A 133,824-nucleotide genomic window follows, 5' to 3' on the forward strand; every position below is an offset into this window, starting at 1 on the left:
AGCTGGGCAGATGCTCAGCCCAGGGTGTGATGGAATTACAGGAGTGGCCACACCAGCCAGAGCACAACCCAAAGCAGACAAGGAAAAATAATCTGAGCTCTGGTGGCCAAGAAAACCAACAGAGATCCCAGGACAGAGCCCAAATATAGACACTAAAGGAAATCCCACTGTCAGGGAGCAGGGCTGTGCCACAGAGCATGGCCAGCACTGACAGCCACGGGCTGGACACCCAGCAGCTCCTGCTCTGCTGGCAACTTGTCTTTTCCCAGGCTTTGGTATGAGGAGAGCAAGGGCTTGGTTTTGTTTTACAGTTCCCATGATATCAGGAGTTAATTGTAACCAGCACATTCACATTCCCTCTCCCAGTGCCTCCAAGGGCCCGAGCTGGGGTGGGGGACACACTCGTCTCTTTTGGCTTCATGTTCCCAACATGCCTCTAAAACTATTTGCATTTTGAAATTTCTGTGCTCTGTTTGCTGGTGATGAGCTCAGCTGACAGAGGGTCCAGGGCAGAGAGGGGAAGGAAGTGCTGGTGTGGTCACCAGGAAAAGCCAGAAAGCTGAGCCCAGTGTGCTCGAAACCACCCAAACCCAGGACGGGGAGGGACAGATAAAAGTGTCAACATACATTTGTGTCAAAAATAAGTTTGCACACAACACATAAAACTGATGAAATCCATTCAACAGCCACACATTCAGCATGGAAAATGTGGTTCTTTCAAGAGCTGCTGGTTAAAGCAAGTGGCCCATCCCATCAGATTGCCAGGAGAGCTCTCCTGAGCCTTCAGCTCAAGGGGGAACGGCTACAGCTGAGAGGAGGTTGTTGTACTAATATTTGTAATTCCTTTGAGAGTCTCAGATCACAAGTACCACTAGAGGAGGGCAAAACATTATATTAGCAAGAGCTAGTTGTAATCCCCTTCTCTTGTAGTCTTTTGCAGGTGATGGCTGCTCCATGGATGGGCTCTTCCTGCTGCTCAGTGCTCGGTTCCCTTTGGCTTTTACTCTGACTGAAATCTGGAGGCTGGAAATGCCAAGTGCCTGCATACAGAGGGATCCACTTCCCCGCTCAGCAGAGGCAGCCTGGACCTTCCCCACACCTCCTCCCTGCTCCCTTATCAGCAAGCTCTACTTTAATACAGGCACAAGAAAGGGAAGAGCCTTGAGCTGGAGCATGGGTTCAGTCCAACACTTAGATCCTGACAATGGAAAACTCACAGTCCCTCAAGAGGAGAGAGGCTGGGTTGTGGTTTCTGGAGGCAGAAATTTAATACAAGCTTGAAGAGTAAATAAACTGCAGCCTCATCCCTGCGTCTGGTGTGTGAGAACCTCTGGGCAGTCAGAGGGAAAGAAACCCTGTCCCAAATGGGGCTGGAGTGAGGGGCAAAGGGAAAGCAAATGCAAGGCTGGGATGGGCTCAGGCTGGTGGGCATGGAAGGGCACTGCCCCTGCACAGGGACTGTGCTCTGCTGGCTGCTGCCCTCTGCTCACCTTGGAACAGGGAATGGGATGGGGAGTGAGATGGGGAAGGGAATGGGGAACAGGAGGGGCAGTGGGATGGGCAATGGGACAGGGAATGGGATGGGGAATGGTGAATGGGCTGGGCAATGGAATAGGCAATGGGATGGGGAATGGGATGGGGAAGGGAATGGGGAATGGGATAGGCAAGGGGATGGCAAATAGGATGGGCAATGGGACAGGGAATGGGATGGGCAGTGGGATGGGGGAGGGAATGGGGAATGGCATGGGCAATGGGATGGGCAATGGGATGGGCAGTGGGATGGGCAATGGGATGGGCAATGGGATGGGCAGGGGATGGAGAATGGGATGGCCAGGGGATGGGGAATGGTGAATGGCATGGGCAATGGAATAGACAATGGAATAGACAATGGAATAGACAATGGAATAGGCAATGGGATGGGCAATGGGACAGGCAATGGTGAATGGGATGGGCAATGGGATAGGGAATGGAATAGGTAATGGGATGGGGAATGGGATGGGGAATGGGATGGGGAATGGGATAGGGAATGGAATAGGTAATGGGATGGGGAATGGGATAGGGAATGGGATGGGGCAATGGAAGACACAGTGGGATGGGCAATGGGATGGGCAATTGGATGGAGCAGTGGGATGAGGCAATGGAATGGGGATGAACCTTTCCATGCTCTCCCCTGCCAGTGGGACCTGACTGGTGATCACTGTGGGTGGGGCAGGAGGCAGCTCAGAGGGGCAGGGACAGGAAATTTCCTAAGCTGTCTTTTAAACACAAGGACATTCAAGTGTCACAGAGTGAGGATCAGCCTGCAGAGCATCATTGTTAACTTTAAAAATACCCAACACAAACTTCCCCAGCTATAAAAGACTGAGCTGAAGCCATCCCAGAAGACCAGAGTTCTAAGTTAGTGGCCAGCTCTGTCAACTGCTGGTCCTGGGTTTTAATTTCCTGAAGTGTCTCATTTCTCTCCCCCACCAAAGGGAGCTGAAAAAAAAATCCTCTTTCTCCCTTTCTTTCTCCCCTCTTCACAGTTGCTCTTTGAGTAAGGCCATACCTAACAATTATTCAGGAAAACATTATGTTGACATTACTGTTTAGAAAATAAAAAAGGGTTTTTAAAGCTAGAGAGTAACATCGTGACCATATAGCACTAGTGAATGATTAAAAATTTAGATGACTGCCTTTGAAACAATAAAAAGCTTTCGAAGCTTCTTAATGAGCAGCTATCAGAAATAAAGCATTTAAAACTTCAGAAAGTGCCTCTGTGGAAATTTCATTGTCTTTGATGCTGTAAAATAACTGCAGGGTGGATTCATTTCAAGTTCTTTTTAGCATACTGGTCGTTTAGAAATATTGGGAGATATCTTTCTTAGCAATATGTGGGGAAAACAATGTCTTGGTCGCTTTCATTTATCTGCAATTTGACAGGAGTGCAGTTTATTAACTTGAAAAGAGACAGATACATTATCTGAAACACAGAGAGTATAGTGGGTATTGCCTCCTTTTTATACCAGTGGGAGTCCATGACACTTTGAACTTGCTCACCATTAAACGCCTTCCTGAGTTGTTGAAGAGGCCTTTAAAAAGGGAGCCTGTGCATTTATGATGTAAATTCGTTATTTTGACAGTCTTTGAAATCTGTCATATTCACGTCCAATTTAATGCACCGCAAAAATTCTTTTCTTTTAAAATACTTTTCTTTTAAGATTTCAAAGCCATTTTCATGTAGAAAACTATTGTTATACCTAATATATCCTGAAAGTGTTTTAGCAAAGGAACTTATATGATTCTGTTTTAAGTCATGTCAGGTTTTAAAACATGTCATTTCTTCAAATAAGCTTTGACCACACCATCTTTTTTTTTTTTTTTCATTAGTTAAAGTGCACTTGATTTCCATGGATACAATTAGTCAGAATATCTGCTATAGGATCATCATTGGATCAAACAGGGTCCTTTCAGGCTGTATTCCACGGAGCAATTGCCCACATATCTGAGATCAATACAGCCCAGCACACGGGTAGGGAGATGCAGGGAGCTGAGGGCTGCTTGGGAAAGTGGAGGATTGTACTGAAGCACAGCACATTTAACGAGAAGCTGGGCCAGTGGGAAAATTAAACAGCTCCTTTTAAAATGATGAGCTCTGAGTATTTACTCTGAATGTGGAGTGGGGCGAGGAGGAGCAGGACAGGAGGGGGCCAGGAGGCATCTGATGAAATCCAAGTTCAGTTTATTTCTGGTCAAACCCAAGCCTCACACATTTCAACTCCATCTTCAATCCAAACAAACCTCCTTAGGCTTGCTAATCCTCATTACACAGTGGATTTTAGCTGTACCTGCACTTCTTTATCAGTTTGCAAGATATTTTCAGCCGGTACAGAGGTCTTCATGCGGCTCTGCTTCAAAGCCCTGTACAGAGGAGGTTCTGTGCACAGTTTCAGAGAGTATTTTCATTTACAGATGCCTTATCACTTTGGGAGAGGGGGTTGGTGGGCAGGGGGAATACATTCCTCCAAAGCAGCCCAGAATCATCCTAATCTAGGGAAACGATCAAATAAGAGTTTCAAAGATCTCCTACTACAAAGGAAGGCATTAAGCTCACTCCTTGCCTGCCCAGACTCCAGGGCTGTTTTGGAATACATGGAAATATCTCTGTAGCATGAAGGAACCTTCCACTGATGGTTTAAGCACCATTTCACATGTCCCCAGTGGCTGGGTATAAAATGCAGTGCACCATGAGAGAGATAAACCAGAAGAATCATTACTTCAGTGGCATTTAACCCTATAATTGGGTGGTTTTTTTGGGCCCTGATTTTATAAGGTCACCCTGTTATTTCCTTTGCTGGCTGGCTTGTGATGGTGCTCTCACATGTTATTACTCTCTTCCATCACAAGGAATGATATTTCAGGACTGAAAGGGCGAAAGATTTGTAAGGACTGTCCTTTCCCACACTGTGATTGTCTGAAAGCTTCAAACAGCCAAAGGCTGAGTGGAAATGTGCTTTAGATGGTGTCTCTGGGGCAGAAATCCCACCTGGTCTAGGGGTAGAAAAGAACTGTAAGGATCTGATTATTTCATGGTTAGATCGCCTTGTTCCCCTGCAAAGGGAGGATATACTTTCCTGATAGAGCTTGTATCAGATATTAAACCAATACTACACTTGATCTCAGCAAAAAGGCCATTAAATCTCACAACTTGAAAAAGGCATCTTGCTCCTTGAAGCAGGGAATCCTGCAGTGCCTGCTGCCTGCTAACCCGATGGCCCGGCTGCGCTCGCTCGCAGAATTCATTGCTGCTGTCATTTCCCCCAGCCTCGGCTTTCACTGGCACGAGCAAAACCTTGGGCTGCATGAGAAAATACTTTGAAACGGTGCCTAATTGACTTGGGCCTGGTTCAGGATATAGTACACCACACAAACCACCATAACATCAATCAGAGGCACAGAGGATGTCCCCATGTTTGGCTTAAACTACAGGGTATTTCCTTTGCCGAAAGCATTTTAATCACACTTAAGTATAGGTTTGCCGTGGCAAAAAAGACAGACCTATTCCAGGCCTTGATTTTTCCCACAGAAGGAAACTTCTGTCAGGCATCCCAGGAAACGGCCCTGGGTTCATTGCACCAACTGCACTGACTTCACCAGCCTTATCGTGCCTCTCCTCTTCTCACTCCCACAAAAGTCCTGTTTCTGTGGTCTGCAAGAGGAATATTTCCATCCAAGTCTGATGGCATTAAGCTTAGCCTCTGGGATCTACTCTCCCCCACTTCCCTCCTGGGTTTTGTGCCCTTTCCCCTCACTCCCCCTCTCCAGTTAGTGCTCTGATAGTGCCTCTCTGGTAGAGGAGGAACAGGAGCCCGTTGTTAATGATATTAAAAATGTTATTTCAAAGAGGCTACAGAAAACACGCAAAACTTGTGGTTCTCTTGGGCATGACAGCCCTGCTCAACAGAGCCAGTCTGCACCCAAAATTATGGCATTTTCATGCCTCAACACTGTCACAGATGAACTAATCACTTATTTAACAAGTATCACTGTCAGACACAACTGTTGGGTTTAAATATCTCAACTTTCGGTCATGCAAATGTCCACACTGAGTGTTTTCACTAAGCCTTGAGTAACCTCTGTGAAAATCAAACCTAAGGAATCACAAGCTGCATTAGGAAATCCAAACTGGGCTAGAAACAAACCAAGGGCTGGATCCCCTTTGGAGCAGCAGCTCAGGGACAGCAGCACCTGGTTTTGGGCAGGTTCCAGGAGAAGTGAGGCTGTGGCCTGTGCTACCAGAGTGCATTGCCAGAGCTGGAACTAGCAAGGAATAAAGTCATGCCTGGGCATGGTGGGAGCAAGCATTAATGGCCATTTCAGTCATCATCTCCATTGCTCAGCGCACACAACAACCTCATTCTTTATCTTTCACTTCATGTAAAACGGGGGTGATTTGCTTACAAATATCAGCAAGAGACAGAGGAGGGAAAAAGGGGGAACAAGCCCATGTTAAACCACTCTGATAAATCAGACATCCAGCAGGGGAAAGGATGAGATAGTGCAGGAGAATAAAAGCACCACTCTCTGAGAAAGCCCTCTGAAACCCAGCCATGACAAGCTGTAACTCATTGCCTTGCACTGGTGTGCAGGGAGCAGAGCAGACACATAAATGACAATTAACATCCCAGCTGACACCAGCCTCCATTTCTGACCCACTGAGATGCCACCTCTGGGAATAGTCATGAAGTCAGTATTTCATTGGAAAGAGGGTTGAGGGGTAATTCCAGCTGGACAAAGCTGCCAAGTGAATCACACACACACGTCAGAGGAGGGAAGGGCATTCCCCTGGCAGCCTGAGCCATCATTCCTGCTCTGTGGGCACAGGGGGCTGTGCTCACGTGGATGGACTCCAAGACAACAGGAGCTGATCCTCACATGCCTGTCACAGACATATTTTATGAGAAATCCTTTCATTAAGATCTTTTCTTCAGCTTCAGCTTCCCCATGTTTTGCTGCTATGGAATGTGATTTGGAGAATTGTTTACCCAACATGTGAAATTGTTTTTACTTGATGACCAGTGACAGCCACCTGTGTTGAGGCTGTGAGCAGTCACAAGATTTTATTCTCATTCCTTTCCATTCTATTCCTTTCAAGCCTTCTGATGTCTCCTTTCTTCTATTCTTTAGTGTAGTTTTTAATATATCATTTTCTTTTAATACAAAGAATACAAATATTTTATGATATATAAAATAATAAAATATTATGATATTATATATAATATAATATAAACAATAAAATATATCATAAAATAATATATCATATTTATCATAAAATAATAAATCAGCCTTCTGAGACATAGAGTCAAGATTCTCATCTCTTCCCTCATCCTGAGACCCCTGCAAACACCACCACACATGCCCAGCTCCAGACTGGCTGGGATTGAGGAGGTAAATTCACTTCTCTCAGTATTACATGAGACTGAGAATGCAGAGCCTGCAGAGTTTGGACAAGAGCCCCACTCAAGAGGCAGGCCTGAATCCTGCCCTCCATTCCCAAATGGCCTTCAGGCACAGCCAGAGCCCTGCCCTGGAGGGAAAAGCAGCTGCTTCCAGGGAAAAACACGGGGCACAAATGTTCTGCTGCGGCCCTCTGTCCCAGACTCGTGGCCATGCAGAGCCCTGGAGCTCCCAGCAGCACTCCTGGGAATGGCAGGAACAACCACCCACCCTCATCTGGGAGAGAACAGCTCAGATTAGTGCAAACATTTCCCAATTATGTCAAAGGGCTCAGTGCCTGGGACACACGGCTGCAATTCCTGCAAGAATCCAAGCAAGGCAAGATCAAGGAGTCCTGGTCTGTTGGGCAACATCAGCCAGAGAACAAACCCAGGCAGTCACTGAGGAGCACCAGGGCACTGGGAGGCACGCCAGGACATCCTGGTGGAGCAGCCTAACCATGCCTAAGGGCAATGGTGGCAGAGAGGAAGCCATGGAATGGCCTTGCACACACTTCCCACAGCTTTGTGCTCCTCTGTTTCCTCATCCCCACCCTCACCTGCACAAGGATTCACATGCCCAAGCCAGCTGGTTTTGGTTCAGATGGAGATGGAGATGGTTTTGATTCAGCCAGGCTCCCCCACCATCCCTTCTGCTAAAATTCACTTGATTTTTTTGCTGTTTATTTGTCATCTGGGGGCTTTTTTTAAAGTCCCCTGAAACAGTCTGCAAATGTAGATCCTGCTGTTAGGACTGTTGAAAGAAATCAAAATAAAAAAGAAAAATAAATAAAATAATAAAGAAAAATCAGAAGGAAAACATAAAAAGTAAGAGGCAATGAAATATCTCCCAGACGGAAAGGGAAGAGTAAAACTGCAACAGTGGGTTGCAAAAGCAAAATCCATTGAACTTCACAATCCTAGCAACACATCCCTTTGTTTATGAACCATCTGAAGCAAGTTCTACCCTGCAAACTCCATGGGGAACCTTGATTTCTCTAGCCAAATTAACTAATTTTCCTAACACACACTAAAGTCTGCCCATTTGATCTGTCACTCAAAGCCTGTCCTCCAAGCACACGAAAACACCCCGGAGTTTTGCTGCCACAGCAGCCCATAAGGACAGTGACAGCATCCCCAGCAAACTGGGCTCTACCAGGTGGGTTCCCCACCTCTCTTCCAGGAGGGGCACCAAGAGCTCAACTGTGCAGGAAACTAAAAATTAAAATATACATTTTAAATACATAAAATATACATTAAAATATACATTTAATTACAGTCAATACAATTAAATACATTAAACTATACAAATTAAAATAGAAATTTAAATTTAAATAAATTTAAAATTACATAAATAAACCCATTTTTATGTATTAAACAGATTGTATATTTAGACCATATATAAAGTAATTGCCATTTAAGGTCTCAATTACACTGAGGGGAAAAGAGTGGGACTTCACTTCCTGTGGCACCCAGGTGCTGCTTCTTCCTCTGCCCCCAGGTACTGAAAAACTTCAGCTACAGCTGGAAAAACCCACCCAGATGTCCATGAACACTGGCTGTGCCAGGGGTTCACATGAAGTAAATACTGGCTATAAATATAATGGAATCACAGATTCATTTATGCTGGAAAAACCTTTAAGGTCATGGAGTCCAACTGTAAACCCAACACTGCCAAGGATGAACTTTAGAGGCACAGGAACCCCATAGGTCTCACATGATAAGGTTCAACTCAAAGGGTTTTTTCCCTATTTTTCCTACCCAATTTCTATTTACTAACCTTTGAGAATTTCATTTCTTTGATTCCAGATAAATGGCTGTGCATCCCTGAGCTGCTCCAAAGTGCCCAAAATAGCCCATGGAACCCACCCTGGGGCAAGGGCTGCTATGGGAAGGAGAAAATCTCCATCCTCTGTCCCAAGGGAGAAAACCCTGGGCTATTCCTGCTCCAGAAACTCAGAGCAGTTTTCATCCAGCTCGTCCCTGGAGCTACAGGGGTGTCCTGTCTCCCCTCACGAGTGAGAGATTCAGAATTTCAGTTTGATGCCCCACTGGGTAGGCTCCATCCCATTGCTTTACAAAAAAATAAGGGAAAAAAACTGTAGACAGAAGAAATGATCCTTTGAGACTCCACCCCATTGCTTTACAAAAAAATAAGGGAAAAAACCTGGAGAAAGAAGAAATTATGTTTTGAGACTCCATCCTATTGCTTTACCAAAAAATAAGGGAAAAAACCTGGAGACAGAAGAAATGATGCTTTGAGACTCCATCCCATTGCTTTACACAAAATTAAGGGAAACAACCTGGAGAAAGAAGAAATTATGCTTTTGGACCAATGCAATAGAATGACTTAGTGACATGAGAATTATGGCCCAATTTGTGTTTTATGGGATATGAAATCCAACAGGTTCAAAGCTGCTTTCCCATCTTCACATGAGACCCCCAACAGCTCTGAAGCTGCTGCTGAAGCTGTTTGCTTTCTCTAGGAAACCTTTTGTCCACCAGGACCAGATGGAGATCTCAAACCTCATTTGCAGTGAAGATAAAATGCCAGAGACAACACGAAGCAATAACCTAAATGGAAATGCTGATGATGGTTCAGGTTTTAAATATTCACAATATCACTGCTGTCACTTCATTGTCAAAGTCTGCAGGTCCAGACAGACAGACAGACAGGGAGTGCACAGAGCTGTAAGAGAGCCTGGCACATTTTTTCTTTTATTATTTCCAATTGGGTTTGTAATGTTCTAATTGTTAATTAATTATTTTTATACCAGTGTTTCCCCAGCTCCTAAGACATGACTAACTACACAAGAGGCCTGACAAAAACTGCATTATTTTGATATTAGGATAAAATTTGTCCCTGTAAGGGTGGTAAGAGAAGCTGTGGCTGCCCCTGGATCCCTGGAAGTGCCCAAGGCCAGGGTGGACAGTGCTTGGAGCAGCCTGGGACAGTGGAAGCTGTCCCTGCCATGGCAGGGGTGCAGGAATGAGGTGATTTTAAGGTTCCTTCCACCCTAAATCATTCCATGATTCTGTGCAGACTGGGGAATGCTCTGCTGCATTTGCCCATCTTTGGGTGCTCTTAAATTTTGGATTAAATTAAATTTTGGATCAAATGACATTTTGGATTAAATTAAATTCTGGATTAAATCTACATAAATTTAATCCAAAAAAATGCACAAAAAGTTCTGCCAGCTTTAAAGAGAAGTTCCCGGCAACAGCTCTCCTCTCCAGAGTTTGGGTGGGAAGCTCCCTAGTACATTTTACAGCTTTGTGATTTTTAAATTATGATTATTTTATTATGTATTGTGTATTTTTAATGTATATTTTATATATATTATTTAATTTTATTTTTTTTTTTAGGTAAAGCTGCTGCTCACCTGTTTGGAAGCCCAGCTCTGTACATCCCAGGTGCCTGGTGGCAGAACCTTGCAGGCACTGAGTGCCACCAGCCCCGACAGGGTCCCCTGCTCCTGGCTGAGCACCTGTGCCCTGCTGGCACCACAGCATGGAAAATCCCCCAGGGTGGAAAATCCCCCAGGCACAACTCCTGGGAGAGCTGCTCTGCTTTCTGCTTGTGGGGCCCCTGCTGCACAAACACCGGTGAACAAAGAGATCGTTAGAAACAAGAGGAGGTGAACAGGCTGCTGCTTGCACAGCCGCAGGAGCAGCCTGGGGAGGGCAGGTGCTGTCCCTGCACAGCCACCCCAGCCTGCCCGAGCTCAGCAGGCACAGAGGGGAAGGGGAGGCTGCAAATCCCTTCCAGTTCTGAATGGTCATGAATATAAATTCTCATTTATACCAAAGGCTTCTGAGCTTGGCAAAGTGATTTAAAAGGGTGGCAGTGGAAGGGGTAATCCTGCTCATACTTCTGCTGATCAGAGCAGGTGAGCTCATTTCTCTGCAGGGCTGTGATCCTGCAGGGGCTACCAAAGTTAAATGCTGGGAGCTGCCAACCCTTGTCCTGTTAATTCTCTGGTATTGGAACCCTGGTTACTGAGAATTTGAGATTTTCTGTGCTGCCAGGCACTGACCCCCCAAGAGAACACTGCACTGACCTGAGGCTGTGGAGAAGCTTCCAAAATGGAATGACAGAACCGGGATTGTGGGTGTGGAGTTTGAATAGAAGTGTGTGATATCACAGGGTGGAAAATTAGAGTTGAAGGGTTTAGAATATAGTAATATATATAAAGCAAGATGGAGGGTTTAGGGCAGAGGCTGCTCCTTCTTCTCCATGGATTTGGGTGGTTTTGTGTAATTGGATAAAACCACCTTGGGTGGTTGGTTATTGGGTCAAAAGTAAAAATAATTGAGGTGTCATTTCTTAATTGGACAGTTCATCCTTAAAAGGCCTTGTAGAGAGAGAGAGATGGGACTCCAGTTTTAGTTTGTTAGAGTGATGTGCTGCAGAACTCAGGGGTTGTGAGATGCAACATAGATAAGAACTGATAAACACCTGAGTCCCAACAAGAAATACCCTCCAGCACATTTAATCCTGACCTTGGCATAAAGAAGCAAAGAATCCTCACTCTGGGAGCCATAGCCAAGGCACATGGATCTGCTGGCTCCTTACAGGAGCAGCACCCTCCCAGAGCTGTGGGCAGAGCAACCCTCATTTTGCTCTCCTCCAAACAAGTGGAATGGATCATTTACTTCAGTACTGGGCAGTTATTCCAGTTACTCCATTTTATTATATAAGGAAAACTGTTTTCCTCAGTTCTCATGGTGCACCTGTGCCTGTGCCACACCTGGCTCTGCTCTCTCTTCCCCCTCTGCCTTTCTCTCCAGGTGTCCCAGGGGCTCCTCTCCTGTGTGACCACAAAGGGAAATGTGCAATTCTGGGGATCCAGGGCACTCAGATCAGGAAGCTGCTCGTGTGCAGGCTGAAAAGGCAAAGGAGCAGGGCTGGTGGTGCAGACACAGCTCCCAGCAGGGAATCACAGCTCCAAAGCCAACAGCACTGAGCCAGCACAGCCCCAAGAGCAGCTCCTGCACCTACAGCCCCTTCCCTGAGCTCTGAGGGTGCTGCAAGGCCACGGGGATCAGCTGAGAGTGGGCACAGACTTCCAAAGGCAGCATTTCCCAAGGTGGGTCACACTGGTGGCCAGGAGCTTGGGGAAGCCATGCCCAGCTCCAGCACAGCAAACACCCTGGGCATCCTGGGACCAAAGGGTTTCACTGATGAAATCAGGCATTATCTACCTGATCTTCTGCAGCCTTGCCATACAAACCATTGCATTTTCTCTCACTCCCAGCAGAGCTCCAATGAGCCCCTCAGAGCAGCTCCTGTTAATTCCAGTTTATTAATTCCTCCCAGTCTTATCCTTATTCTCTCTGAGCAATATTCAGGCACACAGTGCCCCAGCTTGTTCCCCTGCAATGCAATTTCATCTAAAACCTGCAGGTTCTGGTGGTCCCACCAGTGCCCATCCCATGTGTTTCACCTTGCCCTGGAGCAGGGACAAGCTGAGGTTCTGTCCCACTGTTGTCCCCAGCTTTCCTCAGGGGCCATGCACATCCTTCTGCCTCCCATGGGCATGGATTTGGGAATTTTGCAGCAGGAATGAAGGTACACAGAAAAAAAAGAAAAAAAAAATTGGATTTCCCTTTGCAAGTTCTCCCTCTCAGCCTGCCTTTGCCAGGATCTGCTGAGATTCAGCCTCTGAGTTTTTCTTGGGGAAGGCAGGGGGGAAGCATTTGTTTCCCAGTTCCAGATTTCCTCCTGCACTTACATGTTTGTCCATGAAAAAAAAAAAAAGTCCTCTATTGTAAAACTTGTCAAATGAGACCACCCAAGTGGCCAGAGGGAGGGAATTGGGAAGGAGGAAGAAATGCCTTGAAAACCATTTTCTTTTTGATGGTTTAGAAAGGGAATTGAATGTTATTGTCTCACTTTAAATATGTTCTTTATGAGGAGGTCATGTAGCAGGCACATAATTTTCTAATTACAACCATGCAGATAACATGGAAACAAAATATATGGAGATTTTCCAAAACAGAGGACGCCTTTTCAAACAATATACTGTACAGCTCATCTTCCAAGGCCCAAAATAAAGCAGAGAGCCTTGCTCAGGAGGAACTAGATACAGTTGTAAGCTGCTAATCACTTCCTTTTACCCACTGTTTTATTGTCAGCAGAAAACCTAAACTCAGTCAGCCACCAGATAATAACTGGAAAATGCTGTCTGAGCTTTGATGGAGGTTTCTGAGGATGTGCTGGTGCCATCCTGGAGGAGTCTCCCTAAAGCTACTCACAGGAAAGGAGGAATTCATTCCCACTGTAACCCCTCCAAAATCCAGAGAGCTTTCCCAGCAAAACTTGCATGAAGGGAATTGCAGGATCACATCCCATTAAACGGGCAGGAAATGAGGCTTAAGTGAAAATTACTGTTCCTTTTTAAATATCTCAGGGAAAGAGGGGACCTGGGGCTCTGAGGTGGATCCAGGTGCAATCCCCTCCCTCCAGCTGCAGGACACCCCCAGCTTGGTGTCTCCCAGCTTCTCCCAGGGGTGCTGACATTTCTGGCTGCTCTGCTAAAGTGATTTCAGCTTTTATTATAAAAAAGAAAAGCTTAAATCAAGGGGGACTGGGCTGAGCAGGAGCGCTCCTGTCGAGGATGCTGCAGCGATGGCCCCGATGTCCCAGATGGAGCTGCACGGATTCAGTGGGTCAGGAACCCCTTTTTCTCCTGTTTTTTGTCCCTCTGGATTGGTTTCTTTTTGGATCCTTCATTTGCATGAAGGTTTAAGGCGCTTGATTGGCCCATTACGGTTCTATCCAAGGGGGTGGTGCACTTTACTGAGGTGTAATTTCTTATAACTCCCCTTTTAACCCTTTTTACAATGTAACAACCAAACTAACAGAACATGCTTAACAATTATCAACTATTTTACAACAGTTTCTAACCTGTTCTTAACAGCTCCAGCATCTTCCCAGCTGAATCAAGGTGTGGATGAGGAGGGGGTCACTGCCACTGTCATATTTTATGGAAAATCCCTTCGCCAGGATTTTTCTCCTGAGAAGCTGAGAAGCCTCAGAAAAGAAATGTAAACAATAATTACCTGATTGCTTGGAATGTGCTCTGGAGGTTGCTTACCAACAGGTGCATCTTTGATTGGTTCCATGTGAATTGTTTTTAATTAATGACCAATCCCAGTCCAGCTGTGTCAGACTCTCTGGTCAGTCACGGGTTTTTTATTATAATTATTTTATTATTATTATTATTATTATTATTATTATTATTATTAATAATAATAAGAATAATAATAATAATTTTAAAACTCTCACGGATTTTTATTATCATTCTTTTCTAGCCTTCTGATGTCTCCTTTTTCTTTCTTTAGTATAGTTTTAATACAGTATGATTTTAATACAATATATATCATAATATAATAAATCAGCCTTCTGAGAACTTGGGGTCAATTCTCATTTCTCATCTTGTCCTGGGGACCACAACAACATCACAATTAAGAACCACAACCACAATTAATAACCACAGGTCACAGCAGGAAACCCTGCACAGCCCCTTCCCACACACCTGGGCTGGAGTTTGTGCAGCAGCAGCCAGGGGTGGCTGCTTTTCCACCAGTTTTGTTGGGATTGACCTTCCCCACTGTCTCTCTGGTGTTTCTGGGGCAGAGAGGTGCCCGCCTGCCCTGGGACACCTGCAGGGCACAGCCACCAGCCTGGCTGGCAGGGCCAGGTGTGCCCTGGGCAGGATCCCATGGACATGTGCCCACTGCAGTGCCAATTCCTTCCTGGGGATGGAAAACTGTGGGGAAAGGGGGGCCCCAAAATGCCCTTCCTGGTCATCTCCACCTGCTGAGGATGGAGGAGGGATGAGGATGCATTTGGGTGCAAAATGGGCTCATGAATTATCTCTGGGGTTTTATCCCTTCCCACTAGAAAAAGCACCCTGTGAGTGCAGTGCTGACAATCCTGGTGTGAAAATCCATCTCTGGGAGGAACAGGCAGAGTCTCACCTCAGCAGCAGACCCTGAGAGCCAGGATGGAGCAGGAGAGCTGCTGACCAGCCTGGGATGGAGCAGGAGAGCTGCTGACCAGCCCGGGATGGAGCAGGATGGAGCTGCTGACCAGCCCAGGATGGAGCAGAGGAGCTGCTGACCAGCCCAGGATGGAGCTGCTGACCAGCCCAGGATGGAGCAGAGGAGCTGCTGACCAGCCTGGGATGGAGCTGCTGACCAGCCCAGGATGGAGCAGGATGGAGCTGCTGACCAGCCCAGGATGGAGCAGGGGAGCTGCTGACCAGCCCGGGATGGAGTTCCTGACCAGCCCGGGATGGAGCTGCTGACCAGCCCGGGATGGAGCTGCTGACCAGCCCAGGATGGAGTTCCTGACCAGCCCAGGATGGAGCTGCTGACCAGCCCGGTTCTGCAGCATCCCCAGGACATGGTGACACTGGGTTTGTCATTCACAGCTCTCCAGCACACATTTTCCCAGCAGACAAAACCCTTCGAGTGCCACTCTGGCTCCATGCAGCTGGATTTGACCATAATGAGTGATCAGGGTTTTGCAAAGAGGTAATTTCAATGTGTTTACACTGCCAGAACTCCCCCTGCTTTGTTTGCCCAAGATGCTGGGGATAAGGGGATGTGTCTCTGCTCTCTTTGGAGCTGAAGTCACACAGTAGCAGATAATTGAGTGGATCCCTTCTGGCCTGAACTGTCCTGCTTGCAACCCTGGAAAACAATAAATTAGCGTGGAGTGAAAGGGACGAGGGTGGCCTGGATTTCCAGCTCCCTACACTGGAAAAAAATCTCATTTTGGGAGATGCCTCTCAGTTTCTTTACTCTGTAAAAAGCAAATCCATCCTTCTCCTTCCCCACATCTCTTCCTGATGCTCAGGACTGCAAATTTAATACACACAACAGTTGAAGCAACTGGGGACCAAGTTCATAATAACCCTTTATGGCCTGTAGTAACCAACCTGCCTGGAGCAACCAATACCCCAAGGCTCTTGCTGGTTCCAGTTACAGCGCTGAGTAAAGTCCAAGCAACCTGAGTTTCCCTGTGGCCTTTTATTTTCTTTAGGAATTGACAACAGGAATATGATTTCATAGGTTTGACCCAGGATGAAAAATTAAAAAAAAAAAACAAACCAAAAAAAACCCAAAAAACCAACCAAACAACCAAACAACCAAAAAACCAAACAAAAACAAAAAAAAAACCAAACAAAAAACCCACAAAAAACCCCCCAAAAACCAAAAAAACAACAAATAAACAAAAAAAAGCCACCCACACTGAATGAAGCCCTGAGTAAAGTCCAAGCAACCTGAGTTTCCTTGTGGCCTTTTCTTTATTTTAGAAATTTACACCAGGAATATGATTTCATAGGTTTGATCCAGGATGAAAAATAAATAAAATAAAAAAAAAAAAAAAAAAAAAAAAAAAACCCACACTGATTGAAGCCCTGAGTAAAGTCCAAGCAACCTGAGTTTCCTTGTGGCCTTTCCTTTTCTTTAGAAATTTTCACCAGGAATATGATTTCTTAAGTTTGCTCCAGGATGAAAAATTTAAAAAACAAAAAAAAAAACAAATGAACAAACGAAAAAAAAAAGGGAAAGAAAAAACCCCCAAATCACACTGAGTGAAGTAAAAGGAGCCCACGTGGAATAAGGAAATAAAAAGAGCAGCAAAGGACAGGGGGGAAAGGCAGGAGTGACCCCAAAGCAAACCACTCCTTTTGTTTCATTGTTTTCTGTCCCAGCCTGCCCAGCAAGAAATGTCCCTTTTGAAAGGAGCAGGGCTGGAATTCACACCTGGGAGCTGGACCTGCTGCTCCTGCCTTGGGGAAGGCCACAAAGGCCGAGTCAGCTCGGATCAGTGTCACTGCAGAGGGGCAAGAAAGGGACCTGAGCCCTTCCCTTTCCACTGCACTGCCCCAGAAGAAAGCTGTGTTTGTTCGAGGTGGGCTGGATGGGATTTGGGGGGAGTGGTTTCTTTGTTTCGGGGTTTTGGGTTCTTTTGTGGCTTTTTTGTGTTTTGGGGGATTTTGTTTCTGTTGTGGTTTTTGTTTGTTTTTGTTTTGGGTTTTGTTCCGTTTTTTTTTTTTAAGTATCCACTTTGTATCTATTTCTATCCCCAAAAGGGGGAGGAATTCTGCGAATCCACATGAAAGCTTCCCTGGGAAGCAGCGAGGAGCTGTGCTGGGAGTGGGGGCTCAGCCTCTTTGGGCAGGAGCACAACCCACCAGGATGCTCCAGCAAACCCATTCCCAAAAATCAGCTCCACCATCTCACAGGGGCTCAGCTGCTCCTGACCCAGCCCCGATCCCTCACAGACACCACCAACCCTGGGGGCTGCAACCTGCCTAAGTGGGCGTGGAACCATGCCTGATGCTCCATTTGACATTTCACTGCCCTTTTGGGGCTCAGTCCTGGTCCCCATCCCAAGCTCAGAGCCAGGCACACAGAGAAAACAGGTGATTTTCACACAGGTGATTTTCAGGGATCCACAAAGCTGGAGCCCCTCAAGGGTGAATTATCAGGTGCACCCCACGCAGGATGTGTCTCAGGATCCATCATTTCCTCCTGATCCTGTACAGAAAACAACAATTCCCCCCCAAATCCCATTCAGAGGCACTTTGAGTGAAGTCATTGTCCCAGCCCTCATCAGCTGCAGGAATTCATGACCCATCCATGCTGTAATGCCTGTCCTTAGACCATTTGAGGCCCAGCATCTTCCTCATTCTGCAGATTTCCTTCCACCACGAGCAATTCTAATGAGGTCAAAAATTATTTTCCTTCCTTTGCTCTAATCTCCTCGAAGAACAAAAAGAAGTATGAAAAGAAAACACAATATTTATTGTAAATCAGTGACTTCTGCATTAAAATGATCAAAGTGTGTTTGCTGCACACTTGAAGTTCAGATGCAAAGGGATTTCCAACTTAAATAAATAAAAGATTGTTTTTCTGTAATGCAAATTGTGAGGCACAGAGTCGTCAGACACGCTCTGCACAAGGCCTGGCCCGCTCCTGCACCCCACATATTTTGCATGGATGATGCTCTTCATCTTTTCAAAAGCTCCACCACTCCACCAGGGCATGCTAATGCGAGCCAAGGGGGGAACTGGACTCTACTTGATGTCTGATTACAATGTGCAGCTTAATAATATAATTTCTCAGCTCAGATATTGATCCTTGGGAGCGAAGCAGTGTTGGGAATAGAGCAGAGCAGGGGGTGGAGAAATCTCTGCTGCCTGTTTTCTCATCTAACAACTCCCCAAAGAGACAGAGCCTTGCCTATCCCACATAGCCAGGCATGACAAGAGATCAAAACCCGCTGGGGACACGCTCGGTGCCTTTCAGGTAACTTATACTATTATTAATGATCATAAAAGAAGCTATCAACGTATTTTACATTCCTTTCATCTGGCAAGCCTGTGAGCACGTTTGTTAATTGAGGAAGCCTCACTTTTCTGCAAGGTAGACTTTAATATTTCTTCACTACAAGCAGGAAGCAGCAGCACGGGGGTGGCTCTGCTCCCAGGCAGGCACAGCAGAGCCACCACAGGGTGACATCAGCTCCTGGAGCAGGGACAGGGACTGTCCTGCCCCCCAAATCAGGGACAGCACCCTGCCCTGTGCCCCAAAACCCAGGCAAGAGAGCACAGCTGAACCCAGCCTGCTCAGGTGCCAGGCTGGGCTGGGGAGAGCTGAACAGTGCTGCTGGAATTTGGAAAATAATCCATATTCCTGAATAAAAGAGTGTCGGAGCGTCAGGGGGTGGGACGGTCGGGACAGACGGACACAAGAGATCTCTGAAGCCAGGTCTGGAACTTGGGGTTTATTGCAAAGGGCCAAGTGCAGGGCCCTGCTGGGAGCTGCCAGCCACAGCTCAGAGCAGGAATGAGAGAAGAGAGGGGGAGAGAGGATGAGAGAGAGAGAGAGGATGAGAGGGTAAGAGGGTAAGGGAGTAAAAAAGGGCGAGAGTAAGAGGGGTAAGAGAGCAAAAGCATAAGAGAGCAAGGTTCCCGTTACAATACAGTAAATCTTCTTCTGTGTTGAATATTCTAATTCTCACTAACCAATCTAGTACAAGATACAAATCCTATAGCATTTACATACAGCCTATAAGAATCATTACATTACCATACTGTGTTACATTTTAAAACCTAAAAACTCCTCTTTGGGCCCCTTCTGCCAAGCTGTAGGGTCTGCTCTGACCCTTGGAGCTGTCTGCAAGCAGAGGGTGTTGTTCCATCAAAAGGGGATCGCCTTCAGCTGGCCATACCATTGTTTTCCAGTTGTTCAGTAACTGAGGGATCTCAAAGCTTGCTTTCAATTCAATCTCCCTTATAGTTTCCATATTCTCAAAATCTTTTGCCAGGCAATCATATTGATAAGGCTTTCCTGTTTCATCTTCCCCAACAAAAGAGTCCTTGTGCCCCCTGGCAGGTCACCCTGCTGCACAGCCAGCAGCCGATGCACAGGGGTGCAGCTCCCCAGGGCTGTTCACTTCTCAAGGACAGCCAGCCACAGCTGGGAATGTTTCCCACGTGGCAGTGGCACTCCAGACAAGGTGATGTTTCCCCCTTTGTGTGTTTTCAGAAGTTGTTCTGGTTAACCCCAGGACCAACACAGCTACTTGTGTGTCAGGAACATTCACTCATCTCCAGGAGACATCTGGACCCTGGAATCACCAGGGAAAATCCCCACTGGAGATTAGGGACATTCACAAATCCATGTGTCCGAGGGCAGGAAGGGGATTAGAGCATCAAAGTGAATAATTAGGGCAGATTCTGGAAGAAGAGCAGCTCCAATTCAAGGGATGTGAAAATGGAAGTTGAACCTGAAATATTTGAGGAGCAGCATATGTTTGGCTGTGTGTGAATGAGCACTCCTGCTAAGTGTGGGAGGAAAAATGTGTGCTGAAGTGTTTGCAGAATGCAGAACTAAATCTAAAACTGGTGGGTTGAAATCTGAGGGGAGTAAGTTCACTCACCCTGCACAGCTTCAAGTGAACCAGTGAACCAAGATCCACCAAGAAAAGGCAAAGTTCAGCCACAGCACAGCTCAAGCTCACTTGTACAAGCCCAAACTTTGTCAGAACCACACCAGGCTTTTAGTTCCTTGCCAAAACCAGGAGAAGGCCAGCACAGCTCCAGGCCCTGGCCAAGGAACACTCTGCAGAGCCTGGATCCAGACTAAAACTCCTCCAGATTTCAGGATCCCTCTGTGGTTCAGAGCTCCACAGCAGCCCTGCACTGACCTGCACAGGCTGTGACAGCCTCGAGGTGTGTTGTGTGCTCCCTTTTTAGGGGACCACCTCAAGCTGAGCATTTTTAAGTCAGCTACAGCATCACCTGCTGAGTTCCAGCTGGCAGGATCAGCATGGACTCGGCTCAGCAGGATGCTGTTTGTTTAGCTGGAAGTCCAGAAAACATCTTCTGCTTATGCATCTGGGTAAACGGCCGTATTAAAGTTTAATTTTTCTCAAACAGAACAAAAATAGACACTCATACACAAATTAGCCATTGCTTTATGTATATTGTGTACCTTGTAATTAGCAGGTAATATTCACTCTTTAATTTAAGAAAAAAAAAATTGTTATGCTAAATAGGAGGATTTTTGCTTAATTACAAGCTAATCCAATTTCCTCAGAAGATGTGATATTTTCTTATCTCCCCAAATGGAAAAGGCACATTTCAATGGGGGTTATGCTTGTGTTCCATCCCATGCCATACAGATTCCAAGGGATCTCCATTTTCTGTGGGGCACAGGAGGGCAAGATCCAAATCCTGCCAGCTCCTTGGCTTGGCCATTTGTGTCCCTTAAGGTCCCCTCTGAGCCACCTGAGGTTGGCATCCTCAGTCCAGGCACAGACAGGGAGTCCAGGCAGCCAAAGAGGATTTTCATGGACACCTCCACAACACTTTAAGGTTAAATAAACATCCTACTCAACGTCCTTTATTGCTCCAAAGCCACTGGGAATTCTAACTAAACCTGACAAAGTGAGGCTGGGAGTGCTGAGATGCCAAATAATGGATGAGAGGAAGCCAGGCCCGGAGAAGCCAAGCAACAAACCCCGAGCAGGATCAGCAGAGGGGCTGAAAACAACGCCCAGCCCCGGCTGCCACCGCTGGACTCGGTGGCTTTTGTGTTTCTCTTTCCATTATGCATACCCTTCCCTTTTCCCTTAATGATTTAGTGATGTTTGTTCCCTCACACTGCGTGCAGACCTTGCAGATCAAAATAGCCAGTCATCTAAAAAAAATTCCTTCTCCTTTGTTCTTCAAAGAAACCAAATAATCTCAATCCTTTGAGAGAACTCAAAGGGTGAAGGCAAAGCATCAGGACTGATGAGAACAATAGCAGAGCATCCCCCGACGGACCAGCATCTCCAGTGCTGTGTGGTTATTAAAAAAAAAATCATAATTCCTTCTAGTGAAAATTCTTGGGTCAATTACTTGTTGCCACAGGGAGATTTCCTTGGAATTTTATTGTTATTATCAGCGTTGGGTGATTATCTGTAGCAAAACAAAGGTGAATTTTGATGTGAGGAGATGCAAGGTTTAGTAAATCTTAACAGAAAGTAGAAGGGGGTGGAGTGATGGCAGATCAAAGTCTCTGTGATTCCTGTAAGGTTTTGGAGCCAGTGCTGGACATTCACTGCTGCTTTCAGGGGTCTGAAGTGTTTTTTCATTACTTTGGAAGGTTAAACAGAGGGAAAAGAGCAATTTGCCATATAACCACAGCATTTAATGACAGTGCAGGGTCTCAGTGCCCATTCCTCACTCCTGGAGGTGGGAAAGGAAAACCCTTCAGTCCCCAGGGGACATGAAAATCAGAGTTTTCCAAAGCACACCCCAGAGTGTCATTTTGGGAAGGACACACATCTCTCTGGGCTCAGGACCCCATTTCAAACCATCCCTTTCCTCCAGTTTGGCTTTTGCCCAGCACATTTTGGATCCCTTCACCCTCCAGTGATGGGAGAGGCTGTGCCCACACCTCAGGCCTCAGCTCCAGCTCCCAGAAAAACAGGAACAAATGCAAAGTGAAGTGGGAGATGCGCCTGCACATCGATTCCCCCTCAACAGAAAGAGCCTTTTGGATCCAAATACAAACCACCTAATAATTAATTCCCTTTTCCTACAGGTTTGCACACAGGGAGCAGCTTCCTCCAGGATGTGGCAGGGGCAGAGGCTGATTTGCTTTTTCTTTGTGACCAAAGGCAAAAGGAAATGTCAGAGACAGGACAAGGCTGAAGCACTTCCCACACACTGGACTGGTGCCTTCCTTTGACAGAAGTAGAACAGTAATTCCAGTTGTCTTTAAAAAAATGAAAAATAATATAAAACCACAGTATCTTCCCCCCTCTGGTGTGAACTGCTGTGGATTTTCTGAATTGCTGTGGGTTTCCCAATAAGCTGCAGCAGAAATGCTCCAGTTCACACCTGGGATCTGCATGGAGGGCAATGCCTGGACTCAAAGCATTTCTGACAACCCCACTGAAGGGTTTGAGGGTCCCAACGCCCCTGTTCTGATGAACAACCAGCTCTGTTCAGCTCCTCTCCTGGGGCAGCTCCCCAGCACTGCCCAGCACACACAGAGAGGGACAATTTGTGTTTGCCCCACACAGGAGTTTGGGGTTTGCTCTGTTGGTGCTGCCACCACGCAGGACTAACACTTTTCCCAGTAACTCCATCCTAATCCCCCACTGCTGCTCAGAGCAGAATTTACACATCTGAGTGACATCCCAGGGGATCCTGGGGTGCCTGCAGTTACTCACAGAAGCAGAGGCACTGCCATGGCAAGCTGGAAGAAAGAATGGCTCCCACTGAACTGGCTGCCTGGAGAGAATTAATCCAGTAAATGCATGTTCTGGAAAAGATACCCTGGGATATGAGAGAGGAAATGCTACCTGGGTATCCAACAGGAGGCTGAAATGTGTCTATCAAGCCAGTGCTCTTTGATCACCAGCAGTCACTGGTCATTTACACATCATAGGAGGATGCTCAACTCCACAAGGTGCAGTCAGCCCAAAAGGAAGGAGGATCAGCTGAGTATTTGTGTCTTACAGATTAAATTTGTGATTAAATAAATAGCAAAAACAGCCCAGTCAGCCTCCCAAGGGCAGCAGCACCTTACACTCAGACAGCTCACAGATTTTACATAACCTTCAGCCCCACTGCTCACCAGAGCTGTTTTCATCCCTCATGTCAGAGGGATGTCCCCCCAGTTCCTCTTCCAAACCCATCCTGCAGGATCTCTCCTGTGCTGTTTAGAGCAGGACAGACCTCTGGAGACACATTTTGGGTCTAGGGACAGTATCCTCACCATTCAGCTCATATTTCATCACATTTCAGCAGCCAGGATCTCTCCTGTGCTGTTTACAGCAGGACAGAGACACAATCTGGGTCTAGGGACAGTATCCTCACCATTCAACCCACATTTCTGCAGCCAGCATCTCTCCTGTGTTATATACAGCTGGACAGAGCTGTGGAGACACCTTTTGGGTCTAGGGATGGTATCCTCACCATTCAGCCCACATTTCACCACATTTCTGCAGCCAGCATCTCTCCTGTGCTGTTTACAGCAGGACAGAGCTCTGGGGACACAGTCTGGGTCTAGGGATGTTATCCTCACTATTCAGCCCACATTTCATCACATTTCTGCATCCAGGATGTCTCCTGTGCTGTTTACAGCTGGACAGAGACACAATCTGGGTCTAGGGATGGTATCCTCACCACTCAGCCCACATTCTGCAGCACAAGCACCTGCAGCTCACAGACCAGGACCCAGACTGGGGCTGTGGGGAGGAGAAGCTTTTCTACCCTTCCCCAGTGCCAGGACAGCCAGGGAAGGGTGTGAAACACAGATTTGCTTTGCTTACACACCCAGAGCTCAGTGCCATGGGAGGGATTTTTAGAGTGTGTGGTTAAAGCCACCCTCAGAGCAACATAATGTAAGGTTCACTCGAGGAGCAGGTGACTCAGAGGAGGGCAGAGCCCTCGGGCTGCTCTTGAACCAGTGCCTGGCGCAGAACCATGGGACAGGCTGGGCTGAGAGGGACCTTGAGAGGTCATTTAGTCCCATGGCAGGGACACCTCCCATTGTCCCAGGTGCTCCAAGCCCCATCCAGCCTGGCCTTGGGCACTGCCAGGGATCCAGGGGCAGCTACAGCTGCTCTGGGCACCTGTGCCAGGGCCTGCCCACCCTGCCAGGGAAGGATTTCTCCCCAAAATCCCATCCACACCTACTCTCTGTCAGTCTGAAACCGTTCCCCTTGTCCTGTCTCCTGTCCAAAACCCCTCCTCATCTCTCTCAGAGCCCCTTTAGGTGTTGGGAAATGCCCAGTACAAAATCCTGGGTTCTCTTGGATCCTTGCAAGTCCAAAGCTCAGCTGAGCTATTCCCAAAACTTTTGCTCAAGTTTTCAACCCTCTTGAGCAAACCTGGTCCCAGTTTTGAGTTGATTTGAACTCCATTTGAGCCGATTTATAGTTCAGCATTCAACAACAACAACAACAACAACAACAACAACAACAACAACAACAACAACAACAACTGTTCTTTAAAATGGCAACTTTGGCCATAATTTATGTGAGGCCAGATGGAACTTGTTGTTTTCAATTAAGTTTCAGCTGGATTTTGTAATTTTAGGGTTTTTTTTGTTCAGACCAGAACATGAAAGAAGGAATGGAAAGCATCAATTAATTCACATCAAACTTAATGGGAGGGTAGTGATACAAATGTCTGGGAGCAGAGCAGTGTCCTTCCAGGTACACCCAGCTGCAAATGGAAGACAACACTCCCTGGATTTCTCTCCCAACACCAGACCTGACTCTGTGGTCCCTTGGATCAAGTGTGCCATACACAATGCTGCATCCAAGACATTTTAACACCATCTTGTAGCTACTTTCCTTGAGATCCTGGTATTTTAATAGCCAGGATTAGCTCACAGCAAAAGCTGAACCGTTGACATTTCTTCCTCGCAAGCAACTCACAAATTGATGCTAATATTTGGCTGTGCTCAGCAGAGACCCAGTCAATACTCACAAAACTCCCTCCTCCCCGAGGTTCCAAGGCTGGGTATTTTGGTTTGTTTTTTTTTTTTTTTTTTTTTTTTTTTTTTTAACAGGGGGGAATATCTGGAACCTTTTAATGGATTAAAAAATAAGTTGCAGTTGATCATTTGTTTGCGAGACAGAAAAGGCTTCAAAGATGCGCAAGCGGATTAGGCGGGAGCGGCGGGAGGATTCGCGAGCTGATCCAGGCCACCAGGCAGGAAGCGTCTCAAATGACTTGTTCCTTTGTGCCCGCTTCAAAGCACCCCCGAATGACTGGCAGCCCCTCTCCGGGGACCCCGAGGTGGCAGCAGTGACAGTGCCAGCAGCGAGGTGTGTGTGCTCTGGGGAGAAAGAAGGGAGTTTGCTTCCCTGCTCGCTCCGCTGTGCAGTGCCTGCAGTTTATGTGCCAAAATGGGTTTTACAGCCATAACCTTCCCCTCGTGCTGTTTTCCTGCCTTGCTGTTATTTCTTTGTCTTCTCATCCCTGTTTTATCTTCTCTTTTTTTGGGCTGGAAAAAGGAAGAGTCTGTGTGTCAGAGCCTGCAGCCTGACCGAGTGTCCCCTCTTGTCCCTGCCCTGTGCCAAGGCTGCTGAGCCAAGGAATGCCATCCCAGAGGGGCCAGGGGCGCCTGCTGCTGAGGGAGGGGGCAGCTGAGGGTCACCTGCAGGATTTATGGCCCACTAAAGACAATGGGAAGAACATCGCTGACAGAACTGGGCTGTGCATGAAGCCTTGGGCTGGCCCATGCAGGAAAATCTGAGTAAAGAGTTGGAAGCGACAATTACGAGTTGTAAAATTGCAGCTGGACCCATGATTGCTCCCTTTTTCTATTTTTTACTCTTATTCTGAAGATTCTGGGGGTAAAAAGGAGCTGTCTGCAGCACCAGTCCTCCAAAGCTGGGTGAGGATGAGCAGTAGTGAAGGTGTGGGATGGTTCCCAATTGCAGCTGCCCAGGAGCAGCCCAAGGGGGCTGTGGCCCAGGAAAGGGTCCTGCCACCTCCTGCCTCAGTGCTCTGACTCTCTGGGAGTTGGCAATTCAAAACCTGAAGGGATGTCAAACTTCCCATCATTAGAATTTTCCCAAACACATCACATCCCTGGAAATATTCAAGGTCAGGCTGGATGGGACTCTGGGCAACCTGTTCTAGTGGAAGATGTCCCTGCACATGGCACAGGGGTGCAACAAATGATCTTTAAGGTCCACCCCAACCCAAACCAGTCTGTAATTCTGTGAAACTTTTACTCAAAGGCTGCCAAGGAAAAGATGGACCACAGGGCAAGAGGCAGAGAGCTCAGCAGATCCTGGAGGCCAAGGATTAAGCCCATTGATCTTTGCAGAAAGGCTGCAGGAGATGAAGGCTGCCCACATTAATTCCAGGCAGATACACAAGCAGCAGCCACATGCACCATGTGGCAGCAAAACCTCCAGAGTTCATGGCAAAGGATGGCAAGGATTTAAGGGAGTAAACTGTGAAATTAGTTGGGAAAACTCTGCATAAAGGGAGGAGAAATATTGCATATTCACGTGTGGGATCATTATATTACAGAGATTTTCAACACCATCTCATAAGGAACACTGAAAAAGACCTTACAAGAGACTAAAAAAAAATCCCACACCTCTTAACATCCTGCACTTTTAACCAAAGGCTTAACTTACACAGAGAGCAATGCTTTTCATATTTAAATCCCATCAGCATGATGGCAGGCCAGGAGGAAATGTATCCAGGCTTTGGAGCCCAGCTCTGAAGGGGGAACACATGAAAATGGGGTCAGCTGGGAAAAGAGGCTGACAGACATCCCAGGGTGGCCACCAGTTCAGCGTCTGGCTGCGAAAGGCAGAAGTCACTCTGCTTTACTGAGTCTCCTTCATCCTGACCTGGTGCTCCTGATGCTCCATGAAAGAGCAGGAGCTGCTCCCTCACCCCTAGGAGAGCCAGACCCTGAGCCCTGGGCTCTCAGATGGTTTGTGGCACAGCTGGGTGCAGCTGCAAAACTCATGGGAGGTCCTGGAGGGCTGGGAATGGTGTCTCCTGTGCATCCCAAGGGATTTCTGCCTCAGACAGGGAACACCAGGGGGCTGTGGTCCCAGTGCCTGCCCCTCCTGCTGCCCTGCTGAAGGAGCCCAAGCAAAGCCAGCACGGGAGCCAGCAGGTCCCTGTGCCTGCCCCTCTTGGATCCCTGCTCCCAGTGCTCTCCTGTGTTTTGGCACTCCATCCCTGCTCCTCTTGAATCCTTATCCCAGTGTTTTCTCCTGTGTTTTGGCACTCCATCCCTGCCTGGATCCCTGCTCCCAATGCTCTCCTGTATTTTGGCACTTCATCCTTGCTCCTCTTGAATTTTTATCCCAAATGCTTTCCTGTATTTTGGCAGTCCATCCCTGCCCCTCCTGGATCCTTATCCCAGTGCTCTCTCCTGTATTTTGGCACTTCATCCCTGCTTGGATCCCTGCTCCCAGTGCTCTCCTGTGTTTTGGCACTCCATCCCTGCCCCTCTTGGATTTTTATCCCAGTGATCCCTCCTGCATTTTGGCACTCCATCCCTGCTCCTCTTGGATTTTTATCCCAATGCTCTCTCCTGCATTTTGGCACTCCATCCCTGCCCCTCTTGGATTTTTATCCCAGTGCTCTCTCCTGTATTTTGGCACTCCAGCACACAAGCAGCTTCCAGCTACTGGAGCTGTGGCTGCTTTCATTTGCTGCCAGAGAAAACTCTGAGCCCACAGCCCTGACCAAGCATCAGGCCTGCAGCTCCCAGCCCTCAGAGGCCTTTCAAAGCAGCTTTTTCTTTGAGTTTGGGGGAAACCACTGGCTTTGGCGAGATCTGCTGCTTCCCTTTGGCTCTGGGGTGTTTCCTCACGTGTGCACACCCCCTCTGCTCGTGCAGATGGACTCACAAGCCACCCTCAAGGGAGGGTGGAAACACCACAAGTCACAACTCAAGGGAGTTGGGAAAGGGCTGTCCCACCCCCAGCCCTGCTTTGGGGCCCTCCTCAGCAGATTTATCACAGCCAGGAGGATTTATCCTCAGCACATTTATCCTCAGCAGATTTATCACAGCCAGGAGGATGGCCAGGCTGGGGATGGACACAGGTCTGGTCAGTTCTCCCACACAGACTGACACACACCTCCTCCCCCAGCCAGGGGACCTGTCTCTGACATGTCTCCAAAGCTCAACTTTCCTAACAAGGCTAAAGTGATGGCATCTTAATTAGATGGGAAAAGTACATCAAGCTCATTAACTAATTATGAGGGAAAGTCCCTGCAGCAGATGCCTGGATTGCCTAAAGTACTGCTTAGTCTTAACTGCTAACTTTGAAAAGGATTCTGCTATTAAAGCATTATTTTGTTCCAAAAGCACAACAAAGTCATTTATTTTTTATCGTGCCTCTCCAAACTAATCCCTTACAAAGGTTTGTGTGGGAGAGGGGCTGGGGGCACGGGAAATCATCCTCAGAGATTGCTGGGACCCTCCCCAGGGGCACCAGCTGCCTTTGGAGGGACAATCCTGTGCCTGACACTTCAGCTGCCTTCAACTGGTGCCCCTACAGCCCTGTCAGGAGCAAAATATTAAATGACCAGAGGGGTGAGGGCTGGACTTATCAAGCAGCCAAGAATAAACTCAGCCAAGAACCTCCCTGTGATCAGCAGGAGACTGTCCTCCTTTCCTTTCTACTGGGAGCTGATAAAGCAGGAGAAGGAGATGGATCTTGTGGTTACTCCTCCTTGCACCAGATAAGGACATGAACCAGAAATGCCATTTCCATCTCTGAGCACCCATCCCTGCTCCTGCAGCAGCTGGGAGGCACTGCTGGGGTGCTGGGCTGCACTTAGAGATGGGATTTTGGGGAGAAATTCTTCCCTGGAGGGTGGGCAGGCCCTGGCACAGGTGCCCAGAGCAGCTGTGGCTGCCCCTGGATCCCTGGCAGTGCCCAAGGCCAGGCTGGACAAGGCTTGGAGACACCTAGGATAGTGGAGGGTGTCCCTGCCCATGGATCTTTAAGGTCCCCTCCATCCCAAACCCTTCATCCCAACAACATTTCCTCCCCACTAACTCCCCATGAGAACCAAAGAAATTTCAGAGAACTGCAAAAAGGGACACAAATCTTGCAACAGCCCAACCCAAGTCCCCAAAGCCTGAGGAGTCCCAAATTCTCCCTGGGGAGCAGCAGCTGGAGCTCACCAGCACCCCTTGGGAAGGAGGCAGTGCCCTCCATGACCACCCCTACACAGAGGAGCTCTCCAGGCGTCTGCTCCCCAAACTACAGACAGCAAACCCTAAATATCTTCCCTCCTCCCCTCTGGAGGCTGAAGGAATGCCTCAAAACATTTCTAATTGTGCAATCTCAGCTGTCACACGACCTCAGCAACAGAACGTGGCCAGCTTCAGAGGAAATTCTTTGCCTAAACCGATCATTAACTCTCCCCCACACCCCCGACCCATTTTAAACAAACAAACAAACAAATCAAAGAGCCTACAGCCCCGTAAGGGTGTTGCTGTTGTTTTCCTTTCCCTGGAAAGCCTGAGGATTTTCTGGTCAGGGGAGCCCAGGTCTCTGAGGGTGCTGTGGAAGCCACCCTGGCCCGTCCCTGCTCTCCCCTCAGGGAGCATTGTCAGCCTGCAGAGCCATAAATCCCTGCAGGACAGGAACCTGGGGAGCAAAGCCATGGAACTCAAACAGGCCCAAAGCAAAGGAGTCCCTTTAGTGCGAGGGTGGTCTGTGTAAAGTTAGGAGACACCTGCTAGCAAGCCCTGAGACACAAGCATCTGTGTAAACTTGCCCCCTCCCTGCGCCCGCAGCCCTTAGAAGGTGTTGAATGAAGCAGTTTTCATGAAAAAGGCTCTGTTTGGGGCAGCTCTGAGGCTCCCGTGCACCTCAGCAAACAGAGGCAGGGCTGTGCAGCCCTGGGATGGATTACCAGGGAGCACAGGGAGGGTTATTAATCCTGGTGACACGCTGATCTGGGGTTTGGGCTGGGTGTTGGGGTGATAAGAGCCTGCTCTGTGCACGGGGCTGGGGCAGCAGAACAAAACCCAGGGGATCTGGGGAAACCAGAGAGTCAGGGGGGAGCCCCAGTGAGCAGATCCTGAGGGCTCAGAGCTTGGGGGGCTCAGCCTCACATCCCTGCACATCCCTGGGCCAGGAGTGGGTTGGCAGCACAGATTTTTGCCATCCCAGCTGTGGTCCTTCACCCCCTCGGATCAGCAGCCAGCAGGATTTGAGCCCTGATTTATTTTTAATTGGGAAGCAAAAGCTAAACAGTGAACCCTCTATACACAAGGCCATCACACCTTCTTATGAATTAAACAGTGGAAATGCTTGAGCGCTGGCAAAGCTGAAATCTGGAAATACCAATATTTCACCAAAGAGGTTTTTAATATGCAGAAGTGTCATACACATTGCTCTGAAGTTCCTAGCTGTAGGTGAAATCTTCTCATCATCAACTCTCAATATAATATGTGCTTATCTTAAAGGACATTTACTTTCCTGTGCTTACGGCCTGTATTTGAATTGTCAAATGACACTTTGCTGAAATTATTAAAACCTAGAGGTCACAGGGAGCCCGACTTGAAAGCAGGAACACACATTCTTTGGTCTGAGCAAAAGTGCATATTTGGAATTTTAAATGCAAATTTTTTTTTTGGAGGAAGAATCGCTTTTCTGGCAGCCAAGCACAGATGGAACATTTGAAAGAAGGTTCTTGCTTTAATTTTTGACAAGTGCTGTGAATAGACACCGGCTCTGCTGGGAGAGGGGAGCCTGGTGGGGGTGAGTGGGGGTCCCAGCCTCACCCAGCCCTCTCTGGTGGGTGATTTACAGCAGGTCAGAGCACACCAGACTGCAGCTGAGCTGGCAGCTCGGTGCCTGGGGGAGGGAGGCACGACAGGGAGGGCTCTGAAGACACTGGGTGCTGTCCCCCCCCAGCCTCCAACCTCTGGCTCTTGTCCCTACCCCAGCAGAGAGCAAGGCTCTGGCTGCTGGGGTGCTCAGGCTCTGGATTCTGGGATCCCCAGGATCTGGATTTTGGGATATCCAGACTCTGGGATATCCAGGTTCTAGATTCTGGGATACTCAGGCTCTGGATTCTGGGGTACCCAGGCTCTGGATTTTGGGGTACACAGGCTCTGGGATATCCAGGCTCTGGATTTTGGATAGCCAGACTCGGATTCTGGGGTACCCAGGCTCTGGATTTTGGGGTACACAGGCTCTGGGATATCCAGGCTCTGGATTCTGGGATACCCAGGCTCTGGATTCTGGGGTACCCAGGCTCTGGCTGCTGGGATACCCAGGCTCTGGATTTTGGGATCCCCAGGCTCTGGATTCTGGATTCTGGGATATCCAGGCTCTGGATTTTGGGACCCTCAGGCTCTGGATTTTGGGATACCCAAGCTCTGGATTCTGGGCTCTGGACTCTGGATTCTGGGATATCCAGGCTGTAGATTCTGGGGTACCCAGGCTCTGGATTCTGGGGTACCCAGGCTCTGGATTCTCGGGTACCCAGGCTCTGGATTCTGGGATAGGCAGGCTCTGGATTCTGGGGTACCCAGGCTCTGGCTGCTGGGATCCCCAGGCTCTGGACTCTGGATTCTGGGATATCCAGGCTGTGGATTCTGGGGTACCCAGGCTCTGGATTCTGGGATACGCAGGCTCTGGATTTTGGGATACCCAGGCTGTGGATTTGAGACACCCAGGCTCTGGATTTTGGGATAGCCAGGCTTTGGGATATCCAGGCTCTGGGTTTTGGATAGCCAGGCTCTGGATTTTGGGATACCCAGGCCCTGGGATATCCAGACTCTGGATTTTGGATAGCCAGGCTCTGGATTTTGGGATACCCAAGCTCTGGCTGCTGGGATCCCTGCACAGTTCAGGCTGAAGGAAGGCAGGGCAGTGTCTGGCTGATATACCCTGACTCCAGGAATGTTTTCTCTCTGAGAGATAAGGCTTATCTGTTCCCCTTGCTCCTACTTCCTTTTAGGGTGCTCAGTGAACAGACAGGAAGGGGAAGTAAAGATGTTCAACATCTCTCTCAAAAAAATCCCCCAGTCAAGCACCTCACGTGTTTTGCAGATTAGCCACAACCTCCCTGTTGTGTTGAGGCTCTCCTCAGGATGGGCCATGGTGCATTCCAGGACATGCCTCCCTGTGAGCCCAGACCATGCCAAAAATACTCAGGCAAAGAGCAGGGAAGTGGCAGCTTGAGAGGGGAAGAGAAGGCACCGTGCCCAGGGGCAGAGCCAGGTGGGTGCCCCTGTGGGGAGCTCATCCTGCCTGAGCTGTGAGGATCTGGAAACAAAATCCCCCGGGGCTTTGTAGGGCAGAGCTTTCCTGACACCTCTCAGCTGCCCCTGGGCTGCTTTTTGGTCCATATTGCACCAAAGCTTCAGAAAATGTTTTTATTCTGCAAAGCTGCAGGGAAGAAGAGGAGCAGTGACACAGGGATGATCCTGCCCCTCCACCAGCCTCCTGCCCATCCTGGAGCTCCCTTTGCACTGGGGGAACACTGAGGGGGGAAAAGATTCCACAGGGCAGCCCATGGAGCTCCCTTTGCACTGGGGGAACATTGGGGTGGGAAAAGCTTCCACAGGGCAGCCCATGGAGCTCCCTTTGTACTGAGGGAACATTGGGGTGGGAAAAGCTTCCACAGGGCAGCCCATGCAGGGCTTGGTCTGTGGTCACCATCTGTGAGCAGCAAGGCCAAACCAGCAGGAGCCAGCAGCCCCCTAAGCCTGAAGTGCCTCCCTGCCTGATCAACCAGGTGCCATCTGCAGGGTCATCCCTGCCTGTCCTCTCCTGGGTAAAGGTGGCTGGTATTTGAGCTTCCTGATGAAAAGGAAGAAGACTCAGCTTCCTCCAGCCCTGAGATGAGTCTGGTGTTTCTGCTCCTCACTGACAGGATCCATGAGGGGGGCTCAGTGACAAAAACCCCAACCCCAGCACCTGGAGGTGAACAGCAACAATGCAGAGGTCACTCTGAAGAGGAGGGGATGGAGGAAACTGCACCTGCTGGCAGAGCAAGGCTGGGAAGGAATTTCCTATCATGAAGGGATCTTGTCTGTTTTCCCCTTGCAGCACAAACAGAGATGAGGTTTGAGGTGTGCAGGATCACAGCTGGTGGCAGAGGGCAGTGACACCATCATCACTGCACTTTCCAGAGCAAACACAGCCCAGACCCCAGCCATGCTGACAGCCAGGTTGCTCAGCTGTGCCCAGGTATTTCACCCAGCCAGCCTGAACCCTTTCACACAGAAATGCTCACAGCCATCCCTTCATTTCCCTGCGAGTCCAAACCCTTCTCCTCTGACCTGACTTAACTATGCCATGCTCCATCCTGGTGCCTGCCCAGAGAGGGGGACACTCCCTGGCAGCTCCTCACCCCCCTCTCCATCAGCACAGCTCCTCAGCCCCTTCCCATCCCTCCTGGAGAGCTCCTTGGTGCTGATCTGAAGTTTGGATGCAGTGTTGTTTTTATATATAAATGACATTATGACAAATGATGAAGGATTAAATTACACTTCAATCAAATCATGCCAAACCAGTAGGGATTGAGGTCCCAGTGGAAAGTATACATGGAGTTCCTCAGCTTCCTGATTTGAATGACTTTGTTCTTCTTCCAGAGAAAAGGGGAGGGGGGGGACGAAGGAGAAGAGAGGGAAAAGGGAGAGGAAGGGGGGATTTGGCCTAAAATGAAACATTTTCCTTTTAAGTTGAACATTTGAAAATGGCTGGGAGGAAAGAGCTGAAACACTGTAATGGCTGATACTGAAGAACAGCCTGGGACTTTTGCTTTTCGAGAACAGAAGCCAGGGAGAGAGCTGTGGTGTGAAAAAGGCAACGCTGTGTGCCTTGAAGGGGAAGGTGTTTGCAGCAGCCCACCTCCTGCAGACACTGAGAGCCCCCTGCAAGGCACTAACCCAATTAGCTTTGCTAGAGCTGTGCCTGCAAAGGCAAAGGACTGACAGTGGTTTTGGTAAAGGCTAAAGACAGCTTCCCTCTGCCTTGCACTCCATCGGAGGCGCTTTGTTATCTTTGTGCTGCCACATCTTGCAAAGGTTGGCTCCAGAGGCTCCAGCTCTGCAGCTCTGTCCAGCCAGAACCTCTCTGCTCACTCTCAGCACTGTTGTGAAGAAATCCTGCAGAAATAGCCACTCCGAGGAGGAGTTTGCCTGGAGAGAGACAGACAGACAGACAGATGGACAGCCAGGCAGACACTGCACTTTGCCCTGAAAGCTGTATTCAGTACAAACCACCTCGAGCTGATTTCTGGGTGCAAATTCAGAGAATTCACACAAATCTTGGGTGTTGTGTCCAACAGAGCCTGTCAGTGATCAGGCATGAGGATATTAGGCTCAGGGAGGTGGTGGAGTCACCATGGAAATGCTCAAGAAGCATCTGGATGCACTTGGGGTTATGGCTGAGGTGCTGGGTGATGGTGGGACTGGATGATCCTGAAGGTCTCCTCCCACTGTGGTGATTCTGTGATAGTGGAAGGCTAAATAAGTCAAGCAGAAGACACCAGAGTCCCCCTTGGATTGAGAGTTGCCACTGAGGAAAAACTGGATTGATTCAGGTGTGACACAGTCCAGGCTGGCATCAGTCTGATGAGCTCAGGGCAGCTCAAAGCCTCCCCAGTAGAGGAGAACAACATTTCTGTGAGTCCTGAGAGCTGTGGCTCCATGCCTGCATGTGAGCCACAGGGCCAGAGAGGGTACAAGAGCTTTTCCCACCTCCCCATTGAATTATTTCTGTCCTCAAACAACACACATGACCTGCATGTGGTGTCTGTGATGGACAACTCCTCCCTGATCACATTATTGCATTATTGTAATAATCTAATCTTGCCAAAATTAAAGGCCAAGAGAGCACTCCAGCAGGTCTAAAATGCCACTCTGAAGGCAGGACAAGGACAATTCCACTGAGAAAGGGCAGAGCCCACAAAAGCACACACGCCCACACATCTACAAGCATGCTCAGACACACACTCCTGCACCTGAACAGGATAAAATCAGAGTATCCCTTTCCCAAAGTCCTTTTGCTACGATTTTTCTCCTCATAGCAAAAGGCTTTGCAAAGTATTTTAAAGAACAATTCAGCAATAATTCCCAGGGAACCATTTGTTACCTGTGGTTAATGTCCAATCTGCTCACATGGCAGCTCAACTTTCTGACACAGAAATCCAGGAGAACACTTGGAGAAATCAAGACCCAAATTGGTTCAGCCTCTGGGGATAATAACGACTTAGAAATATGTATAAATTTAAGTGGTTTTGAATAAGGACAGCATTTCAAAAAGCACTCAAAATGTTACTTTGAAATAAGCCATTATTTTCTGCTTTTTTAAATTCCAGTCTTTAATAGGGGATGAGACCCAGACTGCCAAGAACCAAGGAGAGTTTTTGATGCAAATGAAAAGTGGCATTTAAGAAGTGCAAGTATCCCATAATAGAGCCCACACCACATTGCCTGGAGCATCCAGGGATCCATCCAGGCTGGGACACGAGAGCTGGGGGGGTTAGAGGCCCCCATAGCTCATGGCTGACCTGGTTTGTGCTGGTGAGGCCTCAGGGCTCGCACCACAGCCCCACATTCAACTGTTTCCAGTTAAAAAACACAGAAATTCCAACCTGGAGTCAGATCCAGACGTTCACAGGCAGATGTGGCCATGCAGGGAAGGGATGAGTTCCTGAAGGTTCCTTGGACAGGTTTTACCCCTGCCCAACGTCCCAGGAAGGGCTCTGTGTTTCAGTGGGGTTGATAAGGAAGGGCCATACTTGCAGAAAAAATCCTCTGGCAAAGAATGATCTGGGACCATCACTGGGATGAACACAAGTGATTCACACACCCACCAAGGAGCTGGGGCTCTCCACACTCAAACCCTCCATGGACACCCACTCCTGGCAGTGCCAGAGCTCCCCAGGCCACTGCCTGGTGGGTGAGAGGGGAAGAAGCAGGAGAAGAAGAAGAGAGGAAGAAGAGAAGAAGAAGCAGGAGGAGAAGAACAGGCACTCCCTGTCCTCCCCACGCAGAGGGAAAGGATCAGGATGTGCCTTCCTCAGCCCCAGGGATGCCAGAGGCTCCTCAAGGATGCCCAGGACACAGTTCTGCCCTGGCAGGAGCTGAGGTGGTGGGGATGAGAGGGCAGGCAGGAGGTGAACCATGAAATCATAAAGGTTAGAGAAGACCTTCAGGATCACCAAGTCCAACCACGACCCAGAACCATCACTAACCCAGGTGCCACATCCACCTGGTTTTTGAGCACTTCCAGGGGTGGTGACTCCATCAGTGACTCTGTGGTGACTCTACCTCCAGGGGTGGTCACTGTCTACCTTGGATTCCAGGCTGTTCCATGCTTTACAACCCTTCCCATGAATAATTTTTGTAAATATCCAACCTAATCCCACCCTGGTGCATCCCCAGACGATGAGGCTGCCCCTCATGCCAGGGGGAAGGTGGGAGCAGGGAGGGGCCTGGCACAACAGGGGAGTGACAGAGCGGGAGCTGGCCCTGGACAAAAGGCCCAATTAAAGCGTTCTCCTGCAAACAAACATCCCCACAGCCCAACTTTTTCAAAGATGGCTCGGGAAAGAAAAGGGCCACGGGATCGGCGGGATCAGCCTAAGCCATGTACATCTATTTAACAAGAAAACTCATTGATAAGCAAACCACCTGATGCTTGCACAGCAGAAAAGAAAACACCTGGTTCTGCCTGTGGGTTGATAAGCCAATATCTTTAATCTTTTTTTTTCTCTTGATGACTGAAGTACACACTCTGTGCGGCCCTATGCTCCAGCCACATTGGTAATAGTAACAAAGCTTTGATGTCCCCCTCATTCAACAGAATGTTGTTTAGTTCAAAGCAAAGAACAGAGGCAATTCTTTGCTTTTAAATTATTAGCTCCCTAAGTCTTCTGTAATGATATAGTTTGACTGAAGTGTGCAGTTTATTAACTACATAAAGACGATATTATTAGAGCGGAGAAAGGCAGCCGAAAGTTTTGCCTTTCAGCTCAGCAGCAGGGGTTTTTGATACTTTGATCTCAATCAATGCTAAATGTCTTTGTGAGATAGAGGGAGCAGCAGAAATTACCTTTGGCACCATGACTACATCAATTATTTAGTTCTTTTTCTTATAAATTAAAGTGTTCTTCAACTTTTACCCCAATTTTTTCTTCCTCTTCCTCCTCTTCTTTTTTTTTTTTCTTTTCCCTTCAGTTATTGGGTGGGGGGGGAAGCTGACTGGGAGAAGTCTGGCTGTGAGTATTAATAAAAATTCCACTGACCTTTCCCAGTCCTGGTCTGGGAGGGTCTTCTCTGTGTGAGGAGGTGGATTAATGGGAACAACAACAGCAGAAGGGGGGCTCAGGGTAATGTGCTGTTTAATCAAATGGCTGTGTAGGCTCTTATTCCAAATTTGTCTATATTTAGCCTAATTTCCTTTTTTTTTTTTTGTTTTCCCCTTGGTCTTTTCCAGTATTGCTATGGAAAAATGGGACACCTGACAACATAGGTGGAGGGACACCATTTACAAGAGCAAGGGGTAACAGGAGAAAGGGGAATGGTTTCCCACTGCCAGATGGATATTGGGAAAATGTCCTTCCCTGGCACAGGTTTTCCAGAGAAAAGCTGGAAAGCTGTGGCTGCCCCATCCCTGGAAGTGCCCAAGGCCAGGTTGGAGCACCCTGGGACAGTGGGAGGTGTCCCTGTGGGACTGATTAGGCTTTAAGGTCCCTTCCAACCCAAAGCATTCCATGACTCCAGGACTCCTGAGGCTGAAAGCAGAGCTTGCAGAGAGCCAGACCTCGGGGCTGCAGCAGCTGCCTGCACTCTGGTGCTGGATGCAGGAACTCTCATTAAAGCCACTGCTGTCAGGTGATCCCACCCAGAGCTGCCACCAAACCCTACCCACACAGAACTCTTGTCCAGCCTGGAGCTCATCCCCTAAAGCCAAAAATAAACCATTCCCACAGCTGATTCATCCCATCCCAAGAGGGGTGACAGACTCCTTCCCTGGGACAGAGGGAACCCAGCATGATGGGACTGGAGGTGAGCGAGGACAACAGAGCTCAGCGCTTCCCTTGGATAACAACAAATGAGTGGATGTTTCAGTGGGATTTGTGCTCTTTTGGTACTTCAGGGAGAGGCTGGAGCAGAGCCAAGGGAGAAGGGTATCCCTGCAATCTTGGGGACAGCAGCTGGTGGCTGGGCTCAGTGCTGTGGTGCACCAGAGTGTGTTAGAAACCACTGGAACCAGAACCTTGGCTGGGAACACGAGCAGCAGAACCACAGAGGTGCTGAGGAGATGCCTTTAAACCAGGATTTAAAACACTGACCTCTGGCCAGAGAAATTCTTTGTGAGCATGAAATAAAAGAGGTCTTTGCAGAGGTGTTGAGGCATGAACTACGGGAACTTCAACATATTTATGTATAGAATGTGTTGGAGAACAACATAATTCTGTTTTCATGGTGATCAAAGTTTTGCAAGAAGGAGGACTTGAGACAGTGTGCTGAGCTGCTATGGCAACATGAATTTTAAAAAATAAACTGACTTGCAAGAGCTTATCTTTTCCTCTTTAGTGTGGTGCAGAACAGATCTGGGAACCCTCTACCTGAAAGGGATGCTGTGAGGTGCTCACCTCTGCTTTTGGGCCAGGTGTATTGCAAAATGCATAAAACATATCCCTTGTGGCAAGGGGAAAATTATTCCATGACTGGCTTTGCACCCCAAAGAGCCAAGTCACGGTGATCCTGTCACTGTGTGTTTATCAGAGCTCAGATTCTCAGATGCTGGGGTGGATGCAGCACGAAGCACTTGGGCTGTGCTGGCATCCTATTCTGGGAGCAGGGTGGGCTGCCAGGCGCTGCTCAGGGGTGAATTCCACCCACGGCAGGCGTTTCCAAGAGCACCATGACGTGGGCTCGGCTTACAGCTCGGCTTTCAAGCCACCCGCACAAAATGTAGAGGCAGCGGTGTCAGGAACCCTCCCTGACAGCTCCTTTCAGGAGGGGATGCTGTGAGGAGCTGTCATGCTCTGAGTCAGCTGTTCTTCCAGGGCTGGCATTTCAGGCAGGAAGAGCCTGCTTGAAGAACCATCCCAACCACGCCGCCTGCCAAAACCACACTGGGAGTCCCATGGGAACCAGCCCTCTCCCGAGCCAGCTGGTACTTCCTGCTCCCGAGGCCTGATCCTGCTGGATGCTGAGCATTCTTTGTTCCATTTTTAAATTAATGAGGCTCGAGAAATGCATGGTCCCAGAGCCCAGGGAAGAAACAGCCCCTCGGTGTTTTCAGCACTTTGGCCCAGCTGGAGAGGAGAGGGAAATGTCAGGCTTGAAGGGAGATATGAGAGATGCCTGGAGAACAGATCCATAGCCTGGAGATTTTAGCCAGGTTCTCTGAGCTGGACATGCACCCCCACACAGCTCTCCTCCCCAGCACAGGCTGTGACTCCCTAAACTGGCAGCCCCATCTCTGCAGAGAAGGATGAGGATCACCAGCGTGGGACTCGCTCCCATCCTATCCCAACAGTGTCCCCTTGAGGCTGGTGGCTGAGGCAGCCCGGGAAGAGCTCTCATGGAGGTGCAGGGGAACCCCAGAAGCTGCTCCAAAGAACAAATCCATCCCAGCAGCTGTGGGTCAGCCCGAGTGAAGGATGCTGGAGGAACCCACCCCACAGTGGGTGTGGGACCTCCACACTTGGGAGTGGAGCACCTGGAGAACCATTCCGGTAAGAATCTCCTTCCTGCTTCATTCTGGGGATATCCAGAGCTGGACCACTGCAGCTCATCCAGCAGCACCTGAGCCATGGGAGCTCCTCCAGCACCAAGACAGAGTGGGAGGGTCTGTGCAGCCATGGGAGGCTGGAGAGAGGAGCCTCTGCAGAGGACACGAGGCTCCCTCGCTGCTGCTGCTGCTGCTGCTGCTGCTGGAATCTCCTTTCTTCTGGCAGCCAAGCAGCAGGGAGTTTTCTGAGAAACTGCCCACAGGGAGCGATCACTTTTTCCAGTCATTAACCTTCCACATCCCTCACATTACAGGAATACCTTGGATGTCTAAGTTGCTGCAGAGAGCTAATTCCTCCAGGTGACTCCAGGCAGCGATAAGTGGGCTCCTGCACAGCAAGGGGTTTGAAGTGCCAGAGCTGAAAGCGCTCCCAACTCCGGCACGCCAGGCCTCCAGCAGGGGACACAGCCTCAGATGTCACAGCACGGGGGCAGGAGGGGCCTCTGGAGCTGTCATTTCCAACCTGCATTTCCAACTGGAGAGCCAAGGAAAAGGGAGGGGGACTAGGCAAGGGCTTGAGATGCCCTGTGCGCCAGGGAAAAGGGCTCTGGTTGAAGGATATTGAGGGAAAAGATATTTAGAAGATATTGGGGAATAAAAATCAGTGCCCTGAAGGGATAAATGTTGGGAAGTGCCAGTGCTGGCCTCTGGGATAGGTGTGTACCTGGCTGCACTGGGTGTCCCAGCCCTGGCAGAGCAGCAGATTTGCATCTGAACTCTTTCCTCTGCTGTGGAAGATGAGCACAAGGAGTATTCAAAGGCAAGGAGGTGTCCAAGAGAATCCCAAAACCAATGAGACAATTATTTACATTTGTACATATATTATAATATGTATATATTATAATATATGTATATATTGTTTACATATGTACATAATATTAAATATAATATTTTCTCTGACAAATCATGTCTTCCTCTTGTGTTTCCTGGATTACACATCACCAGCATCCTGCCAGGAGTGGCTGAGTAACAATACTCACACCAAAAATTGCAGAAGACACCAGATTTGTCTCTCATCAATAACAGATGTCCCTGTCAGTGGCAGCAGAGCAGGACCAGGTCCCTCTGACAGAGCAAAGCCACCAAGAGCCAATGTGTGTTTGTACGAGAGGAGCACCATGGCAGTGAGGGCCAGCAGTCTGGGAAAGACTCTTTGGAGACAGAAGCAGCCTTCTGATTTTGCCAAATTGCCCTGTGATGGGAAGTGTCAGCCCAGATTTGGGGGAAACAGGGAGCACTGAGTGTGTGTGAGGACAGATTTAAATCCCACAGCAGGACTGAGCATGTGGAACCACATCAGCCACACAGGAAAAACTCCATTTATAATCAGAAAGTAAAAAACAGCAACATCAGAAGTCACAGGTCATGGCCAAGGTACAGAACAGGGACCTACAGCACACACACACTGAGGAAACTCATCCAGGGAATAAAACAACCACCTTCAAACACTGACACAAGGGAAGCAACAATCCAACACTCATTATCAGCACTGCCTGTGGCAACAAATCAATCCCAGTTTGGAGGGGCCCAAAACACCAACAGGGATTTGGCTTGGATCTCCCCAGGTCGAGCCATGGTTTCAAACCTGTGCACTGGGAAGCTGGAGCTAATGCAGGAGGGCTCTGCACTCCTTGATGCCTCTGGGATTTTGTTTGGTTTGGATGAAGGAATGATGCTTTGCCACTCAGCATCTCATGAGGGGCATTCCATTTTCCCCAGCCTCTTAATCAGCACGCTTTCAAATTAAAAATTGTAATTAATATGAGGTGGGCCCAGGCTGGGGACACAAACACACCCCAGTTTTGGCACTGAAGCCTGAGTCCTGCCCTGGCAGCCCCCTCCAGCCCTGCTCCAGCTGTGCTGTGTTCAGCGTGCTGACACCTCATGGCCAAGGCAGAAGCTGTGATAAGAGCCCGATTCCCAGGACATCACCCACACGTCCTCCATCTGCTCCAAGGCATGAAACCAGGCTCGTTTATCGACCAGTTTGTCATGAGCAGAACTGAACACACCAAAGACAGGAAAGAAAACCAGTCCAGAGAGGCTTGGAGCTCTTGGATCACAAACAGCTGGGCGCACCAGGGGCTGTGTTCCGGAGCTGTGGTGGTCTGGGCGTCCGGGCTGCTGGAGGATGGCTCCAACACACTTCTCCACCACGTGCTGAGCCATGCATGGCAAACACTGCGGTCTCAGGCCTGGCAGGAGCGTCCGTGTTGGGGTTACCCCGCTCTCCCCTGCCCCGTGGGGGTCTCCCAGGGGCAGATCAGCTCCTTTGCAGAGGCCTTCCGAGCCCGGGGCTGCCTGTCCTCTCCCTGCCCGGAGCCCCCGGGGCAGGCTGGGCTCTCCAGAGGCGCCGTTCTGACTTGGAAGAAGCTGCTTTGGGAAACACAAACTCATCACACACACACACACACACACACACACACACAGCTTTCTGATGTGCTCTGAGGCAGAGAGCGAGCTCGGCTTTGAGATTTCCACCGTTCCAGCCCCAAATCCCAAAGCAAAACTCCTGGGCATGAGCCCACGGAGAGGGAGGACGGAGGGAATGTGCGCTGGCGCTGCTTTGAAGCTGCAGGGCCGTGTGACAGAGCTCCGGAGCCAGGTAGAGCAGGAGCCCTCAGGTTTGTGCTTTGGAATTTATAATGTGGACTCATCCACTCGGCCAGCAGCAGAGGTGGGTTAAACGGGATCAGGGACATGCTGCTCCTGTTGAGGGACATGGCCAGGGTTTGGTTCCTGCAGGGGCAGCCTTTCCAGGCAAAAATTCCCCATCTCTGCCCTGGAACGACAAACACTTAGCAACTCTCGCTCAAGATTTCCCCTCCCTTGTCACTTCTGGTTCTCCTCTGACTTGAAATCACTAAACCAAACCTGAGTCAGTGCTCAAGAACACTGAGGTTTTCCAAATTCAGGGATTAGAAGTAAAACCTGGGGTTTTTCACCCTGAACAGGAGGTGTGAAAGTAGCAGAGGCACTGCCAGCACGGGCTCCTGCCCTGCTCCCATGGAAAACTTCAGGGATGGAGACGGGGAAGGGCCTGGGTTTGGGGCAAGTGTGGCAAAGGTGACTCTCAGACAGGTTCTCAGGGACCTCTCCCTCTGCCTAATCCCAAACCGAGCCGGCCCTGGAGCTGAGCCCTCTCCGGATGTGTGTCCGTGTGTCCGTGCGCTGCTCACCTGCTGACCGTCCTGCTGTCGGGCCGCAGCCGCCGCTCCCGCCCGCCCAGCGGCTGCACCTTGCCGTGGGGCACGGCCGGGCCCCGGGCCGGCAGCGAGCCCGGGCCGCCCTGAGCTCCGGCAGCCCCTCCGCAGGAACCGGACCCAGGCCCGGGCGGCCAGGCGGGATCTCCGGCCGCCGTGCGGGAAGGAGCCGGGGCCGGGGCCGGCTGCCCGCGGGTCCGGCCGGGTGCCGATGGGTGAGGGACAGGCGGGGCCCCGGGGCAGGGCTGAGGGCCCGGGGGACACGGGAGGCACGGCCTGGGGCGATGCCGGGGTGCCGGGGCCAGCGTGGGCAGCCGGGCCGGGGGAGCAGGAGGCGAGCTGGGCGGGCTGTGGGGAGGAAAAGGAGAGAGGCTCGGTCAGGTCTGGGGGTGACACCCAGGGCTCCTCAAGCTTCTCCTTCATGAGGAGAATCCCGCTCCTCCTTTGGTGCTGCCAGGAGAGAAGGGCTCATCTGGGAGGCAGCTCCGGCCCCCAGCCATGCCTGTGCCCGTGTTCCTCTGTCCTGCAGTTCCATCCACCCCAGCCATGCCTGTGCCCGTGTCCCCCTGTCCTGCAGTTCCATCCACCCCAGCCATGCCTGTGCCCGTGTCCCCCTGTCCTGCAGCTCTGTCCCCTTCCCTGCCCTCCCCCTGCCAGAGCACTGGGCTGTCACACCTTGCCTGCAGGGGTCACAGCTGCCACAGCCCCAGCCCCACACCCGCAGGGATGCTGCAGAGGACACAAGCCGGTGTCATTCCTCACCACCATTAGCTGCAGGCACGGAGGAGGCTGCCATCCCAGGAATGTTATGAGCAGCACAACCATGTCATACCCACGGCACCACCAGGGCCAGGAACAGACCCCGAGCCCCAACCCTCATAGTGCCAATGACATCTCCTGCTGGAACCCCAGTGTCCCTGGCTGGGGCTGGGGAAGCTCCAGCACAGCTCAGCCAGCCCTCAGGACAAGCCCAAGCACAGACTGGACAGGACAAGGACAGCACATGCTGCATGCCATGTCCCCTCCCATTTCTCAAGGACTTAGTCCCAGCAAAATGAAATGCAGCTCAAGTGTCCAGGGAGAGGAGCTGAGAGCAGAGGCACGCACAGGACATGCACACACACATGCAGAGATGGCACAGAGAAGGATGAACACACTGAGACACCACAGAGAAGGATAAACTCAGCTCTTTTTGTGTTTTCTACATTTATTTTTATTAGACAGATGAATGCATGGAAGCCATGGCCAAAAAAAATTGAACAACACATGGAAACAAACAATTTCACGGCTGGTGAAATTGAAGTTCAGCTTGTACCAGGCAACTTTCCTCTTCAGGGACTGAGCAGCAGAGGATGAGGAGCAGAAGGCTGGGCTGTGACAGCTCCATCAGCCTGTGGCAGGGCAAAGACAGCTCCTGCCTGCGTGTGAAGGATGGCTGCTTGTTCTACATGCAAAAACTGGTGTTCTACACACAGTAACTGGTGTTCTACACACAGTAATTGGTGTTCCACACAGTAACTGGTGTTCTACACACAGTAACTGGTGTTCACAAGCACTGACTGGTGTTCTACATGCACTAACTGGTGTTCCACACACAGTAACTGGAGTTCTACATGCAATAACTGGTGTTCCAAAAGCAATAACTGGTATTCCACACAGTAACTGGTGTTCCACACACAGTAACTGGTATTCCACATGCACTAACTGGTGTTCCACACACAGTAACTGGTGTTCCACATGCACTAACTGGTGTTCCACACACAGTAACTGGTATTCCACATGCACTAACTGGTGTTCCACACCAGTTCCTGGTGTAACTGGTGTTCCACAAGCACAGGGACTCCCGAGCATGCAGCACAACCCATGGCAGGGGAGCAGCAATGCCAAGCAGAGATGATAAAAAATCAGAGAAAGTAATGGATACAGAGAACATAACAAGCCAAGCAGCAGACAAAATAGAAGTAGAATCAGAGGGACTGACGGGAACACACAGATTTGTTATTTATTATTTATACCCTGACTTGATCTTCCACATGTTACTACATACTGGCAATCCCAACATGCTCAGTGCTCCATGTTACACAAACTCTGCAGAGACTCCAGAGCTCATCACAGCCCAGTGCCTTTGGGCCAACCCTGCCAGGTTCTGGAGAGTATTCCAGTGCTCCGATGTCCAACTACGCTGAGGGTGCTCAGCACCTGATGTAACAAAGCCTTGGGGTTTAAATTTGAAAAAAGGCAGCCTGAGCCTGCTGCCCTGTCCAGCAGTGCAGAATGTGCCTGTGCTTCCAGCAGCAGTGAGAACAACCGCAGAGGGAAGGTCTGGGGTGACTCAGTTTGAATTCATCTGAGGAGGTTTATCACTGATGGGGTAAGGAAGGGCAGGACAACCTCCCTGGCTCAGCCACACCAGATCAGACTGTCCAGCCCTGATCCTGCCACAGGGAGGGCCAGAGTCACTGCTGGGGAGACAGTGACATAATGAGTGTCCCCTGTTCACAGGGAGTTGCCCTGCAAGGACTCCAGGGCCTGCATGCACCCCCCTGTCCAAGGGCTCCCACTCCCTGCCAGCTCTCTCCAGAAGCTGCCCCATCCCTGGGGGTGCCCAAGGCCAGGTTGGATGTGGCTCTGAGCACCCTGGGACAGTGGAAGGTGTCCCTGCCCCTGGCAGGGGGTGGATTGAGATGAGCTTTAAGATCCCTTCCAATCCAAACCATTCTGGGATTCTATGATCTCCCATCTTCTGTAAAATCCCACCACTATTAAAAAGGGATGAACAATGTGAACTGGAGAGAGGCAGCTTCCCAAACCTCAGTGCTTCCACCCAGTTTCTTTGCTCCCCCAAAATTTTAACAAGCAAGGAAGCTTTTCTGTCCCTTCAATTCCCTTTACCGGGCTTTGCAGGAATCTTCACACTTCTGGTAATCATTGGCCTGGTCCAGGCATGCTGGGCTTTTCCAGCAAGGCCTGGAATCTTTATCCCTGAGCTCTTTAGCACTAATGTGGCATTTCAGCTTGCCTTATTCTACAGAGCAAATGAAAAAGAAAATACTACCTAAAGTTGAAATCTGCTCTCAACACCTCTACCATGTTCTCCTTTGCCTCTGGGCTACAAGCCAGTGACAACTGCAGCTACCTCCTGTTGGATTTTTAACAACAGAAAAAGAGCAGGAAAAAGACAAGACAAGAGGTGGGAAGGATTGGATAAAATCTCTCTTGGCTCTGGCAGGGGCAGCTCTCTGCACCTGCACACCCAGCTCACAGCACAGGAGTCACAGGGAGAGCAGAGCAGAGCTTCCTGCTGATCATCTCCAGCGTGCCAGGGGATGTGGGAGTGTCATTCAAATTCAGAAGGTCAGCTAAACCTTCAGAAATGCTCCTGCTACTGCTCCCACAAGCAGCTCTTGTGCCTGTGGTGCTGGCTGGAGGTGCAGGACTCTTGGAGTGGGGGTGTGCTCCTCTCAGGGGGTACCAGATGCAGCCCCTGGGAGGGTGCAGAGCCCCCCATGGGGTGGAGGCCAGCAGGGACACTCTGGGCTGGGTCACCTCACCCTGCTCCCCGCAGGCTCATCCCCTTCAGGCCAGGGCAGGCTGGTCTGAACCCACCAGGGCACAGCTCTGGCCTGCCCTGGAGCAGCAGGGACAGGCAGGCGGGCTCTGCAGCCTCCCGGGGCTGTGGGGGCAGCAGGAGGCATCTCCCCTCCGAGCTGTGCGGGGTGCTGCCCCCCGAGCCTGGCACAGCAGCAGCCTGGCACTGCCCGGGAAGGGACATCTGCTCTCCAGCAGCCATGGCAACGAGTGGGAAGCAGAGCCCAGAGCCGGCCTGGGAAAGCTAAAGCAGCACTGACACCTTCAGGAAGGGGAGACGAAGCTCAGCCCAGCCTCGCCTTGTCTTTTCCCTGCGGGGCTCAGAGCCTACTTGGGAGGAGCTTCCTTCTGGAGCTGGTTCCTGCGATCCAGCTTGCTCATGACCTGCGTGATGTCCACGGTGTTGGCGGCTTCCCTGGCCTTGGCCTCTTCCTCCTGCTGCCTCAGGATGATGGGGCTGGGGCTGGAGCGCAGGTGGCGGCGTCCGAACAAACCCGTGCTGGGCAGAGAGAGGGCAAGGACAGGGTTACTGAGGAGAAGGGCACCAAAACCTCCCCCTGGCAAGCGAAGTGACCCAGCAGGACAAGCTGGGACACAGAGACGGCCAAAGGAGTGCAAGGTGCTTTAAACAGCACGGGGTGAGTCAGTGTCACACACAAGCGTCAGGACTGCTAAAAGTGTCCCAAGTCTGCTGCTGAGGGACTCCAGGGCACACAGACACTCATCACTCAGAGCAGAGCCCATCACTCAGAGCAGACCCACATTGTCACAGACATCTTTTATGGAAAATCCTTTCCTTAGGATTTTTCCTCCTGGGAAGCTGAGAGGCCTCAAGAACAAAATGTAAACAATGGTTATCTGCTGCTGTGGAATGCCACAGGTGCATCTGTGATTGGTCTCATGTGGTTGTTTCTAATTAATGGCCAATCACATTCAGCTGGCTCAGACTCTCTGCCCGAGCCACAAGACTTTGTTATCATTCCTTCTTATTCTATTCTTAGCTAGCCTTCTGATGAAATCCTTTATTCTATTCTTTTAGTATAGTTTTAATATAATATTTATCATAAAATAATAAATCAAGCCTTCTGAAACATGGAGTCAGATCCTCATCTCTTCCCTCATCCTCAGACCCCTGTGAACGTGGTCACACCCACATCACTCCTTTGCTGTGTTTGCACATAACTCACACTCAGGGTGAAGCCAAACAACCCCCATCAGTGGAGTTTTCTCTAGTGCCCTTGGGAAGATCAAGGCAGGGACCAGTGTGGGTGTTCCTGGTGTTTGTGATGCCCCCAAAAAACACCTACAGCCTGCTTCAGCAATGCCCAGCAGTGGGAACAGGTGCTAACCCACCTCTGCATGAGGCATCAGCTCCAGCTTAATGGGATGCTGAGGTTTGGGGGGTCCAGAACAAGCACTGACAAATACCAAGGCAGGATCAGTTTAATGGGATGCTGAGGTTTGGGGGGTCCAGAACAAGCACTGACAAATACCAAGGCAGGATCAGTTTAATGGGATGCTGAGGTCTGGGGGGTCCAGAACAAGCAAACACCAAGGCAGGATCACTGGGATCAGCCAGGTTGTGCCAGTGACCTGGGGATGTGTGGCTCAGGGAACAACCGACCTAACCCCAGGCCAGGCAGCAGCAGGGCTTTTCCCACTGACTTAAAACAGGCTTTAGATGAAACAACAGTGTGAAAGTCCATGATTCCTCTTTCTTGCCTGCTAGGTTGATGAGTGGAACAGAGAAAGAAAAACCAAGCAGTCTGGCACTGCATGCTCAGCTTTAGGAGCAGCTGCAGCTCAGTTGGCCTGAATTTGCTGTATAACCTTCATCTTGCTGGGAAAAAGCCATTTCCAATGCTATTCACCTTGTGCCAGCTGTCACTCACAAGGTGCTGCTTGTTCCCCAATGCCTGCCACCTTCCCTGACACCAGGGGTGAGCTTTGTCCAGGCAGAGATGAGCAGATTGTCACAGACATATTTTATGAAAAATCTTTTTGACAGGATTGTTTCTTCTGAGAAGCTAAGAAGCTTCAGAAATGAATGTAAACAATAATTATTTGCTGCTGTGGAATACAACAAGTGCATTTTATATTGGTCTATGTGAGTTGTTTTTACTTGATAACTAATGACAGCTACTTGTGTCAAAGCTGTAAGCAGTCACAAGATTTTATTATCATTCTATTCTTTTTTTTTTGCTAGCTTTCTGATGTTTCTTTTCTTTAGTATAGTTTTAATAGATCATTTTATTTTAATATATACCATAAAATAATAAATCAACTTTCTGAAACACAAAGTCAAGATTCTCATCTCTTCCCTCATCCTGAAACCTCTATAAACACCACCACACAGATCCCATGGATTATCCCAGACCCTGGGTCTGTCTCTGCTCTGGCAGCCAATGTTTGGTGGGCAGAAGTTTTCTCATGCTCAGAACACCAGTGCTGTCTCCTTCCAGGAAAGGAGCCCTGAATTAATTCAACAATCCCAGCCCTTCTCAGCAGACCCAGCAGAGAAGGCAGCTGAGCAATCAGCAGCTCCACTCCTGTTCACAAGCCTTTTCCAAAGGGCTCATGAATAAACAGCAGCATCAGTCTCAAAGCAAAGCATCTTCTCAGTGCAAAATTTTATTTAATTAAGAGAACATCTAAATCATAGTAATTTTGCTGCAACTTGGGCTTTTTCTACCCTTGCTACAACAAGAAAAACAAACCCCACAATTACAGCCAGTTTCACTTGCCTTTTTTTGACACCCTCTTGTGGCACAACAGCCTTGGCCAGCATTTCCTTGTATATTGGAGACTTTAAATAGCGGCCATAGGAGTCCTACTGGGAGAAAAAAGAGACACTGGTAGTTATGGGCTGCAAACATCCTTATTAAAATCACCACCAAGTACAGCTGCTCAGGAGCCAGGGAGGCTGGGAACTGGATAATCTCCCCCAGCAGCTCAAGGGACTTTGCATCTTTCAGGCAAATGTAGCTATTTAAACCAATATCCTTTCATCTGGCTGGAAAATTCCCAGGATTTTCCATCTCACAATAAAGCTTCACAGGTAAGACCCAGATCAAAAGATCTGAATGAAGCTTAGCTTGGGCCAGCAGGGTCTCAGAGTCACTGCAAGGTGAGGAGCTTGTTCCAGGAGCCAAACTTTTCATCAGTGGGTGAAAATCAGTCCAGTTCTGCTGCTTCCATGGAAGCTGGAATTGAAAGCAGGACTTGCAGCAGCCACCTGACCCCCACCACCTTGGGGACAGGCTGAGAGGGAAAGAGCAGCAGCAAAATACCAATGCCTGAAGCAGCACTTGCTTCACTCAGCAAATTTGAGGGATTTTCAAACAAAGGGCCCTTGAAAGGGACAGAACACTGGAAGGCCCAGAGGGCTGGAATCCCCCCTTCAGGCTCTGGCAGCAAATAACAAACCTTTTTCATCAGCATGTAGATGTGGGTCTGAGCAGCATCTAGAACATAACGATGAGGGTGCTCCAGGCCCTTGACTGTGATGCCCATTGTTTTGCCATCGATGTTAATCCAGCGCCTCGCTCCTGGAGCCAGGAAGAGCCTGCCAGGAGGAGGAATCAACAGTGCCATGAGCAGCTGGAGAATTCACAGACTCCTGTCTATGCATGAAAGGAAAAGTCCCTTCAGCTCCCTGCTGCAATTTGCTGTCCTGATCTTGGGCAATCAATGTTCTCTTCATCAGAGACTCAGTGCACTCACTTCCTCTTGCACATAATACAAGCCAAACTTTAGTTCACTGGAAGAAAAAAGCCCCTCCTCACTTTGATTGTAGTAGCCTCAAGAACTTTGCTATTCCACACTGATATTTAAATTACATCCTAAGACTGAAATGTAACAGAGAACAGAGAGGAAAAGTAAATATATATATAAAAAAAACCACTTCTACTTTCATCTCCAAAAGCTCCTTTCCTGTGTGGGGACAAAAGACAGCCACAACTGATAACAGCCTACACGTAAAAATCTTAGGTATAAATCATTTGGAGAATGAGAACCTGTGGAAGGTGATGGGACTCATGCACAAAGAACAAAGAGTTAAAGAGTGAAAAAAATTCATACTCACTTGTAGATTTCTTCTGCTTTTTCTTTCACCTTGGATTGATCTCCATACTTGAGATCCTCACAGGCTTCCCAGAAACCCAGATTCTCTCCTGTACAACAAGGACACAATCAGCAGAGAGTGAGACTGAGGAAAACACAATCCCATTTAATAATTCCTGGATTTGTTTGGCACAATTTGCTGGCCCCAAACCAGTCTTTCCAATTGACTGAAAGAGGAGAACAGCTTTCCCCTGTTCTCTGCCCACTGACACCTCGAAGAACTTGTGAGCTCAGCCAGTTCCCTTCTCTGGGAGCAGCCAGAGAATCATGGAATGCTCTGGGGTGGAAAGGACCTGAAAGTCCATCTCAGTCCCATGGGCAGGGACACCTTCCACCATCCCAGGCTGCTCCAAGCCCTGTCTGACCTGGCCTTGGACACCTCCAGGGATCCAGGGGCAGCCAGAGTGTCGCTATAGGACACGAAACAACATGAGTGCACACACCGCTGCTCTAAAGGTGAAGAAAAGGGAAGTTTATTCTCTGACTCCAACATTTATAGTTTTCCAAAAGTGACAGTGGATTGGAGGGTGACAGTGCCACCTCTCCAATGACACTGGACAAACAAACAGTCCATCAAATTTCTCTTCTTCCATAAAAGAATGTAAAACAATAAGTTATTTACAGAAAGTGTGTGAGAAAGTTTGCTACAAGAACATAAACATCAGAAGGCTTAGAAAATCTTAAAAAATCAGGGCGACACCAGAGCTTCTCTGGGCACCCTGTGCCAGGGCCAGCCCACCCTCACAGGGAAGAATTCCTTCCTAAAACGCAATCCAAACCCTCCGAGGCTGTCCCTAGGTGGGGACGCGCCGGGCTGTACCGTGTGTCCTGTGCCACTAGATGGAACCGCCTGCCCTGGCTGCACAGCCTGCAGCAGCCATGTCACCTCAGCCTGGGGACACAGGGACACTGCCACCCACCGCTGAACTCCTTCTTCAGGAAGATCTGGAAGTTCTGGCGGCCCTTGGGGTCCCGGATCAGCTCGCTGAAGTTGAAGGCCCATCGCTCCACGCGCATCCTGGTGGGCACCTCCACCCTGCGGGGGAGAACACACACAGCACCGCTGCTTCCTCTAATTAGCAGATTAATTAAAACCAAAATGCCCTTTGCTGCAGTGCCAAGGGACTTCTCAGCATTCTCTTGTTTTCCAGAGTGGTGTAATAAGCTCCTGAAGTCAACCCACTAAGTAAGTTGTAATTAAACAACTCGGGCCGCAGCGGGATGAGGATTTAACTGGGATTTCTGCAGCTCACAGTGACAGCCCAGCCTTGCCCTGTGGTGTGACTCAGTCCCATCCTGGAGGAGGCACTGGTGGCTGCCCAGAGCTTTGCTTCTCATAAAGGCACTCAGTGCAGGCATCCCCTGGGGATGTCTGATGGGATCCAGGATTGCTCTCAGAACCACTGAGATGTTGGATGCTCCAAGCCCCGAGATGCCACCGTGTAATTAGCAAACCCTATCCAAAGGGAAAACCAAGGGATGGACCACCAGTATGTGCCTCCAACTCAAAGCCTCTCCAAAGGAAGCAGCCTGAGGGGTGAGCAAAGAGCCAGGGGAGGAGCTGAACCCTGAGCTGCTCCTGTTCCATTCCAGTGCTGGTCAAGGTGGAACAGGACTCACCCTTCACTCATCCAGGGAGGATCAGACCCACCCAGCAGGGCTGAGTGCACACTCCCATCATCAGCTCAGGAACTTCTGGGATGTTAAGGAAGGCTCCACTTGAAGAAGGCAGTGCTGAAAGTTCAGCATGGAGTATTCCCAATTTCAAAATAAGTTTGAAAGGGAACACATCTCTGTTTGTGAGCAGAGATCAGATACTACAACGAAAATCAGTGGTTCCCTTTCCTGATTTCTGTCAGTATAAAGGTCATTGTAAACCACAGGTTGGCAAAACAACAGAAATACATACAGCTTTGCATTGAGATCCCAAAAGTCAGGGTCATCTGATATCCAAGGGTTGCTGGGGAGACATCCAGACAGGATGGGATCATTGGAGAGGAACTGCTCCGAGTACTTCACAACCCTGCAACAAATCCAAAATCAAAATATGAATTTGGAAGGCAGAATTACAGCCAGCCCCATTATAGCCAAATTACAGACTACAGTTCTCCTCAGAGGTGCAGGACTCTCAGCACAGGGATCTGGAAGGTGGCCCCTGCCTTCCCAGAAAAATCAATTCATTAGCTCAGGTAATCTTTTCCATTTCCCAGCAGAAGTCTCCTTTTGAAGCAGTGAATTTGTCAATTCAAATACAAGGAGATACAAGACTCTCTTCCATCACCTCCTTCTGCCTTTTTATTTTAAGGAAGAGAGATTTAGGAATCTCTTAAGGAGAGTTTCTGTCTCCTGTTCTCAGCTGGCCAGGGCCTGATCCTGCACTGCTCTGGGGGGAAAGTGTCAGGGAAAGGAGCACAGGGGTTGTGTCACCCAGGTGGGTTCTCAGCCTTCCCATGGGCCATGGGAGAACTCAGGGAGCTCTGGGAAAGTGAGGGAATGCTGAGGGCTCATCCCAGCTTCTCCTTTCCTCCATCACCCACCATAGGGCTCATTCCTCTGCGAGTGGCTCTGAGGGCTTGGCACAAAGCAGAGCTGTCTCTCTCCCATCAGGAACCAGACAAACACTTCTCCTACCTTCTAACTTGGCCAGACTTCTAATTACAACTGATTTCACTAATGTGCTGGAATTTTAGCTCCAGCCTCCCTTTTTCATTCTTGAAAAAAAAAAAACAACCTCTGGTTTCTGCATTTAAAATTCCTTCCAGGCCAAAGTGCTTTGATGTGCTCAGAGCTGGGAGTGCAGTGTCCAGCAGCCCATTGCTAACAGGCACCTTGGCACTCATCCTGCAGTTCTACAGAGCAAACCACAGGGCTGGCACACAGCTGCTCCATCCTCCCTTGCCACTGGGAATGCCAAGGCATCCAGCACCTGCACTGGGCACTCCAGCCCATGATCAAGCAAATCTAAACCTGTCAGCTCAGGCAGCACTGCTGTGTGGTCTTGAAGTGCTTTGCAGCTTCTCCTAAATCACTGCAATGCTCTGAAGCATGCACACTGCCCAGCTGCTGCTCAAATCCCCATTGATAATAATTTGATTTGGACCCAACCCTGCAGCTGACACTCTGGAGTTCCAAAGCTCCTGAGATTTTTTGATCTAGGTGATAAGCATCATCCCACCAGAACTAAAGAGAGAAAAAGCCCCATTGCCAAAAGTGAAACACCACAAAACTCCTGGAAAGCAGCCAGGGGTCCCCAGCTCCAGCTCACAGTTTGTAGAATTGAGGCAGCAGAGTTTTAACTGACCTGGAAGTCAGTGACAAAATGAACATTCCCTGAGCTGTGCAGGGAATTGGCCACTGAGCATGGGCCAGCCCAGCCTCCCTCCAGAGCTCTGGGCAGAAGATCTGCCCCTCCAACCCTGGTGCCCTGCACGTTGTGGCTCTCAGAAGACTCTCTCTTCCACCCATTCCATTCATCCAAGACTGTTTTCCCCAGGGAACTGGCCTGAGCACCCTGTTTATGTCAGATGTGACAGGAATCCCTGGTAGCAATGGCAGTGCACCAGGAGATGCTCTGGGCTGCACCTCAAGGAGCCTGGTCAGCACAGGAGGAATGCCTCTGGGAAACACACCAGTGCCTCCACAGGGCTGGAGGCTTCATCAGGAATGTGATGAGGAAACACTCCCACTGGGAAGGGGAATTGCTAATTAATTGCTTGGGTGCTCATGGGGAGGCTGTTTCCCTCTGCAGGATTACACAGCCAGAGGTGAGCACCACCACGGGGCAGGGACAGCCCAGGGTGGGGACCAGTGACAGGAGGGTCAGTCTGTCCTGCTGGCTGCTCCTCCCAAATGACAGACACACTGCTGGATCCTCCCCTGGCTGCAGGGCTGTGCCCAGGCGTCACAGCTGACCAGAGCAGTGTCAGCATCTCCTGATCTCAGTGGGATTCTCAGCCCAGAGGTTGGTGCTGCTCTGCAGCAAAGCTCCCAGGGAGCCTCTTCATCCTCCTGGGACTCTGATCCCTCCTCCTCCTCCTCCTCCCAGACAGCCCAGACAGCACTGGGCCACCACATGGATCCCCGGGCTGAGTCACCAGCTGCCAGAGCAGACAGCTTCATCAGCTCATCAGGAGATAAGCACTGGAGACTAATTAATGTGTGGACAGAAGGAAATCAGGACTTACCCTCCAAGAGAGACAGAAGATTTCACTCTGGTCTTCAGGATGGCCTGCTGATAGTACATGATCTGAGGGGATCAGACATGGCCACGGTTAGGAGCACAAAGGTTTGAAGATAAGGCCTATCTAAACCTCAGACAGGTTCTCTCCCAGGTAGTGGTGCTAATTACAACAGGGACTGCTCCTTCCCTAATTACTGGATGTCCAGGGAACCCCAGGATCCCTGAATTGTCTCAGTAAAATGTCTGTTTTCCCTGAGATTACTGCAAACATCAGAAACTCACTTTGCAATGTGCAAGTAATTAAAAAGCACTCCCCATGTTACATAGAAATTGAATAATAGCTCCCATCCTCAGCACCTACAAATGCTCTGGATGATTTAGCGTGTAATTATCATTGATTCTTGGCCGTCTCTGTGCTGGCGCCACCGTGATTTCCCCACCACTAATTTTGATCTATTGGATGTCAGCCCTGGTGTCTGTCCTTGCCTGAGCCTTCCCGTCACTGGGAGAGCTGCAGTGGGAGGGAATGGCCTGAAATTAATTTGATAAAAGCTCCATGAGGCAGGGATTCTGCTTTTCAAAGAGCCCATGCCCTGCACAGAGGGCTTTGAGCCACACAGGATGAACACTGAGAAGTGAGGGAAGCACCACTCACCTCTCTCCTGTAGAATTCCATAGTATTTTTCTGTAAAATATATTAAAAAAAAAGAATCATTAAATTGGGATGGGTGCTTACATTTGTTTTTTGGTTTTTTTTAGACATGGAAACACCGTTGCAGCGCTGCCGTTGTGCAGCGCTCTCCAATTAATTCTGATTACAATTAAAATCAAACACAGCAGCTGAGCTAATCAGGGTATCATCAAAGCTAAGAGCATCCCCACACGGTAAATTGTCCCATTAGCTGTATTTACTGTTTAGCATTGCTTCTCCCATCACAGGCTGCCTGTATGCCTTCAATTAAGGGGTTATTCTAATGGAGCTAAAATAGATTCATTTACGAGACACAGATTAGATCATTCAATATTAGCTAAAGGAGACAGGAACCAACACATTGCAAAATATAAACACCACAATTAAAAGCCTCAGAAGCAGTATCTGCTGTGCAAAGGGTGTTTAGGTTGTGATTTGAATAACTCAGCCTATGTTACATGTCATCCACAAATGAGCAGGCAATCGAAGGCAAGGAATTAACTGCAGGGTGTTTATTCACACAGCTTCCTTTGAAGCACAGTTATTTGTGTGGAATAAACTGCAGAAGGGAGAAGGAAAGACAGGATAAGTCAGGGATGCTCCCAGCAAGCCTTTAAAGGCTCAGGCAGGGTTTCAGTTGCTCAGCTCCTGTTTCAGTCAAGACCTGCATCCCAAAATTATCCTGTCAAACAAACCCTATGGCAGGTAGGGTCTGCAGAGAGCCTTGGAGAAGTGCAGTTTGTGAGGGATGAGGGATGAAGATTCTGGTACTGAATGGCACAGGCAGCTCTGCTCTCCCCTCACCTCCCCAGAAACCCCAAACTGCCCCTGTTTTGGGAAAGGCAAGATGCTCCCCCAGGCTGCTTTGTGGGGACACTGATCTGCTTTTGCACTTTAACCATCATCACCAGTCCTGCTCAGGAGGGAGAAACTCTTCTCCACAAGGCAGAAAAACACCCTCATTTTGCTGACACTTGGTTCTGAACTCACCATTTCAGCAGCAGGAGCCAGAAATGCAGCAGAGCCCAATCCCTGCAGCACCACCTCAGAGCCAGCTCTGACCCTGACCCAGCCCCAGCCTGGCCACCAAAAAAAGTCCTGACAGTGGTGCTGTGAGGGGAGGAAGCTTTTCCTGCTGGAAATACCATGAGCAGCTCTGAGGGGCAGCACAGCCCATCTCAGCAGGGACAAACAGGGCAGCAAACCCAGCAGTGATGCTGTGCTGGCCCCTGTGGGAGAGGGGGAAAGGACTGACACATCAGGGGACAGAAAAAGCTCTAGGACAGCAGGATCCTTGCTCACAGGGCTGTACAACCTCCCCTGCTGATTCACAAGCTCCTGGGACACCCTGATAAATGATGGAGCAGCTGAGGATCAGCTTTTCAGCCTTCTCTGCTCTCAGCTGCATCCCTGATTCCAGGCCACCTTCCATTTCTTCCCCTCATTTCTAGAATGTCATTGTTTCAGACAGACTGCAGAAATGGAAGGGAAAAATCACCTGCTTGCACAGAGAAATTTATTGTATTTACTGCCCTAAAGTGTCCTGTTTGGAGAGCTGTGTTTGTGCCCTCCTGCACAACAGGAGTTCACTGTCTCCCTGGGGAATGTGAGATACAAACCAGGCCTCCTCAGATTTACAAGTGCCAGCTGAAGGGTTCCATTTGATGGAACTTGTGGCTAGAGCAGTGATTTCAACACGTTAAAATCATTTTAAAAACCCTATTTTCTTCCACTTTTTTTGTCAACTGGGGCCTCAGACAGGCCTGGTGCAGTGGGGAAGGAGAAGTGGGTGCTGGCACAGTGGCTTGAAGGCAGCTCACGTGGCAGGAAAGTGGTGTTATCTTCTAGAGGGGTCTGAGAGGCTGGCAGCACACCACACACACATGAGACAAACAGCTGTGGGAAAGAGAAAGAGAACACAGTGAGCCAAATGTTATACAGAGACAGAAAGGGGTCAATTAAAATGCCATCACAACAGGAAAATTATATGTGGGTGAAGAAAAATCAGCAAACAAGGGAAGATTTTTTTTTTAAGACAGCAAGGATGCCCTCCTGGCACAGTCTGTGTGGAGGGCAACTGCTCCTGGGAAAACAAGGGGGGCTTTGCTGGGGTGCTCCAGGTGGGGAGGGGATTTGCCAAAGCACCCCCAGAATGGGGCTGAGCTTCTCTGAGCAGTGGCACAAACTGAACTGCAGCAAATCCAAGGGGACCCCACTGCTGAACACCCTGGGAGGCTGCAGGTGCTGGCTGTGCTCAGCCCCTTCCAGTTCTCAAATCAGCAGTAACTGGGAGGAATCTCAGCTATTTCAGCCCAGAGCTGCTCATAATTTCATTTCCCTTTCTCCCAGTGCCCCCAGTTCCCAGTTCAGAGCTGCTGCAAGTGGCCCTGAGCACTGTCCATGTCCCACTGAGCACTGCCAGCTGTGCCCACCCTCCCTGACCCCCACTACTGACTGCAGCAGTGCCAAAGTGCCCTGCACCACCCACCCACTCTGCCTCATTTGGAAGGAAATCATCTTTGGAACAAAAGAGTGGTTTGTCATAATGAGATTAATTTTGCAATGCCCTTAACGAGTGACTTATCCCAATTATCTCCAGCCCTGCAGCCTCCAAACCAACATGGCAATTACTGCAAGGCCTCAGTCTGCCCCAAGTGAGTGCCACGAGCTGTGCCACATCCTGTGACACCCCAGAGACACCCCCTGGCACTGGGACACCCTGTGTGCCCTGGTCACAGCCTGTGCCACCAGCTCTGAGCTGCCTGGGCACTGCAGAGCCAGGAGCTGCTCAGAGCCCTGCCTGGAGCTGATCCCCATGGCTGAGGCCACAGCTCCTACAAGAGCTGGGATTTCTGCTCATTCCCAGCCTCCTGTTTGCTCCTCTGCCCATGGGAGGCTTCCTGACCACACTGGGGAGATGATGGTCATGGTGTTTTCACCTCCCTGTTTACAGAGCTCAGAAACACCTGGAAACAGCTTTGGGTGGATGCCTGGAAGGAGCTGGGAGTGAAGAAAGTTGTGCAGAGCTTGTTTGGGACAAGGACACTGCAGTTCCACCCTGACTCTCCATGCACAGAGCTTGGCAGGCTGAGGCTGATCCCTGGAATCCTGTGCAGGGAATTGGTCACTGAGCTTGGGGCAGAGCAAGCCCAGCCTCCCTCCAGAGCTCTGGGCAAGGAAAATCTGCCTCTGGGCAAGGAGATCTGCCTCTGGGTAAGGAAGATCTGCCTCTGGGCAGGAAAAATCTGCCTCTAGGCAAGGAAAATCTGAAACTGGGCAAGGAAAATCTGAAACTGGGCAAGGAAAATCTGAAACTGGGTAAGGAAAATCTGCCTCTGGGCATGAAGATCTGCCTCTGGGCAGCAAGATCTGCCTCTGGGCATGAAGATCTGCCTCTGGGCAAGGAGATCTGCCTCTGGGCAAGGAAGATCTGCCCCTCCAACCCTGCAAAGTGCACCCCAGCTGCCTCTGCCCACCCCAACCCCCCTGCTCAGTGCAGCCCTGCTCCCCGTACTGAGAGCCTGCAGAGGCAAATCCTGACTCTGGCATTGGATCATCCCAAAATTCATCTCCACTGTGCTGGTGCATCCAGCCCTGCAGCTGGAAATCAAATCTGCCCCCAGCTTTGTTCATTTTCCCCCCGTTTATCTCCCTGTGCTTTCCAAACTTGTGATGATGCAGCAGAACTTTATCATGAAACTGGCAGGGATTTATGAAATCAAAGGCCAGCAGTGACTCGTTGATCTGTGGCTGATTTGCTGCACACAACAAACCAGGGCACTTCACTCAGCAGCACAGAGATTTTTGGGACAGCTAAAGCTCTTTCAGAAAGACTCAGGTTCCAGAGGCAGAGGCTGTGCAGGTTCCTGCAGGCACTCAGGGCTCATTCTCAAGCACTGAGGCTTGGTGTGAGCCTGAGCCAGCAAAGAAAGGCTAAAACACCCCTTAATTAGCTGTTCAATGGGTGGCTACTGCTGCCTGACTCCTCCTGCCCATCCACAACCCCAAACTCATTGTAAGCACGAGGTTTGCCCATGGATCAGTAATAAAAATGTTTCAAATGATTCTGAGCACCAGAGGACTCTATCTGTGAGGGAGGAGCAGCCCACCAAAGGGTCAGAGCAAGAGAAGGAGAGATGTTCATGCTAATGTCAGCTTCAAAGAAATCAGGAATTCATTCTTTTCTTTCCTTCTCAACAGCCAAGATTAAAAAACTCCATAATTTGGCCAACAAAGTGAGGGTAGATTGAGGAGGAGCAGGGACACAAAGCAGAGCTTGGCCCTTCCAAAGGCTGCTGAGCCACAGGTGTTGGTGAGAGCAGAGGACAAAAATAAAGCTGCTGGTCCAAAGGTGGCTCCATGAGGGCTCTTGGCTGTCTCTTTCAAAAGCAAGAGGAGCAAGGAGAACCTTCCCTCTTCTTCTTCCAGAGGGGAGGCACAGCTCAGAGAAGGAGAAGGGCAGGAAAGTCACCCCAAAGCTGGTGTCCTTTGGCTTCTGCCCTCCTTGGAGCCTCCCCTGTCCCTCATGGCCAGGGGGGAAGTGGCAGAGATCCCTCAGCTCCCTCCCCCTGTGCTACCAGGCACTGGCAGCTCTTCAGGCAGTTTGCAAACCTAAAATCCCTTCCATGTCAGCTGTAAAACTGTGGGTGAGAAGTTGGCTCACTCCTCTTTCTATCCCTCTCCCTTTCCACTACTTCTTTACTCTTAAAAAAGAGAAAAAAAGAAAAAGGCTTTTCAGCAGCTGCTACTTACAGCAAGAAAAAAAAAATAAAATACACCCCAAGCCTACACTTTGCTCCTTTTCAGTCTCTATAGCAACAGAACACAGCTGGCCAAAGCAATTATCCTGCCTTGGCTGGAGATGTTTAAAGGCTGCTACAGGGATGGGAAGTTGTGGGAGCACTGTGAGGGTGATGGCAGCAACATTTGCATTGAATTGTGAGATGTTTTGACTTTGCTTCCAAATGAACATTGTTAAAGGCACAAAGACAGGATCATCTCAGAGGGCTGATGAGGAAAGGGAACAGCAGCTCCAGCTCCTCACCCACTGACTGGATCTGTGTGATTTCAGACCAGTTCACCCATTCACAGCCCTCACACTCTCCATTTACTGATTCTGTTGCTTTATGGTCTACAATATGCATTTTTGGCAACATTTTGTGTCTCCAAAACATTTTGTTGTCTCCACCACACCAACTTCTTCATCTTCTTACCACACATTAATTACCCTCTGGGAGGTGTTCTGTAATTTGATTTTAAACCTGGATCTCCACACTGACCCTTTACACCCCCCAAAGTTCATTCAGCACTCATACAAAGGAGCACCTGGAGACAGAGGATTCCTCAGTTCAGCTTCACCAGCAAAGCAAACATGTCCTGCAGCCAAGCACTCACACTAACTGGCGTGGCAGGAAAGCTGACAAAGCCTTTTCAGGGCAGAAGAAGCTGCCAAAGCCTATTGTGAGGGCCTCACCTCCTGGGTGAGAGAGCCTCAACCTCTGCCCTGTTCAGCTGTTAGAGCTGAGCTGTCACACTCAGCCTGCAGTGCCCAAAAAATGACAACCCCAGGGACATTTTCTGGGTCCTCCCAGGCAAATTCAGTAGGTGTGTAAATAAAAACCAACCCTGTCTCACCTGGTTTACCTTATTTTCATTGGGATCTGTGACTCGGTCCATTCCATACTCGAGGGCGCTCAGCATGCCTGGCTGTGGTGAACAACAAACAAAGCTTTGTAAGTCATTTGGTTTAAAGGCACAAATGCAGGAGGAGACCCCCAGGCCTCCACTGGCAGCAGCTCCCAGCCAGCAGTGCCTTGGGAACCCCCAGATTTGGCAATGCCCCTCTCCAAGCTGCAGCTGGACCTCTGTCCCTTGCAGCTTTGGGAACAACCAATTGTGGGAATCCACAAAATCAGAGGGGTTTGGGAAAGCTGCAAAAGGCAGGCCTCAGAGACAGCAGAACTGTGACTGGAGCTAAGCAGTACTCATGAGATTGGTAAGCAGAAAAATTATCTACAAAGTAGAAAAGCAAGGACAAATAGAACAATGGTCTGTGTATTAATGCTTGTCTAGAATAACTCCCTAAGCTACAGAAAAGTTTATCTAGCAAGATATTAGGAAGTTTGAAGCTTAATTAAAAATAATGGAGCTCTGTGCATTGTGTTTTAAGGCTTACAAGCAGGGATTGTATTTGAAATAAGCAAGCATTGTTTTAACCACAGCTACCTGTGCTTACCGTGATTGGATAGAACTACTGTCAATGTGCTTCTGCTTTGTGTGATTGGTCAAAAAACTTTTAAAGTGAGTTGTAACATTGAGTTCTTTGTCTGCTGCCTGAGATGTGAGCTGGTGGCATCTTCCCATTGTCATAACCGTGTAATGAGACTGGTGCTGGAAAATAAACCAGCTCAAGGCACGTTCCCAGCAGTCCCATCCCATTTGTGATTTGTACACAGACCCCAGCCAGAGATACCAAGGGAAGGTGGTGGGGACTCAGGGCAGCTCTGGGCTGGCCCTGCCCAGGCACTCAGCCCTTTCCACATGGGAGTTTGTCCCAGGTGGCTGCAGGGAGGGCACCACGAGTCACTGCAGTCACCCTGTCCCCCCCTACTCACAGGAGTTCTGTTCACAAGCCAGTAGGCTCTCTCCTGGCAGTCCAGAGCATACCTGTCCTCCTTCTTCCGCTCCTTCCCTGCCCTGCAAAGCCAAGAACAGGGGAATTCAGCGATTTTGCCCTCATAAATCAGTGGGATGAGAAGCAGGGCACACCTCCAGCCTGCAGTGCCCCGTGGGTCCTGGCCTGACTGTGCCACTGCTGCCCTGATGCCACCCTGCCCACATCCTGTCCTGGCTAATTCTGGGCTGCACATCATCTTCACATGGCCACATGTGACTGTCTTTTGAGAAATCATCATCATCTTCCTGAGCTGAGCTGGGAGCAGACACATCCCCTTCTGGCACAGACACATTTTATGAAAAATCCTTTCCTTAGGATCTTTTCTCCTGAGAAGCTGAGAGGCCTCAGAAATGAAATGTAAACAATGATTATCTGCTGCTGTGGAATGCAACAGGTGCATCTTTGATTGGTCTCATGTGGTTGTTTTTAATTAAAGGCCAATCACAGTCAGCTGGCTCAGACTCACTGGTCAGTCACAAGATTTCCTTTTCCTTTTTCCTTTCCTTTTTCCTTTCTCCTTTCCTTTTTCCTTTCCTTTCCTTTCCTTTCCTTTCTTCTGATGAAATCCTTTCTTCTGTTCTTTTAGTATAGTTTTAATATAATATATATCATAAAATATAACATATATCATAAAATAATATAATATATACCATAAAATAATAAAATTCAGCCTTCTGAAACATGGAGTCAAGATTCTCATCTCTCCCCTTGTCCTGGGACCCTTGTGAACACCATCACACCCTTCTCCTTAGGCACACAGCCTCTCTGCTGACTTGCCCCCAGTCCTGCTGCTTCACCTTTGTCCCTGTCCCATGTCCCCAAGGGCTGCCACCCAGAGATACACCCTGGACACGTCTCATCCCTGTCTCTCAGTAAAGCAGAGGCATTTCTCAGAGAAACTGCTTGGAAATGGTTCTGAGGAGGGTTCCCAGGCACTAAAACCCAAATCACCTCCACAATTAAACAGAAGAGGCACTAGCATGGTTTGGGCTTGGACCAACTCATTCTTTCCCAGAAAAGTCCTGAGCACAATTTGGGATTTCGAATGGGGAAGGGAACCTTCCCAGCAGGCTGTTTGCATGTGGCCTCCCTGCTGTGGTTACAGGGTGGGTGCTCTGCACCAGTCTGCCCCAGCAGCACCATCAAACAGCCTCAGACAAGTTTAATCTACTGCTTCAGACACAGGCTGGGGATCTAACTTTGAAACTGCATTTGGCATCTCTCAGCCCAAGTCTGCCCTCAATTTACAAGAACAACAGTCTCGTGTTTAATGAGAGTTATCTGATGAGCTGCACTCCCAGGACTTGGCTGCCAGCCCAGGGAACACAGAGGCTGCTGAGCAGCAGAGGCACTGCCTGCCCTGCCAGGAGGTAAAGGAAGGTAAGAGGGGTCCACAGAAACAGGAAAGATCTCTAAGAGAATATTCCCATCTCATGTTCACCAAGTTTCCTGGGAATTTGAAGGTTTCAGTTCTAAAATCAAGTTATTTTAGCTAGGTACTGAAGTATCCACTTCAGTTTTCTGCAGAAGTCCCTGCTGGGACCATTTACTGCTTCTTGATTCTCCATTCAGCTGAGAGATGTGCCAGAAACTCCTGACCCAGACCAGCAACAGGCCCAAAGTCCAGGGCCTGATCCACAAATCCTCATGGAGAACACTGAGCTAAATGAAGTTGTTTTTAATTAGGGCTTGCAGCATCAGGACCCAACTTCTTCACAGAACCACATCAAGTGCAAAACCTAAACCTCCACTCCAAGCCATTTTAAAGGCATTTTGGTGTTTTTAATGTGTGATTGAACTGTGCACTAAGCCCGCCAAGCTCTGCTCCTCACACCCTCCCCAGTGATGCAAACAAGGGAATGCAATTCAACTCACTTATACTGCTCCTTGGCCTGCATAATGACAAAATCCCACTTGTAGTTTATTTTTTGATTGAGCATGTTGTAATGTTCCTGGAATAAAAATAACAAAGCAGTTTAGTGTGAAAATTCTGACCAGGGCACTCCCATGCTGGGGTTTTCTTGACTCTCCATAGTTCAACGAGGCCAGGCTGGCCACTGAGCCAAGAAATCTGGATTGTTCTGCACGTAATTACAAGAATTGCAACAGTTCAAAAATACCATTGCAAGGAGAGCAATTACCCCTGCTAAAATTATAATTGACTTCACAGGAGTTTTCTGTACTGGGTGTTTTTTTCACTTGCAAAATGCTGGCTTTTGATACAGCTGCAGGAACACCTCATGCAATTGAAGAGGTGATTTTTTTTGCTGCGCCCCACTCATTAGCAACAAAGGGCTTAAGTTGTAGCAAATGAGGGTCTTGTAATGGAACAAGTGCAGTGTCTCCTCACCTTTTCATATTCTTCCAAAATCCCTTTCCTTTTAATGTTCTTCTTTGCTAGATAAATTGCTGTGGAGGTAGAAGCAAATTAGCAGTCAGTCCAACAATATTTATAAATTTACCCACATTACAAACACAGGAGCTTTTGTCTGCTACAATATCTTCCCAGGCATGAGCTCCAAGCTCACAAAAGCTCAGTGAAAAGGACTTGGTGCTTTTGGGATGGCACTGATGCCCAGGCAGGACAGGCAGTGTGTGCCTTCTGCCACCCGTCCCTGGGGAACTCAGCCAGGCTTCCATGGGTCAGGGGACACTGAACCAAACCTCCCAGGTGCTGAGGCTCCTCAGAGCTTGACCTCCAAGTTTTCTGAGCACAGGGCAGTGTTTTTTGCTCAAGTCGTAATAAAAACATTCCAATCTAAACAAGGCTTTTTTATTTCCTTGGAAAATCTACAGCACAATGCAGATAAAAGCAACAGAGGACAACCCTTGGCATGGACAAATCAGTCTGTGAACTGCACAGCTCACAGGAGCAAACCCAGCTGATCAGCCCAAGATTCATGATCAGCTCTACAACAAAAAGCATCATAAAGGCAAGAGATTTATATGGAAAAAACCATCAGGAGATATTGGAAGTCACTGTGCTTTTTACAAAGAAAAAAAACCAACCATCTCTGAAGGCAGGGCTTGATCCAAACCTACAGGAAGACAGCCCTGGGCTCAGATCCAGGAACACACTTAACTGCTCAGGGAAATCTAATCTTGTGCTTAAAGCCTTCCCTCCCCAGCAAGGTAATTCAGATGTGCTCCTGTGTGATGGATCTTAGTGGAACAGCAGAGCTTCACCACTTTCTCTCATCAAGGCCACCACAAGATGGTCACACCCTCAATTCACCATTACTGAGAATTATTCACAAAACAGCATGAAGAAAAAATGCCAGGGCTGGTCATTGTGAGTGGAGATGCAGCACAAGAACAGGAAGAGCAGGTGTGGAAGAGGACAGCGGGACAAACCCACACACCTGGATACCCCTGGATGGGGGACAAACCCACACCCCTGGGCACCCCTGGACTGTCACAGACATATTTCATGAAAAATCCTTTCATTAGAATCCTTTTTCTTAAGAAGCTGAGAGGCTTCAGAAACAAAATGTAAATAATAATTATCTGCTGCTGTGGAATGCAACAGGTGCATCTCGATTGGTCTCATGTGATTAATTAATTAATGGCCAATCAGTCTAATTGTCTTGAACTCTCTGGTCAGTCACAAGATTTTATTATCATTCTTTTCTTTTCAAGCTTTCTGATGAAATCTTTTCTTTTATTCTTTTAGTATAGTTTTAGTATATAATTTTATTTTAATATAATATATATCATAAAATAATAAATCAGCCTTCTGAAACATAAATTCAAGATTCTCATCTCTTCCCTCGTCCTGAAACCGCTGCAAACACCACTACACTGGACTGTGGGACAAATCCACACCCCTGGACTGGGTGAAAAACCCATATCCCTGGACTTTGGGATAAACCCACATCCCTGGGCACCCTTGGCACCCCTGGGCTGTGTGACAAACCCACACCCTGGGCACATGCAGTGCCACCACTCACCATAGTCAGTGTCATCAGCAGCCCAGCCCTGCACTGGCCAGAAATAAGGGGTCTGCAAGGAAAGGAGCCTCCTGTTAGTGCACACAGGCCCTGAACTTATGGACTCCTCATTCCAAGTATCAGGAATATCCTGATTTCCCACTGATAGCAGTGGAAAGAATCCAGCCATGAACCTCAATGCCATCCTGTTCTTACTGTGCTTTTTGAATATTCATTATTCAGTGCCCCCACATCATCTATGTCCAGCCAGCAATTCCATTTGCTGCTTTAAGATCTGGAAGGGAAAACACTCTCTGGAGGAAAGCACAGCTATTTTTAGGCTGAACAAGTACACTAATATCACTGAAGAAAATATCACAGTTTCCCTGTAAACTGCAATCTCAGACTTCTCAGAGTCTTCTCCTTCCACCTGCACAGCTCCTGGAAAGTGCCCCAGCTGCCTGCTTTTAATAAAAACTAGTGCTGAACTCCTTCTCAAGGAGCTGCAACTCACTTGAAACCTGTAGAGGCTGCCATCTGCCCTCAGGGTGAGGTTCTTTGGCTCCTGGAGAGGGTAGATATATCCGTATTTGACAAACAGGTCTCCCAGGTGGAGTGCCTCTGAAAATGGAGAATGCAGATGTTCTCATTGCACAGAAACACTTCACTGGAATTAAAAGTGAGCTCTTATGCAGGGGAGAATTCAACGAAAAGGTTTTGCTGTTTGAGAGCTTAATTTTATGACTGGAAGCTGGGAAAGGCTCAATTTTCACATTTTTACCCACCTTCTGCAGTGATCTGCAAGCGCTGAAGGATCCACTGCATTATATCATTACCTGCAAGGCAAAACAAAGCAAAGGTCAGGCACTGAAATCAGGAATGTGCCCAAATCCATGGGGGGGAAAGAGACTCTCCAGTGCTCACCCCTCACTGTGCTCTGGATCCCATGAGGGCACAGTGTCACAGACATCTTCTATGAAAAATCCTTTCCTCAGGATTTTTCCTCCTGAGAAGCTGAGAGGCCTCAGGAACAAAATGTAAACAATGGTTATCTGCTGCTGTGGAATGCAACAGGTGCATCTGTGATTGGTCTCATGTGGTTGTTTCTCATTAATGGCCAATCACAGTGAGCTGCCTCAGACAAAGAATCTGAGCCACAAGCCTTTGTTATCATTCCTTCTTCTTTCTATTCTTAGCTAGCCTTCTGCTGAAATCCTTTCTTCTATTCTTTTAGTATAATTTTAATATAATATATATGATAAAATAAGAAATCAAGCCTTCTGAAACATGGAGTCAGATCCTCGTCTCTTCCCTCATCCTCGGGCCCCTGTGAACACGGTCACACACAGTCCTGTCCCAGTTTTGTAAACACCAGTGCCTGATCCTCTAAGAGTCCCCTAATGGGCAGAAGGGATGTCCAATCTCAGATCCAAGCTGCAGTGGTCACAGGATTTATCAAATTCACACACATTTTATCTCTCCCAGTTCTTTTGTTGCACTGTGAGCAGTTGTACCCACCATAGGCAGCATAAACCTCCAGCAGTTTTAGTTTTACGTTCTAGTATTTTATATTTTTGTATTATTTAGTATTATTTATTATTTGGTTTTATGTTTTAGTATTTAGTTTTATGTTCTGGGGGGCAAATTTCAGAACTTCTTTCCATTTAAAGAGGCCAAAAAAGGACTTGTTCCCTGACCAGTTACTGGCTTTTCCTCCAAACCTCCCCCAGGACTGCAGACTGAGGTGTTGACCTTTCTTGACATTGCAGTGATGACTTAACTTTCTAATAGGGGCTCAGAGCTCTTATCCTACTGCCTGCTTCCTGAAATAGATAAAATTAAAGGATTATCTCATCACTCATATCTAGACAGCTCCCTCTGTAAGCACTTTCCCCCAAAGGTGCACATCTAACATTGAGGTTTATTTGTGAGCCATTTGACTGACTTTCACTGCATTTAACTGTCACCATGATATTTTCTGAAAAATCCCTACACTCACTGCCTCTTCCCACGGGCAATGGACTTCAGTGCCTCTGCAGCCTCTTTTTTTAAACAAAAAATTGGGGCAAACAACACACTGAGCCAGCCAGGCTTTGCAAACACAGTGGGGGAATTCTCTTGACTTGCCTGGAGCGAACTCACTTTGTTTCAGTGGGAGTTTTTGTTCTGAATTTCCAAATGCAGAAGAAAGATGGAAGCAGGAGGAGGATATGGAGTATGTGTGAATATTTATAGCAGGGGATTCCTCACAAGAGCTTTTGTGGAGGCTTGGAGAGCAGGGGAGCAGAGTGCTGCTGGTGCCTGGTGAAAGGAGCAGCAGGCACAAGGAGGCTGTGAGAAAAGCTGCCTGGAACCCTGCACATGGCACAGCTCAGCTCCTGTCTGCTGCTCCTCCAGCCTCCTTGAGGGAGGCAAAGCTGTCATTTACAGGCACACAAGTGGGTTGAATATTTTGTTCTTTTCCTGCCTACTCAAGAAAAATTGTTACTAGCAGTAAACATGAAAAGGGAGACTAATTGTTAATTGCTTGTTTCTGAAGTACCATCTTTCAGTCTGCCTCCAGGCTGCTTGTTTTAATTGGATTTTAATATTTATCTTTATTTGGGATCCAGCCTCACTGGGAGCACGAGAGGTCTGGAGGCTGCAGCATGTCCTCACCTCTGTGCTAAGGCAAGGTCACTTGAGTTAACCCCCAGGAGACAGCTGGGAGTGCCTGGGGATCAACTTTTGTCTGATTCAAAGGGTAGGAATGTCAAATGAGACAGGAGTGAGAACGAGATCAAGGGAGCAGGTACATTTCAAATGATGAACAGCTGATATTTATTGGGAGCAGAGCTCCAGCACACAGCCAGGGGGGCCACAGGCAGATTTTCTGTGCTGAGCTGGGCCCAGTCCCTTCCCCCAGGGCAGCTCTTACCTGTCACAGCGTGGGGGATGCTGGTGACCATCACTGGCTGTGCCTGTGTCTTGATTCCTGTGTCTGGGCTCTGCATCTCCATCATGAGAGCTTCAATCTGCAAAGCAGGAGATGGGATGGATGGGATGGGATGTGCAGCCACATTTCTCCTCACAGCGAAAAGCAAGGCACAATTCTTCCCAAGGTTATTTCTGAGATTCACATTCTCTGAACATCAGAGAAAGAAAAACCAATTCTTATCATTTGCTGTGCCTGTGTTTGTGCAAAAGTAGAATGCAATATGGAGATTGTTCACCCAAATTCATGGTGTTTTGTTTCCTTGGCCTATCAGGGCCAGGTGTGTGTGTGTGTGTGTGTGAGTCAGGACTGTGGGCTGACAGTCATGAGATCCTGGGCAGTGTGAGCAGAGTAAGTGCTTGGCAGATTCAGTTTAGATGTAATATAATATAGAAAAATAAATATAATATTATGGAATTTATATTTTATAATCTTATAATATTATATAATTTCTAATTTATATAATAAAGTAATTAATTAGCCTTCTGATAAGATGGAGTCAGATGCATCATTCCTTCCTTTCCTTCCTTCCTTGAGGCATTCCCTGCAAATTTGACAGGGGTGGATGTCAGGAGTGGGCAGGAGGGCAGCCAGCACTCCAGAGGGTGGGCACTGGTGTGTCACAGACACATTTTATGAAAAATCCTTTCCTTAGGATTTTTTCCTCCTGAGAAGCTGAGAGGCCTCAGGAACAAAATGTAAACATTGGTTATCTGCTGCTGTGGAATGCAACAGGTGCATCTGTGATTGGTCTCATGTGGCTGTTTTTAATTAATGGCCAATCACAGCCCAGCTGTTTTGGACTGTCTGAGAGTCACAAGATTTTATTATCATTCCATTCCTTCTTTCCTTGGTAGCCTTCTGACAAAATCCTTTCTTCTATTCTTTTACTATAGTTTTAATTAGATATATATATAATAAAATAATATATAGTATATAATAAAATAATAATAAATAAATATATAATATATAATAAAATAATACATATAATAAAATAATAATACATATAATAAAATAATATATATAATAAAATAAATATATGTATTAACATTATATATGTATATATATATATATAATGACTTCAGAAACATGGAGTCATATTCTTGTCTCTTCCCTGGTCCTGGGACCCCTGTGAACACCACAGCAATGCCTGCAGTGGCCACAGCCCTCTCTGAACCTCCCCTGGCACCAGAGGTGCCACCTCCAGCCCATGGCAGCTCACAGTGCACACACACACAGCCAGGGCTAGCACAGGAGGGACAGCATGGAACCACTCCATGAGAGCTAAGGAAAAAATAAATAAATAAAATCTCTGCTGCTCAGACCCCACTACACCCAGAAAGGTTCGTCTCTGGCTCCCTTAGAAAGAAGAATAAGGAGGGAATAAAATCCGTACTTCTGTTAGGAGGTGCAAAGGAGGGGTGTGAGGGGCTCTCTGACCATTCCTGTGCAGGCTGCACTCCCCAGCTGGGTCCCAGCCCCTCCAGGGATGGGGCAGGCACATCCTCCTCTCTGGCAGCATCTCATCTGGGACTCCTCAGGGATCCTGGTGACTCATTTTTAACACAGGATGAGTCTCACACTCAGCGCCAGACATCTTTTATTCCTCATTCCCAATTATCTTTATTTCTTTTTTTAAAAGATAAAGATTTTCAAAGGTATTTTGCTCCTCTTTGACTTCCTACTGGCACCATTCCCAAAGCTTTTCTTTCACCTGGGATCTGTGCTCAGGTGGATAGAGCTGGGGCACACTCTTTATCTCCTGGTTTTTGATTCTCTGAGTGCCATGAGAGCTTTGGGGAAGATGTTCTCCTTTTTGTCTTCTGCTTCCAGGGCTATTAAATCAAAACTGGTCCAACAGGACCAATTTGGTCTCTCCACACATTTGTTTTGGGCGAGGCTGCAGCTTTTTAACTGAGAGCAGAGGATTTAACAGGGTGAGCTGATGACACACACACATAATGGAGGGTATTGTCTTCACAGGCACCACAGTGACTTTGGTCCCGAGTCTTGCCAAGTTCTCTGAGGATTTAAGCTGTAGTGACAGGATACACTCTGGGCTTGTCAGTAAAACTGGATTTTCAACTGCTTTTAAAGGCACTGACAAATTAATGCTAAAATGGAGGAGCCTGGTAAAATTTAACATAAATATTTGTATAAATACTTATAAAATATTTTAAAAGAGCAAAACCAGAGCAAAAGTGATGGAATATGAAGACATTTTCTTTTAGGTCTTTTAACAGAACTCACAATTTCAACCTCAGAAAGTTCAGCTGTGTGGGATGAGGTGAGGCAGGCAGGGCACTCTTTAGGAAACTGGGATTCTAAGCAAAGCCAGGTACCTTGGGAAGTCACCCTCTGTGACTGCACAGTCCCTTCAGAGAGAACAGAGATGCTGGGGGCAAACACAGCCCTGCTCATCCCCCTGTCCCTGTGCAGCGAGCACCTGGCAGATCCAGGCAGGATCTGTGTTCTGGGCAGGCAGCACAGCACACGCTGCTCTCCAGGTGGGCTCCAGACACATCTTCAACCAGCTGAGAGCAGGGAATTGGCTCAGAAACCCCCCCAGCCCCACAGCACAGCATGTTCCCTTCCTTCAACCAGCAGCTCTTCAACTCAGGCGGTGCTCACACTCTGCCACGCTCCCTCTTGTCACTGGAGAAATGACAAATACAGTAAAAATCAAGGAGCTGCCTGGCTTTGTCTGCAAGCCATCCACCTTGCTGATCAAACCTCAGCCTGTCTGTGTCTGCTCTCCCAAGGGAACAGTGGATTACATGATCAGGGGCTGCTATCAGCACCAGGCTGCCAGAGGGAGGCCAGGAGGGCTGCTTCACACACAGCAGGAACGTTTCCTTGCTTTGCTGAGGGCTCTGGTACATTTTGTCACGCTTTCAGCCAGGAAAGAGCTGTCTGGTTTGAATTTTGCAGAGCCAGAAGCCACTTCCGGACTGGTTGACGGGTGGAGATGCACACAGAGGTAAATATCAGGGCTGCTGAAGGAGCCAGGCTCCAGGGAGAGCTCATCTCACACACACAGGCACTACAAGGCAGGAGCCCCCTGGAGATTTCCCTTCAGATCAGCTGGGATCTCTGCCTGGAGGTGAACTCATCCTGAAAGCCACAGAGGAGACAACAGGAAAGCTGTCTGTCCCCTCTGTGACTGCACGGCCACAGGGTTCAGCTCACCGAGTGCAAAGAACTCAAACTTCCATAAAGTGAGAAAAACCAACACTGGATTCAGGAGCCCTGGGAAGCCCCAGGGAGAGTGTCCTGGATTGTCAAGCAAATTGTATTCTATTTATATCTGTGTGGCAGCTGTCTTCTGTTCAGTGGGCAGCTTTCCTTATCTCTTCCACAACTGGGGAGACACCTGCTGATAAGAGGCCATTGAATGTCACTGCATGGCTGATAAGAGCTACAGCATCCCACTGGGAGATGTGAGCCCAGAGGGAGGAGCCAAGCATTCCTACCTGGATAGAATCTGGAGATCCTGGAACACCAGCCAAGCATTCCTACCTGGATAGAATCTGGAGATTCTGGAGCACCAGCCCAGCATTCCTACCTGGATAGAATCTGAGATTCTGGAACACCAGCCAAGCATTCCTACCTGGATAGAATCTGGAGGTTCTGGAACACCAGCCAAGCATTCCTACCTGGATAGAATCTGGAGATTCTGGAACACCAGCACGGCTTCTCCACTGGATTTCCCAGAGGAACAGCAGCTGCCTCTTCCCCTGGATCTCCAGAGGCAGAGACTGCACCTTTCTGCAGGATCCCTGCTCCAGCAGAACCACCCCTGACACTGCAGGAGGGCTGCAGCCACAATTCCAATGGGACTGCTGCCAGCACCCTGACCCACAGGGTGTCAGGCTGTGTTCTGACTCTGTCAGTGTTGGTTTGGTTACTGCATTGTTCATGTCATCTTTTTATTTTCTTCCCTATTAAAGAACTGTTATTCCTGCTCCCATATTTTTTGCCTGAGAGCCCCTTAATTTCAAATTTATAGCAATTAGGTGGGAGGGGGTTTACATTTTCCATTTCAGGGAAGGCTCTTGCCTTCCTTAGCAGACACCTGGCTTTCCAAACCAAGCCAGAGAGGCCAATGGCCACCAAGTGATGGGGTGCCCATGGTTCTGGAGGAGAGGATGGATGCTTTGCTGCAGCATGGAGCAGTGGGCAGTGATGGATTGCTTGGCTGAGTGACCCTGGGTGCAGCTCCCATCCCTGTTACCCTTTGGGCACCCACAGCTCCCCAGGATCAGGGCATCCACAATGCAGGAAAAACGAACTCCAGGTGCTGAGACTCACAAATGCAACAGCAGAACACTGCCAAGGTGAGGAGCTCAGCCCTTCTCAGCATCAACCCAGACAGAGGCAGCTTGGCTTCAGACATAAGAAAAATCGATTTTCCCAGCAGGAATTTCCAGTTCCCAGCTGAGTGCACAGTCCTGGTGCTGTAATGAAACATCTGCTGCTTTCGCCATCCTATTTGCCTGGTTCTAGCCCCCCTCACTGCCTGCTGCTGCTTGCAAGGATCAGCCCTACCTGCTCTGATTTCCAAGGTAACACCACAGTCCTTATCCCCACTCTGGCCTCTGAAGGCTCACTCAATTGTTTTCTAGGTCTACAACTACCAACTGTGCTTTTGCACGTTGATGGATGATCAGAAAAAAGAAGAAATGAAAAAAAATCCATTGTTAACCAGCTAAAACTTCCTGCTTTTTCTTAATTAAAGCTGAGAGGAAGTGGCTTGTTCCCACTGAGTGATGCCTCAGCTAAAGGAAATAAATCTGTGAGTGGGGAAGGCAGGGCTGTGGCTGGCTCTTCCCAGTCTGGAGGGGATTTTTTCCACAAAAAGATGTGACACTGGCATCTCCCAGCCTGGAACAAGGAAGGGAGGATGGGATGAGGCTGAGCTCGGCCTAAGGCTCAGTTTCAGCCATACCCAGGGCCTCAGAGAGCAGGAGTCTGCTGGATTCCAGCAAAAACACAATTCAGCTGCTCACACACTTCTGGAAATGCCCAGGAAGATGAGGCCCAGCAGCTGCTGGAAAGTCTAAGCCTGGAGAAGCAAAGCCAGGCTGCAAAAGCCCCCAGACCCTGGAACAGCCCCTCCTTGGCTGCTGCACAGCTTGGCAGAAGCCACCAGGGACCAGAGTGAGGAGGAGGCAGGGAAGGAGGAATCCATCAGCCCTACCCACAAGGTGTGAGTCACTGTGCAGCTCAGCAAGGAACAATACCCAGCCCAGGAGCTCCTGAGAGCACAGCCCAGCTCTGCCAGCTGATGCCCAGCAGAGCCAGACCTGGCTGCTGGAGCAGGCACAGGCACCAAGAGCTTGGGCTCATACAAGCTCTCACAGCATCCAGCCAAAATCCATTTTAGAGGCTTCCTTGCTATCCCAAAAGACTTTTGGGTCATTCTTCTTCCAGCCAAGATGGTTTAGAAGGGGAGGAAAAAACAGAATAGAACAACCTAAGTGCTTGCATGGTGAGCAGGTGTTACAGGGCTCTCTGATCCCCTCACAGCTCAGCCACAAAGACCAAGCTGCACATCCAGCCTGAGTCACTCAGAGCAGCCTCACAGCAAGAGCAGGGCACTGCCCACCACCCCTACAGCAACCCCCTGTCCTTTCCCTGTGCCCCATGGCAGGATTGCTGCTGTGGGCACATATCCTGCTGCAGAGGCAGCACAGGGGGTGCTGGCAGCTGTGAATGCACAGAATGAGGTGCTCGCAGCTGTGGATGCACACAGGGCCCAGGGCTGGCAGCTGTGGATGCACACAGGGCCCAGGGCTGGCAGCATGGCAGGAATGCCTCCCTGCAGCTGTGGATGCACACAGGGCCCATGTGCTGGCAGCACGGCAGGAATGCCTCCCTGCAGCTGTGGATGCACACAGGGATGTGCTGGCAGCATGGCAGGAATGCCTCCCTGCAGCTGCAGCAGCCCAGGCACAGCGTGTGTCAGCTGGGGGCACAGCGTGAGCACAGGCTTAAGCAATTAACAAAGCTTCTTTCCAGGATTTTAGCTCCTCATGGGTCTAAGCCTGTAAGGTGCTCGCTGGGTGCAGGCTGAGCATCCTCAGCTCCCACCATGGGCAGCAGTAAAGGTGCCTGGTGTTCCCAGGAGCTCTGAGGATGGGGCTGTCTGCACACAGACCACACTGCCATGGAACAGCCAAGCCTCCATGGCTTGTCCAAGGTCTGGAAAAAACAGAGCAGGAGTGAAAGTGGAGATGAGAGCCAAGGGCTCTCACTGACCACCAGGAGCTTCCCTTCCGGCTGCTAACAGGTCCTGGACTTGCAAAGCTCTGGAAGTGCTCATCCCCCTGGCTGCTGTCAGTGTGAGCGGTGCATTCGCTGTGTTTTGACTGATCTTCCCACCTGAGGAGCTGGGAGTGCTGTGCAGAGCCTGCTGCACTCCCACGGAGCAGCTGAGGCACAGCTGCAGGCAGCTGTTTTCTCAAAGCACAGCTTCTCCTCCTCTGCACCCCCACACACAACTCCACCGAGTATTACTCAGTACAGAATCTGGCCTGGAGTGTTTCCCTTGGCAGGGCTCCCCAGCCAAATTTACCCTGCAAGACATAGCACCACAGAAAATACCCTCTTTACTTCCTCTGGTGTAGTAAGTACTGCCAGGCTTATACCTTAGCATTGAATATCCCCAAATTCCCCTCACTTTACCCCTGGAATCCTCCTTAGGTTGTGGGCGTTGAGGAAAGCTAACTACAATTCAAACAGCAACTTGCTGGTTGTACTTGTCACTGGAAATTCAGTTAATTCCATCCAACAGGATAAGCCACACTCAGGAGAGGTGGGTGGGAGAAAAGCTAGCTTAACACACTGCTTTTTAAAATCAGCAGTACCAGCTACGCTACAACAGGCTATGCTTTGAATGAATGCTACAGAAAAAGCCCACCAAATGCTGCACAAAATTACACATTACACCCAAAAGCGTGGGCATGCACCATCCCACTCCTTCTACTGCTTCTGGCCACAAATACACTCATGTCTGAAACACTGGAAGGAGGCAGAGAGCAGGCAGTTGGCTCTAATACACCCTCTGAATGTGGACATCAGCTGAAAGCACTGGGAACACACACCGGACCACAGGAGCAGAGCTACACTGAGCGGCCTGGCACTGCAAATGATGGGTTTTTCCCGGAGAACAGACACAGATTTGAGGGACTTAAAAAAAAAAAATAATAGAAGAGGGAGAAAACGTGTCAGGGCAACCATTCAGCTGAGACAAGCTACAAAAGATAAATACCATTACAGTCCTATTTTCTCCATCACTTCAGCGCACGCTGCCCCCCGAGCCAGCCGGGATCTACGGCGCTCCGCAACAGGTCACGGCTCCAAACTCCCGGGCAGGGGCTGTCCCCCCTCGGACCCTACCCAGAGGTGCCCGGGGAGCGGTGGCCGAGCAAGACGCTGTGAACGCGGCATCAGCCCGAGCACGGCCAGCGCTGCCCTGGGCACCGCACCGCATCGCCCGGCGCGCCCTTAACGGTGCGGCTGCCCCCGGCGCGGCCGAGCCCTCACCTTTTTGAGGAAGGCCATCCGCGGGCGGTAGCGCTGTCCCTGGTCGAGCCGTGTGACGGTCATGGTGCCGGTGCCGGTGCCTGTGCTGGTGGCGGTGCCGGTGGCGGTGCGAGCGGAGCGGCCCCGGCCCGGCGCACCTGGCTGCCCGCACCGCCACACGCCGGGGGCGGCGCCACCGCCGCGCGCCGCAGCCAATCAGCACCCGCCACCCCGCGCTCATTTGCATGAAGGAGCGGGGCGGCCGCTTGGGGGCGCTCGTGGGAGCGCGCGGAGGGGCTGGGATGGGATGGGATGGAATGGAATGGAATGGAATGGAATGGAATGGAATGGAATGGAATGGAATGGAATGGAATGGAATGGAACGGAATGAGATGGGATGGGACGGAATGGAATGGGATGAGATGGGATGGGACGGAATGGAATGGGATGGGATGGAATGGAATGGAATGGGATGGAACGGAATGGAATGGAATGGAACGGAATGGAATGGAACGGAATGAGATGGGATGGGACGGAATGGAATGGGATGGAACGGAATGGAACGGAATGAGATGGGATGGGACAGAATGGAATGGAATGGAACAGCCAGGTTCTTGAGGCTGGGTTTGGAGCTGTCACAGAAAGCGATGGAGGCTGACTGCCCATGAAGGGTGATGCAGTGCCTGGGGCAGCACTTCAGGGGGTGATCCATGGTCACAGCATCCTGCTGGGCCACAGCTCCCCAGGGTGTGCAGGGCCCAAGGAATGACAGCCCCATCCCGCAGAGTTTTGGGTCATGACCTATTGCAGAGCCCTGTAGACCCCAGGGGTCAGGCTAGGGGAGCAGCTTGTGCTGATACTGAAGTGATGGAGAAAATAAAGGCACAAGAACATTCTGGAATCTGTGAAGTCATGTTAAACAAGCTAAGGCCAGGGTGCTGTGGCTGAGTGTTGTGTGTGTGAGGGCTGAGCAGTGCTTTGGGCACATGGCCCTTGGATGCCACCAGCCTCAGACAGCTCAGCTGTGCATGCAGGAGCCAGATGTGCAGTTTGGGGAGTTGGTAACTTCTTCACACAGGGAAATTGTGATGAAGAGTGACCAGAGGAAGACCATGTGGTGAGAGTTCTTCCTCACAGTGGAACTGCCTCATGCCATGGGGTGGGGGGGAACAGTACCCAACTGGCAGCACTGGAAACCAGGAGCTCCAGCAAGATTTTGCCTGGTTCCTCCAAAAAGTGGCAGAGATTCCTCTGCTGCCCCCAGCTCAGCTGCCAGCACAGCTGGGCAGGAGGAGAGGCTGAGTCCTCACTCACACAGAACCGGATTGTGCCAGGGCTCACATGATGCATTCCCAGGAATTCTTGCCAGCCAAAAGGCACCGCCCTTTGTGTGAGTACCTCCTGCACACCCCAGAGAACACCCACACAGGAGTGTGTGCTCACACCTGTGTGTGCCCAGAGTGCCACCTGTGCACATCCTGAGCAGGCACTCACACCTCCCTCTGTGAGCTGATCCCAGCCAACACCGTTGGCATTCTCCCTGTGTGCCCAGCACACACAGGAACAGATTGCACAGGCACATTTGTACCCCCAAACACATGTGTATGTACAGAACAGATTGCACAGACACATTTGTACCCCAGCCATGTGTGTATGCACAGAACAGATTGCACAGGGACATTTGTACCCCCAGCCATGTGTGTATGCACAGAACAGATTGCACAGGCACATTTGTACCCCCAGCCATGTGTGTATGCACAGAACAGATTGCACAGGGACATTTGTACCCCCAGCCATGTGTGTATGCACAGAACAGATTGCACAGGCACATTTGTACCCCAGCCAGGTGTGCCTCACACACTTCACACCCAGGTTGCCATGTCACACGGGGAGCACTCACACCCCACACGTGTGCAGCTGTTTCTCAGGGCAGTGCCTCCCCCACCATGGTGTTTGTGACTGCTCTGGATTTAGGATCTGTGGTTCTCACACTTGAGGGGAGCAGGCTGGCTCTGAGCTGGAGCAGAGCTTTTTCCATGAACAGTAATGCCCTGAAGGCACAGGCTGCTTTCCCAATTGCTTTGCTGTTCTGCAGAAATGTTTTATCTTTAGCTCTGTTCTTTCATGGCACCCAGACAAGCCAGTGCTTTGGAAGGCTTTTCCCCTGTGTCTGCTCAGTCCTTCCCATGTGGAATTCCCCTGTAAGTCACAGCAGCTGCTGATCAGACACTCTGCTCCTCTCACATGAGTAACCTGTCTTTCCACACTGGTACCCAAGTTACCCTGCCTCATGCTTCAAGGCATCAGCTGATGGCCAAATGAGCAGGAGGGGAGCTCCTCATGGTTGCAGGGTCTCAGAATTCAGGGTCTCAAGTTCTGTTTTGTTCTACCAAACCAAGCTCAGATCCTGGTGCCCCTCTGAAAGGCCAAGGGTGGCAAACTCCAGCAGCACAGATGGTCCTGGAGGCAAAAGGGAGGAGGAAGGGAGTTCAGAGGGGACTTAGGGAGCAAGAGAAAGGACAGCAAAGGCAAGCAGGCATTTTGATGATGCCAGTGAACCAAAGTGCTTCCATCTCTTAGAGAGACAGACAGTGGCAGGGGTACATGCAAGGAATGCTTCGGGAGATAATATCAGAGTAAGGAGCACATAAAAAGATGCAGCTCATTTTCTTGGTTTGATAGGCAAAATAGGGAAACTTGTCTTGGTCTACAATGACTCCTCTGAACCATTTCCAGTTTAAAACCAAACTTGGTCTGTTACACAAATAGAAATACTCCAGTTGTGGTGCTAACACTGGCCTAAGTAAAAGATCAACTACCAACAACTTCCCATGCAGTTAAAGGAATAAAAATGGTAATTTCATCTCAAAATGCTGACTTTAACAGTTCCACTGGTGAATATAGGTGTCTTATTCATGAGAAACATTTGAAATGTGGGTCTTCAAGTGAGTTCAAAAATAAAATGGTGTTGCAGGAGATCCAGGAAAAATAGCCCTGAGAAGCTCACGCTGAGGTGTGAGCTCTTCAGCCTCGCTGAGCTCCAAAGATTCCGATAATTTTAAATCCTTCCGATCCCCCAAACACCCCCTCACAGGTCAGGTGTGGGTTTTTTCTATTTCTAGTCTTCTCTGACAAGCTGTGATGAAGCTTATGGATACTCCTCTATTACAAAGCTACTTTGTGTAATTTCCACAAGATGTCCAAGGTAAATTCAGCTTTGAGTGACCCACAGCACCAAACACACACATGAACTGAGATTTCACCTGTGCACAGGTGAACCACCCCGGCAGTTAATGCTCTTGGCAGATCTGCCACATGAAGCACGAGGCATTTAAATCAGATTATAGAGGCTTGTCTAGGGCAGACACTCCTGGGCCTCTAATCACGAAACCCACACTTGTGGAAAGCAAAGAATTCTCCAGTCCTTGACACAGCCTGGCTGGCTGATGGGTGAATTTGTTGGCCAAGAAAACAAGGGACTTGAAGAGCAGGAAGAGTGGGAGAGAGCCCCAGCAGCAGCCAGGCAGGCTCCCTCCAGATTTCTGACTCCCCATGTTCACCCTGGCCTTTCTGCCCCCCAGATAATGCAGAAAGACATTCCCTGGGGAGTCCCCTTAACCTCCTGTTTTGTATGGTAAATGCAGCGGTATCTATGTAGCTGCAAGTTTCCATGGGTGCTCTACCCCACACAGAGGGTGAATGATGCTATAGTGGAAATACAAACATCACATCACATCACAGGGCAATGCTGAGTGTCCATGGGCTCTCCAGAGCCCACAGACCCCTGCCAGCCTCTCACACAGAGCATGTCCAGGCTGGGGAAAGTCTGCTGAAAGCTGGATTTCATCCCTCTGGTCTCTTTGTGCAGCCCCACAAGCTGTGATTGTTCTCAGCAGATCCACTCTCAATTCTCCAGAGTTTCTCTGGTGGAAAGCACTGCCGAGGGAATCCCCCCTTGACTTTAAAAGGTCACATTTCCTACGTGGTTGCCCCTTTTTCACACATCAGAAAGTTGAATCATCCAACACAAAAGGCATGTGGTGAGTAAGCCACCTTTCTATGTAAGGAAGCTGGGGACGCCCTGAGGGGAAGGAAGGGGTAACGTAAGTGAAGCAAGTGACAAGTGGGGGCTCGGTTTTAGCACGCAGTTCCTTCCAGGAAGATTTCAAAGCAGTTTGCCAAAACTAAAAATAAAAATGTGTGAACTGTGGCATAGAGAGAGGTGTGACTTAAGCTCAGCTCTGCCAGCAAGGCAATGGTTAAAGGAATATCTCCAGAGTCCATTGTCCTGCCTGGTGGGGCACAAGCACTCAAAATGAGAAGTTTCCTCAGCAGCCTCATGGGAAGAGCTGCGAGCACAAACGGGCAGCATTTGTTTCCCGTCATTCCTGGGCTTTCCAGGAAAGCCAAGGAAAGCAGTGGCAAAGAGGAAGGAAAAAAGCCAAGCAGAGAAGGACCTTATGCACCCTGCCTCAGAGATGAAGCCTGGCTGTGGGGTGGGAGGATGCAGCTGGCCTCACAGCTGAGCTGGGTGGTGCTGAGCCCTCTCCAGGGAACACCGACATGCAGGGCAGGAACAGCCCCTGTGCAGGGCAGGAACAGCCCCTCTGCAGAGCAGGAACAGCCCCTCTATAAGGCAGGAACAGCCCCTGAGCAGGGCAGGAACAGCCCCTGTGCAGGGCAGGAACAGCCCCTGAGCAGGGCAGGAACAGCCCCTCTATAAGGCAGGAACAGCCCCTGCACAGGGCAGGAACAGCCCCTGTGCAGGGCAGGAACAGCCCCTGAGCAGGGCAGGAACAGCTCCTCTGCAGGGCAGCAGCTGAGAGCCAGGCTGAGATCCAGGCTGAGATCCAGGCTGCTGGGCCAGCACACAAGAATGGAGCTTTGGAGAGCTCCCCAGAGAAGGGGAGAGCAAAAGGGAGGTCAAGGACTCCCCAGCACTTAACAAGCTCAATTGTAGAAACTTGGAGTTCTCTGCAGCTAGCGAGGTGAGATGAGGGTTGAGTCAAATATCTTAAAACTTCATTTTCAAACTGAGCCCAGAGCTCAGGAATGACTGGCTTCCACATCTGTACCAAGAACACCAGGATGTGCTCCTTGTATTAATTTTACACCACATCCTGCTCTCCTACAAGAAATGCTTTTTTTTTTTTTCTGGTAAGGCCCTGTGAAATAATTCCTATGCAGTTTACCACTGTGTGGGACCAACCTAAGGTAAGAACACTGAGACCCATTTCAGAACACTGATGCCCACTTCAGAACACTGATTTTGAAGTTCCACTGATGCCCATTTCAGATTTTGAAGGTCCTTCCAGTTGGGGTCAAGTGACATTTCCTTGTTCTAAACTCACCTCACAGTTTTCACATTTATTTCTTCCTTTTTCTAAGTTATGATTAATGTTGGGGGGAAAAAGCAGAAAAAAAAATTGAGAGGAAAACTCACTAGATATCAAAGACTAGAGATGTAAGGAGAGACAAATGTTTAATGCAATCTTTGCACTATGATGATGTAACTGATGGTAGTTAAAGTTAATTTATTAAACATATGACTAAAAGAACAGCTGTGCTTAGGGCTGGGTTGAATGAAGTGTGGGATTTCAGTCCTTGGGATTTTCAGTCCTTGGGCAGGTCCCTCAGCCCATGGGTTGTTCTACCCCTCACATGCAGGATTACCATTGAAAATAAGTCTTTACTCCTTTTAACTCAGTGTCAGATGAAGAGTCCCACTCTCTTTAGCTCACTGTGCCTCGGGAGAGCTCGGCCCCAGGCTGTTTGCTCAGCCCTGCAGCACCGGGGAGCTCTTCTCAGCCAGGCAGAGAGGAAGGACGTGCCGATTTTTCCAAGTGTTTTAACAAAACGACTCTCTTTCTGCAGCGAGAACAAAACCTGCTTAGCTGGCAAGCACCATCCTGCCCCCCTGACCCGGGGCTGACCTCCCCGGGCCGCCTGCCCGGCAGCTTCCCGGCAGCCACGGCTGAGCCTGGAGCTCGTCTCCACGGAATCCAGATTGGTTACAATTGGAAGGGACCTCCTAAAATCATCCAGCCCGACCCCCTGCCTAAGCAGGGTCATCCAGGAACAGGTCCAGGTGTGTTTGGAATGTCTCCTGAGAGGGAAACTCCACAATCTCCCTGGGCAGCCGTTCCAAGGCTCTGCCCGCTCCATGGAAAATTCTTCCTCATGTTGAGGTGGAACTTCTTGTGTTTTAGTTTGTGGTCATTGCTCCTCATCCTCTCACTGGGTACCACTGAAGAGTCTGGGACCATCATCTTGGCACTCACCTTGGAGATATTTATATGAATTAATGAGATCTCCACTCAATCTTCTCTCCTAAACATACCCATGAGAAGCCAGGGACAGGGACAGAGACAGGTACAGGGACAGGAGTGGCAGTGGCAGTTCCTGTGTCCAGTTCTGGGCCCCTCAGTTCAGGAACAAGATCCAAGGGCTGGAGCATGTCTGGAGAAGGGAATGGAGCTGGGAAGGGGCTGGAGCACCAGGAGCTGCTGAGGGAACTCTGGGGACTCAGCCTGGAGGAAAGAAGGTTCAGGGGGGACCTTCTCACTCTATAACCCCTGAGAGGAGGGTGCAGCCAGCTGGGGGTCAGGCTCTGCTCCAGGGAACAAGGGACAGGACACGAGGGAACAACCTTGAGCTGCTCCAGGGGAGGTTGGGGTTGGATGTTAAGGAAAATTTATTCACAGAAAGGGTAATTAGTCATTGGAATGGACTGTCCAGAGATGTGGTGAAGACACCCTGGAGGCGCTCAAGGAAAGCCTGGATGTGGCAATTGGTGCCATGGTCCAGTTGACAAAGGTGCTTAGTCACAGATTGGGCTGGATGACCTCAGAGATCTTTTCCAACCTAACTGATTCTGTGTTTCTATGATTTAGTTTCTTCTGCCTGCCTACAGTGAGAGGACCAGTGGACATGGCCTCAAGACAAGACATGGGAGATTCAGATTACATTAGAAAAAAAAAAATTACTGTTAGGGTGGTCTGGTATTGGAAGGGGCTGCCCAGGAAGGTGATGGAGTCACCACCCCTGAAGGTATTTGAGAAACATCCAGACCCGGCGCTGGGTGATGTGGTTTTGTGGATGCTGGCGGGATGGTTGGACTCGATCTTAAAGGTCTCTTCCAAAGCTTTATGACTCCATGAAGTCATTCTCCACCTTAACTTTATTTCCCATTACAGAGCACGTTAAAATCATAATCATGTGCATCTATAAACCTTTAACTCCATTACACAGCAGCACCCTGTTCCTCAATGTTCTTTCACCGTGTTTCCTCGTGAACAGCCAGGAGGTACAGAAACGATTCAGAAACACTCCAGAATAGCCTGGATCACCTCCAGGAACGGTGCTGAAAAATCCCAATTTCAAGCCCAAGTTCAAAGCGACTCGGGGCATTTCTTGAGGAAAAGGCTGAGTATTACAAGTAAATTATCAGTCCGGTTAAAAAGCGCTCTGCCTGCCAGCAATCAAGGAGCGTTCGGAGGCTGTGAGGTGCCTGGGGGACGGCCGGGGTGGGGTGTGAGAGCCGGGGGTCGGGCTGACGGTTCCCGGGGGTCGGGCTGGCAGTTCCCGGGGGTCCCTGTCAGTGATTCCCGGGGTCGCTGTCACCGACCCGCCGCCCTCCGCTCCCGCCATTTCCTGTGAGGGGCCGGGGAGGGGGCGGAGCCGGCGCTGTGGGCGGGGCACGCGCCCGTCACGCGCCGGGCGTGGCGGGGCGCGCAGGCGCGGTGCGGGGCGCGCGCAGCGCTGGGCGGCGGGCGGGCGGGCGCTCCCCTCGCTGGCAGCGCTCGCTAAGATGGCGGATTTCCTGCCGTCCCGCTCCGCGCTGTCCGGCTGCTTCCCCGGCTGCCTCCTCACCAGCGGCGAGGCCGAGCAGCAGCGCAAGTCCAAGGAGATCGACAAGTGCCTCAACCGCGAGAAGACCTACGTGAAGCGCCTCGTCAAGATCCTGCTGCTGGGCGCGGGCGAGAGCGGCAAGTCCACCTTCCTCAAGCAGATGCGGATCATCCACGGGCAGGACTGGGACCGCGCGGCCCGCGAGGAGTTCCGCGCCACCATCTACAGCAACGTGATCAAGGGTGGGTGAGGGCGGCGGGCACGGGCCGCCCTGCGAGCGCCGGGCCCGGCCGGGGGCGGGGAGAGGCGGCTCGGGCGGGTCCCGCGGGCCGGGGGAGCCGCGGGGCCGCCGCCGCCTCCTCCCGCGCTGTCCCGGCGCCTCAGCCTCCCCGGGGCCGGCGCGCAGCCCCTCCGCGCCCGCGGGGCTGTCACCGCGCCGCCCGGGTGCGGCCCGCGGGGCGGCTCCGGCCCCGGGAGCAGCGGTTTGAGCCCGGGAGGTGCCGAGCTCTGCCTCTGGAGTGAGGCCAGAGAAGGGCAGCGGGGCTGGGGAAGGGGCTGGAGCACAAGCGGCGGCTGAGGGAGCTGGGGGGGCTCAGCCTGAAGGACAGCACGCTCAGGGGTGGTCTTATCGCTCTCTGCAACCATTGAAAGGATGTTGTAGCCAGGTGGGGTCGGGCTCTGCTCCCAGGGAACCAGAGATAGGATGAGGGGACAGTGTTAAGCTGCTTTATGCTGGACATTAGGAAGAATTTCTTCGATTCAGCCACGGGAATGGGCTGTCCAGGGAGGTGGTGGAGTCACTGTCGCTGGAGGTGTTTAAGAATGGACGTGGCACTTAATGGCAAGTCTGGTTGACAAGGTGATGTTCGGTCACAGGTTGGACTGAATGATCTCAGAGGTCTTTTCCAATCTAATTGATTCCGTGATTCTGTGATTTCCTGGTAATGCAGTAATGAGCGGTAATGGATGGGGGGAAGATGCACCTGGAAGTGCGTGAGGAGGAGCCCAGCCCTGTGTGCTTTCAGCATTTCACTGCAGCGGAGGAATCGCTGCCGTTGTGTTGGAAACTCGGCTGACACATCAATTAACTGCAACCCGCAGGCAGAGCCTCTCTCATAGATGCTTTGCCAAAACCTCCACACATGGTTTAGGGGAGTAGTGGATGCTTGATTTCACAGCTGTCATCCTGACTTCATTGGTCATCCTCACTCATTTTCTCTCTTATCTAAATTGCTCCTTGGATTTTCAGTTTGGACTGTGTAATAGTTGGACAAAATCTTAATGTGGTTTCTGAAAACAGCAAAGTGTTGCCAGACTCAGCCCCTGAAAATCCAGCAATTCTCAAAGAGAGTTGTTTTACAAACCTGCTGATGAATCAAGCCTGGAAAAGCTACTGATAGCAGTAGAAGGCGGGAGAAATCACACACATGTATCTCAACCAGGTTAAAGTTTATTGTTAAAGCTGCTTGGTACTCTGTGAAGGTGTACACCTAGGAACTGCACATCTGTCTGGGAGTCTGTTTTCCTGCTGTCATAGATAGATCTGACAGATACCTGCCTTTGACAGAGAGAAAAACCATGGAAAGGGAGTGAACCTTCACAAAACACTTTGGCACTGAATGAGTGTGTTACTGAACAGTTTGTTGCCACATCCTAATTTCCTTATATCTCTTCCTATGACTTTACAGTTGCTTATTCTTTCTGAAATTTTCTTTTTGTTTTTTCATCAATAAATTTAGTACTCGAAATAATTTCCCTGCATTTACCTTATCAATATGAGCACAGTGGGTTTTTATATTCTTCAGAAGGAGTTTAAAAAGAAGTTTCAAATACTCTTCTGGAGAATATTTACCAAAACAGCCACAGAAGTGCAGGAAGGCCTTTAGGTGATATAATTCTTCTGCAATTAAGCTATAGAAAGATACTTTTAGCAAGTGCAATGATTTTAGTACATGTCTTAGTCTCTCTGAAAATATTAAAGGCACTGATAGAAATACTGTCAGTGATAGAGATTCTTTGTATAATTTGATATAACTGGATACCAAGTTGATTAGAACACAAAACCTAGAGAACCTTAAAGCAAGAAATGAGGTGGTTTAACATGTTTTGAAATACACTTTTAAGTGTGCTTTGTACTCAAGCCAAGTGAAAGAATTTTGTAGCACAGGTTGGATAAAGTTAGTAATCAAAAAGAACACTTTTTCAGGAATTGAATTTACACTGTGGGGATAATCCTGGTGATGGTAGTCATGTTTTTAGATAGCAAATCTGGGTTTGCTGTTACCTCTAAGTGTAGTGGCTTGGGTCAGTTTTTTGGACACTACGGGTGGATGTTCCTATTGAGCTTTGTGCAGAGTAGGTGCATTGTTCCTCTGTGGGCTGGTGAAACAGGAGATGCTGAGAAACTGCTCACAGTGCCTTTCCTTGTCATTGCAGGTGTGCGAGTCCTGGTGGATGCCAGAGAGAAGCTCCACATCCCTTGGGGGGATCCTGCCAACCAGAGCAACGGGGACAAGGTGATGGCTTTCGACACGCGCGCGGTCACCGTGGTGCAGGGCATGGTGGAGACCGGGGTCTTTTTGGACTACCTGCCTGCCATCCGAGCCCTGTGGGCAGACAGTGGCATCCAGCACGCCTATGACAGGCGCAGGGAGTTCCAGCTGGTAAGATTTGCCTTTAAGTGCCCGTGTGTGATTTGGTTCCTTCCTTGGTTCTCTGTGAAACGCCGACCCAGCCGCTTCCGTACGCGTTTTTGAGTGGTTGGCTGTTACTCTGTGGTGTTGCACACAGCTGCATTTAGCTACTTCCCCCCCTTTTTTTAATAATAATAAAAGAGATTCTGACGTAATCGTTCTCATTTCATATGTGGGAAAGCTGAGGTATTGAGGGCTTTTAAGTTTTGTAACAAAGCTGGTACCTGCACAGTATTTTTACTATATGATTATTACCACCCTTTTATTAACTGGTGCATCAACTTAACCAAGCCAAGCAAAAAAAAAATGGTTTGTCAAAAAAAGACAGCCTTAATAGTAATGTGATTTTTGAAGAAAAGATATGCATGGGTTAATGAGAAGAATTTAAAAACCACTCCCTTCTCTATTCCAGTTTGAGCAATCTAGCAAACATTCCCTCTGTATACTTCCTGTTTAATTTTGAATGTCTGTGTTAATAGTCATGTAATGAGATTTTTGTTGCATTGAAGTTTTCAGCTTCAGTGTAGCAAAATGGAATGGAAATATAATGGAATTCACAATTTTATTTTAGTGGGGTAGAGATGGAATACACAATTCAGTAGTGGGGTAGGAAAGGAAAAAGAAACCTCCTGATTCTTGAGCTGCAGCTCAAACTGTCTGTGACAGCTGAACTCCCTTTGCTCCATTCCCATGCAAATGCTGCAAAAAGAATTGAAAAATTTTGAGTTAAATTTGATTGTTGGTTCATAGACTTGTGTATGCCAGTGGCATAGGGTTTTGTGGGGGTGGGGGTTGAGAACCTTAAAATAGATTAAATCTGTTCTGGTAGGTCTCTCAAACATAAGTGGCTTTGTGTTTTTATGTCTTAAAAATAACCTTTGTGTTAGTGTGAATCCAAACAATAGCTCATGATGTCTCCTGTTGAGCTGTTATGAATGGTTGTGTAATCATAGCCTGCCTTAAAGAGGTTGTGTAAATATTCTATAAATATGTATTGCCCTGATCATGGAATGTCTTCTGCAGATTGCAGAATGGGCAGGTGCTGCAGTGGCCTATCACCTGCCCAGCCCTGGGCTGAGCTCTGTAAATAAGTTCCTAAGGAGACCTGTTGCTCCTTGAGTTTCACCTTCAAGTGATCATAAAAGAGTAATTGCACTTCTGTAGTCAAGATTCTGGTGCAGATGTGACTTCTAGTGGTGTAATTGCTGTGCTGGAAGGATCTGCTTAAAATCTGTTCAATAAAACAGTTTTGTCTTTGATTAAATATGTTTAGTGACTTGAGGCTGTGTAGCAAAGGGAAGGGAGCAATTACTGTTCTGTCATCTTGAGGCCCTGGGAAGTGGGTTCTTTCCATAACTGAAACATGTGCAGAGTTTCACTTTGAGTGGGTTGTGAAGAGGGTAGTGAAGAATTTGTTCTTCTGAACCTTGCAGAAAGAAAGCTGTTGCTTTCTTCTGTAAATCCCTAAATCTGTGTAATTATCTGCAAAAATATATATTTATCATGTTGTGCTTTAGGTAAAACTGGAATATTTTTTAGGTGCTCTTAATAGTTCAGTACTATCCTAATAATTTTTGAAAGCAAGGTAACTGCTTTATTTATTCTTATATTACTTTATTTCCTAAATCCTTTCAAAATTTCAGCTGGACATATTTATGCCAAGTTATAAACATGAAAGGAAAAAAAAAGGCAATGAATGATGTCATTGTGTGGAGTGCAGGCACTGTGATCTGTGCTGGCCAAGCATGAAGTCTCAGTTTTACCCCAGTAAGCTTCAGCTTAACTTCTGCCAGAGCCCCATGTGGGCAGCAGAGCAGAGGGAAGCACCTGGAGCAGTGTGGATTCTTGCTGTACCTGCTCAGGCTTTGCAGGAGAGTGCCCAGAGAGTTCCTGTGCTGTGACAGGAGAGGAGGGACACAAATGGTTAAGGAGGGAGTGACAGGCGTGTCCCAGTCAGGAGGTAGAGCAGGGGGAAGTTGGGAGAGACACCGACAGTTCAGGCGTGTCAAGTACTGACTCTTGAAGTGAAGGCTCCAGACTAAAAATTTTTAACACTGTAAAATGGGGAAAAAGAGGAAAATACTGTTCTGCTTCCAGTTTAGCTGCTTGTAGCAAATAAAAATATGATGAGAGATAGCAGCAATGATTAGATGAGTAGGAGAGAGGGAAAAGTGGCACAAAAATAGTGTAAAGCTCTGAGGCTGACATGGTAGAGAAACATTATTGGGCTGTATCTGCTCTGACTTCTTTTCAGACTGTTGAGTGAGTTTAACTTTTCACTGGACTGAAAAACATGGCTCCTACTAAGAGAGCACAGGCAGAAACAGTGGGGAAGTGTTTGCCATGGGAATAGGACACTCTGGGACAGAGGTAGAGGTGAGCAAATGGAAAATGGAGCAGTGATGGGTAAGGAGTGAAAAATGTCAAAATTTACATATAAATTTTGGAGGAAAGGCAGCGAGAATGTGTACTGTAGATGCCATTTGTAGCCTGAGTAGAGAAAAAAGGTTTAAAATTGAGATTTCTGCAAGATTATGGTTAAAACTTCAACATATATGAACTTTTGTGAGGGCTTGTAAAGCTGCTCTTGCTTTTATGTTTTCCTCCAGGATCTTTTACTGATGATGTTGGGAGCCTAAGGAAACAATGAGATCTTTTTATAGCAGCAAAAAAAAAAGAACTTGGTTGTATTTTAATGGAATTAGGAATCAGCATTTCCATGTCTAGTTCACTGGAGTGTCCTTCCTCATTTTGTTAACTCAAGTGGTCATGGGATAACCAAGATGATTTCTTTCCCTTGGTATAAAAATAGGGGCCTTCTGGCCACTAGCAGCAGCATTTATGAAAATTCATTAGGTCATGCTTGTGTAGTGCTTTAAAACTGGAAAGAGCTAATTACAGCTTAGTGCAATATGTGCCACTTCAGTGCTTCCCAGGTGGTTGATGTTCTAATCCCTCACATTTTATTGCAAACCAGACTCATTCAGGTGCTTGTTCCGCTAGCACAGGTAGCTGCAGGCTGGCCTGGCTCTGCAGCTGAGGCAGTTCTGTAACTTACACTGGAGGTTCTGGTCATCCTCAGGCTTCCCCTCCATCCACCAGGCTTGTTTCTGCTCTGGCCTCTCAGGAGGCTGACAGGGCTGAGTTACAGATTGAGTCTGAATCGACCCAACACCTGACACCTCATTAACATTTCACATTTCCCATCAGTGCTTGGTTTCCGGTAAAAATCTGAAGTGACTTGGATAAACACAGCCATTCTGTCAGTTCTGCAGCATGCAGGCTGACTTACCTGAGCATTTCCTGGTTGTTCTGTTTGTGCTGCTGAGCTTTCAGTGTGTGGTGTAAGGGTTTGCTGTTCTCCTGGAGCTTTGCTGAGCAGCCTTTGGTGCTGTGGAACACTGAGCAGGGCCCTTGTGAGTAAGAGTAGCCTTGTGCTTCCCTCTCATGTCAGTCATTTCTTGAACTTGCTGTGAGAGCTGTTAACAGAGAAGCATTTTGAAGTATTCTCCAGGAGTCTCATTGTTCTCTGAGAATGGAAGAGTATGATGAGAGCCGAGTTGCTCAGATGTGTAATAAGCTTTGAATGCGTTCAGTGTTTGTTCTTGTTGAAGGTAACTTTTGGGTGGGTTTTGATCTTTGCCACCAGCAGTTGTTGATCTTCAGACAGATACTTAATGCCCTACTTGCAGTTTAAGTGAATGTTGTTGGGTATTTTAAACCCAGAAAGCTGCAGAGATGTGAGATGACAGTTTATTTTTGTCCATATTTGCATAGAACTGCAGGCACAGATGATACAATAAGGATTATAGGGTATGCACTCACCTCTGGATCACAGCTTTTTCTGTGACACGTCTGCAAGTGCTAGATCAGATTATAGAAGACAGGAAAAGGCGTGTTCTGCTTGAAGTTGCAGTGATAGCTTTGCAGCAGCTTCCATGTAGCATTTTTCTTTTGCAGACAAGTATTTGTGGCAAGTATTGGTCAGTTTATTGTATTTTGTCTTATTCTCCTTGGGCTTTTCAGGGTTCTCTGTGAATATTAGTGAGGCTGTTGTACACACAAGGATATTAATTAAGCTCTACTGAAAGGATGAGTCCTCAAATGGACGCTAGAGAATATTAGGAAAGTTTATTGTTCTTTCAACACATCCTGAAATGTGCCCTATTATAGAGGCTGATCCTGCAGAGGTCAGTTGTGTGTGAAGCCAGGCTAAGTTGCCAGATGTTGAAGTTTTCCCCTTTTGGAAGGTGGATTCCCATTTTATGGGTCAGCTGTGAGGTCAGTGCACCACGTCCCTCTGAAGTCACAAGTGTAGAGCCTGGAAAAAGTATCTTACCTGTCATTTATGGAAGTGTCCACATTGTGTTTGTGCCAGTGGCTTTCAGAAGCCTTTCAGCAGCTTCTGCAATGTTTTCCTTCCAGTGTTCATTTCTTTAACCTCCCCACACCCCTTCATTGGGAGGTAGGCATGGCTTTCCTCTTGGATCTCCTCTTGAATCTGGGATTGGATATTCAGTGTTCCCACTCTGCTTGAAGGGTGCAGGAGTTGCTTCTCTTGGGACATGAGTGCATAAAGTGTTGGGAGGAGGTTTCTGAGACCCGACAGGAGAATCTTCATTACAGACATGAGATCCAGCCATCCAGCATTTCTTTAAACATTGACTATTTGGGCACTTAATAATTCAGAGTTAGTTTACTGAAATATAGTGTTGCAATTACACTGACTATTGCTTAAATTTCTATGTGGAAACTAAAAAGCTGTTGCTTTATATATGTTGAAGTATGAACAGTTCTTTCCCCTTTCTCTAATCAGTACTCTGGCACACATCAGGTCACAGGATGGCCTGTGTACAGTGAGAAATGACTCCTTAAAGCCCTTGGAAAAGGCTGCTTGCCATCTCATGGTCTTCAGGTGAAAAGGATTTATCAAACATTGTAGCTATAACTGGAAAGAAAAGTGATTTACAAATTTATACTTCAAAATGAGCCGTTCAAATCCTCAAAAGAGACTTGGATTTTTTGAAGATTTGCTGTTTTTCCAGACGCAGTGAGAAGATAATGCTGGTTTTGGGTTGGCATTAATAAGACTCCTTATAGGGATTAACTCTAGAGTCCAGCAGTAGAGGCTTGAGTGTCCTTACTCCAGATTTGTGGCCAAAACCCCTTCAGTGTATGCCAGTGCTTTAGTATTGGGGATTGACTGTAATATTTCAGTCAAGCTGAGTGATCTTCAGGTGAATTATACTAATTTAACACGAAATGCCATTTTTTATCCTTTTCCAAATTGGGATTAGGATTTCTGTTTCAGCCTCTGAGAGCTGAAATGATGTTTCTGGGACTGCCTTCTTGCCTTCCCACCACTCTTCCATTCCTGCCTGCTAACTTTTCTTATTAGCAGCAAAATATTGAAGTGTTTGGAGAGTGGACTGGTCTTTATTTCCAGTTGGTGCTGGTCTGGTTTTAATGGAGAACCTCTTTACCATATTTTTTTCAGAATGTTGCTATTTTTTTTTTAATTTTTTTTTTTTGTTGTTGTTGTTGTTGCTATTAAGCACAAATGTGGTTGTGGGCTTGAGAGGTCTTTCAGCAGGAGCTGTCTAGATGTAGACATGTTGTGCCTGAATCAGGATGAGTTGTCTTCCAAGCAGGAATGAATGCCTTTGGAGTCCTGTGTGCTACACTTGGCTTGTGCAAGCCTCTATTTTCTGCATGGTTTCAGTGCAGTCTCTCAGGATGGAATTCCTAATTCAAACCCAATCCAGATACTGACTAACCTGGTCTAGTGGAAGGGGTCCTGCCCATGGCAGCAGGTTGGAACAAGGGGATAGTTCAGGTCCTTTCCAACCCAAACCATTTTGGCGTTCTGTCATCTGTTTATGGGGAACCACTGCTTTTAAAAGCAGACTTGTACAATGCAGTGTGGGAGCAAAGGGATGTGTTCTTATACATATGCCATCTCCAACAAGCCATGTCCTGTTGATAGTCATGTGCCTTAGTTTCCTAAACATTTTATTGCAGAAGAGTAGAAGGTGACCTACTTCTTGCAAAAAAAGGGAATTCTATAACCGTGGTTAAATAAATATAAAATACAAGTGCCCTTCTGAATATGAATATTCACATCTTGAGCGTATGAACCTCTTCTCAGCAGGTTGTTTTGAATCTCTGCAAATGTGTTAGAGGAGCTTTTGCTGCTTCTGCTGTGCAGTGTAAACTGAGCCCTTGGTACGGACATTTATTGCACGCTCATTTCCGTGCTCTCTACTCACCTGCAAGGTGTTGCATGTTGGTACCTGCAGAGCTGTCTCCTGACAACCTTTGGAATTTAAACAGCACTGGCTGCGCCCCTTCTGGGTCCATTTAGAAGTGACTTCCTGAGCACAAACCCTGCACAGTCGCTGGGCTCGTGGCTGTCAGCAAATCTGTGTGGGATAAATGCAGTGTCATCTTCCATGCCTGTGTTCTGCACCTGAGGCAAGGAGCAGAGAGGGATCTTTTCATGTGTAAATATGGAATCCTTCAGGACTGAGCTGCTATGCCAGAGGCAGTGCTGATTTGTGCTGCTGTTCCCTAATTTGAGTTTGCTGTAACAAGGCTTCAGCCTTAGAGGCGAGGCTGGTGAAGTCTGCTCTCACCAAGCACATATTTATTGTACCTAGGTTGTACTGGGTGACTGTTTTGGCTCTTTATTGTCCCAGATTTCAGTTGTTGAATGCTTTGATACCTTCTGGCTTCAGGCTGCACCTCTTACATAGAACTAGCAAAGGAGTAGGAAACTTCAGCTTGTGGTGGCTGAGGAAGTTGCTTAAGAAAATGTGAGAAAACCAAATGCAGCTGACCTCACTCACTGCGTCAGAAAAGCAATAGAATAACTGTACTTGTGGGAAAGCAAGATAATCTCTGTGCCAGCATTGTGTCTGCTGGCACTTTCCTTTGCTAAGGATCTGAATTATCAAATTCAGTTGAGAAGTTTGAGGCTGCAGAACCTGCCCTTTTACAGAACAACAAGCTGTATGCTCACAGTGCTGATGGAGGCTGCCTCATACCAAGTGGTATCTTGTATCACTCTGGAATATGAAGCCTTTATTTATATCTTAAAGGTGAATAAATCAGTCATAGAACATGATATTAGTTAACTTGGCAGCCTCAAACCATAAATTAAATGTGTTTAATTCAAATAAAAATCTGAATAATCCCAGAGATTAGCACTTATATTTTATCCCAGAGTTGTCTGATGGGTTGAATTTTAATAGTGATAAAGAAAATGTTTAAGAGTCCATCAGCAGCTAAAAAAGTCCTAAATTACTTCCTGTATCTTCTTAACTTGCATGTCTGCATTAACAAGAAACATCAGGTAACAGAGCTGGAAAAGTTGAGGAATTTTAAATACAGAAACCACCCTGAATTATCATCACAGCAACTGACAACAACTACTTCAGAAAAGAAAATTTCTGAACAGTAATAAGGGGTGAGCTGCCTTTTACAGCACTCAATTCACTGTGCCATGTTGCACACCTCTCCATCACAGTCATTCCTGCCTCAAATTTCTTTTCCTTCAGTCTCCTCAGTTAATAAGTGCAATATCATTCTCCTCTTCAGAGACTTAACCAAGGAACTGAAAAGACCCCAAATTGTTTTTATGGCTCAAGGGTACAGGAATGTGTAATACCACATAAGTTTCTGTTTCTTTTTCCTTTGTTTAAAGATGCTGGGGAAATAATTTTAAACAAAATGCTGGGATCTCTGCAGCCAGCCTGGGAGCACTTCTCTCTTTGGGCACATGATGATATTTTATCACCCACTGGTGACCAAATCAAGAGGATGCAGAATTTCCAGGGGTGGAAACATTGCACTGGTACCATTTGTATTTCAAAATATCTACACAAAGTTGTAAGGGAAAAAAGTAATGCAGGGTGATTACTAAAATTTTACAAGTGGGTGCTGTTGGGACTCTTGAATGGTTTCAGTAGCAAAGTTATATAGTTGCTCTAGTAATTAATTTTTGTTTCTTTCTAGTTTTAGTTAATTCATAGTATGAAATTCTGCAAGTGACATCAAATGTTTTCTGCCTCTTGAGCTCTTTTAAACACAACTTTTAGTAGTTTTTAAAACCACCAATATTCAGCTAATGGTACAGGTAGATCTTTCTCTAGACCCAGTAAATTATCACAGGATCTTGTCAGCTTGGAAAGAGAGCTGGTTTGTGAGTGCATCACTGGCTGCAAACAGAAATACCAGAACTTAATTGAAATGGATTCTTCTAATTGAGGCAGAGGAAGGAACTAAAAAGCATTTGGTCATCTGGATTTCTCATGAGGCTGAAATAGGAACCAAATGTACTTTAAAACTGAATCCTAGAGAAGTGCATTGGGATCCAGTCCAGGGCTCTGATTTTGAAATGTTGTGATTTAGTGCAGAGTTTATGCAATAATGGACTTTTCAAGCATCTTCAAGTTCAGTATGGCCAGTTTTAGTGCTGATCCATTTCCACATGCCAAATATTTGTCGTGTTTTTGGGAGCCTTTGCTGGTCTTGTACAACTTGGAAGCAAGTAAAGCTCTAAATGATGGATGGCAGATTTGCAGACTCACCACTGCTCCAGCATTAGATTAAATGCAGTTGGAGTTGCAAACACATGAAGTCATGGAGCCAGTGGGTCAGTGCTCTGAAGGAAGAGCAAATGTTTACAGTCTGGTTCCAGTCTGTTTTGTGTGCAAAACATCTGAGGTTTATAGAGATGCTGCCCAAAGTGTAAATAGTAACTGGGAGGTGGCAGTTTCTCCTTGGTCAGTGCATGTTTTTATAGGGTTTCTAGGGCTGTGTGTTCTGGTCCTTGGAGGATTGATTTCATCAATGAAATTTGAAAATCTTCTGCAAAGTATTGGTGTCTTCCCTAAGGTAAACTCTGTGGAAGAAGAGTTTGAATTGTAAATACTTAGTGAGAGAGTAAAAAGACCTTTGAAGAAACAAAGTTCACCTGATCCTTGCTTTCATGGGTTAATTTCTGTTCAGGCTCTGGCAAGCAGCAGCCTTTTGGTTGGGTGCTCTGGGTCTGTGCTTGTCCCATGTGTTCCTCAAGCTGGCCCTGATCTCCAGAAGGGGCTGCAACAACCTTGAGTTTGCTTCCTATTTGATGGTGATCCTAAGGAAAATCATGGAATCACAGAATGCTTTGGGATGGAGGAACCTTAAAGCTCATCTTGTTCCTCTCCCAACCTTCCACTATCCCAGGGTGCTCCAAGCTCTGTGCAGCCTGGCCTTGGACATTCCAGGGGTGGGCCAGCCTGTGCCAGGACCTCACAGGGAAGAATTTCTTCACTCCAGGATTGATGCTGTGGACTCTGAGGGTTTTTAATTGTTGGAAGGAGTCTCAGCTGTCTCTAGAATATGTCACATCCTGGTTTCCAAGCAGTCTTTCAGAATTAGAAGTACAATAGCAGAATGCCTGGTGTGGAGAAATTGTAGTTTTGTAGGCTTTAGTGGAAATGCTGTTTCCTACCTAAAAGCTGGAGTGACTTTGCATATTTTTGAGCAATTAAGAATTCGGCAATTAAATTCCACCAGGAGAGGGGAGGGTTACCTAAGTAAGAAAACTGAAATAGATTTCTTCCCTCTTAGGAAAGTAATTGAAAATGGGAACAGTTTGCTCTGTGATATACTGGTATGCAGATTAAATTCTTCTTACAGTTCAATTATGTTTTAATTAATTTAATTGGAGTGGCATGGTATGTATGAAACTGTGTAAATGCTCTACTGTTGGGAGACAATCTGTGGGAGTTGTGTGTCTGGCACTTTGAAGGCAGAGCACTGCTGCACTGGGTGCAGGAAGGAGCAGCAGCTGATGCTGGAGCCTTGTTTGGAGTATTTAATTCCAGGCTGGCTTGGTGACATCCTTGTGTCACTCTCAGGGTATGGCAGATGTCCCCAGCTTGCAGGTGCTGCCAGGGTGTCACAGTGCAGGGCCCCAGGTTGGCGTGCTCTGTCTCCCTCCATTTGTTATCCACATTTTGAGAATTATGGATTAATTGGATTACACTAAATAGGGGATAATAGATTAAAGGGATATTATTGGGTTAAACCCCTTCTTAAACCCCTTCACCTTTCTTTGTTAATGCTGTTATGCAAGATAAAAATGTCACTCATGAAATAAACTTGGGCTGACTCCTCTCGTGGTGCTTTTGGAGTTGAGCACCCTCCAGCCAAAGTGATCCAGCTGTTGCAAGCACAGATTCTGCTCTGCCACCAACAGGTTTTACAAAAGATGGCTTCTGTGAGTCAGGACTTGAACCTTTCCTTTTTTTAGGGCAGATGCTGAGTTTGTGGGACCAAACATGAGGCAGGTTTCACTTCTACCCCACGTGACGCAGTTCTGATGGCTCTGAAAAAAGGCAAACACAGCTCGAGCTGCACACAGCAAGCACTGAAAAGGGGAAATGGGGCTGAGCTCTGAGAGCTGGGCTGAGCTGTGACGCAGTTGTGATGTGGATTGATGAGCAGCAGCATTATTTTGTACTCTGTATCAGCAACTGTGTCTGAATTCTCTGTTCTTGCAGAGAAATGGGAATTAATCCCCAACGTGCTGAATTTTATCTCTGGAAATGGGCAGATCAGGTTTAAGTGACTATTCAAATGGTTGAGCTGGAGAGAAAGAAGCTGAGAGATGTGAGATGTCTGGTCTTGACACACACTGTCTGTGCTTCAGCCTCTAAGAGACACTGCTGCTGTGCTTCCCTGCCTGGGAGGTTCTGCTTAGTTACTTCAAGTTGTCCCTTCCTTCCCAGACAGTCCAAACTTGCACATACACAAAAATCAGTTTCCCTTTTTGCACTCTGAGATCAGTTATGAACCACCATGACCCCAGCCTGTACTAGCAGATGCTGACACAGCCCTTGTAAGGCTGCTCCATTCGTGCTCCCACAGGCAGCAGTGCCATTTTCCAGCAGTTTACCCTTTGGTTTTGGAGAGTTTGGGATTAATTTCACTTGGAACACTTGGCTGCTCTGCACATGGCCACAGTAATGCTCATGTGGGCATAAATGGGGACTGCTGTGCTTTGGCCATAATTAACACTTAGAGAAAGGAAACCTCTCACAGGGAAATGTCTTGTGTTAGTGCACACTTAAATCTTTTGACCCCAATTTTCAATTTGGGAAGTAAATATACTACTGCTTACCTGGGCTTTTTTCCCTAAATACCTTCAGCACCATTATTAAAAATTAGTTATTGTATATGCTTATTGTAAACTTCCAGAATGCTGCTGATACTGCTTGAAGAATGAGTGTTAAATCAAGAATTAGAGTATGGAGTGGCAATTCAGAAATAAATTGTTTCCCTTCACTTTAGGAGAGACCAATCAAGTTGCTGGATTGCTGCTGTAAAACAGGAAAAGTATATTTTAAAAAGTTTAGTTCCTTGAGTAAACAGGTTATAGGTATGAATTGGGGAGGTTTTGTCCTAGTCTATTGACTGGGGCATCTTTAAAAGAGGAATCCTCCTCAAAAAGCACTGGGAGAAAGAGAAATTGTAGAAACCTGAAAGCTGTGAAGGAACCAAGATTGTTTCATTTACCTCCAAGTGTGAGACCAAACCAGTTGAATGTTGTGATGTGAGACTTGGTTAAACCTGCTGCTCTAACAGTCACGACAGTTGTGGATTTGAGCTCATTAATGTAATTAGGATATGCATTCATGGCATAAATGTGTCATCTGGATCATCTCCCTCCTTTGTGCAATGCTGTGGTTGTTCCCTGTTTGGGTGGAGGAGGTTGTGCCCTGTAATCTCCCTTCCTCTGGGGATCTGCATTGATTGATTTGATGGAGATGTTTCTCCATTCATTATCCCTCTGTTTATTACTGTCATTTCAGGAGACATCTGCTAAACCTTCAGTGGCAGCACTATTGATTTGTACTCAGTCTTCTTTTAAATCAGCTTAGGGTGGGGTGGCAAGAAAATAAAATGTTGCTACAGATTCTTTCCTTTGCCAAAATCCTCAGATATGGATTTTCCTGGATTGAGCCCCTAACAGAAAAACACCCTGTACCTAATGAAGTGTGTGCTAGAAGCATTACTAGGGTGCTGTAAAATGCAGAATTTTCAGACTCTGCTTATGTCTCCATCATCTTCCTTCAAGCTGATTCTCCAGAGTTATGGACGGTTTGGTTTGCATATTTAGGCATGTACACACCAACCTAAAAACACTGCAATTACCTGTTCTTATTCTAAACTAGGCTTGTAAAAAAGCTTATTTTTGGTGGTGTTTTTGTTTCTAGTGTTTTTGTGGGTTTTTAATTAAATAAAATAGGAAATATTTGTTTCTCTTTTTCAAGAAATTCAAGTAAGGTCAGGAAGAGAAAATGTTTGGTGGTTCTTAGAGTTCTAATATGGAGCCACTAAGTTATATCTCCTATTTTCTTAAAGTATCACATTTATTATTTCAGACACTTAATAAGCCCTGTCAGTTCAGTATGTTCCACTGAACTTGCAGCCAAACCTAGATGGTTTGATTAATTGTTTCTTTCTTTAAACCTTGTGATGACAGAATCTTTATTTGATGCTTTTTCTCTATCTCTTTTTTCTTTTTTAAGCAATTGCTAGTGGAAAAAATGCAGTTTCCCTGATCCCCTTGAAGAGCTAAAAAGCCATTTGGCTTTGCTAAGGTTTCAACAAATCATATTTAGATTGCTGACATTGTTTTCATGGAAACCAAATAAATTGGTGCTTCCTGGGTTTAAAAGATGTGTTCATCTAGTGTGTATTTCATGTAGGTTTTTTTTTTCTTCCCTCCCCAGAAATATTTTTGTGGTTACTTTGCTTTAGGCAGTAACCAGGCAGTGATCTTTGTGCTGGGTTTTGCTTAGAAAAGATACTTGCTCTGGTTTACTGCAGATGACCACACCAGCAGGTGTTGGCCTACAACTAAATGACCACCTCTGCTTTGGAAAAAGAATGAATTTGTAAAATGTCTTAGTGAAAAAAAATGAATTATAGAACTGGAGATAGTTCATTGAACAAGTAGTTTAATGCGGAGTTGTAGGGGAAGCTGTTTTGTCAGTCACCTTGATGGGAGTAAGATTTCAGTGTTTTCTTGTACATTGATGATGGAGTGGCTTGGCTCTCTCAGGGAGGATCACAGGGCTCCAGGAGGCACAGGCTGGTTTGACTCAAACCTTTCTGAAAATGGAATAGTTGACAGTTATGAATAAAGTTACTTAACAGTCAACTTCCTGTGGTTTACATGCATTTCTGAATCAGGAGGAGGCTGGAGGGCCACAGCTGAGACATGTATATTCCATCTGAACAAAAAAGGGCATCTTTCTCAAGCATTCAAAAGAGACTGCTTAAAAATCCAATACCCTGATATAATTTAACAAAGTTTAAAACAGCCAGAGCACCCTCCTGTAACTCCAGAAGGCCTTTGGAGCTGATGTGTGGGTTGTTCATTTTGCTGTATTGGGGTGTGCTCAAGAAATTTGCTTACTGCAATACCTCAATATTCATTTGAGATGTGTGCCCAAGCCTGTGCTGGGTTTTGTCCTTGTGTTGGCATCTTTGGGCTGTACTTGAAGTGCAGGGGAGGGAAGTGGGCAGGGGATGACTTGGGCTCCATGGCGTGGCTGGTTCCTGCAGTGTCACTGCAGCCTTCAGAGATTTGCATTTCCAAACTGCTCAACTGTACAAATGACTTCAGAGGGTTCATCTGCATTTGGAAAAGAAAGTTCACATGGGACTGATTTGAGGCTGTCACACAGAGCCATGGAATGGTGTGGAGGGACACCTGCCACTATCCCAGCTTGCTCCAAGCCCTCTCCAGCCTGGCCTTGAACATTCCCAGGGTGCAGCATCCACAGCTCTGGGCAACTTGTGCCAGTGCCACAGAATCCTCAAAGTGTAAAGAATTTCTTCCTAATAACCAGTCTAAACCTCCTTTCTGTCAGTGTGAAGCCATTCCCCCTTGTACTCTCACTCCAGACCGTTGTAAATAGTTTGTCCATCTCTCCTTTGGGTACTGAAGGCCACAGGTGACCCCAAAGTCTTTCCTTTTCCAGGCTGAACATTCCCAATTCTCTCAGCCTTTCCTTGTAGGAGAGGTGCTCCATCTCTGTAATCAACTTAGTGGCCTCCTCTGGACTCTTTCCAACAGGTCAAGGTCCTTCCTGTCCTGGGGACATCTCTGTATTTTTAGCTAATCTTTAAGTTTCCGTTCTATGTACTCACAGAACGTGGGTGTGAAGACATCAGGAGTGTCATGGAGAACTGTGGGGGTTTTCCTGGGGGCAGATCCTTCAGTTTTCTCATTTCTGTCTCGATTTTGCCCTTGGTGTGGCTCCTTGTGGTGTGGCACCACAGAGTGATTGCTGAGCAGCCTCGTGGCAGGGCTGGACATGGTGAGCCACACAGGCATTAGTGGCACAGAGTGGGGAAACCCAGTTTCTTTTTTCTAGTCATCTTGGGTAAACCAGAGAGTTTACAGTTTGTCAGAAAGGAAATTTTAGGTGGCAGCTGTTGAATGCAGCTATTTAAATATGGTCACTGTCATGGATTTACTGAGTGGGATCTGGTTCTCTGTCTACCAAGAAAAAGCAGCCTAGCACAGAAGCTGCCTTTGGGGCTGCTGTTGTGCAGGGATGTGAATGGGTCCTTTTCTAACTGATTTTTAAAAATAGGTGGCATGAAAGCTTTCCTCAGTTGTTGTGTGCTGAGTTTTTCAATGTATTTCTCTTCATTACTGGATAAAATAAAAAACTTCACACTTTGGGGAGGGATTGAAGCTTGGCTGCTTTGTAATGCTGCCTCTTTGAAGCTTGTTTAAATGGGTCAGAACTGTCTGGTTCTCCAGTAGTGCATTGTGATAGAGATCTGTTCAGTGAGGTAGTTTGCTGTTCAGGAGTGTCTGTAGTTAGCAGAGCTCAGCCTGCTGATAGCAACATGTCCAGGGCAGACAGAAAATTACCACTGGTCAGGGCCCTGGGTTGTGGCTGGAGTGGGATGGGAGAAGAGATGATGAGTTTGAAGCTGTTCTAGGTTTTTAATTGGTATGCAGATTGGTAAAAAACAGTGAATGAACAACTTCTATCCTTGGTTACAGAGCTGAGTCATGTCCACAGCACTTGCTGTCTGAACAGATTTTTATGAGGGGAGAGCCCAAGCAGCTGAGCCCACGGTGTGGAGGAGGGAAGCTGGAATGTCTCAGCTTAATGAGCTGTGTTATGTTGGAACTGATGGATTTAATAACTCAGTCTCTTCAGTTTCAGCATGGCCACCTTGATGTTTGTGTGCCATTGACTCTGATAGGTGACAACCCAGAAGTGGAGCTGGCATCTCAGTGCTCCCCGAGGGACTTTGCTGTTGGATGGGTGGCTCTGGAGTGTTGCTGTCACTGCAGGCCTGTGCATTTTGCATTTGTGATTTCAGGAAATCCCCTCTTTTGGAAAGCTGCCTGTGGGGATGTTTTGTGACCTTTCCAGGCTGTGGTTTGCTTGTCTGCTCCAACTGCTCTGTGCATTGCAGTAGCTGCAAGCCCTGGGACTTAAAGGAGAGGTAGTAACTTCCACATTAACTGCAGAGTTAATGCTTCTTTAGGGAGTAGGTATTGCTGTAAGTTATATAAAAAGCTGTCTAAGATTAAAATGCATGTTTGTATACCCATACACACAAGTTCAGCCTCTGAGGCCCAGGTATTCCAGAGTAAATATCTGCACTTACTGAGTCTGAAATCTGCCTGATTGGTATGTAGCCAGCCCTGTGGGGAAGGGAAGCTTGCCAGCTCCTATTGGCACCTAAAAAAGAAATTAAATCTGACCTTAAATTTTATTTTGTCTTAGTATTCGGCTACAGACAGTGGCTTTAGCACTTGGAAGGCCTGAATTCTTCTGATCCTGTTACTCCTTGGGAAGCTTGATGGATTCATGCATCAGGGTTATTTTCTGTGAAATAGGAATGCTCTTCCCTGCATACCTTCCTTAGAGGATTGAGGCTAGAACAGGTGATGGAAAAGACACAATGCTGCTATCACTGCAAGCAGCTGCTGCTGTGTGCTACTAAAATGGTGGTTTTGTCACCCCAGAGAAAATCAGGACAGCTGAGCAAAGAGGAGGTGAAATAAGGCATAGAGGTGTGTTGGGCTCTCTCCTGCAGGTGTGTTGAGCACGAGGCATGTTCCAACCTGAGCCCCAGTTTTGCCTCATTAAATGTTGATGTTCAAATTGCGCACTTAAAGGTGTGGCATCTACTTGTGTTATGTAACTTATTTTAGTGCCTGGAAACCTTGCAAAGGTACCTTGCTGATGTGTCTGCCAGAACCCTTTTTGGCCTTTATTTACCCTGCTCTGCTCAGGGTACATGCTTAGATGACACAGTTGAATAGTGAGGTTTATATTCTCCCTAGATAGGCTTGCAGAGCTCAGATTGCAGCGAGGGGAAGTCATTATCAGGGTGTAGCTCCTCTCCTAATTCACTTGTCTGGATTAGGTGTAGTCACCCCAGCCTCAGATGCTGTTTGATTTTCTCATCAAGAAAGCTCAGTCAGAATTCCTGCTCTTCCACCTGCAGAGTGAAAACACAGGTGATTTCTTTTCTGCACTTACTGTAAATGAGTAAGCTACTGCTGGTAACTAATAAGCATTTCCAAAAGGAAACAGATTTGTGCTTCTTTGAGGATGCTGAGAACCTTAAAAAGGTGCTTTCTTCTGCAGTGAATTCCATCAGTACCTTCCTATTGCAAGTGAGCTCAGGTGCAGCAGGATCCATGGCAGAATTCCTCCTTAATCCCAGCACCTGATGGAGTTCTGCAGGCTTGACTGTGCTTCAGGTTTACCATGAAAAAACCTTTAGTTCTGCATTACTGGAGGGATTAAAAACTGCAGTTACCCTTTGCCAGGACAGGGATGAGCTGAACCCAGAAGATAAACCTGGATAATAAATGTGATATCATGGACAGCAGCTCTGCTCATCACTCAGAGTAAGATGTTCTGGTCCAGCTTGGTGTCTGAGAGGAAACTTGAGTAAAATGCTTTGTGTGCTGTGGTTTCTCATCCTGTGTTCTGCTCATCCCTGTGGGCATGAGTCCCGTGGCACTGCAGTAGAAATGAACTTTCTCTGGTGATTAATCCCTGCACCTGAATGGCTGTGTGTGCACACTCTGCTAAGCCTCAGAGGAATTGAATGTTTCTTTTCATAACGAAGGTGTGGCTGCTCCATTGATGCTCCCTGTGGATAACACTTGGATTTATTTATCAAGTCTAAACTTGGAAAGAATGTGACTATTACAAATGTGCCTTTTATGCTTTTAAGCTTAAATATTAACTGGCCTAAGAATAAATCATCAGTTGTGTTCTTAGGATAGCTGCTTTTAAAAAGGGCAGTGATTAAAGCTTACAATGCTTAAATGTAGGTTTCTGATAAATTATCTGGACTTCAGAATGTAAACTATTGGGATCAAGGATGTCGCTTATTTAAATAACTGTTTGATTTGTTTTTAGGGGGAATCTGTAAAGTATTTCTTGGACAACTTGGATAAACTTGGAGAACAAGTAAGTCCTTTTTTATTTTTCTTTCCAGTCTTGAGTTTGAAGTAGTCTTTGTGATCTCTGGGTTTTAAATAGATGAAATGTAATTAGTGTCCACTCCAATGACTTTATCTTTAGTTAACTCAGACTGTCGCATTATCTCAGCAGTTCATCACTGACATGTCAAAAACACAGGGCAATGCAAGGGCCAGGAGACTTTCTGGAAATAAACCATCTGTCAAAATCGAACAAAAAACAAGTTACAAATGCTTGGCCAAGCAGGAGACTGTTAAAGTAGCTTTTCAAGACTAAATGACATCTAAAAACGACTGGGTTTGGGGTTATGTGCCCAGTTAGGAACTCTTGGGTTAAATCAGTCACAAGTCAGTGGTACCTTCCAGAAATACCTACTTGAACATAAACTCAGTAAAGAATAAAGTCTGTTTTCTCTGGAGAAAAACCTGAAATTTCTGTAGAATACTTTTTTAATAGAACTGTTAATTAGCACTTGAATAATGAAGGTATCTGCTGATGTTCATCAGTTGTGGATTGCAGGAATGGCATGTGGAAAAATTGCCTTTAAAACAGAAGTTTTATATGGTGCTTGAACTCTGTGGGAAGGCAGTTTCTCCATGGTCATTCCCAGCTGATGGTAACAAATGAAGGAATCCAAACCACTTCAGTGAAACCCTGTTACATCATGCTTAATTTCATTTTTGGTTTTAACAGATTCAATTTTAAGTCAGACTATTTTTCTGCTTTGAACTGTCATTGTTCTAACTAAAGCACTGATGGTCATTGTGCTTCCCAGATCTCTGGCTTGAGAACTCCAGCACTTGGTCTCTGAATTTGGATTTGGTCTTGAGATATGAAACTTGCACTTAGGAGGGGAACAGCACTTGCTCTAATGAGCTGCTGAACTCTCTGCCAGTGGGGGATTTCTCGTGGTCTTTGAATCCATTGCCTTTCAGTTTCAAAGGACTTGGAATTTCCCCCAACAATATTGGATAGAGTTTTGCAGCTCCATTTCAAAGTTCTTAACGGAGAAACTTTGGTCCATTATTTGATTAAAGTGTGAAGCTTAGTCAGCAGTTGGGTTTTTAAATATTTTTGTACAGAAACACACGTACTTGCAGGTCTGATGTTTCTGTGGCAGTGCTGTGAATTACAGCTTTTCTGGCTTCAGGTTGGACCAAATGGTGTTGAGAATCAGAGAGACTCATCAGGATCTGCTGTTGTAAAAAATGTTACATCTATGAGGGAAAAAGCACTAGCTAAGTTTTGTTACTGAAAGATTTGATAGGTTCTTCTGGTTTATTCTTATCTATATGCAAGATTATCTAATGATTGTTTCCCCAAATTGTAAATAAAAGTATTTGTTCTTATCTGATGCAACTGGGCTGACTTGCAACTAAATTGCTTATAAACACATAGATCTGCAATTCACGTGCTTCTTGCCAAAAGGGAGCTGATAAGAGCACTGAGGGAAAAGAACTTCATGTTCAGATTTAATCAGATCAGCAGCAGAAGAGTATCTGACAGGCAGACATGCGTGGGATCTCCTGGATTCCTTGCAAGCTCTGTGTTGCTATTTCAACTGCCAGTGCAGACTCTGTGTATCCAAAATGCCTCACAGAGAGACTTGGCTTTCCATCTTGTGATTGGATCTTAGTCATGCCTTAAATTGTAATTTGAGCTAGGAAAACAGTGATGTGATAGCCAAAAGAGCTGCTGATAACCAAAGGAACTCCTTTAGAAGAAGCAGACTGCAGTGAATTTGAGGAAAGGAGATAGGAAAATCAGGAAGAAAGCGCGTGTTCCAAATCAGTATCAATGTGAGGATGCTTGAGGGGAAAAACACTTATTGGCAATGGCAAGACATTGAAAGAACTTGGAACATAATAATCAGTGCCATCCAAGGAAAATACTCACCTGGTTCTGCCGTCTTCAGACATGGAGAATGGGATCAGCACTGAGACAGGGGCAAGCTGCTTGTGTTCCAAGGATCTGGGCATGAGGGAGAAAACATAATTGTCCTTCAGAAAGAGAACTAAAATACTGGGAGAGTTCTGAGAGTTGTTGTGTTTGGTCTCCTGTAGCCAGAAGGTGGCTGGATACCAGCACTGAACTCACAGAGCCCTCATGTGCTGCCTGTTGGATCAGAGTAAACAATATCCAGGATAAAACATGGAGTGGTTTGGGTTGGAGGGGACCCTAAAGATACCCAGTTCCATGGCAGAATGTAGAAGTAGAAAGGCCTGGAAAGGATTCTCTTTGTGGCTGCAAGTGTGGAAGGAATTTTCAATGAGTAATAGTACTCGAGAGGGAATTTGTCAGGAATTCTGGGGATAAGCTTGTTCTGGAAAGCTTTACTGAATAAACATTACAGGCCAACTCCCAAGAGAGTTTGCTTTGTGCCCTTGTTTCAATATTGAAGGTGCATGTGGTTTTGCCTATTATATTAGTTGGTTTTATTTATTTACATAATTCAGTAATTTCAGTCACTCCTGAGCTTTCCTAAGACTTGTTGCTTTTGTTCTGAGAAGCTGAGACAAACTTCCTGAAAAACAAAAGAATATACATTCCCATTTGGAAGCTGGAATGAATGTTGAACCTGTGACACTGCCTGCATGTTGACAGTCAGCTTTGCTCAAAATCCCTTCACACGTGCCCAGTGACATTTCATACAGTCCCTGCACTGCTTTGCTGATTGTCTCTCTCTAATTTCAGTAGAAAAGACCCAAGATACATTTAACAAAGGGAAAAGTTTGATCACCCTTTAAAGTTGTTCATTAATCAGACAAGGGGGTGAGAGCACCTCTTTTGGTCAGTTTGGAGGGAATTTGATGTTGTTTTAGGAATTCTCCCCTCCAGACTTCGGTGCTGTAGGGTTTGGCTGTGTGCAGTGCTGCAGCAAAGGCTGCAGGGTGGGGAGCCTGTGCTTCAGAGCTGCTTTGTAATTTGTGCCACAATAAAAATCAATGCCTTAGTCATGGGCAGCTCGGGAAGAGGAACTCAGAGTTCACACAAAGCCCTCTCTCTCTGGTTTCACTTTGGAACTTACAGGGTAAAGCAAAGTGATCCTTGAGCTTTTGAAATGTTGCACTTTTAATGATTTTTAAATTTTATTTTTGTGGTTTGAGCTTGCCCAGCTGCCTTAAACTTGGGATACAGCTACTGAAATAGCCATGGTGCTGCGTGCCTGTTCCCCCACCCAGCTGACTGGTTGAATCAGTCTTTCTGAACCTTGCTCTTACATGTCTTTATAAAAGCTCCAAGTGTGGGAACTGGCACTGTCAAAGGAAGATCATAGATCATTCACTTTTTAACAAGAGACTGAAATTCCAAAACCTAAATAGCGCTGTCTGAAAGGGTGAGAAATGCTGGAAAAATATGAGGAAGAGTTTCCATAACAAGTGAACAACAAGGTTTTAAAGTCCAGCACAGGCAGCTGTGGTAGAAATGCACTTTGCAGATAAGAGAAAGACTTGGACCATAGACCAAAGTGTAATTCTAGGAATGAAGAAATCCCCAGTCTGAGTGTTGATTTCATGCTGTCAAAAGCTGACTAATAAGAATTCCTCTTCATCTGCATCCATTGACGATGTTCTTATAACAATCAAAAAAAAAAAACAGTCTCTTGAATGCCTCTTAAATTCTGGGGAAAGGTGGGCTGGAGAATTTGGGGATACAGCTGTCTGTGCCCTCCCAGGCTGGAAAGGCACTGCTGTGCCCAGATCTCAGTTTCTTCCCTGTTCTACTAGCTGCACAGTAAATTTTGGGCAAAGCCAGGCAGTGTGAGCTCACCAGTGTGCACTGATCCAGCAGGGTGCAAAGATGCATGGCACAAACACAGGAAGTTGCTTAGGTTTTAGTTTTCAGACATAATTGATTGCTTCAGAGTTATTTAGTGGAGCAGCTGCTTTGTTTCTGGAAGCAGTCATGCACTTTGCAGGACAGCATGGGAGGAATGGAGAACCCACAGCTGGCATGGGATATCCCATAGTTACCCGTTTGAGAAAGCTGGTCTAGAACCCATTTGCTGCATTGTAGAGTTGGCAGCCAGCGTTGTGGGAAGGGAATGAAGGAAGCATGAAGTGATCCAGAATGAGGGAAACTGGCAGGAGAAATTGCTGGTTCACCTCTGAGGCTGGTTATGGATCCTTGTCAGGTGGCAAAGGGAAAGCTGAAGTTCTTTGGGATGCATATTCTGGTTTAATATTGAGTGTGTTTCCTAGCATGGAAATCCACATCCATGTCTTTTTATTGCAAACCTTGTCCTGTTCCCATGCAGGCTGCTCTCTCCACTGCAGCTCAGCTGTGCCCAGACCCATCACCACATCCTAATCACAAACTATTGCCAGCCAGCGTTGTGGGAAGGGAATGAAGGAATCATGAAGTAAAACAGAATGAGGGACCCTGGCAGGAGGAATTGCTGGTTCACCTCTGAGGTTGCTCATGGATCCTTGTCACATGGCAGAGGGAAAGCTTGAGTTCTTTGGGATACCATGTTCTGGTTTAATATTGGGTGTGTTTCTTGCTTTGGCCTCCAACTCTTTCCCAAAAGCATGGAAAACGATGTTCTGATTTAATACTGGGTCTGTTTGCTAGCATGGGAATCCACATCCATGTCTTTTTGTTGCAAACCTTGTCCTGTTCCCATGCAGGCTGCTCTCTCCACTGCAGCTCAGCTGTGCCCATACCCATTATCACATCCTAATCATAAAACTCTCCTTATTTTTCTAGGATTACCTTCCCTCACAGCAAGATATCCTGCTGGCACGAAGGCCCACCAAAGGGATTCACGAGTACGACTTTGAAATCAAAAATGTCCCTTTCAAGATGGTCGACGTGGGCGGCCAGAGGTCGGAGCGGAAGCGATGGTTCGAGTGCTTTGACAGTGTCACATCAATTTTGTTCCTGGTGTCCTCCAGTGAGTTTGACCAAGTGCTGATGGAGGACAGGCAGACGAATCGCCTCACGGAGTCCCTGAACATTTTTGAAACGATAGTCAACAACCGGGTGTTCAGCAACGTCTCCATCATCCTCTTCTTGAACAAAACAGACTTGCTTGAGGAAAAAGTACAGAAAGTCAGCATCAAAGACTATTTCCCAGAGTTTGAAGGGGATCCCCACTGCTTAACTGATGTCCAAAAATTCCTGGTGGATTGTTTTCGCACGAAACGCCGGGACCAGCAGCAGAAGCCGCTGTACCACCACTTCACCACTGCTATTAACACAGAGAACATCCGGCTAGTTTTCCGTGATGTTAAGGATACCATCCTGCACGACAACCTCAAGCAGCTGATGTTACAGTGATGTGCAAAAAGACTGCTTTGTTTCAGTAACTCTTGTGTGTTGTTTTTTTAACTAGAAGTTTACAGCAGGAGTAGAGAAATCCAGATCCTGTCAGACTTCTTGATATGTGGCTGAAAGCTGCTGCTGAACACATTATTGCCAATTTCTGCAGAAATTCAGGCTTAATCTCTTCCAGTGTAGCTTCAAGTTGACTCAAATTGTAATTTTATAGCAGACCTATGTCTAAGTTACCTGTAAAGTGGTAAATTTGACCTTTTACCAACGTGTGTATTATCGTAGAAAATCCAGAATTCCAAGTCAAAACGTCAATGAAATTGTTGCAATTATTAGACTGTGGCAGTAATTTAAGGTGGGGGGGAAGAGGGAGAGAAACTTCTCACATCTGACTTCATTGTGAAGACTGTGATACCATAGCTGACTTATGATTTCTCAGGTCTGTTTTTGGTTAGAAATCCCATCAGATCCCTTGCTGGAATCATCTCTTTGCAGCCCATTCCTGGGTGTAACGTACTTCCTGCTTGAGTATAAATCATGGCATTGAGATGGAATAGGAGATGCTTCAAAAATGTGGAAAACCAGGAGTTCCAGACATATCTATCAGGAAGTGCTGAGTCCAGTGATGAGGGATTAATGGTTGGCACAGTACACGGATTCACTCCAGAGATGTCCTGGAGCCATGGCAAAGCACAGAGCACTCTGATCAAGCCTCTTGGCATGCTGGTGTGGGACGGGGGGAGCAAGCCCAGCTTGTGTTTTTTATCTTCACTGAGCAGATGTTACCTTTGGGTCACCTGTTCTGGAAACTCTTTAACTTAGCACTGCTTTATTTGAACTCCCTGCCTCCCTCCCAGGTGCCTCCTCTGAGTCAGGAGCATTTGCTGATGGAGAGAAGGACTTGCAAACCTAAGTGCCTCCTTGTGTTCTCTCCTCCTCTGGTATTCTCAGTGGCCTTACCAATTCCCAGCAGAGGCCTTGTGTAGCTGACACCGTGCAGATGAATGTTCTCTTCTGAAAAAATTAAAGACCTTGTCCCAGCAGAATGTGCTTCAGCTGATGAGGTTCTTTCTGAGACTTTCCAGTTGGGTCTAAGCAATCCTAAGTGTACTTGAGCCAAATATGTTGCACAGCATCTTCCAGAGTGCTGCTTGTGACTGTTTTACCCAAAGTCTTTCTGCAGCTTTGTTTCGTTTCTTATGGGGAGTTGTTAGTGTTGCCATGTGATTAAAAGAAAAAATTATAATAATAATAATAATAATAATAATGAAAAATAGTGAAAATAAAGCAATCCTGATGTACCCCACAGCACACTGCAAAAAGAGAGTGAGATTGTGATAGAAGAATCAGTGTCCCTACCACGTTTCCCCCAGGCTGTAGTGGTGTGGGCAGCTCAGCTGCCACTTTGCCCCGTGGAATGGGCCAATTCCTGTGGATCATGCTGGTGGCCAATCCTTGAATACTTCTTTATTCTCATCCCACAAGCCTGGGGTGACATGGTGGTGTCACTGCTGGGAGCAGTGGCCCTGCCAGGACATAGGAAAGCTGCCTGTCTCCTGAATTTAGCCTTTACTTACTGTGAGTGTAAGTTGTATTAACATCTCTGTACCTCGTTCTCCTGGCAGTAGAAGGGGAATTGTGTATTTTTATTTAGTTAGGTGCTTTGAAAGACCTCTATTTTTTTATATCATCCAGTGAATAGTCATAGGTTAGTCTGTGATTCTGGCCATCAGGCACTGTTTGGGGAGGAAAGAATTCTGAAAAGAGCTTGGGAGAAGTCACAGTACAGAATCTAAACATAGTCCTAAAGTCTGGATGCAGCAGTGATGTCAGGAGGGTTAAAAGAATCTTGGATGGGGATATTTAATATAGGTTTTGTCTCTACTGGACATGGATTATTTCTGATTTGGTGTGTTCAGGTTATATGTGAGCAATTTGGGAAGGAGAATGAAGCAGAGACCTCAGGAAAGGCTGGTGAGGCTCTTTCAAGGACTGAGCAGCACACCTCTGATAGGAGCAGAAGTTCTCCTTTGGGCTATATAAGTGCATCAAGAACAGACACAAACCTCTGGTGGCTTCCAAGTCCAGTCTTGGAAAGCAGAAAACAAATTCATGCCCTTGATTGTCAACAGGAGGAGGAGTTGGGTTGGTTTTTCCTTTGCTGACAGCTGTCTGAACAAGTGTCTTTTCAAAACAGAGACTTCCATCTGATTAAAGCAGTTCATTTGGAGAGGTCTGCAGTAGGTGCTTTGGAGGGTGTCAGACCAGATGGTTGCAGAAAAGACTAAAGACTGGTAGTGGATGATAGGGTGAGTACCAGGGATTTGTCTGAACTAATTTATGTGAAGTATTGATGATTGTTTTGTCAATGGAACCTGTTCATTTAGTGAAGATCCTCAAAACTGATGTCAGTCTGAGGGTGCAGCCAGGGTCACCAAGGCACTGGGCACTTCTGACCTTGGCTAAAGTGGGGGAAATTCCCCAAAAACACCACAAAAATCTCTGTTGTGAATCCTTCCAGATCACTCTCCCTGTGAATCCCAGGGCCTGTAAGAGAGCAAGGGGGACCCCAGTGCTGGGTCACTTGTAGGCCCTGGTAGATGAAGCACTCTATGAATCTCAGGCAGAAATGAATTGTTTTAATGAAATAACTGAGTCCAGTCACTCGGGTTTCCCACTCCCAGTGCTGAGAGGGGTGAGGGAATGCACCTGGATGTTCTGTTTACATGGTTCCTGTGTTACCCTGCAGCCAAAAACCCCAAAGCAACACCCTTGTCCATCTTCAGGCTCGCTCTTCATGTCCTCCCTGAGTGGAGCACACCTTGGGCTGTTGTATTTCCTGCTGGATTTGTTCCTACATATCATTGGTTTATTGCAGGACATAAATCTGGTACCAGAGCTGAAGGGTTGATGCTCTGAGCAGGCTGAGCTTTGTCCTGAAACAACCAGAATTGCAGTTTGCTGGTGAGAGTGAGGTGAAATGTCCCAGAAAATCAAGTTTCCCAAAATTCTTTAGTTCTCTTTGCTGGAGTGAGCTGTGTTCTAAAGATCACTGACCCTATGGAGATAAACCACTGTCCTGTACAAGCTGTACTTGAAGGTGAAATTGGTGTTTTAGCAACTGTTCCCTGCTGCAGAGTGTTCAGCTGAGATAATTGATACCTAAAAACTGTGGCTGTTCATCAGGGCTTTAAAAATGCTACTCTTTTGTTTATATATATTGTATGTGGGAGCATAAGCCATCAGTTTGTGTGAAACTTCAGCTTTCTCTAGAATAACCGCTCTTAAAAAAAAGTCAAATTGATCTCAAAGGTGTTTATGGGGCTTGTTTGTGAGTAGCTTTAAATTCAGCATTATCCAGCAGGTGATGGGGTGGGTGGGTGTTCCTGGGCTGGGGTTCCTGGTGGATCTGAGCTGTCCCTCGTGCCCGTGCCCCTGAGCACCCCTGGCAGTTCCTCTTGCAGAAGGTTCATGGTCATTTCCAGCCCCACTCCTGTTCCACACCCTGGGGAAGTCTCCTGCAAATGGTTCAGCAGTTCACTTTACAGGTCTTATCTCTCTGATGGTACCATTAATGTAGTTTTTAATTACACAGCATTGCAATACAGTGCCATTTTGCAATTTCTTTGCGTTGTACTTGAAAATAAGTTGAATTGCAGACTATTTAAAACTGCTTTCCTGCGCTTTCAGTAGCAGTGAGAGCTTACCTTATGTGAAGCCTTTATGTAAAAATATATTTTATAACAACCTCATAGATCTTTAACAAAACCAAGATTTGTATTAGCTTTGTATAAATGTTTGTGGCTTACAATTTTATATGTTTAACTTTTTATAAACTTTCCAGGGACTACTTTTTATTGTAAATTTTTTTTTCTCTCCTTGCTTTAGTTTAAGATTGGCAATAAATTATTTCTAAGGGAGGTCTTAGAAGAAAAAGCATCACTTCTTTTTTATAAAACGGTTAAATCAATTCATAGTTTCAGACCTCTTACACTTGCTTGTACATTGCTCTGTACATACTCTCCAAAAGCGTTGCCTTTCAGCTATTAATATTTGCCTTGTGTACAAAAGTACTGACGATGAATAAACATATACAGCCTCATGTTGGTGTGATGAAATAATTTTTTCTGTTTATTAACGAGCACAGGCAGCCAGCTGACTCTTTTTGTTGGTTGGCAGAGCCTGGCTGATTTGCTCCTGCAAACACATCTTGTGTTTCAAATAAAATATGTAACAGAGTCAAACAAACTCTGCTCAGAAGGCTCCTCCAGGTTCTGCTCAGCGTGATGACTTTGTCCCCAGCAGGGAGGCACCAGGAAATTGCTGACTTGCACTTGACAGCCAGTTTTGTGCTCAATATTTAAAATATTGATGGCACTTGGGTGTGTTCTGCGACAAAGCTTTATGAATTATGGATCTTGATAGAGCGGAGTTGATTTTTTTTTTTTTAGCTCTTTTTGCCTAAGCCAGCCTCTGCCTCCTGGAGAAGAGGCTCACTGGCTGCAGTACAAAGCAGGATTTTGCAGCAAAATATTGATTTCTCATCAGTTTTTATAGGCCTGAAATGCTTCATTTTCCACAGGATTCCTTGGGTTTGGCTGGCTGTGGCACTGAATCCCCAGAAATGCTGAGCCCAGTTCATCCCTGTTTGCAGAGCTGGAGCTCAGCACTGGTGCAGGGCCTGCTGACAGGCGCCAGGAGTGCAGAATTCTCTGTAGGTGTTTTCTGGGTGAGTTGGGGTCTGGAGGCTCCCAGAGCCACCTCTGATCTCTGAAACCAGTTCCAAACCTGCTGGATGTCCTGGGACTCATCTCTGTGCGGTTTCCAGGTCCTGCCTGTCCCTTTTTCACTCTGGAAAAGTCACACCAGCTGAACACTGTCTTGAAAATCCAGGGTTTTTTTCAGCCTTTTTTTCCTTTTTTTTTGCATCCTATTTCTTGAGATGCCACCTGAGGAGTAAAACCAAGCCCATCTAGAACTCAAATCACGTTTGTTGGGGTTTATAATCCAAATATCACAGGTGTAATTGCATTGCCTTCACCTGGGCTGCTGGTGAAGCTTTTGGGGACTCAAGCCTGGAGCAAACTGCTCTAGTGGAAGGTGTCCCTGCCCATGGCAGGGGGCTGGAACTGGGTGAGCTTTAGGATCCCCTCTGACTCCAACCATTCCATGATTCCATGATAATTCTATGAAATAATTAATAACATCTAAATAACTAATCATATCTTCTTAGGAATGGGTTAGTGGTGTTGGACCATCCTGATCTCTGATCACCTCCCCACACTGATGTGCTCTGGGCTGAAGTACTGGGAAGAGCAGAAGTGGAAAAAAAAAAGCACATCCCAGGATTTATTTCCAGGAAGAAATGAAGTTTCTTCACATTTGCAACACTTTTGATTTACCAAAACACCTCGTTGCAGTGCTGAATGTAGGTTGGGTGCTCAAGCCTCTTCCTTCCTGTTAAAAGTAACTCAGTGATTGCACAATAACTGACAGGAGGGATTAAAAATGCCCTGGGGCTGCGCCCAAGATGTCCCTGGCTGTCCCCTGGCAGCAGGAGCTGACCTTGGTCCCTTTCCTGGGGAGCAGAGGTGACCATGGAGGGCAAGGTGCTGAGGAAGAGCTGCCAGGAGAGAGATCCCATGGGGAATCCAGCTGGAAATGGGGCAGGAATCTGCTCTGGGACAGGAATCTGCTCTGGCTGGAAATGGGGCAGGAATCTGTTCTGGCACAGCCCCTGCTGGGTTTGCCCTCTAAAACAGGACAGGTGATGGCAGGAGGTACCTCTGGCCCCTCCACCTGACTGTCCATTTGTGTTGACACCAGCTGAACTGTTCTCAGTGTATGTAAAATGGGAATTACTTGTTTAAATTGAAAAGAAGGACCTTATCACTCTGCGCAGCTCCTGAAAGGTGCCTGTGCTCACCTGGGGCTGGGCTCTGTCTGCAGCAGCACTGACACAACCAGAGCACACAGCCTCGAGCTGCACCAAGGGAAATACAGGCTGGATAGCAGGGAAAAGTGTTTTACACAAAGGGTGATAAAGTTCTGGAATGTTCTGCCCGGGGAGGTGGTGGAGTCCCCATCCCTGGGTGTGTTTAACAAAGCCTGGATGTGGCACTGGGGGCCAGGGTTTGGGTGAGGGGCTGGGGCTGGGTTGGACTCCATGGTCTGGGAGGGCTCTGACAACCTGGGGATTCTGTGAGTTCTGTAAATTCTGTGATTGATTCTGTGATTCTGTGATTTCTGTGATTCAGTAAATTCTCTGATTCTGTGACCCAGGTGGAGCCAGTCCCACAAGGCTTTGCTGTTGTGTTTTATTTGTGCCTAACTTCAGGTGCTCTTGGATTGCCTTTCTCTGCTTTATTTTCTGCACACGAGGAGCCAGGCATTGCTCCCACAAGCAGCATTTCCCTGGGCTCTGGGTTCTTGCTCAGTGCCCTGCTCAGAGCAGCTCCTGCCATTCCCAAGCTGCTCCATGGCAGAGCCAGTGCTCAGCCTGGCTCACAAACAGGCAGCAGATGAAGATGAAGAATGAGATGAAGAATCCAAACATCCCCAGTGAGAGCAGGGGAGGCAGTCCCTGCCCTGAGCTGCTGCCTCTGCCCAGCTCTGGCTTTGCTGAATTCTGAGCACTGGATCTGACAAACCTGGGCTTGGGGCTCTGCTTGCAGCTCCATACAGTTGATATTTGAAGGCTGAGCACTCCCAAGCTGTGAGCAGCAGGTTGTGTTTGCTGCTCCTGGGGCAGGGAGGGCTCCCAGGCCCTGCAGGGGAAGGCAGGAGATGTTTGTCAGCAGATCCAGGAGCTGAATAAATCCCATTTGTCTGTGTGGATGGCTGGAAATGTAGTGACCCACTAAGATGATGCTGATCAGTGCAGACTGCTTTTTATTAATTCAGGACTTGCAGAGCAGGAGGAAGCACGAGATCCTGTGCATCCAACACTTCCAAAGCAAGTTTTTCCCACTCCCAGCATTCAGTAGTGGATTTTGCCTGTATAAAAGATGCTGATGCACTTCCCAGGATCCTGCCCATTGACAGGCAGCATCTTAGAGCTCAAATCTGCTGATGTCCAAATCTCTGTCCTGCCCAGCACCAGGCCAGCTTTGGTGGCTCTTGGCCAGGCTGCAGGTGCTGTCCTGTCCTCTCTGTTGTCACCTGCAGCCTGGAACACAACCAACTTCTCTGACATAGCAAAAAGCCACCTCTATCAGATCCAGAGGGGGAAAAAGGAGAAGAACATTTAATTTAACATCCCCATTGCCCCAGGCAGCCTTTGTGCTGAGTGATTGCTTCCAAGCTGAACATATTCCAGCCAGTGAAGTTTGGGGGGTGACAGCAGCTGGGAATAACTCACCTCCAGGAGTGTCCCCTCAAACTGTCCCTGCAGTGCCACCACCACCCACGGGAGCTTCAGCGCCTCTGTGCACCCCCAGTCTGTGCCTGGTTGTTGTTTTCAGCTTTTCTTGGAAGAAAAGCCAGCATCTGTCAGTGATACAGATCTTTGTTGGGTTGCCTAGGCAGAATATTTTGCATTTTTGCTGTATGAGCTGATTCTCTTTTATTGATCCAGAATCCAAGGGTGGGAGCAGCTGGGAATTGATGACTGGTTCCTGCTGCACCCTCCATTTTCCCTGAAGAAAAAGGAAGCAAACGAAAGAACTTCAGTGAAATCAGCATTTCCAAAGTGTTACTAACACCAGGATTTGCAGGGGTACAAGTTGAGCAAGGCTTCAGCAGCACCAGCCTTCTTACATCATGTCTGGCATTTGCTGAAAAATTGTCTAAAATTAAGGGCAAAACTTCCTCTTTGGTTCTTGCAGATGACCCACACAGACTCTCCTTCCCCCTCTCTCCCATGCCCACTTACAAAACTTGAGGAGAAAAGGGGATATTTCTTTTTTTTAAATTTTATTTCTCTTTTTATTTATTTTATTTCTCATTTTATGTTCTGCTGTGCTCCACAAGCTCCCTGGGGAAGGAGCAGCAACCTGAGGCTCTGCAGCAGAAGCCACTCCAGTCCCTCCCTGTTGATGGTGTTGCATCTTCTCCCCCAGCAGGAATCCCTCCTGCTGCTGCTCCTCTCACCTCTGCAATACTCAAGGTGAAGTATTATTAAACACCTTTTTTTTTTTTTGGCCAGAATGTGGCAAACCCTAAATCCTCCTCTCTTTTCCAGTGAAATTTGGCTTTCACTGTGCTGCAATGAAGCAGCGGGGAGTCACCCCTGGTGTTCTTTGGGGGTGTCACTGAGGAAAAGAGCATTTCTGCATGTGCAGAAGCAGCAGGTCTGTGGCTGCTGCTGTGAATTCTGTGATTCTGTGAATTCTCTGAGTTCTGGGGTTCTGGGATTCAGTGAATCACAGCCTTGTTCAGCTGACTGACACCACTGCAAGGAATAATCGTGCTCTTTGGCCCCTGCAGGGAGCCTGAAAGGAAGATTGGAAAACAAAACTATTTGCAAGGGCCTGGAGTGACAGGACAAGGGGGAATGGCTTTAAAATGACAGAGAGCAGGGTTAGATGGGATGTCAAGAAGAAATCCTTCCCTGTGGCTGCCCCTGGATCCCTGGAAGTGTCTCAAGCCAGGTTGGACAGGGCTTGGAGCAGCCTGGGACAATGGAAGGTGTCCCTGCCGTGGCAGGGGTGGCACTGGGATGATCTTTGAGATCCCTCCAACCCAGCCCATTCCACGCTTCCTCCCTTTAAGAACACAACCCCAGCTGGCTGAACTGGAAGGTTTGATATATGGAGAGTATTTAGCCATTTATTATCCAAATGAATTGCCAGAGGGAGCTCCTCTCCGAAAGGCTGGAAGGGGAATTGTTGTTCTCCCCTCTGCACAGCAGCAGGGATGGGATGGGATAGGAGAGCCCCTGGCAGCCCTGCAGCCTTCCTCTGCAGCCAGGCTTCCCACTGCTCCTCTCCCTAGCATGACAAACACCTGGGATGATGCCAAGGGAAGAGGGCAGAGGAGGAAAGCACAGCCTGGCACATCCCCTCCCTGCCAGGGGAGCCTGGGGTGGAATCACTGCCCACGTGGAGGAGATGGGAGCTGGCAGCTTCAGGGGCACCAGCAGGGAGAGAGAAGCACCTGCAGAGAGCCATCCCAGCCTGGCAAGGTGTCCCAGGTCGGTGGGATGGGTCACTGCCAGGTGTGCCAGCCCCTGGCTGCACTGTCAGTGCAGTGAGACCAGCTCCACCCCACTCCTTTGTGCCCACTCCTTTGTGCCTCTCTCCTTTGTGCCCACTCCTTTGTGCTCAGCTTTGTGCCCCACTCCTTTGTACCCCATTTTGTGCCCAGCTTTGTGCCCCACACCTCTGTGCCCCACTTTGTGGCCCACACCTTTTTTACCCACTTTGTGCCCCACTCCTTTGTACCCTTCTCCTTTGTGCTCCACTCCTTTGTGCCCCACTTTGTGCCCAGCTTTGTGCCCCACTTTGTGCCCCACTTTGTGCCCAGCTTTGTGCCCCTCTCCTTTGTGCCCAACTCCTTTGTGTCCCACTTTGTGCCCCACAGTTTGTGCCCCACACCTCTGTGCCCCTCTTTTTGCCCCTCTCCTTTGTGCCCCACACCTTTTTTACCAACTTTGTGCCCCTCTCCTTTGTGCCCCAGCCTGGCAGAGCAGCTGCTGTGGGTGTGGGAGGGCAGGGACAGCAGATCCCTGCAGGGAAGGTCCAGCCTGGCTTCTTGCTGAGGGGCTTTCAGGGCTGGACCCTCCAAGGCCCGTTTGTGGCAGGATTTCACCTGTCCCATCTCCATGTTCACATCTGTAACACTCACAAACCTTTGCATTTAAACCTAAATTGAAACCTTTGCATTTAAATCTAAACTTAAAACTTTGCATTTGAACCTAAATTTAAACCTTTGCATTTAAACCTAAACTTTTGCATTTAAACCTAAATTTAAACCTTTGCATTTAATCCTAAACTTAAACCTTTGCATTTAAACCTAAATTTAAACCTTTGCATCTAAACCTAAATTTAAACTCTTGCATTTAAATCTAAACTTAAAACTTTGCATTTAAACCTAAATTTAAACCTTTGCATTTAAATCTAAACTTAAACCTTTGCATTTAATCCTAAACTTAAACCTTTGCATCTAAACCTAAATTTAAACCCTTGCATTTAAATCTAAATTTAAACCCTTGCATTTAAATCTAAACTTAAAACTTTGCATTTAAACCTAAATTTAAACCTTTGCATTTAAACCTAACCATTGCTATTTGTTTGTGTTGAAGTAACTCCTCCTCCTTTGAGCAGCTCCTGGCAGTGGTGTGGGACATAACCCCAGATATTTACAGTTCCTGTAAAGCAAAAGAACAACTAAACCATCTGAAATGAAACTAAAAACTCAACAGAATTTCCCATTTCCATGGCTCGTTGGATCCCACGTTTCTTTAGCACAGGCTGATTTTTTCCTCCCTCTTCTGCTCAGGTGGGATTCCTGTTGATGGGATGTGGATGTCACCCCATCCTTCTGTGCCAGGCAGTTTGGGAAGAGCTGCTCGTGCAATGTTTGTGGGAAATACTTCAGAGCTGGATGTATTAGTGGGAAAACCAGATCTCGGCTTGACTGACATGGCAAGATCATTGTCTGCAGCCAGCTCAGTTTGAAGTTCACACCAAAGCTTTGTGGAGGAGCTGGAGGGGCAGAGGGAGGAGCAGGACCAGTGTTGGTGGTTCTGTGCCATGCTCTGAGCACAGGGTGCATCCCAGGAACATCAGAGCACTGAATACAGCAGCTGTGCTTGCTCAGCAGCCCTAAGGGGAGGTGTGAAATTCAGCCTCAGTCACCGCATTAGCAACACTTCCTGAGAATTCCAGGATCCCTCTTTTCTCTGGTTTATGTCTCTGAAATGCTGGAGAACATAATGAAATTATCAGGGGGAAAACAGAACATTAAAACATGGCTAATACATAAATATAGGAACCATGGGCTAAACTCCTCCTGTGCCTCCCAGCAAACCTCACCAGTGCTTGTAAAAGCTCCCAGACACAAAAAGCATCGCACAAGTGTAAATATTGGAGCTTTTATTTGCTTGGATTTAATAAAAACCCCAAAGAGCTGCTGGGTGTGTGGAGGAAATGCTGTTCCTGACACCTGTACAAACCAGTAAAGCCAGAATGCCTCTGGTCAGAAGGAAAAGAGAGGGAAAATGTTTCCTGGGAAAAATACACGGAGGCGGGAACACCCTGAGGGGTTTCAGCTCGGGGTTCAGAGTGTGGTCATGCTGCATTGTCACTCACAATGCTTTTTTTTTGCAAATTCTACCCAAAACCTCCTCCAGAAAGGGTGATGCTCTCCTTACCAAGACCTCCAAGTTCTCCTTCCCTCTCTGCTGCTTTCTGCAGGTCTCTGAAAGCTTTTAAACGAGCTGGATTAATAAAATATGCCCCATCTCTCTCGTGCCCACATTCTAAATGAATCATGGCAATCCTGCTGTCAGCTCACAGGAGCAAACCGGTGCAGCACACCCAGTCCTCGTGTCCCCAGCCCGCGTGTCCCTGTCCGTGTGTCCCTGTCCGTGTGTCCCTCCTGTCTCTGTCCGTGTGTCCCTGTCCGTGTGTCCCCTTCCAGCCTGTCCCCAGCCCGTGTGCCCCCATCCCTCGTGTCCCTACCCTGCCTGTCCCTGTCCTATGTGTCCCCATCCCCTATGTCCCACGTGTCCCCACCCTGTATGTCCCCGTGTGTCCCTGTCCCTGTCTTGCATGTCCCGTCCCTTGTGTCCCTGTCCCGCCTGTCCCCAGCCCGTGTGTCCCCATCCCTCCTGTTTGTATCCCGTGTGTCCCCATGCCCCCCTGCCTGTCCTTGTCCCGCCCGTCCCTGTCCCGTTTGTCCCCATGACCCGGCTGTCCCTGTCTCGTGTGTCCTGTCCCTCCTGTCCTGTCCCTGTCCCCTGTGTCCCCATGCCCCGCCTGTCCCTGTCTCCGTCCCACTTGTCCCTGTCCTGGGTGTCCCCATGCCTCGCCTGTCCCTATCCCTGTCCGTATGTCTCTGTCGCTGTCCCCATGTCCCCATGTTCCTCCTATCCCTGTCCGTGTGTCCCCGTCCCTGTCCGTGTGTCCCCATGTCCCGCCTGTCCCTGTCCATGTGTCCTTGTCCCTGTCCTGGGTGTCTCCATGTCCCCCTGTCCCCGTCCGTGTGTCCCTGTCCGTGTGTCCCTGTCCGTGTGTCCCTGTCCGTGTGTCCGGTCCCGCAGCCCCCAGGGGGGCCGGCAGGGGGCGCGCGCGGGCCGCGCAGCCGGGGGGAGCTGCGGGAACGGGGGGACGTGGACACGGGGACAGACGGACAGGGACACACGGACAGGGACACACGGACAGGGACAGGGACACACGGACAGGGACAGGGGGACTCAGGGACAGGGAGGGGAAAGGGAACAGGGACAGGGGGACACAGGGACAGGGGGCACAGGGAAGGGACAGGGGCAGGGGACACGTACAGGGACACAGGGAGGGGACAGGGGCAGGGGACACGTACAGGAACATGGAAGAGACACATGGAGGGGACAAGGAAGGGGACAGGGAGGGGACACGGAGGGCACACAGGGAGAGACATGGAGGGACAAGGGCAGGGGACGGGGAGGGGATACAGGGAGGGGACACGGAAGGGACAGGGACAGGGGACACTGGGGCAGGGGACACGGGCAGGGACACGGGCAGGGACACGGGCACCTTCCCCCGGTCCCTCCGCCGCTGCCGCCCCCGGTGCGAGCCCAGCGCGGGCGGGGGTGCCGCGGGCGGGACGGACACGCGGGGGGCCAGGGCTCCCCCAGAGCCGGCTCCTCATCCCCTCCTTGGGGACCCGGAATGGGCCTGGGGCTCGGCACGGGATCCAAACCGGGGTACGGGGCTGCAGGAGTGGGACTGACACCCCTGGAGCCTGCCCGGGGGGAACGGGATGGGATGGGATAATGGGATGGGATGGGATGGGAAGGGAAGGGAAGGGAAGGGAAGGGAAGGGAAGGGAAGGGAAGGGAAGGGAAGGGAAGGGAAGGGAAGGGAAGGGAAGGGAAGGGAAGGGAAGGGAAGGGAAGGGAAGGGAAGGGAAGGGAAGGGAAGGGAAGGGAAGGGAAGGGAAGGGAAGGGAAGGGAAGGGAAGGGAGAAGAGAGAAGAGAGAAGAGAGAAGAGAGAAGAGAGAAGAGATCCTAAGTGGGAAGGGAACCACGAGGATCATTCCAGTCCAGCCCAGAGCCAACAATCCCCCCCTGGTTTGCTCTCCAAACCCTCCTGGAGCTCTGGCAGCCTCGGGGCTGTTCCTGGGCACCTGGGCAGTGCCCAGCACCCTCGGGAGGAAGAACCTTTCCTGATATCCATCCTGACCCTCTGCTGACACAGCGAGCTTGAGGCTGCCCCTGGCTCCGAGGGGACAGAAGCCCAGGGCAGGGAGCCGGGGCAGTGACAGGAGCTGCCCCAGCCTCTTCCTTCCTCCCCTCTGCAGCGCTGGGGCCGTGCTGGGGCAGAGCCCTGCAGGAGCCGGTGTGAGGAGCACACCTGAGGTGTCCTGAGGGCGTCCTGCAGCGCACTGCGGCCAGCAGGATGCTCTGGGCAGGGTTTTGGCCACTCTGCATCCCTGCAGCCTCCCACCTGGCTGGGTGTGTGCTGGCCCCAGAGCTGCTGGGCCCTGGCAGAAGTTTCCTGGCCCCTGCTGGTGCCACCTGTACCTCAAACCACCCCCTGTCACCTGCATCTCAGCCCCCTGCGGCAGCCCTGGGCTCTGAGCTCCTGGCAGGACGCGTTTCACAACCCCTGCCTGGTTTGTGTCTCTGTTGCTGTAGATACCGGCAGCTTCTGCCTCGGTGTGTTTGCTTGTTTTTCTCATCTCTGTACGGCCTTGCAGGCACAGAAACTGTAGAAGCACACAAGTTCAGGGTTTCCAAAGGAAGCTGTGGTCTGAGACATGCAAAGAAATGTCAGTGGTGGAGAGTTACACTTGTGGTTAGTGACTGTTTATTTGTTTTGCTTAAGTAGAAGCAGGTGTCACCGAGGGTATTTGGGGAAAGAGGAGAAGGGCTGTGCTGCTCAGAGCCTTGAAAACCTTCTCACCAGCGTTAGCTGTTGTTTTCAGACACAAGCAGCAGAATGCAGGCAACAGAGAGAAGGATCTTCCTTCAGTCTTTCAACACAAAGATTAAAAACCTTTCCGCTTTCTCCTTTCATTTTCATTTTGTGTGTTACAGCTTGAGAGCCTTATTATCAAGGACTGCACAGAGGTGATGGTGAAGCAGTGGCAGAAACCCCAAATGTGTTCACCAGACCCCCTGAAGTGCTCAAGGAGAGCCATCAGAGGTTATTAAAAAGCCTCGGGGTGCTGCTGCAGGATTAAACTACAATTTATGCAGGAAACTTTGTGCATTTCAAGGGTTACTCTCTGCCATTGACTATGGACTATTTTAAAATTTACTGTCTGACAGGGAACTACCAGTGCACTAAAAATTCTTCTCTGGAAAGCTAATGTTTGTATCCCTTGGCTGCCACTGGTTGCTAGCATGATGCTCAGTGTTTGGTGTGTGCTGAAGCTGCCTGGATCCAGGAATCTTTGTCTTCATCACCCTTGAATGCTCCTAAATCCAGGCTGGGGAATGCTCTGGGATCTGCCCAGGGAGAGCAGACAAGTCTGGCTGCATCTCAGATATTTCATGATGTTCAGGAGAAAATGCCTTGAATTTAATCCAGGTTATTTACATAGTTTCTCTCTCCTTTTTTACTTCTTTTTTTTTTTTAATCAGGTTCACATTTTTAACAGGTGCTTTGTGTGAGAGGTTTAATTTCCTGTGTCAGGATGTTGTTTGTAATTCCTGTAACCAGGATTTGGGAAGGTTTCTGTTCTTTACCTTATTTGTAATTCCTGTCACCAGGATTTGGACAGGTTTCTGTTCTTTACCTTATTTGTAATTCCTGTAACCAGGATTTGGGCTGGTTTCTCTTTTTTAATTTATTGTGTTTTATTTATGTAATTACTGCAACTGGTAATTTTATATAATTATTATATAAATATATAAATTTATATCAATATTATATAAATAATTTCTATAATAATATATTATAAATATAATATATGATAAACATAATATATTGTATATAAGTTATTTTTATATATTGATATATAAAATTAATGTATATAAACATAATATAAATATAATTATTTTAACAATTAAAAGCAGTTCACATTTTTAGTGGGTGCTTTGTGTGAGAGGTTTAATTTCCTGTGTCAGGATGTTGTTTGTAATTACTGTAACCAGGATTTGGACAGGTTTCTGTTCTTTAACTTATTTGTAATTCCTGTAACCAGGATTTGCGCAGCTTTCTCTTTTTTAACTTATTTGTAATTAGTGCAACCAAGATTTGGGCAGGTTTCTGTTCTTCACCTTATTTGTAATTCCTGTAGCCATGATTTGGTCAGGTTTCTGTTCTTTACCTTACTTTTAATTCCTGTCACCAGGATTTGGGCAGGTTTCTCTTTTTTTAACTTATTTGTAATTAGTGCAACCAGGATTTGGGCAGGTTTCTGTTCTTTACCCCATTTGTAATTACTGCAACCAGGATTTGGGCAGATTTCTGTTCTTCGCCTTATTTGTAATTCCTGTAGCCATGATTTGGGCAGGTTTCTGTTTTTTAACTTATTTGTAATTCCTGTAGCCATGATTTGGGCAGGTTTCTGTTCTTTACCATATTTGTAATTCCTGTAGCCATGATTTGGGCAGGTTTCTGTTCTTTACCATATTTGTAATTCCTGTAGCCATGATTTGGGCAGGTTTCTCTTTTTTAACTTATTTGTAATTCCTGTAGCCATGATTTGGGTAGATTGGGTAGATGGGGTAATGTTCTTTACCCCATTTGTAATTACTGCAACCATGATTTGGGCAGGTTTCTGTTCTTTACCCCATTTGTGATTCCTGTAGCCATGATTTGGGCAGATTTCTGTTCTTTACCCCATTTGTGATTCCTGTAGCCATGATTTGGGCAGGTTTCTGTTCTTTACCCCATTTGTGATTCCTGTAGCCATGATTTGGGCAGGTTTCTGTTCTTTACCCCATTTGTGATTCCTGTCACCAGGATTTGGGCAGTTTTCTGTTCTTCACCTCTCCCAGGCAGGACATTTCCTGCTCTGTGCTGTCTTCCCTGTACCTGGGCCCACATCAGGCTGACAGGGCACATTTCCCACTGTGCATAATTTTCAGGGCTAATTTTTCCTCTCAGCTTCACAGATCAGCTTTTGCTCTCCCTTCCTGCCCTCACACACTGTGAGCAATTAACTCCTCTCAAACACCTGGATTTTGCTATTAAAAGTCCACACCAGAGCACCTCTAGATGCATTTTAAAAATCACTCCTTTGAAACGGAACCTCTTATGCATTTTAATATTTACTGGAATTGTTTCCTCGGTGCACAGAGTAGAATTTGGCAAGGTTTGCGTGCAGTTCCCACTTGCACCCTGAGCAGTTTGGCCTCTCTGCTGTGCTCCAGGGGCTTTGAAGCAAGGAGAGCTCCACAGGTGGGTCAGGCTGCAGGGTCAGAGTCTCGTCCTTGAAGACAAACACAGAGATTGGGATTCTTGACTCACTCAGGGCTGTGCAAAGAAATAAAATAAATAGAAAAGGTGAATAAAACCCTTTGAGATGTGACACTGCCTGTGTAGCTCTGGGGGTGCCTCCATGAAAATACTTTGTGAGCTAAAGCTTGAGGGGGGTTTGTGTTTAATTATTTGGGGGATCTGGGTTTGATTATTTGGGTTTGCACCTGGGTTTGCTGTAAGTGCTGATGGGGGCTGGTTTCACCTGCTGAGTTCTTTGTGATATTCACAGAATCACAGAATAATGAGGTTGGAAGAGACCTCTAAGATCACTGAGTCCAACTTTGAATTTATATTATATAATAGAAACATATTATATATTATTAATATAATATAATATACTATAATATAATATAATATAATATAATATAATATAATATAATATAATATAATATAATATAATATAATATAATATAATATAATATAATATACTATAATAATATATTAACATAATATAATATACTATAATAATATATTAACATAATATAATATAATATAATATAATATAATATAATATAATATAATATAATATAATATAATAATAATATATTATATTATATTAATATATTATGCGTTATAAATTTATATTATATTATAATATGATATAATATAAATATATTATGTATTACGAATTTATATTATATATTATTATATTATATTATGTATTATTATATATTATTATATTATATTATATATTATTTATATTATATTGGCCAAAGCTGGGAAAGGCTCTGAGCTCTGTCGCTGGAGGCAGAAGGAGAAGGGCAGCAAAAGGGAGAAGAAACAGAGAAATTCCCTTTGCAGGTACAGTTTGTTCAATGTATTTTCCATCTGGGTGGGGAGTTGCTGAGAAGGGGGAGCTGTGCAGGGCCAGTGAGTCTCTGTGGGCACAGCAAAGCCCTGGCTGCGCTGTGAGCAGCTGGTATTGGGCAGAAAAGGGCCAATAAAGAGAGTTTGTCCCCAGTGTCACCCCCTGTCACCCCGGTGGGGCCAGCCCAGCAGGGTTTGTGGCCCTGATAGCCACAGGACGGGGCAGGGCTGTGCCTGCCCGGGGCTGATAAGGCTGATAAGGCTGATAAGGCTGTGGCAGCAGCCCTGGGGTGAGGATGACGCTGCCCAGGGAGGTTCTGGGGCTGTGCTGGGCACAGGGAGGGGGAGCTCGGGGCTGGCAGCACCACGAGGGGAAGGGAGTGATTTCAGGGCAGGCAGGGAGCCGCAGCCTGTGGGAAGGGGATGGCTCTGCTGGGGCTCCTCTCCAAGCTGCTGCTCCCTGTTCCCAATTTCCCAGTGCTGCAGTGCTTGGGAAAGGCTGGTTTGTCATCCTGCACTGCTTTTGTAGGAGCAGCAGAGGCACATCCCATCCGGCATCACCAGGGATTCATCCCGTCCTGTAGCCACAGGGATTCATCCTTTCCTGCATCTCTAGGGTTGGGGATGTGCTGAGGGTCAGGGATTCATCCCTTCCTGCACCCCCAGGGCTGCATCCCATCCTGCATTCCCAGAATTGATCCCTACCTGCACCCCCAGGGATTCATCCCATCCTGCACCCACAGGGCTTCATCCCATCTTCCATTTCCAGGGATTCATCTCATCCTGCACCCACAGGGCTGGGGATGTGCTGAGGGTTAGGAATTCATCCCATCCTACACCTGCAGGGATTCATCATACCCTGCATCCCTAGGGATGCACTCCCTCCTGCACCCACAGGGCTGCATCCCTTCCTGCACCCACAGGGATTCATCCCCTCCTGTATCCACAGGGCTGGGGATGTGCTAAGGGCCAGGGCTTCATCCTTTCCTGCACCCCCAGGACTTCATCCCATCCTGTATCCACAGGAATTCATCCCATCCTGTATCCACAGGGCTGCATCCCTTCTTACATTCCCAGGGATTCACCACACTCTGCATTCCCAGGGACTGATCCCACCTGGAGCAGGAGTGGCCCTGTGTGTCACAGTGTCCTCACAGTGTCACTGTCACCGCTGAGCTCTGCCTGCCAGGCCCAGCTCTGGCCAGGACACAGAGCCATGGGAAGGTCACAGCCAGCAGGGGAAGGGTCCAGGGACCTGTGAGGCTTTGGGCAGCCAGAGGGATGGGTGAGAAAAGGCTCCAGTGGCAGCTGTGGCCCAGTGGCAGAACTGGGGACCTTTCTGGGAATGCTTCATCCATCACTGCTTTGTTTGGCCATTACTTTCTAGTCCATTCCATTAATTTCCAGTCCATTCCGTTAATTTCCAGTTCATTCCATTCATTTCCAGTCCATTCCATTAATTTCCAGTCCATTCCATTACTTTCCGGTTAATTCCATTAATTTCCAGTCCATTCCATTAATTTCCAGTCCATTCCAATTATTTCCAGTCCATTCCAATTATTTCCAGTCCATTCCATTAATTTCCAGTTCATTTCATTAATTTCCGGTTTCCATTAATTTCCAGTCCATTCCATTAATTTCCAGTCCATTCCATTAATTTCCAGTCCATTCCATTAATTTCTGGTTAATTCCATTAATTTCCAGTTCATGCCATTAATTTCCAGTTCATGCCATTAATTTCCAGTCCATTCCATTAATTTCTGGTTAATTCCATTAATTTCCAGTTCATGCCATTAATTTCCAGTTCATGCCATTAATTTCCAGTCCATTCCATTAATTTCCAGTTCATGCCATTAATTTCCAGTCCATTCCATTAATTTCCGGTTCATTCCATTAATTTCCAGTTCATGCCATTAATTTCCAGTTCATGCCTTTAATTTCCAGTCCATTCCATTAATTTCCAATTAATTCCATTAATTTCCAGTCCATTCCATTAATTTCCAGTTCATGCCATTAATTTCCAGTTAATTCCATTAATTTCCAGACCATGCCATTAATTTCCAGTTTGTAGCCCCTGAGGGAGGCCTCCCCTCCCATCAGCACAGTGAGGGGAGCTGGGCTGTTCCCTCCATCCCCAGGACTGGGGTTGGGAGGGTGCTCAGCAGGGTTCAGGAGGAGCATCCCCCTGCCCTGTGCATGTGAAATGGAAATGGAAATGGAAATGAAATGGAAATGGAAATGGAAATGGAAATGGAAATGGAAATGGAAATGGAAATGGTGGGAGTGGAAAACCCCCCATCCCCAGCAGTGCCTGTGCCCTGCCATCCTCAGGTGTAATTTCACAAATGCCCTTTGCTCTTCACTGCAGAATTTGGGTCTTTGTCTCATTTTGCAGCACGTGGAAAATAAAAACACAGCAAAAGGCAAGAGCCCAGAAGTGTTTAAGACCCTAAATTGTGATAATTTCCCACACCCAAGGCCAAACAGGTGGGGATTAAAGTGAACCAGAGGGGCAGAGGGGAGGCGCCCCCATCCCCCTGCCCAGTGCGTGTAGAATGGAAATGGAAATGGAAATGGAAATGGAAGTGGTGGGAATGGAAATGGAAGTGGTGGGAATGGAAATGGTGGGAATGGAAAACCCCATCCCCAGCAGTGCCTGTCCCCTGCCATCCTCAGGTGTCACTTCACAAATGCCCTTTGCTCTTCACTGCAGAATTTGGGTCTCATTTTGCAGCACGTGGAAAATAAAACCACCTGTCCTATCACAGCAGAAGGCAAGAGCCCAGAAGTGTTAAAAACCCAAATTGTGACAATTTCCCACACCCAAGGTCAACTGGTGGGCATTAAAGTGAACCAGAGGGGCAGAGGGGAGGCACCAGCCCTGCTGGAGGAGCACAGGGTGATGCTCTCACCCCATTTTCCTGCTCCCAGGCTCTTTGGGGTGCTTGGGGCTGCTCCTCTGCCAGCCCCCAGCAGTGGATGCAGCAGAAAAAGCCTTCACAACATGAATGAAAGCTCTGACAAAGGGAATGAGGGCAACCATTGTCTCCTTGGCCTTCTCCTCGCAGCGTCTGCGTGTAATGAGACTTTTGGTTATGCTTGTGGCTTCTGTGACAAAGCTGTGATTTAAGGGCTGTCTGCTCCGAGGCAGGGCTGCTCACACAGCCCAAAGTGCTGCTGAGTAATATTTCACCACAAATTGTTGTAACTGGAGCTCGACGACTGCACTGGGAAGGAGGGGGGGGGTTGCATTTGATTTATTGGATGACTTAGTGCCATTTGCAGAGTGAGCTTTGTGCTGGGGTGGATTTGCAAATCCAGCAAGTAAAAGTCCATGGGAATGGGGCTGGGGAGAGGAAATCTCCGTGGTTTGCTGCCACCATGTCCAGAGGAGGAGGCCTGGATCTGCAGGGGGCTGCCAGGCAGCTCTGGGGACCAACAGAATGTGTGTGTGTCCATGGAATCACAGAATGGAACCATTAAGGTTGGAAAAAAGTCCAAAACTGAGCCCAACCTTTGATCAAACACCACCTTATCAGCTAAACTGAGCACTGAGTGCCACATCCTGGTGCTCCTTGGACACCTCCAGGGATGGGGACTGCAAACCTCCCCTTCCCATGCCTGGCCACCCTTTCCATGGAGAAATCCATCCTGAATTTCTTCCTGCCTTTCAGCATCAGGTGTACACCAGCAGTGCTTGCTCCCTCAGCCTTCAAACCCAGCCACAATCCAAGGGATGCTTTCCTAAATTTGAGACTTTTCCTAAACCTAAGGCTTTTCCTAAACCTGACACTTTTCCTAAACCCAAGGCTTTTCCTAAACCTGAGATTTTCCTAAACCTGACACTTTTCCTAAACCCAAGGCTTTTCCTAAACCCAAGGCTTTTCCTAAACCTGACACTTTCCCTAAACCCAAGGCTTTTCCTAAACCCGAGGCTTTTCCTAAACCCAAGACTTTTTTTCCTAAACCCGAGCCTTTTCCTAAACCCAATACTTTTCCTAAACCCCAGCCCATGCAGCATCTTTAGGAAGGGTTTTGAGGAGGAAGGAGGTGAGGAGGGCAGGCTGCAGCCGGGCTTGCATCACTGTGAGAATTCAGGTCATGTTTACTACAGGCAGCTGGAACACGATGATCTCAGACGGTAACAAGTAACATCTGAGAGGACGAGTTAAAACATTCAAGCTGTTTTGTAAGCACCTACTTTGCTTTCTTTCCAAGCCCAGTTTGGCTATTTGCAAAGGATTCATTTGTCCTCTTTAAGAACCTGGTGTCATCTTGCTGAAATAAGTGAAAAAGGACAAGAGCTCTCCCTGTCCTTTTAATTTCAAATGGAAAAATGGTTTTGTCTTTTTTTGGTTTGGCTGGGTTTGTGGTTTGTTTTTTTTTGTTTGTTTGTTTGTTTGTTTGGGGTTTTTTTTTGTTTTGTTTTGTTTTTTGGGGTTTTTTTGTTTGTTTTTTGGTTTTTGTTTTTGGGGTTTCTTTTTGGTTGTTGTTTTTTAGGTGTTTTTGTTTTTTTTTTTAAAGGCCCCAAATCAGCAAACAAAACCCCACAGTCCAGCTTCCTTTCTGCTTCAAGGACAGATACCTATGGTCTGAGGGCTCCTGGCCTCTTGCAAGCTGACCTTGTGTAATTTCCTCTATTTACATTTGGCCAGCACTGGCCTCATTGACTACAGGAGTTTATACAAACCCCTTTGGAGAGGAATACCAGGGATTGCTGAGGCACGTCCTGCCCACATTCCCCTATTTACTGTGCTGCTAAAGAGATGTACAGCGCTGCTGAATAAATATCTCCTTATCCTATTTTCTTCTTGCTTTAATGCCTTTGTGCCAGGACAACAGAGAAGGTCACAGGCAATTAATTCAAACCAGGTGGGAAAAATGACTCTTAAAATCCTCCTGTGCAGGGAGACACCTGATAGTGCTCCAGTTAAATGTGCTTTTATTTACATGAACTGAGTGCAGCCTTTGCAATGCCTTTTTTGGGGGGGGTTGTTTTTGAGGAAAGAGTTGCAAATAATGTTTGTTCACTGCTGTAAGCGAGCCAGAGTCGATTTTGGAGGTAGATTATCTTCCCTGGACTTTGGTGCTGGTGTTCCAGCCTGTTTGCATGCAGGGCTCACTTCTGCAGGCAGAATGGAAACGGCTTGTACCTAATGCACATCAGTGTGGTGATGATTCCCTCAGCATCTGCAAACCTAATGCATGCAGTGGGGTTTGGGACCTGGCAGCACTGCTCCTGCCAGGGTCTGGGGACGCTGGACAGGGTGAGCAAATCAATAAATTAGGTTTGAGGGACTGAAAATTGCTCTTTAGCACCACTAATCTGCTATTTAGTGGCTTTTTTGTGGGGGGGGTTAAGTAGATTTTTCTGATACACGAGTTGCTCAGCCTGGCATGGAGAAAGTATTCAGCAATTCAGCCAGGATAAAATAATTCCATGACCGTGTGCGCCGTGAAGACACGAGGGGAACGTTCCCAAGTGCCACCATTCAGGCACCAGGAGGGGAAAAGGCTCCCTCTAACCGGGGGTGAGGGTTCTCAAGGAGCACCCTTGAGCTCAGCACTCACCCACAGCCTGCAGGCAGCTCCTCCAGAGAGCTGGGATTGCCCAACCCCAGGGAAAGCCACTCCAGGCTGCAGGGGTGGCATGTGACAGCTCCCACTGCAACCCAGCGATGCAGCGCAGGGAGAGAAGTTCCTTCGCTGTGTTTATTATTAAAAAATAAAGAAAAGGGGAAAAAAAAAAAACCAAAAAAAAAGGAAAAAGTTTATTGCAAATCTCAGTGTTTAAGAGTATTTCCAGAGTCCACTTTGTTACAAACAAATCAGTAAATCCTGCTTGTGCTGTGCCCTCACACACACACACTCACCACTCGCTCCCCTGCTCGTGCCACGACGGGAACAGACACGGACTGTGAGGTCAGTGACAAACGGAGCATTTGATCGGGATTGGAAACTTGGTCATTAAAATTAAAAAAAAAAAAAAAAAAGAGAGAAAAACCCCAAACTAAATACAGTAGAACCTCGCAAATCTGCAGAACAGGGAGCTTCCACACACACGCAAAACCTGGAGGCCTTAATTCCACTTCCAAGCAGTTGTAATAGCAAAGTGCTGTAGTGAGGTCTCGTATCAATCACAAAGACTTCAACAACCTGACAAGGATAGGCTACAGAACATTTACCAAAAACGCTTGAAGTATCATAAATTAACAATAAATTAAAGGTACATCGTAATGCAACGTGGCTGTTTTGTTCACTGATCACCGATTCACACAACTCTGGTTCTCTGTAGGGATCTTCCAGTCCTGGGTGCAACACAGCGAGGTTCTGCTGGCCGTGATAAAGTGCTGAGGCAGAGGAAGGACACGAGACCGCAGGTCCCGGGCAGTGAGGATGAGT

General features: G+C 47.9%; 2 protein-coding genes across 3 annotated transcripts; one reads left to right on the forward strand and one right to left on the reverse strand.

Annotated features, from left to right (window-relative positions):
* Positions 1-45,679: 45,679 nt before the first annotated feature.
* RGS9 (regulator of G protein signaling 9) lies at positions 45,680-76,814 on the reverse strand. Of its 2 annotated transcripts, XM_030961931.1 has the most exons (17): positions 76,698-76,814; positions 69,093-69,189; positions 66,961-67,011; positions 66,690-66,796; positions 66,197-66,248; positions 64,597-64,655; positions 64,122-64,198; positions 62,185-62,266; positions 61,214-61,276; positions 55,535-55,564; positions 54,884-54,945; positions 52,609-52,722; positions 51,620-51,735; positions 50,662-50,749; positions 50,004-50,142; positions 49,322-49,407; positions 45,680-47,076 (listed from the first exon to the last, which is right to left on the reverse strand). In XM_030961931.1, the coding sequence occupies exons 1-17, from the start codon at positions 76,758-76,760 to the stop codon at positions 46,905-46,907; spliced, it is 1,458 nt and encodes a 485-aa protein (XP_030817791.1). In that variant the 5' UTR covers positions 76,761-76,814; the 3' UTR covers positions 45,680-46,904. The 2 variants fall into 2 exon arrangements, with proteins under 2 accessions (XP_030817791.1, XP_030817792.1); XM_030961932.1 differs by lacking the exon at positions 45,680-47,076 and having other exon boundaries at positions 49,379-49,410.
* Positions 76,815-84,426: 7,612 nt separating this feature from the next.
* GNA13 (G protein subunit alpha 13) lies at positions 84,427-114,139 on the forward strand. The gene is made up of 4 exons (XM_030961988.1): positions 84,427-84,769; positions 86,964-87,190; positions 104,698-104,748; positions 109,471-114,139. Exons 1-4 carry the CDS (start codon positions 84,487-84,489, stop codon positions 110,041-110,043), a joined length of 1,134 nt encoding a protein of 377 aa, XP_030817848.1. The 5' UTR covers positions 84,427-84,486; the 3' UTR covers positions 110,044-114,139.
* Positions 114,140-133,824: the final 19,685 nt, after the last annotated feature.

This window comes from Camarhynchus parvulus, chromosome 18 (genome assembly GCF_901933205.1).
Source record: "Camarhynchus parvulus chromosome 18, STF_HiC, whole genome shotgun sequence".
NCBI classification, from domain to species: Eukaryota; Metazoa; Chordata; class Aves; order Passeriformes; family Thraupidae; genus Camarhynchus; species Camarhynchus parvulus.

Bases quoted from the DNA above. Each gene is read 5' to 3' on its own strand.
- RGS9 (XM_030961931.1), bottom strand. From the start codon at position 76,760: ATGACCGTCACACGGCTCGACCAGGGACAGCGCTACCGCCCGCGGATG. The intron at 55,565-61,213 runs GTAAACCAGGTG...TATATTTTACAG, and splicing joins CAGATCCCAATGAAAATAAG to AAAAATACTATGGAATTCTA. The intron at 49,408-50,003 runs GTTTGTTATTTG...TTCTCCCAGTAG, and splicing joins TCTACATGCTGATGAAAAAG to GACTCCTATGGCCGCTATTT.
- GNA13 (XM_030961988.1), top strand. From the start codon at position 84,487: ATGGCGGATTTCCTGCCGTCCCGCTCCGCGCTGTCCGGCTGCTTCCCC. The intron at 87,191-104,697 runs GTAAGATTTGCC...ATTTGTTTTTAG, and splicing joins GGCGCAGGGAGTTCCAGCTG to GGGGAATCTGTAAAGTATTT. The intron at 104,749-109,470 runs GTAAGTCCTTTT...TTATTTTTCTAG, and splicing joins TGGATAAACTTGGAGAACAA to GATTACCTTCCCTCACAGCA.